The sequence below is a fragment of the Leptinotarsa decemlineata genome, unplaced genomic scaffold (genome assembly GCF_025532065.1).
Source record: "Leptinotarsa decemlineata unplaced genomic scaffold, Ldec_3_MD MMD2_P_RNA_scaffold_14, whole genome shotgun sequence".
In the NCBI taxonomy this organism is placed as follows: Eukaryota; Metazoa; Arthropoda; class Insecta; order Coleoptera; family Chrysomelidae; genus Leptinotarsa; species Leptinotarsa decemlineata.
The window spans coordinates 8,000,082-8,144,260 of record NW_027412528.1 but is presented as its reverse complement, the minus strand read 5'-3'; the positions used below and the strand labels follow the sequence as shown (position 1 = coordinate 8,144,260).

General features: G+C 34.2%; 4 protein-coding genes and 2 long non-coding RNA genes across 6 annotated transcripts; 1 reads left to right on the top strand and 5 right to left on the bottom strand.

The window, feature by feature from the left end:
• Window positions 1–31,064: 31,064 nt before the first annotated feature.
• Window positions 31,065–31,839, bottom strand: LOC141483362 (uncharacterized). The gene is made up of 2 exons (XR_012466038.1): window positions 31,236–31,839; window positions 31,065–31,178 (listed from the first exon to the last, which is right to left on the bottom strand). It is a non-coding gene; the product is annotated as an uncharacterized lncRNA (long non-coding RNA).
• Window positions 31,840–35,288: 3,449 nt separating this feature from the next.
• LOC111506614 (retrovirus-related Pol polyprotein from transposon 297) lies at window positions 35,289–39,021 on the bottom strand. The gene is made up of 3 exons (XM_074175741.1): window positions 38,809–39,021; window positions 36,171–37,555; window positions 35,289–35,955 (listed from the first exon to the last, which is right to left on the bottom strand). Exons 1-3 carry the CDS (start codon window positions 39,019–39,021, stop codon window positions 35,289–35,291), a joined length of 2,265 nt encoding a protein of 754 aa, XP_074031842.1.
• Window positions 39,022–58,653: 19,632 nt separating this feature from the next.
• LOC141483360 (uncharacterized) lies at window positions 58,654–60,087 on the bottom strand. The gene is made up of 2 exons (XM_074177917.1): window positions 59,844–60,087; window positions 58,654–59,789 (listed from the first exon to the last, which is right to left on the bottom strand). The coding sequence occupies exons 1-2, from the start codon at window positions 59,860–59,862 to the stop codon at window positions 58,975–58,977; spliced, it is 834 nt and encodes a 277-aa protein (XP_074034018.1). The 5' UTR covers window positions 59,863–60,087; the 3' UTR covers window positions 58,654–58,974.
• Window positions 60,088–61,484: 1,397 nt separating this feature from the next.
• Window positions 61,485–88,995, top strand: LOC141483373 (uncharacterized). The gene is made up of 4 exons (XR_012466053.1): window positions 61,485–62,041; window positions 65,731–65,832; window positions 66,010–66,252; window positions 88,778–88,995. It is a non-coding gene; the product is annotated as an uncharacterized lncRNA (long non-coding RNA).
• Window positions 67,278–69,084, bottom strand: LOC111516645 (uncharacterized). The gene is made up of 2 exons (XM_074177958.1): window positions 68,947–69,084; window positions 67,278–68,827 (listed from the first exon to the last, which is right to left on the bottom strand). Exons 1-2 carry the CDS (start codon window positions 68,999–69,001, stop codon window positions 68,511–68,513), a joined length of 372 nt encoding a protein of 123 aa, XP_074034059.1. The 5' UTR covers window positions 69,002–69,084; the 3' UTR covers window positions 67,278–68,510.
• Window positions 88,996–131,057: 42,062 nt separating the features above from the next.
• Window positions 131,058–132,621, bottom strand: LOC141483359 (uncharacterized). Its single transcript, XM_074177908.1, has 2 exons — window positions 132,320–132,621; window positions 131,058–132,055 (listed from the first exon to the last, which is right to left on the bottom strand). Exon 2 carries the CDS (start codon window positions 132,053–132,055, stop codon window positions 131,258–131,260), a length of 798 nt encoding a protein of 265 aa, XP_074034009.1. The 5' UTR covers window positions 132,320–132,621; the 3' UTR covers window positions 131,058–131,257.
• Window positions 132,622–144,179: the final 11,558 nt, after the last annotated feature.

Sequence of the window (144,179 nt, the reverse complement as noted above, 5' to 3'; positions counted from 1 at the left end):
ATTCAAGATTTCGTTTATCATCAAAACATTGAACAAGAGCGGAATTTATTGAATCCCAAGTAGTTAATTCACTTCTACAACCTACTAATAATTGAGCTCTGTTGATTAATTTTGTATTACTATATGTTTCAAAAAGAATATCACGAGCTGATATAAAGCTAGTCAAAGTATTCATATCACCATCATAATTAGGTATCGTATCGACAAACATTTTCAACATGCTCAGTGTAACTGTTGGGTTTACCGTTTGAGCAGGCGGAGTTTGACTTGAATTATTATTCACCATGATTTCAGATATGGAAATAGACACATTTGAAGAACTGTTGAAGCTTTCTATTAACTCGTCTGAATTTGTTTGATTATTATTCATAAAGTTTCTCTAAAACTATCAATTGTTTAACTAAAAATAAATAATTCCAATTTTCCTATCCAGGGAAAAAATTCGGGAAGGAAAGAAAGGATACTTGGACTCACCAATGTATTTTAATCTTCTGGTGATTCTGTTACCAGCTTATCTGCTTTGTTTGAAATGTCTGGACTCGTCCTTAGGCCCTCAGGTTAACTCTTTTTGGTGCACAGGAACTAAGAAAGTCACTAAAAGTCTCGATAAGTGCCGAAGAGTAAAAACCTACGTTTTTTTAGTCCGAAATCGGTTTCGATGCCGAGTATTTCCGACGAAAAAACTGCACTCATCCTACCGACTGCGTCAGTTACGTATGCGATATACGAAAATACTTTTTTAAAAAGACTTTATTTCAAACAAATGCAAAGTAACAGTTCAGGCCAAGTAACAAGAATGCATGATTATTAAATTAACAATAATCTATAAGTTACGTTTTGTCGACTTAGCATGTAGTCGCGTCTGGAACAGCGGATGTAATTCTATCCCTGAGTGATGCTCGGTCAGCGAACTCGGGTTCATAACTTACATTATTTTTGAAATTGGATTTACTGTTTCTGATATGAATTAGAATATAATATCTTTATATTTCTCTTCTTTCTCGAACTAAAGCTGGAAAATATTCATTCAATAAAATTTCTCTAGCATTGTTGATATTATGATATGGAGGATCAGCTTTAATGTCTTCAACATAATTTATATTAGCTAAATTGACTTCTTGATCCAGGGGTGGTTCTTGTTCTCTTTTATCTATGGCAATATTATGCAACACTCTTACAGCAACAATGACTGTGCAGTTTCTAATTTAAGTCGAAGCCCTAATGCTAAAACGGGAAACCTCCTTTTCCACACGCCATATTGACGTTCTACTGGATTCCTAGTTCGTGTTACTAAAAAAAAAATAATTACAGAAAAATTCTAAGAAACATGAAATATAAACTGCGTATACAGTTTTAAATTATATCATTGAACTCATTAGCTTGAAATATCATTTCAGTGGAAAAATTTACTATAAAAATTACTTTTTGAAATATTGTATGAAATTTAAATACAATTTTTTTCAGCTGAGATAACTCAATATGAAATGAACAATCATCTGATTCATTATACAACTGCTCTACTTCATTACTCGGGGTTAACAATAGTGTGATAATATGTTTTAGTATTGGCATAACCACTATATGCCACCAATAAGCCATTACTAAATTCACCATTTTCCATTCTACGTTTGAAATTGGAATTATCAAAGATGTTTTGGTCATGGGCAATGGAACCTGGCCAACGGGCAACTAGATGCATGATATTCAAATTTGTTGAACTGACAGTTTGAACATGTGTTGAAAAATATCCTTTTTTTTCTGTAGAGTTCAGCATTATCCTTACCTAAAACAATAAATGATTCATTTATCCCTCCATTTTGATAAGATATTATCTTATCTATCTATCTAGGAGACTGAATTTTTATATGTGTGCAATCTAGTGAGCCAATAACTCTAGGAAGGCTTGCTTTATTATAAAATTGCATACGCTTAAATGACACTTCATTTTCATTTCTTGGCATTATTATGAACCTTAAGGCAAGCGATGCCAGAGCTAACGAAACCTTTTTTATCAAGCTACTAGCTGAACTTTTACTAACATGCATGTAATCACCAACAGTTATTAAAAAACTTCCTGTTGCATAGAACCTCAATGTCAGTAACAATTGGTTAATTAGACTGATGAAAGAATTCCTGAAATTAACATAAAATTTGAATCTGCTATGACAAAGATCCAATCACTCTTACCTATTTGTTGTTGTTTCAAGTACTTGCTCTATTTGTTCCAATATGAATAATACTGTATTTTTCTCCAATCTGAATCTTTTCACAAACTCCACCTCATCTAATTCATTGAGAGCATCATTACGTTCATTAACAATGTAAGGTCTTCTTTGTGTTTCAATGAACTCCACTATATCCTCATCTTCGTCATTCAATAAACGGAAAACTTCCATAATTGAACAATTATAGTAATTAACTCTTTACTTGCAAAAAGTATTTTTCAAATAACATTTTTATCACAAAAAACATAAATAACCTAATTTCTCATGCGCGACCACATAACTTCAGAATATCGGGACTGATATTATGTGACATAACTGTCAGCTTAAATAAAACACTATCACTTTCTAGCGACTGTTACGGTCACTGAGACTTAGGCTACCGGTTGATGGTAACATGATAACAAATGTTTTTCCAGATTTGTGGAAAACTGCTATAACAACACCTATTTATAAGAGTGGTAAAAAATGTGACGTTGAAAATTATCGGACAATCTCCATAATGTGTGCTCCAGTCAAGTTATTTGAGCAAATTATTTATACACGAATATTCAACTACGCAAAAATATATATCACGGAAAAACAGCACGGGTTTGTTAACAATAAATCAATCAATACCAATCTATTTATTTTTACTAATTATGCATATAATACACTAGAATTATCAACTCGATACTGTATTCACGGAATTCAGAAAAGCGTTTGATAAAGTTGACCACGATGTTTTGTTATATAAACTAAATAAAATTAGATTTTCTGAGAATTTATTGAAATTATTAAAAAGTTATTTACAAAATAGATACTTCTGTGTTAAACACAAAGGTAACACATCAGGTAAATTTCATGCCAGCTCTGGTGTTCCTCAAGGGTCTAACCTTGGACCACTATTATTTGTTCTATTCATAAATGATCTCCCTTCCATTTTGAAATTTTCTGAATGTTTGCTTTTAGCCGATGATCTGAAAATATATAAACAGATTCAAACAGTTAGGGATTGTGTTAATCTGCAAAGGGACATCGACAGTATTTATGAGTGGAGCATCACAAATGAATTGAAATTCAATATTAACAAATGTAGCATCATCACAATAACTCGTTTGAAGGATCCTGTTAATTTTGATTATATGATGGGTGAGAAAGTCCTCCACAGATGTTCTGAGGTTAGAGATCTTGGGGTAACTTACAACAGTACTTTATCGGTTGCCAAACATATTCAAAATATTGTTAAATCGTCAAATCGAATGTTGGGATTCTTTATTAGACAAACTCGGGACTTTACGAATAACAATACCATAAAATTATTATACTACTCACTTGTAAGAAATAAATTGGAATTTGCAAGTATAATATGGTCAGGTGAATATCGGTCCACAATTAATGCAGTGGAGAAAATACAAAATAAATTGCTCAGGTATCTATATTATAAACAGTACCGTATTTGAGCTGACTATGAAATTATCAGATCCAATCAACTTAGACATGACTTCAAAATTCTCTCTTCAGAAACTAGGAGATCCCCCAGCATGATGTATTTTTTTGTATAATGTGATAAACAACAGGATAAATGCACCAGGAATCCTATCATTACTGAGATTCAATGGCCCTTCCCGTAGAACTCGGAGAACTTATCCATTCAATATTCCGTTGGTAGTTACAACGTACAGATCCCCTCTCGTGACCATGCTACGACTGGCCAATACATGTAGTGTGCTAGTAGATTTAGATTGGACTCTACCTCAGGGAGTATTTCGTAGAGCAATATTAGACTATTTCTTGACTACATCTGTTTGATACGCATACAAATTTATTATATGTAGTATTTCCATCTGTGCACGAATATGATTTTCTATTGATAAGCTAATTTACATATATTACCATTATCGATTTTATTGCACAACTATATTCAATAACAGAGTATAATAGTTCATTGCTATTCAACCTCAAAGTTTTTGAGTAGGTACACAACTGACTCTCATGATTTATAATTATTGAAATGTGAAGATTATTCAATACTAATTATCCATGTAATTAGACCTTTGGTCTGTTTGGATACAAATAAATGAATAAATAACGAAAAACAGTATGACTAGGAGCTAAGACAAAACCATTATTCAAATGAGGTTAGCTGGCGATTGATAAACCGGCCCTCAGTCGCCTGATGAAAAATGGTTTTGTTGAGCAGAAGAGAATTGAACAATGATATGCGTAAATATCTAAAATTGTCATCAATACTCTTGAAATTGATTACTTTCCACTTGCCGTTTTGTGCAGATATTCAAATAAAAAGAATTAAATCATTGTTTTTTTTAAGTAGGAATAGTTTTGATTTGTTTTGGTTTGGTTGGTTTGTTAACGTGTAGACTTAAGTCTGAATTAAGAAAAATTGAGATGGTTAAAAATTGCAGAAAATTACGAGGCTCGAATATATTTGTGAACAAAGGCTTGCAGAAAGAAGAACTTGAACTTCTCCTCTTCGTAGAGAAGCCAGACAACAGAGTCATAAAGCTTCAATTCGTGGAAATGAATTGGCAATTGGTAATAAACTGTATATTCTAGATGAACTGCGAGCTGGAAACCACCTCATTGAAGAATTCGATGAATCTGACGAGCAAGTAAGAAGTGACATTGAAACAACTATGCCATTACTAAGGAGAGAGATAGAAAAAAATCTGGAAAACTCAGAAGAATAGTCTATTGAGGGAAACAATAAGCAGGCTGGAATTGGAAAAGGTAATCTAGGTTCGAAAATATTCGAAAATCCACCAGTTTTGGACAAACCGAAGCAGGTAAAGAAGGTATCAAAACCCAACAGCCATCAGTTACAAATTCCACTGAAGATCTCAAAAATCACCCAGGCAACAAATGGGAAAAATTTGGCAAAGTGAAAAAGGAAAATGGATTCTTACATCCGCTATTGCGAGTATGTTCCTATAAAAACTATAAACATAGATTTATTCAATTGAGATTCTACTTATTCAATTCAGATAGACATGAATTATATCATCTGTTTTGAAATCAAAACTGAGAATCCATAGATATAACTACCACACTGAACTGTTATTTTGGTCGTTTTTGTTTTGTTTCGTTGTTGTATTGTTTTGTGGTTGGTTATATCGACCTTATTTTTAATTTATAATTTATACTTTACACTTTATATATACACCAATAATTGTCAAATCTTTTATATTTTAAATTGAGTTATTTATTAACACAAGTGTTTCACTGGTGTCTATTCTTGTATGTTCTACATATTTTGCGAATAAATTATATTCTCATATTCTAATTCCTAATTATACCTTCGGCTTTGATATTGCTGATAAAATATAACTGTAACTCAACTTTGAGTTTTTCAAAAAAAGTTTTATCTTTGAAAATCTATTTCGAAAGCTCCCAAATTTAATTGGCGCAGCCGTTGTAGGATAAAAGTTGCCCGAAGTGATCTAAAAATCGACCCTAATCCATTGCTATATCCGCAAACCGAACAAAATCGTCGGAGTTATTTCCAATTACTTTTAAGAACTGAACAAACATGCACATATAGCATAATTATATTTCTATCAAAAATTTTCAGAAGACCCGATTTTTGCCAAAAATTGTTCATTTTTGATTTCAACCCTAAATACGAAAGACTCATTGAAATCGACTTGCTGCGAAATATTGAAGCATCAATTGAATTAGACAGGAACGAGGTCCTAACAAAAGAAGCAATCATTGCACTTCATTCCGAAAGAGAATAAGAGAACCAAAGAAAACACCAAGAAAACATCAATTTTCCATATGGAACTTCTTCCCCGAATTGAACACAATGTGGAGATACCAGTCAACAAACCATTAAAAAAAGGAATTATCAGCTACAAAAAGATTTGGAAATGCTAGCAGCATACGTTACAGTTGATGACGAAAAGGCTTCAACAACAATAATAAACCCAACAAATGAGGAATTGATTCTAGACCTTGAACCAATTAACATCTAGCCTATGGAAATTTACGAAGTGAACAATTTTGAAGCCTTAAAATTTACAGAAAATGAAGAATCTTATGAAGAACTACAAAATTTGGATTTGAAAACTTTACGGCTAGATCACATGAATGAAGAAGAGAGAAGGAAAATTCGAAAACTTCGTTCCGAATTCATCATCTGTGAGCAGATTCCTCTGACGTTCAATAATAAAATGAAGCATACCATAAGCTAACGGAAGAAACTCCGATATTCAATATATCATACATATATCCTCAAGTTCACCAGCAGGAAGTTCATAACCAAATAAAATCAATGTTACAGCAAGGAATCATACAGCCGTCTACATAACCTTGGAGTTCACCATTGTGAATCGTACCGAAAAAACCGGATGCGACAGCAAAGAAGAAGTGGAGACTAGTAATTAACTATGGGAAACTCAATTAAAAGGCAGCGGATGATAAATCACCTTCTAATATCACCGATATTTTGGATAAGCTAGACAGTAGTCAAAATTTTACCACTTTGGATCTCGTTTCAGGGTTCCACCAAGTTCAGATGGACCAACGAGACATCGAAAAACCAGCCTTTAGCACGGAGAATGTTCACTACGAGTACAAGAGGGTGCCATTTGGGCTCAAAAATGCTCCAGCGACGTTTCAAAGCGTCATGGATTACAGGTATACAAAACGAGAAATGTCTTGTGAATCTCGACAATATCATAATTGTCTTCACATCCTTGCAGGAACATCCGAAACATCAAAAAGAAGTTTTTGAACGACTGAGGACATCCAACTTAAAAATCCAGTTGGACAAAAATGTATTTCTACCAAAAGAAGTCGCTCACCTCGGACATATAATAACGCCAGATGGAGTGAAACCAAATCCCAATAAAGTTAGTGCCATTCAAATATTTTCGATACCAAAAAATCAGAAGGAAATCAAAGCATTCCTTGGATTACTACAAAAGATTCATGAAACAACTCAATCCATTCTGCGATAGAATACACGCCTTTGACTGGTGTATGGATATACAGCTTCCAGAAATCCATTCGACATATTTTATGACCGTCAATATTACCAACAATATGTCATAAGACCATCGCAAAAAAATATCACTAACATACGAAAAGGTCAAGGAAAAACTCCATAAAGATAAAATCCGTATTATTTCAAAGTAGGATATCAAGTATTCAAAAGAAACCCAGAAAGCGAAAGGAACAATTGAAAACCCGGTACTTAGAACATTTTACTATCTACCAAATCAATTCAGATAACACCTAAATTATATAAAATAGTAACAATCAAAAACGCAGGGTATATTTTGATAACTTAAGACACCCTGTTGTTTCAAAACAATCTGCTGGATAATCTTAACAATAACCACAACAAAAATAACCGAAAATCCGGGACTACTGCCTGAAAAACTTGGCACAGCCCAAAATATCATAGATAATTGGACCTTCATCAGAGGCTTTGACCTCCATCAGAGTATTTGACCTTCAGCACCTGATTCATGAATTTCAATTGATATAGGATGTTACCAGTCATTAAACTCCGGTTTTCCAGAACATCGTTCTAATTCTAGCAAGGATATGAAAAACTACCTTCACATAATGGATCAACAACTACAAGAAATCGAAGCTGAATTGACAGAATTGTTTCCCACACTAATATTGACTCGAATAAAACGAGGACTGATCAATGTTCTCGACAGTTTCGTGAAAGTGATAACCGGCAATTTAGATGCGGAAGATGGACAACGCTATGAAGATGTAATTCAAAAAATCCAAAGTCAACAAAATTAACAAAAAATGTTACTAGATGAACAGATGTCTCTTACCATGGAAGTAATCGAAAAATTCAAGTCTACAAAACACACACTAGCGGGAAATAAACTAACAATCTAACTGAAACGCGAATAACTAGAAAACGCAATTAAGAAAGAAATAACATCGTATGCTGAAATATTTGAACGACTGAATGTGAATGCAGTATTTACACAATTGATAGCTACCACCAATATGATCCTGAGGATACTGCAAAATCTGGAAACTGCCACTACCTTTGCCAAAATAGCGATGCTACACCCATCTATCATAGAAGCCGATGATTTTCTCGAGGAAGATCAAACAGTTTTCTCTTGAAGATGATCACTTGGTGATCGAAACACGTGTCGAGGTTTCAAAATAACGTTTGGTGTGGGATAAACTCCAGTATTATTCCGAATCTTATTTCTTGAACTATTTGTTGATATGTAAAAAACAAGGAACCATTTTGATGGTTCCTTACTGGATTATCTAGTACAATCTGTTCAAAAATCATGACTTTCAGAACATTATTAAATCGATTTGTATTCAGTTAATTAAGTTTGCGAGCTTTCAAATCGATGAATGAATCTGTTCTTCCGTATATTCCAAACAGGAAAAATATAATTAATTTCGAAAAAATAATAACTATCAAAGAGTATGGAGAAACAAAAGTAGTATTCACTTTGGAAGTTCCAGTAGCCGAACCGAACAACTATACCTATTATCACCTCTACCCTCTTCTTATTGAGACCAAACCAAATCTTTACCAAAGTATTGTCCCAGAAAATACATTCCTTTTTTTCAATGAGCATCACTATATATTTTCTAACGAATCATGTCAACAAACCATTCCAGGTGAAGCCTGGTCACCCTACCAGAGGCAAACCCAGCGGACGCAAAATCTCCATGTGAAGTGCATCTCATCCCATTCATGTAAACATATGAAAATTTCCATCCAGAACCCGTAACTAGGTGACAACAAAATTCATTAGATACATTTCAACTAGTGGATCGCAATATTTCCAAATGAAACAACGGCTTCGTCAGAGTGTAACAACGAAGAAGAAACGTCATCTCTCAAAGGCCCCTATGTGATCGAGATTCCAGAAACTTGTAAACTAAAAAGTAGCACCACCATTCTACAAACTCACAAGAACCCTTATATTGAAACAAAAGTTTCAAAAGTAACCCATCTGGATATCAAGCCCGAAGAGAACCTATTGAAAAACATTAACATGTAAGAAACACCTCCATTTCGACTCGAATCTTGATGATTTGAAAAGCATCCAAAATCAAATGGAACATGCACAGAACAAACTTCACGAAGAAGAACTCATCGATTCGTCAGGTACTAGTTTGTGGACAATATTCCTGTTCATCGTTATGATCTGTCTCGTAACATAACGTAACATACCTGATATCAGTTCAACTAATTAAGAAATTTGGACGATCCAGAAGAACCAAACGGGACCCCGATACAGAAAATCGGTACATACCTATTGAAGACATTAGGAATAGAAATCGGGTTTGATAAATCAACTCTAATTTCTGAACAACGAGGGGAGGTATTATTATGTATGGACAACTCATGTTATAGATATAGCCAATTCCATTTCCCGGAGTGCATTTACATTAAGTATCTCACGATGGATACCAGGAATTCAATAGGCGCTGCTGTTCTACCCAAGTTAACCCGATATTATAAATATAAGTTTTTCTTAGTTTTAGTTCAGTTATAATTGTACCTTGGGTTTTGACATTGCTGATAAAATGTAATTGTAACTCAACTGATTAACGGAAAAACAGATTTTGAAATAGTTTGAGTTTTTATTTCATTTTTGAAAACTGATTTCGCAAGCTCCCAATCTTGATTAACTGAATACAAACCGATTCAATAATGTTCTGAAAGTCATGATTTTTGAACAGATTGTACTAGGTAATCCAGTAAGGAACCATCAAAATGGTTCATTATTCTTTACATATCAACAAATAGTTCAAGAAATGAGATTCTGAATAATACTGGAGTTTTTTCCTATACCAAACATTACACGAGACGTCGACACGTATTTCGATCACCAAGTGATCATCTTCAAGAGAAACATAAAACTGTTTGATCTTCCTCGAGAAAATCATCGGCTTCTACAGGGTGTAATTAAATAAGTGTAAAACATTCAGGGGGGTGATTCCTCATCGATCTTTCATATAAAGAAATTTTATTGGAGTATCCCTTGTTAAGATACAGCCCCATGAAGTGGGTACATAAAATTTGTATAAGAATTTTTTTCACAAGCACTAAAAAAGTTATGATATTGAAATTGACCTGACGTTTTGTACTACCAAAAAGACACAGCCAGAAATTTCGTTGATTTACCCCATGGTTGTAAGGGGTGAAAACTCAACCACTAAAATTTATTTCCGAAAGCCTGTTTCATTTTAAACAAAAAATGTCTCATGGGTTTTTTGCCCAAAATAAACCAGTTCGCAGCAAAAAAATTATTTTACGAACAACTACAGATACACATCGTCATGAATGCGAAAATACGAAACTAATCTATCTAGTAGGTCGCTAAGGCGATAGTGACAATTAAATTGGTATGACGCTGTTAGTTTGTGAATTTTCGAAATTAAATTAATACTAATTGTGTGTTGTTGTTCTGTTCTTAATTGGTTACTTTAATAATTCACTTGTTATTAAAATGGCATACACAAATGAAGAAATGGCTGACATGCATTACGTTTACGGTCTGTCGCAGGGGAATGGGTTAGAAGCTTCTAGAAGATAGGCTGAAATGTATCCTCAATGGCAGCATCCTTCACATAGAATATTTGCTCGACTTCATCACCCATTACGAGAATATGGTTCATTCGATAAAAGAACGCAGAGTTGTGGTCGCCATTGAGAAGTACGAACACTACAGCTTAAGGAAGCACTACTTAATTTGATTGATGAACAACCTAATACCAGTACTAGAAAGATTGCTTTCCAGCTAAATGTTGATCATATGACGGTATTTCGAATTTTAAAGGAACAACTCTTATACCCTTACCATCTGCAACGAGTACAGGTACTGTTACCGCAAGACTTTCCGCACCGTCTTGAATTTTGCAATTGGATGCTGGAGATGATTAGAAGAAATTATGACTTTCTGAAGACGATAGAATCCACAAACAAATGTTTTTCTCGGGCAAGATTATTAATTTTCATAATTTCCACATATGGGCTGATGAAAACCCTCACGCTATTGTCGAAACTAACCATCAAGAACAGTTTTCTCTTAACGTGTGGCTCGGAGTTATTGGGGATGATTTAATTGGGCCTCATTTTCTACCTCCTCGATTGAGTGGTGAGGCATACGTTCAATTTTTAAGAGAAGTGCATCCAGTACTGCTGGAGGAAGTTCTTTTGGGCGTCAGAAGGGATATGATTTTCATACATGATGGGGCTCCCGCCTATTTTAGTCAAGTAGCACGTCAGCATTCAACTGAAACATATGCAAATCAGTGGATAGGTCGAGGAGGACCACATAACTGGCCCGCTTGATCTCCGGATCTCAATCCTCTCGATTTTTCTATTTGAGGCCATTTACAGCATTTGGTTTATCGTACTCCTGTTCACGATGTAAAAGACAAGAAACCGCATCATCGATGCGTGCAGGGTAATCAGAGAGACTCCAGAAATATTTGAGCGAATACGTGGCTCGAAGCGCCGACATCTAGACGCATGCGTAATGTCTGAAGGTAGACATATTGAACATTTACTATGATTTCTACAAGTTGGGTGTTTTGTTAATAATAAATTAGTTTTGTTTATTAATGCAGATACTAACTACAAAATAACAATAAATCCAGTTCGATTTATGACGATGTATCTCGCTGCGAACTGGTTTATTTTGGGCAAAACACCCAAGAGACATTTTTTATTTAGAATGAAACAGGCTATCGGAAATAAATTTTTAAATGGTAAACAAATAATAAGAAAAAAAAAGTTACATTGGAAATAAATTTTAGGGGTTGCGTTTTCCACCCCTTACAACCATGGGGTAAACCAAATGAATTACTGACTAAGTGTCTTTTTGGTAGTACAAAATGTCAGATTAATTTCAATATTGTAACTTTTTCAGTGCATGTGAAAAAAATTGTTATACAAATTTTATGCTCCAATGAAGTTTCTTTCTATGAATCTTGAGGAATCACCTCCTTAAATGTTTTACACTTATTTAGTTACACCCTGAATAATGGATAGGTGTAGAACCGTTGTTTTGACAAAGGCAGTGGCAGTTTCCAGATCTTCCAGTTCCCTCAGGATCATATTGGTGGTACCTATCAATTGTGTGAATACTGCATTCATATTCAGTCGTTCGTATATTTCAGCATACGATGTTATTTGTTTCTTGATTGCGCCTCCTAGTTGTTCAAGTGTCAGTTGGACACTCTCGCTAGTGTGTGTATTGTGGAATTGAATTTTTCGATTGCATTTGAGGTAAGAAAAATCTGTTCATCTAGTATCATTTTTTGTCCATTTTCATGACTTTGGTTTTTTTTTAATTACATCTTCATAGCGTTGCCCATCTTCCGCATCTAAATTGCCGGTTATTGGTTATCAGTCCTCGTTTTATTCGAGTCAATATTAGTGTGGGAAACAATTGTGTCAATTTAGCTTCGCTTTCTTGTAGTTGTTGATCCATTATGTGAATGTAGTTTTTCATATCCTTGCAAGAATTAGGACCATGTTTTGAAAAACCGAAGTTTATATGACTGGTAACATCCTTTATCAACTGAAATTCTTGAATCAGGTGCTGGAGATCAACGACTCTGATGGAGATCAAAGACTCTGATGAAGGTCCAATAATCTATGATATTTTGGGCTATGCCAAGTTTTTCAGGCATATAATTATATAATTGAGGTGTTATCTGAATTGATTTGGTTGATAGTAAAATGTTCTAAGTACCAGGTTTTCGATTTGTTTCTTTCACTTTCTGGGTTTCTTTCAAAGACTTGATATTCTACTTTGAAAGTGTTTTGATCGTTTTGGTTTTTATTTCGGCTTGAAATAATGAGAATTTTATTATTTTGAAGTTTTTCCTTGACCTTTTCGTATGTTTGTGATATTTTCTTGTGATTCTTCGACATATTGTTGGTAATATTGACGGTCATGAAATATGTCGTAGGGATTTCTGGAAGATGTGTGTCCATACACTTGTTCCAAAGGCGTGTATTCTGTCGCAGAATGGATTGAGTTGTTTCATGAATCTTTTGTAGTAATCCAAAGAATGCTTTGAATTCCTTCTGATTTTTTGGTATCGACAATTTTTAAACTACACTTTAGCGGGATTTGGTTTCACTCCATCTGGCGTTATTATACAGTGTGACCCATTTAAAATGGAACCACCCCTGTAGAATGTGCATTTTTCAATCAATCTCAATTTTTTTTTATTGAAATATCAAGCATGAAAAACTGTATCTTGACACTAACTTTCACAATTTTAGTTTCATTTCCAAGGCACTATATGGTTTTTTTGTTTGCCAAAAACGGCAAAAGTTTATTAGGCAATTTTTGTTTTCAAATTTGACTACACCACTGGATTCGTAGTCGTTATAAATCAAAACTGTCAAATTTTCATTAAAAAATATTTGTTAACAAGGAAGTTACAACAACTTCAATTTTGGAAACAAAGTATTTGTTTGTAATTTTTATTCAGATTATAGACATATTTGAGATCTGACAACACTGTCATCACCAAGTAGAACACCAGTGAATTTGTACAGTGAAAATCCGAAGTCAACAGCTCAATGCGTTCTACAGTTATAACTCCTGAAAATATGGTAATGTGAGAGATTTGTGGTGCAAGCGGTTTGTAATAAAAATCTGACTACGCCACTGGATTTGTGGATAATATTCCCTTAAAATCATTCATTTGAGTGTAGGTTACGAGAAGTGAAAATTAAAATAAAAATTGAATAATTGAATAACAGAAAATTAAAAGTTCATTTTCAAGTTACGCAGTAGTAGACCAAGTTCAGAATCTCATGTCATGGGATCTCCCAATTGCGCTTTTACCAAATCTTGATAGAATCTTGAAGTATTAATGGTCATACTTGTAAGCTTTTTGGAAGTTTCCCAATAATAAATAATAGTACTTTTGTAACAGCGCACCTGGAAAATCACATTTTATGAGATTCTGAACTTACTCTACCTTCTTCTATAGCTGATGAAAACAAAATGTATACAAACAAGTTTCAAAGTATTTATTCAACAATTAATTGCCATTAAGAAAAAACCGATACTAAAATAAACATTGATTTAAAACTAAACATTCAAATTTTTGTGGCTTCTACCAAACCTCCATTAAGTTCAATACATTTATCGTATCTCTTCCGAATATTGTTTACACTATTTCTTATTTGTTGAACTGTAATTTCGGCACAAGCTTGTCGTATCCTTTGCATGAGTTCAGCTCGATTCGTTGGTCTTGTTATGTATACTTTTTGTGTCAGAATACCCCACAGAAAAAAGTCTAATATTGTTAGATCAGGCGATCTAGGTGGCCATTCAATTAAGTCACTACCTCGTCCTATCCAATGATTTGGAAACTGGTTATTTAGCCACTCTTTAACAATCCTCGAATTGTGCACGGAACAGCCGTCGAGCTGAAAATATAAATTTACTTGTTCCGCAAGAGGCATTTCATCTATTTCGTCCGATAATTGGTTATTTAGAAATTACAAAAAATTTTGCCCGTTTATGTTTCCATCAAAAAAATATGGACTTATTATTATATTTTGTACTATACCACACCAAACGTTAACTTTTTCGGAATATTGACTTTTACAATTTATGATCCAGTGCGGATTTTCCGTAGCCCAATACCGAGCATTTTGCGATGAAACTACCCCATTGGTGCTGAAAGAAGCTTCATCACTAAACATTATGCAGTTTAAATAATTTCTTGTATTCAGGTACTCGCCTTGTGCCCACAAACAAAATTCCATACGTTTCACTTCATCACCTGCCTTTAAAGAGTGAAGAAATTTAGGTTTGAATGCTCTCATTTTGTTTTGTTTAAGACATCGTCGAATAGTCTCTCTCGGTAAGTTTAAATCCAAACTGGCGACTCGTAAACTTCTGTTTGGGTGGTTTCTAAAATAATCTAAAACAGCACCTTCGTTTAAATTTCTTCTTCGGTGATTATTTTTTAAAATATGTTTGCTGACTGCACCGGTTTCTTTAAATGTTTTGTTAATTTTACTGACGATGCTTCTGTCAATGGGAAGTCGATTTGGATGTCTGTGATTAAATATCCTAGCTGCTTCTCTTTCACTATGATAATTGTCCCCAGAAATTCTCACAATTTCAATTCTTTCTTCTAATGATAATTGCAAAGCCATTATTAAATGCACGTAACTAACAACTATTATTTTATTTATGATTAACTGTCAAAATCACAGCCTACTGTTGATTTATTATAAAACCTTTGCATAATGAGTTCAGCTTCCTCAAATTATTGATATCTCCTCTAAAAGATTGTTTTAGCTGAGTTATGAAGAATTTACAGGGAACAATTTTTGTCCTGCTCTCTGTTTTATTATTGAATAAATGATTTCCATGCTTTAAATCAATTTTATTTTAGCGGCTATGCGGAAGAATGTACTAAGTACTGCATAACTTGAAAATGAATTTTTAATTTTCTGTTATTCTAGAATACACTTCTCGTAACCTACACTCAAATGAATGATTTTAAAGGAATATTATCCACAAATCCAGTGGCGTAGTCAGATTTTTATTACAAAACGCTTGCACCACAAATCTCTCACATTACCATATTTTCAGGAATTATAACTGTAGAACGCATTGAGCTGTTGACTTCGGATTTTCACTGTACAAATTCACTGGTGTTCTACTTGGTGATGACAGTGTTGTCAGATCTCAAATATGTCTATAATCTGAATAAAAATTACAAACAAATACTTTGTTTCCAAAATTGAAGTTGTTGTAACTTCCTTGTTAACAAATATTTTTCAATGAAAATTTGACAGTTTTGATTTATAACGACTACGAATCCAGTGGTGTAGTCAAATTTGAAAACAAAAATTGCCTAATAAACTTTTGCCGTTTTTGACAAACAAAAAAAACCATAGAGTGCCTTGGAAATGAAACTAAAATTGTGAAAGTTAGTGTCAAGATACAGTTTTTCATGCTTGATATTTCAATAAAAAAAAATTGAGATTGATTGAAAAATGCACATTCTACAGGGGTGGTTCCATTTTAAATGGGTCACACTGTATGTTTGAAATTAGCGACTTCTTTTTGCAGAAATTCATTTTTGTACAACTAAATTTTTAATTTGGATATCCTCAGTCGTTCAAAAACTTCTCTGAGATCTTTCGGATGTTCCTCCAAGGATGTGGAGAAAATTATGATATCGTCGAGATACACAAGACATTTCTCGTTCTGTATACATTTTTGAGCCCTAATGGCATCCTCTTGTACTCGTAGTGACGATTCTCCGTGCTGAAAGCTGTTTTTCCGATAATTCAAGAGGAAGATCAAACTATTTGATCTTCCTCTTGAAGATGATCACTTGGTGATTGAAACACGTGTCGAGATGTTAAAATAACGGTTTGCTGTTGGGAAAAAACTACAGTAGTATTCATTACTACACCAAAGGTTCTGAACAGTGCATCTCAAGTAAATAAGATTCTCACAAAAAATGCAACCTCCTTCCAGTTCTTCTCGAGTAGTGTATTTCAATATGTAGCCGCTGATACTCTGTAAGGATATAAACTGAACCATTGATTCCTTGTTGCAACCAAATCATTCATTTCATTGGTAATTTAAGACTGAAATGAATGTATTGAAAAAAAGGCATTATAAATTACAAATAATCCTTTTTTGAATAACTATGATAAATTTAACTAAGGGCAGGTAAATATTTTTATTGAGGCAGATGAATCCTGATACCAAAGATGGAATGAAAGCTACATTGAAGGTAATACAATATAAACTACCCAGAAGTGGATCATTTGATAAGGCCAAGTAAACCAAAATTACTATAATAATATGAATAAATATGAAAATATTGCTACAGTAGAATATGCTGTTATAACTTGTTTTGCAGATTAGAGTATATAAGTTATTTGAGAGTAAACCATTTTTCGTTAATAGTAAATTAACCTGTTACTAATGGCTATCAGACTCAGCATCCACTGCAAATAAAAAGTATATTGTAGCTAATAAAACTAAACGTCTGCTTTTAATAAAAGTTTTAATATCGTTGTGTTACCTTATGTTCCTCAAATTACATCAATAACATTAGGTGTTCTTATTCAGGAATCTAATTTTTCTTGTGGCCCATGAAGTGTGAACTTGTCCTATTTAGTATGGAAATATTTACTTGATGGTATGTACATTTTACTTGCTACTATTACATCAAATTTTTTTTATTTTATATTTGCTATTTTTGGCACACCTGGTTTTTTTCAATAGATTTGTAAGAAAGACAGGTAGATAACTGTCAATAATAATAAGTTGTTCTGTAACTTTCCTTCACACATCGTCACCTTAGAGTTACATCGTTGTATGTCGCATTTTTCTTGATTTTGAGTATTTAGTATTAAATAGTTGTATGTGCATTGGACCGCGGCCCTACAGAGTTTCACAATTCCAACTCACATCCTTAAACGAATGCAACCAGAAATACATAGTTGTATAGATTACTTATCAGAATTACAAAGTGGTATGTGACACATACCATTTTGTAACAGTAAGAAATGAGAAATATGTTAATAGGATACTACATACAATTTTATTCTATAACTAGACTTTCAGCATATCGTGCAAAAATAAACATTGTGAAATTAATAGACTAAAAATAGATTAAATAGCATTGTGCCGCTGTAAATAAGTTGTGATAAGAGTTGAAGATATATTCTGTAAAGTCTTAAGTGCTAAGAAGATGTAGAGGATATATCATTGGAAATAAAAAGAGTGAGGTTAGGTTACATTTACTGATAATAAAGTTTTGTACTGAAAGTTTATTGTTATATTTTAGAGACGAGATCTTATAGACATTCAAGAGATTCTGAATCTGATAACGAACCACTCGCTAATTTAAGGTAATAATGCTTGTTAATATATTTTAATTTTAGGTTTATAATGTATGCATTTTGTTACGTTTTAGGGCCAAGATTAACAAAAATGAGGCTGCTGCAGCTTCAAGAAGCCTAAAAAACTACCCAGAAGTTTTCAATGGGTTTGATGGATATGATTTAGACATAGACAAAGAATATTTACCACCAGAAGACACGTCTGAGAGCGAATCTACCGATGAGTCGTCCCAAGATAATGCAGTTGAACTTGCCCAAATTACCTTGCCTAGTTATGCAGATTCTGATAATGCAGTTGAACTTACCCAAACTGTTACATTGCCTAAATCATTGAAACGAAAGAGAGTAAGAAAACCAGAAACTTGGAAATGTAATGTTAGAAAAAATGCCCACAGTGCTGGTAAAGAATATGTCTCGATTAGAAATAAAGTAGTTCCTGAGAAACGTATAGAGACACTGAAAGACTGCAGGAATAATTGTTTGTTTGACCCTTTCAGACCCGGCGTCCATTATAATGGACATATATTTCATTATTTATAATACGGACAGACAATAATTTATTTAATTGTCTGAAGGCTCGACTACGCCACTGTATCCTTTATTAGTCTAAATTAAGCACCATCTATGAATGTTTTTTTGAAATATATCATGATTATCATGGCGGGAACATCACGCTCCACCAAAGGTAAGTAAAATTCGATTTTTTGGCGCTTTTTTAAATTTTTCAACCTAAAAACGTTCCATAGAGATAGATGAATGTGTATAAAATAGGTTTTGATGATTTCCGAGTGTCCAGCTATAGAATAGACATTATTAGAGCTTTATACGTGTTATTGTCCATTAGAATGGACATTTGGTCTAAAGTACAATATTTTTTCAGCTTTCTTTGACCCTGAAAATCCAAAGGATGCGGATATATTATTATCACTTTTGGAATGTGAGGTTTTGAGCTCTTTAGGTCAGTTTTCCGACACCGAAGCTGACAGTGACCAGGAAATTGAAACAACGTTCAATGACATACCAGCTATTTCAAGGGTGGTAGGAAGCGATATTGAGCTTATACCCAAGACAATTGCGTAATCAGAAAGAGAACAGAACGAAAGCAGCAAAGAAATGAAAGTTACCAAGAAATTGGATATAAACTGAAAGAAAGCATCTTTTCTAAAGTACAAATTTATAACAGGAAACATAGGAACAGAAAATAATGACAATTCTGAAAACGATTTGGTAAAATATCCAATTGAATATTCTTTTCGATATTTACCCGATAGTATATTTTCAAAAATTTCCGAAATGACGAACATCTACGCCCTCCAACAAGGTAAACACTTCAAACCAGGCGATACTGAAGAAATAAAAAGTCTTTTTGGCCTACACTTTATGATGTCTTGTCTGGGATACCCAAGGGTACGTATGTACTGGGATAAAACGCTGCGACAGAGTTTTTTTTATGACACCATGAGCAGAGACCGTTTTTTCCAACTGCGTACTAACCTACATATACCTACATGTTGTCAATAATTTAGAAAGACCAGCTAGCAACGACGATAGAATGTTCAAAGTAAGACCTTTATTTGATAGCATTAGAAAAAAGATGTCTTGAGCTGGAATTGGAAAAAAATATGTGTGTTGACTAGCAAATGGTACCATTTACTGGAAAACTCTATTATACAATACGTAAAAGGTAAACCTTGCCCGTGGGGTATAAAAATATTTGTATTGTGTGGTAGCAGTGGTCTTGCTTATGACTTTGTTATCTATCAGGGATCTACAACCGAACTTGACAAACAAATGTTAGAAAAGTTTGGTCTAGGAGCTACAATTGTTCTAAAACTATCTGATCGTATTCAAGCGGGAAGTTTTTTATATTTTGATAATTACTTTACCAGTTACAATTTGCTGGAAATTCTACGTCAGAAACATATACATGCGGTCGGAACTGTGAGAGTCAATCGTTTCAGTAAACCACCACTAAGCCAAGATAATATTTTTACAAAAAACACAGAGGATACAGTGAAGAGGTCGTAAGTGAAGATGGCATAGTTTTATGTAAATGGCTGGATAATAGGTCTGTGGTCATGGGATCTAATTTTGTAGGCAAGGGAGATGAAGATAAGGTAAAATGTTGGGATAAAGCGGGAAAGACGTGTGTAGAAATACAGCGTCCAGAGGTAGTCAAGCTCTATAATAGTTGCATGGGCGGGGTGGATAAATTGGATCAGATGGATAGTCATTATCGAATTTTTATAAAGTCTAGAAAATGGACTCTACGCATGATATTTCATGCAGTAGATTTAGTTTCCACTAACAGCTGGTTAGAGTATAAAAAAGACGCTCAAGCTATGGGTGTAGCCAAAAATGAAATAATGGATTCCTTACACTTCAAAATGCGGATAGCAGAGTGTTTGATGAGGCAAAATCGTCCTGTAAATCTGAAAAGAAAAGTTGGGCGACGTTCTTCCAGTCCACCAGTTTCCCCTGTCCTACCCAAAAGGGCAAATACTGAAGTGAGGCCCCTACGCGAAATTCAGACAGACCACAAGGATCATATGCCAGAAATGGACCAAAATAAAGAAGCAACAAGATGCAAATATCCTGGTTGTAAAGGGAAAACTCATGTTTACTGTATCAAATGTAAAATTCATCTCTGTTTTGTCAAAGATAGAAATTGTTTCAGAAATAATCACCAATAAACTATTCAATCCAATGATATCCCTATTTAGTATTGGGTCTACATGTCCATTATAATGGACATGGTTTTTTTTCTTGAAAAAATGTAAAAATAAAATAAAAAAGTGAATAAACACCCTTATGGATCATTATTCTGTTGGAAAACCCCTAAAAATAATTTTTTGAACTCAAACCAAAATTCGGGTCTGAAAGGGTTGAGTGCCAAACTAAAACCAGTGAAGATGAAAGAAAAGCAATTTTTGATGGATATTATACTTTAAGCGACCACGCAAAAAGACTTTTTATATTGTCTACAACAAAAAAGTTTCAGGTTGACCGTCACAGAAAATACAAAACTAATAAAAACAGTAGAAGAAAGTTCTCATTTGCGTATTATTTTCAAATTGGAAGTAATGAAATTCAAATATGCAAAGTATTTTATCTGAGAACTCTAGCTATCAGTTGGCAGGTTGGCAAGCATATTAAACATAGAATACCGGATGAAGATGTCAATTTCGTAAAAGAGCACATAAAATCTTTCTCCAAGATTGAATCGCACTACTGTAGGACAAATACACAAAGGGAGTACCTAGATGCTACCCTCAGTATAAAGAAAATGTACAGTCTATACGTTGAATTTTGTAATAATGCTCAAACGAAACCTGTAAAAGAGTCTTTTTATAGACAAATTTTTTGTACACACTATAATTTATCCTTTCATGTTCCAAAAAAAGACAGGTGTGACGTCTGTGAAGAGGTAAAATTAAAGAAAAAGGAGAATACGCTAACTAGAGAAAAGACTGAAGAATATGAGAACCACATAAAAGAAAAAACTGCAACTAGAAATGAGAAAGCGAAAGATAGAGAAAACAAAGAATGTCCGTTGACTTGCAAAATGTTCTGCCGTGTCCCAAAGCAGAAATTAGTAACTACTATTACAAAAGCAAACTTAATTTATATAATTTAACGGCTATATTGTCAACTACAAAACAAGTCTACTGTACTGAGTGGCATGAAATGTTAATGGGTAGAGCTGGCAACGATTTAGCCAGTGCTTTGGTTAAAATTTTGGAAGCTGTTTTTGCTGACAATAAAAGTTTGAAAAACCTAATTCTCTGGAGCGATAGTTGCGTTCCACAAAATCGCAATTCTCTTATGTCCTATGCAATAGCATATTTCTTACAACTGAACCCTTCAATCGAGAGTATAACTATGAAATTCTGAACTCCAGGACATTCATGTGTTCAGGAGATAGATTCAGTCCATAGCTGCATTGAAAGGGTTCTAGACAAAGTTGAATATTTTTCACCACTATCGCTCTTAAGAATTCTTTTAAAGATTAATTCTGTTCGGCCTTACAAGATTATACAGATGTGCGCAGAAAACTTTAAAGATTATAAATCATGTACTACTGCTTTTAATTATAAAGTCCTACCTATCTCAAAACTAAAAGCTCTTAAATTTTCAACTTGTTTTACCGAGGTAGAGTTTAAAGAATCACACCAATCACTAAATTGGAAAAAAGTTTCAAACAGACCGTTACAGAGAACGGTGAAATCTCCGAAAGTGGATAGGAATTATATAGTCGATATGCAGTGATTGAATAATTGAGTGATATGTGGAAGGATTGTGGGGCCTCCGAGATCTGACTATTTATAGGTCATTCGAGTGCTTTCACCTATCCCCTCTTCATTTTTTCCGCTTAATTGGTTTCGGCGGGAGTTGGTCGTTTTTCGCTTGATTAGAGGTTTCCATATGTTACGTACCTCTACGCTAGCTTGACTAAATGCGTTGTTGGACAACATATACGCGACTTCCTTGAATTTTCACCTAAACCAGTGTTCCTCTTTGTGGATGATTTCAGCTTGAGCCCATTTGATAGTATGTTGATGAGTCCAAACATGCTCTGCTATTCCGGATTTGCTGGTTTCTCCTCGCTGTGTGTGTTTCTTGTGCTCAGCAATGCGAACTTTCAATGGCCTCTCAGTTTCACCGATGTATGATTCTCGGCACTCGCAGGGTATCCGGTAAATGAAATTCTTGGAATCGCAGTCCGCGTTTGGTGGCCTGGTTTTCGTGAGGTTGCTACGGATAGTGTTCCCAAATCTGAAGCAGGTCCTGATGTTATACTTGGACCCAATCCGTCTTATCCTTTCCGATAATCCTCTGATGTAGGGAAGTACAAGTACTGGTTGTGGCGGCTTCTCCTCCTTGTGGAGTTCTTGCTGTCTCATAGCTAAGGCCTTGTCTACCATCACTTTGGAGTAATCATTCCGTTGAAGGTCATTTTTGATGATGCTTTTATCAATATTTCAATTTTCATTTGTTTGGTTGTTGTTGTATGTTATTTCTTTGTAATTTCAGTTTTTTTGTTTAATAAAATTGTTATTTTCGGTTAATCTTTTTGATTTTTTTCAGGGTTATCAAATAATTTATATTATATTTGACAATGGAAGTCCGAACTGATGAAATACACCACGAAACATTGTCAACCACCTTCAATCAAATATCTCAGTAACCTATTTTGTATTTTTTTCATGTTTTAATGCATCTGTGGTTTGAATTTTCAAATTAGTGAACCAAATTTCAATATTGGTCTTACAAGTGTGATATAAAGATATTTTATCATGGCTACGTTCGCAAACAAATAGCTAGATGTTATAATAAATCGTAGTGCAACAAAATCTCTGACAGTTTCAATTTCTTTGAAGCATTTGAAATCACCTGCAAAAAGGTGCCCTTTAGAAAAATGTCAACATGATGTTAGATTATTGATGAATAAAACATACAGCAAAGGTCCCTGTGAGACACCCGAGTTGATTTAATAGGGACTATTATAATAATCAATAATAATAATAATAATAATAATAATAATAATAAAAGTCTTTCATTGATTTTCAGTTATATTCATACATACTAAATCAATAAATCACAGTTCAAATTTAAAATAAAGATTGATCAAAGAAACATACATAATTTTTTTAACATTGTAAGTGGTATATCAATAATTCTCAGATCGAACTAATAATTAATTCTCAGATCGAACTGAAGATGAAGAATGGGAAAAATGAACAGAATTTAAAACATATCAAGAAATACCAACACCATACGGTGTTGGTATTTTAAAACTCTGTGAGAGAAGCACGCTCACCCTGCCTGCTTCTTTCACAAAGTTCTTCGATCACTCATATTAAGTCCTTTGTTTGTTTTCAGTGTGTATGAAATCCTATAGTATTTTTGATGCCATAGATTAACCTCAAGCAACTATTTTGGAGCTTTTGAATTCGTTTGATATCAATGGAGTCTATACAAGGATAACACTAAAGAGTCACATAGGGACAGTATAGATTTGACTAAGATTGCTCAAATCAGTTCTTTTATTCATAGATCTTGACAAAAACAAAGAGTTTTCTTTGAATAGCCTCCAAAACCTGACTGCAACCCCAAAATACTGTTCTTCGTTTAATATATCTAATCACGAATTATCCTAAGAGGTTAGGTTCGAGGTTATCGAGAAAAGTTAATGCAGTCAAGCTGCTGCAGTCTGCTTTTTCGAAATCAAAGGTCATGCCATGTCATTTTCGAGCAGTGCCCAAGAAATGTAAGCCTAGAGTTTCCAAGACCAAATTAGGTTGTTCGGCCCCTCTGAATGTCTTAGTTATGTCCTCTATAGTAAATCAGGAAGTTGTTCCTATCTCCAGCGGCCACCCTGTTCCCCGGATCTCCTTCACTAGTACTGAGAGCAAGTCAGATAGCGTAATGGTGAGCTGATTCAGGGTTTTTCCTCCACCGCCCTTCCACTTCTTTTGTCTAAGTTGTCAAAGAATTAATTCGTGAAACTCACTGCTCTTTTCCCACTGGAGCAAGGAAGGGATGAGTCCTGGAAATTAGCTCCCCTTAGTAAAGTGGTCTGAGATGCGTTTGTGAGGTTGGACCAAAACTTTTGGAGAGTTAACTGGAAATATACTGTTTTCCCCGATGTTATGTGCTTCTTGAATTTGGCACCTAATTCCTCTCTTCTGAACCACCTCAAATGGTCAGTTATGAAAGCGAGAATTCCCAAGTCTTCTTTGAAACTCCCAAAGATGCAGTGGTATGCAACTTGAGAGTCTTCTTCTGGTGTCCACTCTCCATTCATTGATCATCTAGTAGCGGTTTGCGCTAGCCTGTAGATATAGAATGCACCGTGCCCAGAGAAATTTATGACTTTCATCAGTCTAGGGTCGAGTTTGTGATCTCTTCCGTCTATAATCAGTTTGTCAGGCCTATCAATTCCTGCTTTTTTCAGGGTTAGCTTGGGCCACCATATTTAATGGTAAGAAGGTTCTAGTGGCTTGCCAAGTAGTGGTGATCCTGCAAATATCGGCCAGGGTTGATAGCAGCGGTTTGATTATGTGTGACTCTTTCCCATGTATCCCATTCAGGATATGGTCAATGTCAGGAATGAATGCAAAGATGCGCTTGGCCGCTTATTTCCACTTGTCCATGAATTTCCCTGTTGCCAGATCAAGACAGTCATTGGGCCGAGCGATTGAACCATAGAGGACCTCTTCTCAAGTGGGAAAGTGCAGCCCTCCAATGGGATGTGATAGCCCCCATGCAATCGATACTTGTCTACGGTGAACGTAACTGATTTCCCTTCCTCCTTTCCTATTGACATATGCCCGTGTCCCAATCTTCGTTCTTTCCATCTCAATCCATAACCGACGAAAATGTTCAAATAAGATCCTGCTATCCCATACCAGTTGTTTTTTTCTTTGGGACCAAACTTTTCAAATGTGAGGGTGTACTTTCCGAACGTTTCACTGATTAGCTCGAGTCCTTTTTCCATCTCCATTGCTGCCACTGATTTGTGATTCACTGTCACTTTAAAACTACTTGCACTAGCCTTCTTCTTTGTGGCATCCCCTGTTTCATTGGCTTCCTGTCTAGCAATACTCTAGCAAGTGAACACCGCATTTACAATCTGGGAACTGACATCGAAGTTTGTGAAGAGCTCTTTGGGCAGTTTGAATTTCTCAAAAAAAGCTAGGAAAGTAGAGGCTATATTACTCTCTTCTTCAACTCTTCGTTTAGTTCTACTCTTGCTTTTTTCGTCGTGCCTAGCTCAATCGTTTTGTCGTCTGGGTCCACTATGATAGTAGGTTCAATCTCTCCTCTCTTTCTTTTCTTGGTTTCACTGGGGCCTGCTGCTTGTGGTTGTGGATCAGTTCTTTCCATGGGAGTGGGCTCAGTTTGTGACATGGTTTCTATTTTCAGTTTCGTTTTCTACGGTCAGTTTATACTACAGCAGCAATTATATTAAATCAGATTTTTCGTTATTATACACAACTCTTTGAGAACGATTGCGAAGGTAACTTTCAAGTAGTGCTACAGCATGTATTGAAAACCCTAGGTAGCCCAAAATAGCAAAGAGGAGGTCATGGTGTATGCGATAGAATGCCTTAGAATAGTCCAATAATATCTGAAGACATAGTTTAGTATTATGAATAGATCTGTGCACATTTTCCACAACTTTCAGGAGAGCAGTCGTACAACTGTGGTCAGGTCTGAACCCTGATTGACATTCCGGTAATATATCGAAGTCATTCAGATAATCACGCATCTGCAAGTTCAATATTTTTTCATAAACTTTTGAGAGCGCACATAAGATGCTAATTGGTCGGAGATCACCTAAGTTTTCGGGGTTAGAATTTTTGGCCAACGAAAGAATATTTGCTTCCAGATGGATGGATAGGAATTAGTCGATATGCAGTGATTGAATAATTGAGTGATATGTGGAAGGATTGTGGGGCAGCAGTACAGCAACATTTCAATGCTTATCTCATCAGGTCCTACATCATCTGACTTCATGTTCAGAATAAACTTATAGATTTCATCATCATCAGTAGCTTTATGGGAGAAGTTGTGATTGTTTATATTATTACTCGAGAAAAAATCCATAATTTCATCATCAGGGGAAGAGTTGCAGTTGGATATACTTCCAAAAATTTTTTGATAACGTTCAATAAGTGGTCTGGAATGGATTTGAGGTTTCTTTTATGGTGAATATTCAAATCGGATAAATCTTTCCATATCCCTTTGACTCACGAGTTTTGGTTTCAAGAGATAAACATTATTTTCTGGTAATATATTGTCCAAATATGATATTTGTAAACACTTCAAACATTTGTTTAGAATTCACACCCCTGGTAGTACGAAAAAAAAATTGTCTACAATTGTAGACATCAGTAGTTAATGGCACAAATGTACTTACATTTAGTGCAAATCCATCGTGACTTGCCCACAACAGAAACTCTTTGTTGCTTTAATGATAGTACACTTTCTGATTTGTGGAGTTTAGATGTTTCGGGGATGAGGGATCCAGTTTATATAAAAAAGGAGGCAATTGAATATTTTGAAAAACAGTACAACGTCATGAAGAAAATAGGTATGAAATAAAGTTACCGTGGATCGATAATCACACAAAATTATTAGATAATAGAGAAATTGCAGAGAGTAGGCTTTTTTCTACTACTAAACGGTTAAATAATTTAGCAAAATATCAGGAGTATAACCAAGTTTTTAAGGAGTGGGAAAAGTTAGGCATTATTGAACAAATACATACTGATATACAGAATAAAGGAGAATATTATATTCCGCATCATCCAGTTATGAAAGATTCAAGTTCCACAACAAAAATTAGACCTGTGTTTGATGCATTATCTAAAGATAAAAACGGAAATTTTTCAAATAGTTGTCTGATGAAGGGACAAAACATGATTGAACTCTTAAATATTCAACGAAAGTCATTTTTTGTGGAGGAAAAAATCGGTTTTTTATCGACCTTTTTTTGGGTAATGGTTACCTTCCACAATCTGAAAAAATATAAAAATTATAATGGAGAACTTTATACAAGTGTAGAAGGGCAAACTTTTTATTATTATTTATTTATTTATTTATTTATTTATTATTTATTTATTATTGCATTCAACAATCTTTCAACTCTTTCAATCAAAGTAGAAATAGAACTCACATAAATAAATTTAAAAAACTACTGGAAGAAAAACAAACAAGTTTTTTCAGTAATAAAGAAAATAACCAACAATTTACAGAAAAAACTGTAATTAACTTGTCATCCAAAATTCTCAATATTCATGAAAAATCACTACTGGGCAAAGGACTGAATTTCTCAGTAACTCCAAAAATAGTACCAACATTTGAATTAGTTACTGCTATAGAAGAAACAGCCCTAAATTTACCACCTGAAATATCTGGTGATTACAGATCTGAATGTAAAAACATTTTGTCACGACCCCATCATATTAGAAGTAACTTGAATAAGTATGAGAGAATTACAATAACATCCCTTCGTTCAGATACTAATATCAAAATACTTCCAGCTGATAAAGGTAATGCCACAGTGATAATGGATACCCTCGATTATGAAAATAAATTATCTCAGTTGATTTCGAACACAACATACCGAACACATAATATAACAAAAAACGTTTACAAAAAACTAAAGGATGATCCAACAAAATCAATTGAACAAAAAATTTATAGAACATTGGCTAAATATAAAGACATGCTAACCAAAACAGAACGCACTCAACTAATTTCTCATTTTAGTAAACCTCCTCATTTCTATGGTTTACCAAAAATACATAAACCTAATGTTCCTTTAAGACCAATTGTAAGTTCCATTGCATCTCCCTGTCAGAAATTAGCAAGATACCTTTTGGAAATTTTGAAACCAATTTCAGGAAACAGTAATAGTTTCCTAAAAAATACAACCCATTTCATAGATAAACTTAAAGACATAACACTCAGTGATGGTGATGTTCTGATGAGCTTTGATGTTGAAAGTCTTTTCACGAATGTTCCTGTTGATAAAACTCTTCAAATTGTCAAATCCAGGTTGGAAAATGACTCAACTTTAAAACATCGAACGAAGTTGGATGTTAATTCTATATTAGAATTTTTAAAATTATGTATAGACAAAACCTATTTTCAATATAGAGATGATTTCTATCAACAAGAATTTGGCATGGCTATGGGTTCCCCTTTATCTCCCATCTTAAGTAACATATATATGGAGTATTTTGAAGAATCTTTTGTTGAAACTTATCAGAATGGTCCCAAAGTTTGGTGGAGATACGTTGACGATATTTTTGCTATTTGGAATAGAAACAACGATGACCTGAATACTTTTTTGAATTATATCAACGAGCGGGAGCCGACAATAAAATTCACAATAGAGATTGAACAAGATGGTCGACTCCCTTTCCTTGATGTAATGTTGGAGAAGTCATCAGATCAACTTGATACAAATGTTTATCGGAAGAAAACACATACAAATAGATATCTCCACTATACATCAAATCATCATGCGAGTGTTAAAAAAGGTATAATAAATTGCCTTTACAAAAGAGCTAAAATGATATGCAACTCAACTGAAAATCTCAATAAAGAAATATCATTAATTAAATCTGTTTTGAAAGATAACGCTTATCCAGATTCTTTCATAAATTCAACAATAAATTCAATAGAAAATAAAGAGTCAATTAAAAACCAAACGAACATACAAACAGCTTCACAAATTCAACAACATCCAACTCAACAATTACCGACTCAACATCCAACGACACCTTTTACAACTAACGTTATACCTTACATTCCAAGAATATCTGAAAAAATAAGACGAATTGGAAATAGATATGATGTTAGAACTACTTTCAGAACAAAAAATACACTGAGATCTATACTCACACATACAAAACCCAACAACACTGAAGAAAAAACAAAAAATTGTATTTATAAAATACCTTGTTCTTGTGGTAAAAGTTACATTGGTGAAACCTCAAGACCATTGAAAGTGCGTGAGAATGAACATCGAGATTATATAAAAAATAGACAATTGACAGGATCAAAATTATCAGAACACATTTTAAAATCAGACGGTGAACATCGGGTGGAATGGAATAGGACAAGAAAGATTACCAATGAGCCTCATTCTAAGAGACGTAAGCTAAAAGAATCAGCGTATATTCTCATGTCTGGAGAGAATTGTATCTCGAATAGCTCCTTAGAAATAGATCGTACTTGGCTACCCATCTTGAAGAAAACTTTGGATAGTGACGAAATGGCAACAAACTGATATCGGAGAGTACCTTGTATTACATCAAATATTTCAGTTGTCAATCAACAACATTGACATAATTTCATATTTCAAAACTTCTTTGACATCTGTCGAAGAAGTAAAGAAATAAGCTCTCAAAAAAGGAATAACTGCATATCAATTCGATTTTTTATCCATTTCTGAAGACGGAGGCAGATTTTGGCCTCCGAAACGTAAAAGATAAGTATAATTTCTTAATATTTTTTTGATAGGCAAAATTGTGAAATACGACAAGTTACTGATAAATAGAAGATTTTTCTTTGTGAAAAATACTTTGATTTTTACGCAGTAACTTATCGGGTAAACTAAAAAGTTTGCCCTTCTACACTTGTATAAAGTTCTCCATTATAATTTTTATATTTTTTCAGATTGTGGAAGGTAACCATTACCCAAAAAAAAGGTCGATAAAAAATGATTGAACTCATTCCAATAATTCTTCTCAAATTGGGATCATCTCATCTTGGGATGATTGGAGTAATTTCTGACATCAAAAAGGCATTTTTGCAAATAAGTATAGCTGAAGAAGATAGAAATATGCTTGTATTTCTCTGCTGGGAAGATTCTTCATTAAAAATAATGGAATTTTATCGCCACACTAGAGTAGTTTTTGGTATATCATCAAGTCCATTTAAAAATGTCCCCTGAAAATTTAAAAGAAACAGCTTTGAAACTCATGGACTCCTTTTATATAGATAATTGTGTAACTAGTGTTGATACTAGAGAGGAATTTGAAAAATTCATTTCAGAAGCTAGAATATTGATGTCATCTGGTGAATTTAAGGGGATGGCTTCACAATGGCCCACAGATTTTTCTAAAAAATTATGAAGAATTACCCATAAAAGGGAACATAACTTCGGTACTGAGGTTACAATGGAATTTTGAAAATGATACGTTGTCATGCGATGTCCATGTATTAAATTTGTAACGGTCTAAATTTACTTGTAAATATTGTAGATCTTGTTCGTTTATTTACTATGGAATCGACAGAATTGTCATTTATTGATGACGAACTTTTCGTCACAGCTAGGGACACATCTGGTTTGTCAGTGTGCCCAACCTACATTTTCAAAGAAGTTGTTACGTTTCAATTTAGCACTAGATCAAACTGCTCTTATGTGACCTTTCAAAAACACTACCTTACCTTTTAAGATCTTTATTCAGAGGATATTAACAATGTAATTCAGTTACAAGTTCATTTTATTCATTTAACATCATAGTAATGGGAATCTTCCGTTCCATAGAAAACCATACCTGAAATGTATAAGAATAAATGTATGCTCCCTGACTAACTGCTTGACCAGTACTTACGCATTCTCCTTTTGCCAATCGACGTTGGAGATCCGAAATTCCTCGCTAGGTTGAAATAGTTGTTATTGTTTGTTTCTCAGTTTACTTCGCCTATCATTTTTCAGCCGCTGCCTGCCTTATTCTCTATACCTTTCCGAGAATATTTCTTGCATAGATTGTTATTCATCACTTCCAGAAGGATTACTACATATTAGAGCCATATCGCCTGAAAAACAATATTAGTTAGCTCTGGTTTCTGAATACTGTTTGATATTTTCGGTAAATAATCTGAATAATACGAATGCTCTAATATTTGTACTGAAAGGGAAGGATGTGGCGACTTACCTTGTATGTTTCTATTCCATCGCATGAATAAGGATTGGTAAATAGTTGAAAATAGGTTGGAACAATATATTTTGTAAATATTCGTAAACAAGGTTAAGAGACAGCTGTTGGTTGACATCTGCCGAACTTTCGTAGTGTCGTTCCGTCGACTTACACCGAACTAGTTCTACAGTTGTTCACGGGTGAGGGATTGATCGGTTACTCAAGTTGTCAAGGGTTGTTTAAGGGTTGCATTGCTTTGAGAAGGAGTTTTGATGGGTCATGGACTTGTTGATATTGTCTCAAGTAGCTGTGGAGGAATTGATAGATGTATGATGTTGTGCACAGCGCCCCCTTGGTGCTTGTAGTGTAGATTGGATGCACTGTGGCAACAACTGGTTAGCTGTCAGATGTGGCAGTCGCTTAGTATTTGGAAGTTAGCCTTCGGTGAGCTTGGTTCGGAGTTCAAAGGGTACCATCAGACTGATTGTAGGATATATTTGGTTGTATTTGTGCCATCCTTCACGGGGATTATTTCTACAAGTCAGGATTGTATAGTGGAAGACTGATTGGTCATTTTGGTGTGGATATTTGCAGTCTGAAACTTAAGCTCTTTTGAGGATTTGTGGTGGTTACCGAACTCGTGCCAGGTGGAAGGATTTCCGAAATTAGATTCATAAGAAACAGAAGGCCCTCAGTCACTCATCAAGTCCCAGCAGGACTTCCGTGCAGAACACCGCACACGAAGAATCGTATAGAAAACCCCTTGGCCAGGGGTTTTTCTTCCTGCTTTTTTTTGTCTTCGTTAAGGGTTCCTGTTTTCCTGTTTTTTTTTTCCCTATTTTCTTTCTGGATCTTATTTGGTGATCCATTACTGGTCCAGCTTGTCGTGCCCTACAGGGTGATCTATCTTGGTGGTGCTACAGGGTGATCCATCTCCGCCGTACTACAGGGTGATCCACCGGTGCTACAGGGTGATCTATCTTGGTGGTGCTACAGGGTGATCCATCTCCGGTGCTACAGGGTGATCCACCTCCGCCGAACTACAGGGTAGCCTAACACCATATACCGGGTGGCCCAAAAGGAGCACGCAAGTTATAATTGATTTATTTGAAAATTTGTGCTATACTGAGATATTTAAATAATTGTTTGCCCTTCTGTTTATTGATACCTGTTTGATATAGTGTTTGTTTATCGTTTATTGATTAAGAGTTTGTTTATTGATACCTGATTGACATAGATATTTGTGAAACGGAAATTGAGGTATATTCTTCCTTTCACGATTGCTGATTGACACCGATGCGCCTACGCCTGAGCTCACGCGACGCAAACGAGTTTGTCTTACCATCCGATACTAGTATTTACGATTTCACCTACTCAATTTTCGTGGTAGTTTTACTCGACGTATTGTAGTTTTTTTTGAGCGTCGTTACTACCGTAATTTATGGCTGATTGAATTCGTGGTTAGATACACCGCGCTCTTGTATGGACATTTGAACATCGCGTAGTAGTGTGAATATTGCATTGTTGTCTTAGAAGCGTTGTTGGTTAATCCATGTAAGTTAGGATTACTGAATAAATCATATTGGGGATCTTTATCTTTTATTTCCAATATTAATTGGTAAGTTATTGATATTGTGAGTTACTTAGGGTATCTGGAGGATTAAATTAACCTGGCGCCCATTAAGATCTACTTGAAATTTGCTAAGTTGTTTAACCCACTCCCGTCTCCACTGTTTAGCTTAGCCGCGGATACCCATCTGTCTTATTTGTTACCGACAGATGATTTAGTCTCCTCTTGTGGTTTGTGAGGTGACAAATTAATTAATAAACATTCCAACTACAGAGAGGGCTTTATTATCAGCAGCAAAACGCATTTTTGACCCAATTGGGTTCACTTGCCCTGTAAAGTTACTATTACAAGAAACGTGGAAGTTGAAAAAATATATTGTGATTCTAAACAATCTGAGGAAATTATCCCAGCGAAATGCTTCATGCATGCATATTTTTTGTGATGCAAGTAAGTTGGCGTATGTCATCTAATACAAGCTAAATGGAGGATAAGTCCCATAAAAAGTGTTACTTTACCACGATTGGAATTATTAGCAGCATTAATAGGAAGTAGGCTATATCAATTCGTAATGCAGGTTGATTATTTCGAAACAAGGAGTAGAGACGACTGGATCCTCCGGGAGAAGGAAATATTAAGAGCAGCTAGTTGTTGGTTCACAGATGGATCAAAAACACCTTCCGGTTCTGGTGCAGGTGTTTTCAGTCGCAGACCCAGGACAGAGATATTAACCTGCCTAGGAACCTATGCGACTGTATTTCAATCGAGAACTTACGCTACTGAATTGTGTGCGGAGATGTTGGAAAAATATAACCGCATGCACAAGTCAATGAAAATATTTTCGGACAGTCGAGCGGCGTTGAAAGCTCTTTAGCTCCAACCGAACAACGTCTAAATTGGTAGCAAATTGTCAAAAACTATTCTCCTCGATAGGAAGACTTAACAGATTGTCTCTGGTCTGAATTCCTGACTATACTGGCTTGGAAGACAATGAAACTGCTGCCTCCTTTGAAGAGGGTGCTGCACTTATACAGGGAGTGACTATATGTTTCGTAGTGGATAAAACATCTTTTTTTGTCTTTCAATGTTTCATTGGGGGTTTGTACTTTTACTTGCTTTTACCGGGTAAGTCAAAAGGGTATTTCATTTTTCAGTTTTGTAGAGTTCTACAATTTGAACTTCCTCTTCGGGCAGTTTTTTCCTATTGGTCTTTGGAGTCCAATAATCCCTGGAATTCTGAACACATTGAGAGGCTATGTACAATATCTAAAAGGGGCTATCGCTCATCCGTGGAATATACAGGGCGTTCCAATATTACCAATTTACAGGGCACTACAGATAATCGTACCGAATTGGTGTGTGCCATACTCTTCGAGGAGCACGCAAGTTTGAATGTAATTTTTTTATTGATTGCTTATTGCTGAGATATCACGTTGCTTTGTGGCTAACTTATATTTCATAATTGTTAGAGATGTAAATGCATATAATTTGGTAATATCGCCATTTGTATATAATTGCATATTTTTGAATAATTTAGCTATATCAGCTACGTTTTTTAGCGGAACTGCTCCCCTTATTGGAAATGGTATTTATGCATTCTCCTTCCTTTTCTGCTCGATATTGATTCATTTATAGTTGCCAAATAGAGCCTACTTAGTTTTGCTTATAGTATCAGTAGAGTTAGATAACGGTTGCTTACTTGCGTCATACGTTATATATTTGCTTGCTACTCTCATTTATATGCCAGTATATCAATTCGTTGAATTGAGAAAGCTTATTGTTTTTTTTTGCTGAATATTCAATGCCTTCTTAATACTTTAATACTTACGCTTTCAGTCCAGTGGTTAATTTTTTTATAGGGTAATGTTTGAAGATCCTGTACTACATGAAAAACTATGATTATTGTTGTTGACAAATTGGTTTATATTGTATATTCACACAACAAAAGGTGTAATTTATAAATAATTATTTATTATCAAAATTCATATCACAATACAAAATCTGGCCCACGCCATTACCCGACATCTTATTCGTGAAAAAACCCTAACTCTAGAACCTCAATTGCCAGTACCCCTCTAGGCACTGTCAATTGTCAGGATCCTGTTACGGTGCATTCACAACGTACGTAGCATATATTACACTCCTTCCCACTTAGCTTGTTTCCAAGATCCCAGCCACGGTTACAAATCCAACCTGTCAGGAGCCTTACTAACTCTTTGAGATTTACGAACCAATGATGGAGATGTCTTTGAATACTTGGGGGAGGAAACCCTGACCCTATCATTTTTAGCAAGAGATTTAGGTATAGGTGTAATAGGATTAACAGAACTCTTTGGGTCAACTACTTCAACTGAGGGGGGAACCTCATTATTTTTTAAACCTTGATTTTCTATAGATTTCTGCTCATGAAGGTTTTCACTATTACTCTCAGGCCTATCCGACTTTTGGAAGTTTTCTACCGCCGACTTATCTGTTTTACCTGATCCATCTACGGAAACATCTATTTCTGGAAATTGTAGAAAAGTTGGTTTCAAATGATCCGCGTGAACATACCGAACTCTTCCTTCTGAGGTCATAACTAAGTAAGAATTTATACCAACTGCTTTTAAAACTTTAGCTGTAACCCACTTCTTCAGCTGTGTCATATATAGCATCACTGACTGATTCACTAAATACATTATATTTTCACGTCTTCCCTTGTTTTGTCTCTGGGCTACGACTTGTTCTCTTTTCCTTTCTACCTTCCCTTTTAAATATTTTGGATGAAACATGTTTAGTTTAGTTCGGGGAACTTGTTTAAATAGCAGTTCGGCCGGTGACTTCATTGTGACGGTACTTGGAGTGTTCCTGTAATTAAACAAGAAATTATCCAACTTATGCTCAATTGAATCGCATTTCTCATACAAATTTCGGTTGAAAATATCATTTTCCATAGCTTTTTTAATGTTCAATACTGACAATTCATCCTGTAAAAATACTTTTTTCAAAGATTTTGTTGCTGTCGAAACGCATTTCTCTGCACTGCCATTAGATTCTGGGTGATACGGTGGTGTGTTAATTACATGTATTCCATTGGATCTACAGAATTGATGAAATTCGTCACTGTTAAAAGGGGGTTATTGTCTGCCACCAAAACTTCAGGTAGACCGAATCTACTAAAAACTTCACGAAGTCTTACAATTGTCTTTAGAGCATTTGTTCCATTCATTCGAAAAATCTCTAACCATTTTGACGTGGTATCTATCATCAAAAAGAATTTGTAGCCTTCCAAATCAAAAAAATCAACATGAATTCTCGAAAAGTTTCTCTCACTTTTTTCCCAAGCTGATATGCTGACATTTTTTTCACGGTTACTCAATATTTGGCATGCTTGACATTGATTAACAAATTGCTCAATATGGTCGTGGATATTTGGCCACCAAAAATCGCTTCTAGCTCTCAGTTTCATTCTTACAATTCCGGGGTGACTTTCATGTAAAATTTCCAACAGTGCACCTCTTAGGGATTCTGGTATTACCACTCGATTTCCCCAAGTTAGGCAATCACATTCTACACTCAGCTCATTTCTTCTTTGAAAATAGGGCTTCAATTCTTCATTGTTGCAGTAAGACCACCCATGTTTAATGTTTTCAATGACTTCACTCACACATTTGTCTTTCTTTGTCTCTTCACGAATCAGCTCTGCCGTAATAGGCAGGTTATCTTCATATGTGAAAGCAAAAACTTGGTCCTCTACCTTACTGTCTTCGAACATCTCAGAAAGCGGCAATCTCGAAAGACAATCAACATTTGACATCTCACTAGCTTTTTTGTATTTAATCTCATAGTTATAAGCCGATAATGTCACCGCCCATCGCTGAATTCTAGCATGAGCTAAAGTAGGCAACCCCTGTTTTTCTCCAAAAATGGTTTTTAATGGCTGGTGATCAGACAAAATGGTAAACTTTCTTCCATACAAAAACTTGTGAAACTTGCGAACTGCAAACACGACTGCATACGCTTCTCTCTGTACTTGAGCATAATTTCTTTCTGATGGTGACAGCGTACAAGATGCAAACTGGATTGGCTTACAAACACCGTCTTCTACCAAGCTTAAAATTGCTCCCAACCCATATGGACTTGCATCTGCAGCCACTATAAGTTCCTTATTAGGGTCGTAGTGTGTTAAAGTAACACAGTTCTTAATCATGCCTTTACATTTTTCAAATGCTGCCTGTTGAGACTTTCCCCATTTAAAAGGTTGGCTTTTCCTTAGTAGGTCATTCAGTGGACTCAAGATATCTGAACAATGAGGTAAAAATTTAGAATAAAAATTCAACAACCCAAGAAAACTTTTAAGCTGAGTTAAGTTAGTGGGGACAGGCGCATCCATAATTTCTTTTACTTTTGACTTTAATGGTTTTATACCTTCTTTACTCAAAGTGTGTCCTAAAAATTCAATTTCTGACTGAAAAAATATACTTTTGTTACAATTTAATTTGATATTATGTTTTTCAAAGCGTTGTAATACTAGTTCAACATTCTTAATACATTCTTCTAAATTTCTTCCTGAAATTACACAATCATCTAAATAGACACCTACAAATTCCAACCCTTTCAAAATTTGTTCCATCGTTGACTGAAATATAGCTGGACTACTTGAGATACCATAAGGTAATCTAGTGTATTGAAATAATCCAATGTGAGTATTAATTGTTAATAACTCTTGACTTTGTTTGCTAACTGACAATTGTAAATAAGCATTGGATAAATCTAACACACTAAACATAACTCCACCTGATACTGAGAAAAACAAATGATTCAGAGTTGGAAGAGGGTAGTGATCCATTTTTAAAATTGGGTTAACAGTTTTTTTAAAATCCCCACAAATTCTGATAGTATTGTTTTTCTTTGGGACTACCACTATAGGACTAGCTATATCTGCATGACTAACAGGAATAAGAATACCTTCTGACACTAAACTTTCAAGTTCAACTTTTACTTTTTCTCTTAATGAATAAGGTACGGAATAAGCTTTATGAAAAATCTTATTTGCATTTTCTTTGACTACTAAATTAGCTTCAAAACCTTTAATATGTGTTTTTCTATCCTTATTGAAAATATTTGGATATAACTTCTTAAACTTTTTTAACATACTTTGAACTTCAACATGACTCAGAACATAACTTGACTTATTAGTTGACAATTTTAGACTGTTTGGGGAACTAGGATTATTGCCTGTTGTAGGGTTATCATTTTCCCTAACTTGACATATTGCAGGTAAATTTAATGACTTTAATGACATATTGTTCCTTTTCCAACCTCCCTGACACATTGGCTCTGTTCCCTGGCTGAGACCTTGACTTTTTGCAACTGACGACCGATTATAATCATTATTGACATTTGGGATTGACTTATAATTCGACCTAAAACACTTACAATGATTATTTTCTTTCTCAACATTAGGCATTATGTTATTTTTGACAATTTGACCAAAATTAAACATTGATCTCCAAGCTGGTTTAAGCTCATCCAACCAGTTTCTACCTAACAATGGTTTGAAAGATTCACTAGTTTTAACAACAATTAGAGGTAAGCATTCAAAATTATCCCTATCCCTTCAGATATGGATTCATCTGGTTGTTGATTTCTACTATTAAACTTATACCTTTCAGCAATTATTGATACTTCTGGTGTAAAATGCTTTTCTAACACGCTCACCATATCTTTATAAGCTTTCGTCGTCGGATTTTCAGGACGCATAAGATTTTTCAACAATTTGTATGCCTCCGGACCAATTAATGTTATAAATAAGGGACCTTTTTCTTCTTCCTTTGTGCCATTTACTTTGAAAAGCTGTTCCATTCGCTCCTTGTACGATTCGAAATCGCCTCCATTGACATTGAAATGCTCTATAGATCCCACTAATGACATCTTTTTTTTTTTTACTTTCAACCGACAATTTTCTTTTTCACTGACCTGACTTATGGCAGACTCCTGACTCGTCGCCAAACTATTGTATATTCACACAACAAAAGGTGTAATTTATAAATAATTATTTATTATCAAAATTCATATCACAATACAAAATTTGGCCCACGCCATTACCCGACATCTTATTCGTGAAAAAACCCTAACTCTAGAACCTCAATTGCCAGTACCCCTCTAGGCACTGTCAATTGTCAGGATCCTGTTACGGTGCATTCACAACGTACGTAGCATATATTACAGTTTACTACTACGGTTGTTGTTTCAATCAGAGTTGGTAAATTGGAAGATTGAGTTTGCGAAATCGGGTATTTATATGGCGCCCATAAATAACTTTAAATTCAGTGACATCTTATCGAACCACTTCTTCACTGAAGCTAACGGCAAATGCCCACTTGTCATTCGACACCTGTGTTTGAGAAACCTACCCTGATACGGCTCAGTGTTGAGGTTTCAAATTTCCAAATAACATTGTTTTACAGTGGGGTCTTCGTTGGTTCAACAAACTGAGCATACTGTTGCTGCAAGTCAGGTTGGAAACATACTGCAAAATTATCAGATATTATCTACACCATCATCCTTATTTCTTCAAACACCTTCAGAGTCACCAATAATTGCAACAAGTCACCAGCCACTGAAGTTGACTTCTAAATCTTGCAAAAGTATTCAAATCGATGCAAAAGGTGAATTGCCAAATATTCAAACAACTTATTTGCATAATTATATATTTGTTTACAGGCTATCAGGCATTACAGAAGTTGATCACCCTTCAACAGCAAGATGTCCAAATTTCAGCTCTCTTGGAGCAATACAATACCCCTGGAGTGAATGATGCCGAGGTTCCAGATTTCCCTGTCGCAATTCCTCTTCAATCCCAAGAGGATCTATGTATCTTAGAACCCTTTTTAAGCAGTAATGAAAACATTGTGGTAATTTTAGGAACCATACTACTAAGCTGCACCTAATTGATAATCCCAAATTTGTAGATAACTTATTTATCAAGAATTGGTGGAGAAAATGTTGTTGTGAAAATCAACAGGATTTTGAAATATATGATATAAGATAAATTGGTGGCAAAGTTTTTGGAAACCGAGAAAAGAGGGAATTTGGAAAACTAAACTTATTCAGATACGAGGTATGTAACTTTATTTCTACCTTGAGTTGCATATCTGAATAAGTTACCCAGGGTGTCCCAATACATCATAGGCAAATGATTTCAGTGCTTCATAAGAATTCATATTTTCAATTACCCAGAATTAAATGATTATAACTTTACAACTTTAATTTTTGACGGCCCATCTCAAGATATTCATATGAAAGACGTTTCGTCACCAGTGTTGGCGTGATGACGTAATCGACAATTTTTTTAAATGCAAACAGGGGTCATGTGGCACCTCATTCAAAAGGTCTACTAATCATCTATTCAACGGTATAACCATGCCAATATTCATTTATACAAGATGAACCAAAACATGTTATTTATTAAAGTACAATAAAATTATAATAATTGATAACCTTCAGCTATGATGCAATGTGAAAGCCGGGCACTGAATTCATTTCTAACGTTTCCGAGAACTTCGGGTGTTATTTGTGCAATCTCCGCTCTGATGCGTTCCTTCAACTCTTCTGAATCATTTGGTCGATTTTGGTAAACTTTACTCTTCAAGTATCCCCATAAAAAAAGTCTTACGGGGTCAAATCCGGAGACCTTGGTGGCCATTCGATCGGCCCTCTTCTTCCTATCCACTTTCCTCGGAAAACAGTATCCAGGTAGGTTCGTACATCAACGGCGTAGTGTGGGGGCGCCCCATCCTGCTGGAACCACAAATCATTTCTATTTGGGAATAGCTGATTCCGTTGTGGCATCAGATAATCTTGAAGAAAGTGTAGATACCGAGCACCAGTTACGCTTTCCTCAAAAAAGTATGGTCCTATTATCTGGTTGTTCAAAATTCCGGCCCAAACATTCACTTTTTGTGGATATTGTGTGCTATGCTCCTCCATCCAATGTGGATTTTCTCTTGCCCAGTATCGATAAGTCTGACGGTTTACGTGACCGTTGAGCATAAAAGTAGCTTCATCTGTGCGAGCGCTCCATCATGATTTCGCAAAATTCGACTCTTCTGTCAAAGTCATCTTCTAACAGTTCTTGGACCAGCTGAACTTTATACGGATGCCACTTTTCGTTTTTCAACACTCTAACAACAGTCGATTGGTGTAAATTATTATCCAGTGCGACTTGCCTCGTGCTGGTATGGGGGTTTTCTTGGAACGCAAGTACCACATCAAGTTTTTGGACTTCTGAAATTGATTTTCTACCACTTTTAGGGAGATCTTTAACATGGCCCGTTTCTCTAAACTTTTTCTCAATTTTACTTATTGTTGATTGAGAAACGGGTTCTCGGTTGGGGTATTTCGCATTGAATAAATCACGAACTTCTGCCTGAGTCCTTACTTTATCTCCACAGCCAATCATAATTGAAATTTCGATTCTTTGGGTTTCTGTTACTTTCATTGCCAGATTATAAGTGATTTAAATATTTTTCTAGAAATAATGTCAACCGCTTCAATGATACTTCACTTCAATGACATTGACTAATCTCAAGTAGAGTGTAGGACTTTTATCACCATTTCTTTTTTCTAATCAACAAAAACAATAGAAGACAGTACGATACTTTATTCTCAGTGGCGGTGCATAGCATTATTTGGTTCAACGAATCACTATTATTTGTAATTCCAGTATTCTGAATACATGATTTCGGTTGACCCTGTATTAATACATATTGAAACCATTATACCGTTGAATAGACGACTAGTAGACCTTTTGAATGGGGTGCCACATGACCCCTGTTTGCATCTAAAAAAATTGTCGATTACGTCATCACGCCAACACTGGTGACGAAACGTCTTTCATATGAATATCTTGAGATGGGCCGTCAAAAATTAAAGTTGACCTGTTTTTGGATTTCTTCCGAAAGACGCTCCTTTTGTGAATATCGAATTTATTCCATACATTTGCATCGTACTGTATAAATATTAAGAGGGTTAATAAATAAAAATTTATCATGTGTTTTCATGGACATTTGTTAATACATACATTTAATGCCTATTCAGATAATGCTTCGTGTTGAATAAAGTGAAACTTTGAACCAACATCACTTGTTAATTTTCATATTAATAACTCATGTTTCTGTTCTCTTTCAAGATTCACCTAAAAGAGGCATTAAAAACTGTACTGACTATAAAATCGAGGAAGTGGTCAAAGTATGGTTGAAGCATGCCCCTCAAAGGATGAAGAAGGCCCAAAACTGAACTATTTAGATGGAAGTTCCAAAAATGCAATGATAAGTGTTACGAGTTCTCTATTTTGATGTCATAAATAGAAGTCACTCATCATTTATTTCAAATAAGTCCAATTATTCTGTGTTTTATGAAATTGAAAATGGCACTTACTTGTTTCAAGTTTTATCTGTTTTACTCTGTATATTGACGAAACTGAGAGAAAATGTTCAAAACAGTGAATCTAAAAATAAATTCGGAACGAGGCAAAATTATCGACGAGTTTCTGAACTTGTTTCAACCGAAATGGAAAAAGTTTTTTTATTTGTAAAATAGGGGAATAGATACGAAATATTCAGATTTCGGTCCTATTTCCAATACTGTAAACAAAATTGATGAAATAATCACCGAGGACACACTGGAAATTGATTTTGACCACTGTGGTGAACTACCGGGTGAAATTGTTGCCAATTGTCATACAGAAAATAATGAGGATTTTGCAGATTGGCACAATTTAGAATCAACTGAATCTAATTTAAGTAACGGTGAGCTGTATTCTGAATTGAAAAATTGAGCAACTACTGAAAATATAGCACATTCTTCTGTTACGAAATTACTACATTTACTAAAACCTTACCATAAAAAGTTGCCATTAGATTATAGAACTTTTCTTAAAACTCCCAGAACAATAAATGTGAAATAATTATGTAATGGCCAAATTAGAGGCCACATTGTCTAATATACAGTTTATGAAGTGATAATCTACAATTTCATATGTGATGCATCAGCTAGAGCATTTGTCAAATGCATAAAATCTTATTCTGGTTATTCATCATGCGAAAAATGTGTTGAACATGGTAGTTACATTGATGGCAGAGTTATTTTCAATTCGTGCTCATCAGACAAAAGGACAAATGAAAGTTTTATTTCGCAAATGGATGAAGATAATCACATCGGTATTTCACCATTACTACAATTAAATGTCGGTCTTGTATCTGATTTTTCCATAGATTACATGCATGCAGTGTAATGGGAAAATTGTCACACACGTGGATTGGTGAAAATTTGACTATTCGACTCAGAGCTAGAACTGTTGAGTTATTATCTCAAAGCTTACTGGCACTGCGTCGTTTCATGGAAATCAACAGAAAACCTAGAAGTCTTTCAGAATTGGCTCGATGAAAAGTTACAGAACTTCTAATTTCTTACTATATCTAGGACCACTTGTTCAAAAAAATATAAATATTGGAATTTATGAACATTCCTTTTATAACATACTGGAATATTTATTCTCTGTTCATCTTTCTTGACAAACAGGTATGGACATGATTTGGCGAGTGAATTATTGTTGACATTTGTATCACATTTCAACAAAATATATGGGGCACAGTTTTTAATTTATAATGTTCATATTTTGTCTCATTCAACTGACGATTCAAAAAAGTACAGTACATTAGATTCATTTTCAGCATTCCCCTTTGAAAATTTTTTGGGGCAATTGAAAAGATTAATAAAATCTCTAACAAATCCTCTTCAACGAGCTTACTGTCGAATAATTGAATCAAATATAAATTTTGTGAAGAATACTTCACAAACAGAAAAAGTGCAGTGTGTATTTGAGAGCACTTTTCAGGTCTTCGCTTATTCTTTGACAAGGATTATAAAGAATATTCAGTTCCAGATTGTTATTGTTCAACATTTGAAAATATGGTACTACATATACATAATATATTAGAAAAAAAATATGACATATTTTTAATTGAAAAAAACCTTTGAAACCTACAACTCTTTACATAAATATCATTTTGATTCAAAAAAGTTGAATATATACATTATTAGTAAACTTTCTGCTTTACAGTGTTGGCCTTTAAAACAAATTCAAGCTAAATGTTTGCTATTTCCTATGGAAAATACAGAATCGTTTGTATCTTTTCCCTTATTACATTCACACAATGTTAATACCTAAAATGTGGCAGTAATGCTATATAAAAAACAAAATAATTGGATACCACTGAAAATGTTTTTTTAATAAATAAATGTATATTTGTATTACTTATTGAATACTTTGTATGATATTATTGGCATTCTAATAAAAATTCATGTCATTAGTATGATTTTTATTCCATCAAAAGCTTGAACTGTCACATATGAAGACAATAAAATTTAATATTAATTTCGACATCTGACATATCATTTAGCATGTTTCATAATGTAATCCATACTTTTTGTTTTCCAATTTTCACTTATCTTTAGCTGAACAAAAGTACGGGAGCCCTGATATCATCATATATATGAGTACACTGGAGTTATATACAAACACAATTTTTAACACCTTGACACGTGTTAAAAATAGCGGTTTGGTGTTGGGATAAAACTCCAGTGTATTCATTACTACACAAAAGGTTCCAAACAGTGCAGTGTAAAAAACAAAAATATTACTAAAACTATACGTCAGAGTGACATATTCGTAAGTGCGACGTTGCTAAGACGTCATATAAGTCAGTATGACGTTACCAAGATATCAGCGGATGTCAGGTAATAAACGTCAGCTACTGCCTTCAAAGGGCTGTGACATTGTCTAAGGATTTATAGTCGGTCAACCACAATGTAAAAAACATTGGATGGAGGTTGCCAGAGCCAACTAGAAATTCTGAAATTGTATCCCGTAATGTGGCGCCTTCATCGGAAGGAAAGCAAAACTTTCATTGAAGAAAGTGTAATAAATAATTATGAATGAAATGATGTTGACCCGAATTATCCAATTATTATGAAATTTGGCAGGGATATATATCATTCGAGTGACAATGCATTAATGACATTTACAATAGGAGAAACATAGAGGTTGAGTTTGGTGAATTGAAAGATTTTTATCAACATTCATGATAGATGAAGAGTTTCGTAATTTAATTCCGATTCTATTAAAAATTGGTATTTTGAAGTCAAAGATTGGATATTGTTACAAGATTCAAGATGGCGGATAAACTAGGCGATTTATGGTCTGATTCCATTTAAAATTGGTGCTTTTTGGGCCATGATTTTTTATTACGTTTTTATTGATTCGCTTTCTTGTCTGTTTGTTCTATACAAATCTTATGAAGTGAAATTTGTTCAGCTTCTTGTTGAAATTTGGCAGATGTTCATAATTTCCGTGACAATGCATTATGAAATTTTTGTTACAGAAAAAGAAAACAAAATGGACGTGATATATGATTATGGTCTGATTCTATTAAAAATTGGTTTGTGAGTGTTTTTAGAGCCAGATATTATGAGTTAATAGTCAAGATTACTAAAATTAAGATGGCGGCTCGAAGATGGCTACCTACGAGTTTAGTGATTTTGATCCGATTCGATTGAAAACTTATATGTGGGGGTTTTAGGGATCTGGGATTGTGAATTTTTAGACAATTCTCAAATTAAAAATGGCGGACGAGTTTTGTGATTATGGTTAGATTCGATTCAAAATTGGTATGTGGGGAATGGAGAGGTCTGAGATTAGGAATCTTTCGTAAAAATAGAATTAAATAGGAATTCAATGACATTTTTGGATGTTGCCAACCCCAAAATCTCGGTCTGTGACCGCGCCTGTTCAAAATATGTACTCACCAGAAAGCATTCGTAACATATTCATGATACAGAATGGCATCTCACTATACACAGACCTCCATTATATTTTTGTCTATCAAAATATTCTTCTCCTTTCAATCAGTCATCTCAATGAAAATTAAACTTTACTTTCAGGCTTTTCCAATTTTTTTATGGTTTCTATTACTGAATCTTTGATATTCAATATGAATGCCCTTCAAAAGAAATATTCTTGATTAAAATTAAAAGCTTACCCACATACCTGGGAGACTGAACGAACTTCCAGACTTTCTCCCAAGGAACCCTGAGAAAAAAGGTACTAGAGCCGATTTGGAAAAGAGATCCGAACAGATGTTCTTTCCCCATAAGGAGAAGGACGTCGAGGAAGAGTTCAGTGAGGACATACGTGCCTCCTAGATGAAGTGGGCGTCATATTCAATCTTTGCGACATGGTGTCCCTACACGGGAATGCAGAAACGCTCACGGAATTGCGGACTGCAAGATTTTCGCATGGAAGAAGATCTGCTTTACTATGTGGGGCCGACAATAGAACATAAACGATTACTTGTTCCAAGACATTGTTGGAATGTAATCATTCAGAAATACCATGATGAAGGCGGCCACCCAGGGGTGGAGGAAACCATCAATCAGGTTAGCCGTCATTTTCATTGGTATAAAATGAGTACAGTATTATCGAAGTGATTGTTGTGTGCAGAAAGGTATAACTTCTGGAAGCGAAATTCCAGATTGAAAGAACCAGAACTTATGGTATTCGGTGGAAACCGATTGCTGAATTGGAATACAACCTTTGGAGGCTGGGAATTGAAAAATCATATTCGAGGATGAGTTGCATGATTTCATTTCAAATTGGATATCGGTGGATGCTAGTATTGTGGAGGCAAGTTGTCCAGCTATTTGAAAGGAGTGTTTTGGGAAGCGATTTACAAATAAATTCACCTACCCAAATGAATTCGAGACATATGTGAGGTGTTCATAACAAATCCGCTTTTTTCAAGGCGAATGGAAAAACAATTGAACTTTTCAGTTCTACAGCGTTCGTCGTTGACGTCATCGAGAAAAGAGGCCTCTTTCGACGTATTTACGATACGGCTTTGAAATATGGCCTAGCATGAGTTGACGTTGTTTTATAGTTAAGAAGTACTATCAACCCTGTAACTGTTATGATTGATCTACAACTTATCATCAATATGGGAACCTTCGGAGTTATGGATACTATATTTCTCCACATAACAAGAACCTCATTACCAATAACGGATCAAAGGCATCAGGATGAAATTATAACAATATCCCAGACCACGATTTCTTGTTATCACACATGCCGATAGTTTAGATATCTTTCAAAAATATATTAATTGTAATAATGTTGACTGGGGCTATATTTCAAAGCAAACAAATTTATCTCAAAGCTTGCTGAGGGATTATCAAGAGTATTTAGATTGGTATGAGACTTCGTCAGGATACAACTTCACTGATGATTTTTTTTGGGAGTTCAGACATAAGGTTCATTGGAATGTAGTTCTTGAATGCAGTTTGGTCCCATATAATTTATTGAAGAAATTATTACATAATAATATCATCAAACCCAATCAATTTCTCTGGGGTCACATTTGCTCCAACTTCATATTATTTGATGATTTCATTTACGAATTCGCAGAAAAACTGGATTGGTCAGTCGTGTGTGAGTACCAGACTTTGAAAATATTATGGAGCGATATTCGCACTTACTTGATTGGTATAATGTGTCGATGTTTCAAAATCTATCAAAGGAGTTTATACTGAAATACAGGAATAGAATTGATTATAACGGACTGCAAATGAATTTGTATTTTCCGGAAACATTCGTTGCCACGTTATTGCAGAAAGTAAATAGAAGAGACTATGACAGAGGTAAGTATAAATGATTCTATAAGAATAAGGGCGCTGAAGTATTGACAAGTAAGTTTACTGGTATCCGATTGCTAATTCATGCTAATGTTATAAATAGTCAATATAATGTTGATGGAATAGTTAATGGAATAGTTAGTTGGTAAAACGGAAGAGCTGTATGGAATGAATGAAAAGTCAGTCTAGATATATTATGTTTTTATTTTTAGGTTTCGAGAAGACTAGCTGTATAGTGTTGAGATGAGGGAATTGATAAGTTTAGTTAGGTCTCAGTTCAGCAGACCTCAAAGATCAGTTTCGTGAAGAAATGGAGTTTGAAGTTCAACAGATGATTTTTTTATCTACCTAATGAAAGTAATTATTGAAACTACTGGATAAGAGCCTGAAGAGGATAATCAAACAACGACAATTCAATATTGGAAAAAGACGTATTCTTACTTCAAAGAGCTGCACTAGACTATACCACTAGATATAGTCCCTATGAGAGATACGCCGTTTCGGGACACTTCCGTGGCTATTGCGAGTTATAACGTATCGCTACTGCATGTTGTCTTCAACAGGACTTTTATTTTTCCAATATTGAAAAGACCCTTAAAAAGACAGCGTTTTGCGACATTGAGAAGATAAAAATCGAATCGATGAGAAAGCTGAAGGACATCTCAGAAAGCGCATATCAGATCTGCTTCGAAGATTGAAAAAAGGCCAGTACTAGTGTATTATAACTGAGGTAACCTACTTTGAATGGTAATATAGAAATTGATGCATGAATAAATATTTTTCGAGATAAATGAAAATTCACCTTATTTTTTGAACAGACAGCGTACAATACCGTTTTAATTCAAATACTATTAAAATTTTGATCAACTCTAGCTCCACAAAGTCATTCATCTATCCCGAAATTGCATTCGAATTTTTTCCAAACTAGAAAAGAAATTATTCAATTTGCCAAGACCCATGAAGTTACTCTTTTTTCTTTTCACAATATTTTTGATGGACTCATTGGATAACTCAAAAATCTCACAAACTAGCATTACTTTCGATAAGGGATATTTATTGAACTCATTCTCGAAAATTAAACTCCTGTTTCACAAGACAAGCAACGAATCAAATCTGATTACAATAATACGTAGGTTAAAGCAAATAACTGTAATAATTTAGCATTTTAATGCGTTGCAAGTAAAACAACATTCTAAAAAATAAACCGGCAGGCTCCATCCAAATGATGAAACTCCACGATATCACAGTTACAAACTTCAATACAATTATTTAAGCAAATGAGTTACCTAGCGGCTCAACATGAAAATGAGACTCTAATGTAGGACATTTCAAAAACTTGAAAAAAAATATTTCAAATTTCATGAAACATGGATTGGGATTCAATTCACGGAGAAGAGTCAAATGGAAAAATGTTACGTCAGTTTTTGGGATTCGGAGAGAAATGATGATAAATTCATACCATAAGCATTCAGAACCATTTTTAGATGACGCTTCCGAAGTTTTTGAACAAAAAATTAAAATTATTCTGAGAACTTTCAGATTGATTGAAGTCAATACTACAATTTGTAGAGAGTTTGTTGAAAAAACGAGTTTAGAAAATGGGTGTTGTTGAAAGGCAAATATTACTACTAGTGAATGAAGCCCTTTCAGAGTTTTCCATCAAAAGTAGTAATGTTTTAAAAACTTCTTTAAAGAAGTTCACTTCAAAGAAGTGAAATAAGTCCTAGTACTTCCCATACAATTGTCTCTGACATTAATCATGCAGAACCCAGTACTTTCCGTATTGATGATCATCAAGATGAGCACTGCCCTTCTCATGTTGAAGATAAATTACAGAGGGACAAAGTTTCAGCAAAAAAGTGAAAACCATACTCTGTGAATCTCTTGAATTATCCAGATTTAATTTTGGAAGCGCAAACTATGGGCCATGCATTGATTATGAAGATGAACGAAGAATTCAGGTTGTTCAATACAATTGTTTACGTCTAATACACGGCATCAAAGGTGGCCAACATATATCACATAAACTCAAACAGTGAGTTTGCTTCCCAGTTATAATAATAATAATAATGAGGTTCATTCGGATAAAATTCAACATTATATCTTATAAACTATGTAAACCAAATAAACAAGGAGGGAAACCGCAAAGCCATTGGTTGTCCGCGGTGAGGGTGGTTTATCAATAGTTATTTCTTCCTTAAGTATTTCAAATTTAAATTATGTAATACAATGTAGGTTGCAAATTTTCAACATAGATAAAATTGATGCAGTAAAATTTGTAAAACAAGATAAAAATATAACAATAGTAAATATAAATCATTACAATACTAAAAGCATATTATAGATCATTGAAAAGAAAGAGTACGATAGAATTAGTAATAATAATGTTTAGTTACCAAGTGCATGAATATGGTGAAGTTTACAGAATAAACCTACAATAAACAGAAACTCGAGGTTGTACATGGGAATCCGATAAGTACACATGTATCATAGCCATAAAATGCTATTTCCATGTCAGTTGGCAAGTAAATAATTATTCCTTGTGCATACCCTAATTGATTAATTTATTTGCTAACAAGAATTCAAATATAATGCCTATTTCTCATTTAAAATTCAGGAAGTCATGTATATTATTCCTCTGCGAACTCAATATATATTGTTTTATCTTTTTTTTGATAACACTGATAGAATTCGTCATGATTATTTATTTTTCAAGTTTTCAGGTACATGGTTGAATACTCTTTATCATAAGTAATAGTGATTTCTCTGGCCCAGATTTTCGTATACGAATTTGTTTTTTGTCTAGTTTGGTAAGTGTGGTCTAATTTTTGTAGCATGTTATTTTTGTTTTTGTAGGTATGTATCATAATGTTGAAAAAGTGGAGTTGCCTCAAGTCAAAAATCTTTGTTTCAGTGAATAGTCTTTCAGATGGGTAATTCCTCACTTTTTTATGAATAATTTTTCGGAAGTATTTTTGCAATATTATCAACTGTTTCAGGTGTACTTCTAAGGCACTTCCCCAAACCAGGATTCCATAGTGCAGTCTCGACTCGATAAGGGCATAGTACAATATTCTCATATGGTTAGTATCTAATATATTTGAAAAATATTTGAATCTGTAGAGCATGCTCCTGATAGTGTTCACAACATTCCGTACGTGCCTATCCCATCTGAGGTGTTGATCAATCGTTATACCCAGGTATTTGATGTCATAATTTGCATGTATATTTATGGACTCGTTTTTATGTTTGATGGATGAGCAGTTGAATTCTGGGTGTCGCTTTTTATAGCAGGTGTAAGACATGTATTTCGTTTTTTCGTACTGAACCAGTTCAGGATTTTTTCCATAATACCCTCAGATTTGGATTTGAGGTTCATCCAACTCGTGTCTGTGTGAAATAGTATCATCAGCAGAACTGATTACTTCACCAGTTGTATTCAGCGCCATTAACTCGTTGAGGTATATTATTAATAGAACTGGTCCAAGTACTGCGCCTTGGAGTACACCACACAGAATCTTTCTCTCATTGCTATAGGTTTCATTTATTCTTACTATTTCTTTTCTCCCTGATAGATAGCTTGAGAAGAGCCTGTGGGGGGTTCCTCGTATACCTATTCTCTCCAATGCTTCTAGTAGTAAGGTATGATCCACTGTGTCGAAGGCTTTGGAGAGATCTAGGAAGATGCACAGGGCTGGGTACCCATCATCGACAGCTTCATAGACTCTCTTTAGAAGATTTCTGATGGCGTCATTTGTTGATTTTCCTTCCCTGAACCCAAATTGCTCTTCAGATAATAGTTTAAATTTATTTAAATATATTTCTAGTCTCAGTTTTATAACTTTTTCGAAAATTTTTGTTAGGGTAGTAATCAGCAAGTTAGGCCTGTGGTTGATCGGTAGGGTTTTGTCCCCTTTTTTATACAGGTTTGACTATCGCCAGTTTCAATTCATTTGGGACATAGCCCTCTTGTATTATTAAGTTAAATAGATGTGCTCACTGATGAGATATTTTTTCAGAAATAAGCTTTAGTGTTTCGGTTTGGATGAGGTCGCAGCCAGGGGCCTTGTTAATTTTCAGATTTGATATTATTGTTCCAATTTCTGTATGATTTGTTGGTTCTAGAAAAAAGGATTGGAGCGCGGGGTCAGGTCTGTGTATTATTTCTTCTTGAGAAGTTATGTTATTGGCCATCTCTATACCTACATTGACGTAATTATTATTTAGCGAGTTTGCGATATCTAAATCTTTGTCTACATATCTTCCATCGGTTAGCCGTATTTGTTTAATCTCATGTTCATTCTTTGATGGAACAATTTCATCAATGGTTTTCCAAATATTCTTGGTATTGTATTTATTTTCATTGATTTCATCTATTAAACCATGACATTTAATTGCATGCAATATGAGAATATGCATGGTTCTTTTTTGCAAGAGTCGAGACACCATGGAGGGTGTATCATTTTTCTAGTAAGTATTCAATATATATATTCGGTATGAGAATGATTCAGCTGTAAGAATTTGAGACCAGAGAATAATAGATATATATTTTCATTTTGTAGTTTATCGAAGAAAGAGTATACTACTTGGATGATAGCCTTTGGAAGAGATGTAAACATCGAAAAATTGAGTGGCAGAAACGTTGTTTGCAGCAAACACTTCACTGATGATGATTTTCTTCACGTAAAAGGGAAAAAACGGCTCAAGCCCAATGCTGTTCCATCTCTCAATGTAGGTCCTCGAAAACCTTCGTCTCAATCTCAATATGCCTAACATATCATCAGGTTATGATCAAATTCCATCAGTCGAATATAAGGAGAATATTTCTGAAGATATGCCTGTGAATTCCACTCAACATATAAAAGGTTGGCTTCGCGGCATGATATAAAAGCTGTAAATGGAAATTGTATTTCGGATGAAACATCTATTTTGACAACAACATCTGGTAACATGTAGAAACTCGAAGCAGAAATAACAACAGACGAAATTTCTCTAATCAAAAAATATAACTTAGATGTTTCCGATATGACTGTAATAATTGACAACAGCATTGAATATGTCTTTGAAAATTTGTCTACTCTTACTATGTTAAGTGAAAATGTTGTGACATATATATCTGGTTTTGTAGCGAAAAAAATAAAGGTTGTTATCAAATGTCCTGAATGTATAACAGAGGTAGAGCATTTGCAAAACTCAAGTTTAGACGGTGAGCACTTCATGCTGCTAAATCGCAAAAATCGAGGGGGTCTCATTAAACCATCTCCAGATCTAGTGAAAATTTGTCTATTTTCCGAAAAAACACTGCGATTTTTTTTGATAATTTCTTTGATATTTTCATAAATCAAATCTGCTCCGAATTATATGAACATATATTATTTATAAATCTGGACAATCATACTTTTGACGATCCTATATTGAATAGCCATAAGTTGAGATTGATAAAAACAGCTGTCCAAATTTATGTTGAAATCAGGTTTCATGTTATTGGTAAAAAGCAAAATGAAAAGTTGAAAGGTACAATTCTTAGAAAAAAATTGAGTGGGATGGTAATATTCTCTCACCAATAAGCGACAGTAATGTGTATTTCACATTAAAAATTAACTAGTATTATTTTACCCTCATTTAGATTTTCATAAATTGTATATTATTTCTTCATTACATTGATTTCTGTAATTTGAGAGAAAAGGAGTGATTAATGTATCCTGCTTGAGAAAGCTATTTTATAGAGAAACAAGTGTCGCGGTGTTGTAAACCTATTTGTAGTGAGTATTGTACAATAAACTAGAATTTTGTATTGAATATGAATTTTCATTAGGGAGAATCATTTAAATTGTCATACTTTGTCACATTTATCTGGTAGAATTTTGTAAAATTTTTGTATACTGTCTTTCATTTATTTTTTTGGACTTGATGTCCTGATAAAGTGCATGCATATAAATGCTGTTGTTAAGTTGTCTGACATTTTAAAATATTCCATATTTCCTGTTTTATGAAATAAAAAGATGTTTTTTCTCCAATCGTATTTCTGGTATATTTTTCTGTTAATGACCTAAAAGTATAGTGTATTCAAGACACAAATTTCCTTACACTCCTTAATATAATTCAAACATTTTCCAAAGTTTCCTAAAATCAGAAGAGGTGTGCAAGGTATTACAAAATCATCTGTGAGTAGTGTGAATGCGTATTATTAGAGTCAGTTTGAGGTTTTTTTTGCTAAAAACGGGGTAAGGAAATAAATTCCCAATTTTTTTAATTTTTCTTGTATTATAATGAAATTTGGTAAGTGACAGTTTTGTAAGTCGCCCTTTTTAGTTTAGCGCAATCTGTAATTTTTGTGGGTAACTTCTAATTCTACACCAACATTGTATGTAACTTTTGTAATATGTATTTTTTTTTCAAGGTGAATAAACATTATTATTATTATTGAAGGCTCATGGTCATTGAGAGAAGTCATTGTAGAAACCTACAAATTTTATTCTCTCTTGGTTATTCAGTAGAAACGGTTAGAGTATCTGCAAGCACATCAGAAATTCCAAAAACGAAGGTATCCTGTTATATCTTCGACAAACAACTGGTTTCGGCAGAAATTGAACCAAGAAATGATCAAACACCAGATTTCATCCAGATATACATATGTTATATTAAACTTCTAAATCACGTTGCTTGAGAGTGATTACCGACTACCAAATTGGAAAATATTAAATAACCTAGTAAATATAAATCTTTAGATACATGTCGACTGTGCGCTTGCAATTCTTGGAAAAAATCGATATCAGTGTCTAAAGAATCAGCTAAGAAAGCAAAAAATTCACCACAAATCGCAAAATATACTTCAGGATAAATAGTAGAGTCATGTAATGTAGGCAAATGAGAGTACACGATTTCAAACATTTAGTTGCCTATTCTGCAGAATTCACTTATCCTAAAATGACTGGAAAGCTAAGCATCTTTCATCAATCATATAATTATTGGACTATGCAAAGAATAATGCCCATTGAAACTATGGCTTTAGCTCACCTCACAACAAAATGAAATTGATGCATACAGATTTTTTCAAAAAAAAATATATTTATCAAATACATTGAGCCGGATCTGTATCGTGTTTACATGTCACTTATTGATTTCTGATAAATTCCTACTGCGCATGAGTATAAACGACTCTGCGCGAAATCAATTAGGCGTAAAAATGTTCAAATGCATTAACATTCCATTTATATATACAGTTCAGTGCGCTGAGCGAGTAAAGAAAGGTGTCGGTATTCGTTGACTCGTAAAATTACATGATATTTCAATCATCCTCCATAGGGTTATATTTTACGAGACAAATTTTCAAGCTGAGGTTATACTGATGTTACAATTTGGCATAATTTTGTTACATAACCACAGCTATACTCGTTGGAGGATTTTTAGAGAGTCTCACCTAATCTTGAAAGTGAAAGCGTTTCCATCGGAATCATTTATCAGGTAAGTATATGTATTTTTTATGATCGAGTGCATCATCATTCGTCCAAGTTTTGTTTTCACGAATTTATTCGTAGTTTTGATGGTTACTAAATCTTTTTCTCATTGTTAGATGCGATAAGGCTGAAATTCCCTTAAGGTATGTCCACCATCTAAGTAACCAGCTTTTATGGAAATCGCAGTTTGTGGAAACCTCCTTTCGGCCTTTACTACATGAAAAACTATGATTATTATTATTAATAAATTGGTTTAGAACTACAGTTTGTTGTTTCAATCAGAGTTGGTAAATTGGAAGATTGAGTGCGAAATCGGGTATTTGTAAATTTAATTTACCTGGCGCCCATAAATAACTTTAAATTTAGTGACATCTTATCGAACCACCCCTTCATCATTGAAGCTAAATGCAAATGCCCACTTGTCATCCGACACCTGTGGTCGAGAAATCTACACACTAATACGGCTCAGTGTTGAGGTTTCAAATTATTTAAAAAATCTTTTTCATACCAGATCACACGAGTGTACAACTCAATCTCTGATGAATTTAAACTGATATCTTTGAAAAAATTCAAAAGAGCATTGAAACGGAAATATTTGAACGAAATCTCATTCACACCCATTGTCAATAAGAAGGGTGGTTCGTAACACTATTTTTTTTTCTGACCATTTATATTTATGTCTAATATACTATTGTGGTAATCATATATTTAGTACTTTCATTCACCAATTTGTTATTGGTTTTGAATATTTTTATCTTTTTCTTCTGAAGATCAGTTGGTTGCATCTTTTGATGCGACCAACTGATTTTCAGCCTTTTTCGTTTCAGTAAATGTTCACACTTATTTATTGTATCATTCTAGGAATAAAGACTTATTATTATTATTATTATTATTAGTACTACAAAGCTATGCAAGTCAACATTGAACCGAATTACAGAAGTAAAGGTATCAATGTAAATATACCGACTGAAAAGAGAAATGAAGAACTGTCAACGTTTTCTCTTTCATCACACAATATCGGAACTTCACCAATAAAACGAACTGCTTTGAAAGAAAAGTTGGTCACAGATAACCCCGCAGATAGTACTCCTATATCATCTGATTATTCTGTAAGATCCGTTGATTATGAACCAAAATTTCCATCTGAGTTAAGGTCTCGTCACGTCATAGTTCCGGCGCCGAACGGAACAATCCGTCATAAAAAATATTCTTTAATAGAAATATGCCACCGGCGTTCACATTTATCTGTTGCCGAACAGTTTCCAAGCAGACAGGTTTCGACCCGTCTACCGTCCGACCGATTTTATAATCTCCGCGACGATATTTTTTGGTTTTGCCGGAAACATTTTGTCTGGTACAAGTGAACAAAATAGGTTTGTTCCAACAACACATCTGATCGGTCATAAACTGTCAGAAGCATGCGCACAACAAATATTCCGTTCCAACAAGAGTCGATTCCGAAATTCTGACTAGGAATGTCATGTTCCAACTAAAACTCTGATCGATTTGCAACTGATTTCCAACCGCTTGATCAGTCCGAAGATTTTTCTCGGATTGCTGCTGACGGACTTGCGCAGTTGCTTTGTTACGGCAAAGCTGAGCTAAATTCAAAATGTGATGGTATGAAAACAGCGGGTTTTGTTTGGGTTAGGTTTAGGTTAGGTGTTTCTAAAGTTTCTATACACAGTGGTCAGTGGTTAGAAGTGTATCTGTCAGAATGGTAGATATATCATCAAGCTCTGGTTCCAGTGAAGATCTCAATGAATGGACGGATTCATCCGACGATGAAATTATGTTGGTGGAAAATAGGGCAAGGCCCAAAAACCAGGACTTTTTGGAACAAACAGTTCCACAATATAATAATCAAGAATTCATGGAACATTTCAGAATTAGTAGAAGGCTGATGGCTCAAATTGTGGAGCAGTACCAAAATGCAGATTCATATAAACATCACTCTGGAATTTATGGTAAAATCAGTGCATCAAGCCAAATTTTAATTTTCTTATGGTTCTCTGGTCATGCCACAGCTTCTTTTTGAGACGTTGCAGATCGGTTAAACATTTCTATAAACAGCTTATTCCGTATCATAAAAAGAGTTATCCATGTTTTAAGTAATCTATCTCCCCAAATTATAACATGACCATCTCATGAAGAGAAACGAGAAATTGAGATGTTTTTTCATGAAAAACACTTCCCAGGTGTTATTGGGGCTATTGATGGAACACATATTCGGATTGATAAACCCGAAATCGATCCTGATTCTTATTCAAATAGAAAAAAATATTATTCGTTACACGTAAGTTCAGTATTCAATTATATGAATATTTCATCGTTCTGAAGACATTATTTGAGTTTTTCCTTTTCGAAAATAATATTAAACAAACTTCTGTAGTGACTTTTCCATTATTCAACGCCAGACATGCAATAAATATACTTGTCCCATTTGGGTATGAATGAACTGTCTGTGATTGATATAAAAATCCCCCTGAGAGTGTTATTAATATTAATAGTTCTATTTTTTTAAGAAGCAATTTTTTTTATACTGGTTTATTGGGGAAGAAAAAACAAAAGTTCTTCAGAACTTTCAACAGAAATATATTTTTTCACTTCTGATTGTATTTTCTTTTCAGATGCAAGCTGTTTGTGACAATAAAATGAAAATTAGAGATATATTTATAGGATACCTAGGATCTGTTCACGATAGCAGAGTTTTCCGAACATCAACACTTGCCGACTCCTTGCCTTAAAAATGTGGTAACAATTATTTCATATTGGGAGACAGTGGATACCCATGTCAACGGCATCTGATAACTCCATTCAAAGATAGAGGCCACCTAACTAGAGCACAGAAGGCCTTCAATAGTAGAATTTCAACAAACAGATATGTGATAGAGCATTGTTTTGGCATACTCAAACAAAAATTCAGACAATTATACCATATTAAGCTGAGAAAAATAGATAACATTGTTCATTCCATTCGAGCATGTTGCGTGCTGCATAACCTTGCACTGGATGATGGTTTTGAAGATGCCGGGGAACCTCTAGGTGCAGCCGATATTCCAATATTGGAAGAAAACGTAAATATACCAGATATTGAAGAAGAGGAAGTGATTAGAGACGATATCAATGGAGTTTTATTTCGAAATCAATTAATGTATGATATACTTTGAAATAAAGACAACACAATGGTATACCATAGCCATACAGTAGAAACACGGTAGTGTATGGCTATGGTATACTGGGGTAACACCAAAGACAAAATTCTCTATGGGTAACACTAAGAAAAGGATTGTTTTATTTGAAGAAACATCTATTGAATAAATATCGTATTTGGCACAAGTTACTAATGAAATTAAAAAATATACCAACCCACTGTACTGAACACTATTTATTTAAGTAAGAATTAACACATGAATATACTCTTCAATACAAATAAATAACTATTGAAAATAATAACAATTGGAATTGATCCCAAAATAAGAAATATAACATTTTTAACTTGAATGAAAAATAATTAGGTTCACAGCAATCTTAGTAAGAATAAATAACTACATTGAACATAATACAATTCATAGGAACTACAAAACAAAATCACATTTCAATACCAACAATTGGAATGAACCTGGAAACAAATTAACATTACTGAGAGATAGTCTTCCTAAACCCCTACAAAATCTATTCATATATTCTCATTGGGGAAAGGAATGTTTTTTTCGATAAATCGTCTAATTAAAGCATTCCTTTCCCCTATTAGATCATTTTTACGTTTCTTTTCTTCAAATTTTTGTTTCTCTAGTAATATTTTCTCCTTTTCTATACTTAATCGTTCAGTATTATATTTTAGTTTATCACATCTAATTTTTTCTAAAATATCATTTCTAGTGAACTTCACTTTATGCCTTTTTATTTCGAAGCGTTTTTCTTTGGTTTGAGGGTTTGGACTGTTTCCTTGTTTGTCAGATTGATCTTGACAAGTGTTCATAGATTCTTCTTCGTTATCTATAGTTTGCATTGAAACTTCACCTGCTTGTTTTTCCTCTTTGTTTGTTTCTATCAGTCCGCAGACACTTTCTGATGATAACAGCATTAGTGGTTTTACACTTTTTTTGTGTCCTAATATTTCCTCCATCTCTTTTTCAAATTCGAAGTGAATCCTTCCCCTTCCAGTCTTGTTGTTATTGTCAATTAATTTTTTATAATTTCTTTCTAGAACCCTCCACCTGTTTTCACACTGTGATGGGGTTACGTTCACTCCATATTTACTCTTCATTAATTCAGCTAACAACTGCCATAGCCTCCGTAAGCTCTTAACTTCCAGGGTGCCCACTTTCTTTCGATTTTCTTGAAAAATCTCTATTAAATTTAATGTGAACGAGCGTGTCCATATATAAATCTGCGGGTCTTTCGACTTTTCCTCATTTACTGTTACTGCTTGAAAAGGAGGCGAAGAAGCACTATTTGTTATATTTCTCAGAATTATGAATTCTGATAAATCTGAAATTATTAATTACTTATATTACGACAAATTACAATTTTTTGTTATCTTACCGTCTAGTTGTTCACTCATTTCCAAATTTTCCTAGTTGATCGACAGAAAATCACAATTCAACACCTAGGTAATCTTATTAAAGTTCACAAATTCAGTTTAACCGGTCTGACGTTTGACAATGTGATTTGATAGTTTGGTTCTGGTTGCGTTCCAACAGTCCAGAATCACGGATTAGTTCCCAACTGGTTTCTGATCGAGTATGCGCAATAAAGCAGTTCATCAAACGGTTTGCAAACTGTTTGCAATCGTTTGTTGGAACAAACCTTATAATATTAACGGTGCGTTCCACTAAACGTTCACAACGATCATGCTCTCGGCCGCTCTTTTTCCCGTTCCAATTACTTGCAAGCGTTACTGTTGTTAATTAAAGTAGAATTATGGAACGTTTTGGGCGTTGATACTGAAAAAATAAAGTAGAAGTTTTGAGGAGGTTAGCCATGTATTAACAATGAGTTTCGATAATTGCAAGCTGACTTTATGTTTATATCAAAAAAGAAGTATAAATGAAATTTTTATACATAATTTCAGTGAAGTGAATTTCTGGCAAGATGATTATAGAATTCAATATTATAGAAATCGGAAATCTAATAATATTTTGGAATGATTTATTGAATAGGTTTCAACTTGAAAACGTTTTTGAAAATAACAGAAGTAGTTTTTCAAAATTTCTGAATGTGTCATTTGTTTTTCAATTATCCTAATGATAATTTGCTTATTGAAAAAACTGTTGAATATGAATTAAAATGAATTTTGTTAACATATCTTACATAATTATATTTACCTGTTATCGCATGAGTAGCATAGGCTTCAGAAGCAATAGCTTCCACTAGATTTTATCTTTCTGATACAAATAAGTTGATTTTCATTATCGATATCTTTAGGCTTTGAATGTTATATTTCAAAAACAATTACAAAAATTGCGCCGAAATATTCTCAACTTCCACTTTGACCTAACTATTCAGTTTGGTTGTTTTGAGCTTGCCGTGAGCGAAAGTAATGCGTCGTGAGTGAACGCGGTCCAACGATTATATTATGGAGATACAGGATTGCTTACTTTTGCGATTTGGTTAGACACGTCACATGATCTCGTGACGTAACAGTGGTGACTCTGAATTGATTCGGTACTGCACTTTTGAATTAAAATAAACAAATTTTATGTAAATCCCTTATTAGAATATAATTTTTATATAGAATTAAATACTTAATATAAATGGATTATTACTAAGTAAAAATTTTTCTTTTGTGGATGATAGGGCGAGCTATTTTGTCCTTTTCAAAAGTAAAAGGTTTCATCAGTTTTTTATTATTTTCTGAAAACTGTACCTCCCCCAAAAATTTTGTAATGAACATTGTTTTAGATAATAGTATTATCTAAAAAAAATTTTATAACTTTTTGTTCCAACTTTGATAATAAACGCTTGATAATCAAAACTATATGAGTAATAAATTGTTTACAAAAGTGTGAATATTTCCAATTTTCACCTTAATTTAATTTAAAAATGTTCAAAAAAAAAAGTTCCACAATGGCAAAAAACAAACCTCAAAACGGAAGAAAATAACAGAGTCTTATACGGCGTCTACTCGTTACACCAGTTTATAAAATGTCCAAAAGCACAATAACAAACTCAATGTTTCAGAAACCTAATTGGTATAGTTGAATGAAAATGTAATCAAAATAAACAAAAACAATATAGTACTGTTCGAAAATAATCCTCAAAAAATGTTAAAATTACACACAGTCTTATGGCAGCTACTAAAAGTGTCACCAGTATTACGTCACATCTGCCGGCGCTTGTTTAACGTGACGATATATGTAAGTAAGCAATCCTGTATGTCCATAATCGTTGACCGCGGTCGATCGCGGCTAAAGAAGCATTTTGGTCGTTGTGGGCGCTTTGCGGAACGCACGGTAAGCACTCTGTCACAGATTAGTAAACAATAAAGACCATAAAAAACGAGAAGAAGAAGAATTGTGTCAGGTATACAGTTGAAGATTACAGACATTTTAGTTTTTGAGTTTCCGTGAAAGTGCATTATGACTTCCAAAGAAAGTTCCATTTTCACCATTCCTGTTCTTTAATTTTTTGTTGATAAGTGAAAATAGAATGTACGGGCTGGGATCACTGCTTCTTCTGGAAGATTAGCAGTTCTTTTGTGAAATTTCACAGCAACTTCAGCCATGGAATTTCATCCAGAGGTAAGATGAAGTATCTTTTTCAGTGACTTGAGGTTATATTTGATTTGAATACAAAAAGCGGCTAAGAGGAAAATGTTCAAAGTGTATTGTATTCATTTTTCATTTACTTTTGAACAATCCATCTAAAATTTGTTTTTGCATGCCAAAAACGATATGTATGGATTGTTCTTCCTATGTTGGGTTTGAAGGTGGTTACATAAAATCCCATTCTCTCCAAAGGTGCAGAGTATTTGAAAAGGGTAAATTTTCGTTATCTGGACACCCGGCGATTTCGAAAAAATTTTTGACTGTACTTACGTATTTTGATGCGTAGATTACGAATCCGAAAGAAAAAAGCGGCGCTCTCCCTTATTTAAAAAGTTACGGCCCTTCAAAGTTCAGAAAAGGGCAACTTTTCAGCCTTCTTTTTCACTAAATGAACTATTTAAAAACACAAGCATTTATTCACTAGGTCACCTTTACACCTTATTCCTCCTTCTTTAACACTTTTCACTTCAATAATTAACATTTTTCTTACAAAAATGTTAAAAAATGTACGGAGCTGCTTTTTGGTTACATATCACTGTATTTTACGTTTTTAAGGTTAATGATATGGTTGGTACGACTGATGCAGTCCATATTCCTGAAGTAATTCAAATGTTTTTTACCTTCATTTTTTAGATCGTAAATTGGTTTTTGGTGGTGTATTACGAATTTGAAATAGTAGGCGACGACAAATACCAACCGCTTTTTTCTGAAATGTCACTAGTAACTAACCTAAAAATAGAATAATGTCACCAGGAGAAGCATTCGTTTTTAAATTAAGTTTTTTATAAGAAAAATGTTGATTATTGAAGTGAAAAGTGTTAAAAAAGGAGGAATAAGGTGTAAAGGTGACCTAGTGAATAAATGCTTGTGTTTTTTAATAGTTTATTTAGTGAAAAAGAAGGCTGAAAAGTTGCCCTTTTCTGAACTTTGAAGGGCCGTAACTTTTTAAATAAGGGAGAGCGCCGCTTTTTTCTTTCGGATTCGTAATCTACGCATCAAAATACGTAAGTACAGTCAAAAATTTTTTCAAAATCGCCGGGTGTCCAGATAACGAAAATTTACCTTGAAAAGATGTACTGTTGAAAATCAAAAATGATCTACTGGTTATACTTCACACATTTCATTAGCCACTTTTTGTTTTCAACAGAAAAAAATCTGATGTTTTATAATATAACACTGATTTTTTTAAGATTGAATTTGTATTTTTAGCTCCACAGCTTTTGAATTATAGCTCATCTGATACAAGTACATTGCTCAAAGACTATAAAAATACAAATTTGTACGTAAGATAATGATAATAATAGAAGAATCCAGGATTCTTGTGCTGGACTGAAGTAAGAAATACTCGTCAAGTTGGTCAGTTGTGAAGCAAAGATTCAACATTGATTGCTGAACAATATTTGTTCTGTCTTTCATGGCAAGTCAACTAGTTGAAAGCTGAGTTCAAAAACAAAGCAGGCGAGATGTAAGCGCCTTTACTGAAGAGTTGAGTCCAGAAATGCAATTGTGTTTCAACTCTCAGCACAACCGATGATATTCGTACGGGTCGAAACAGTAACTTCTGGTATTGGGTCATGAATGCTTTGTTTTTGAATTCTGGTTTCAACCAGTTGCCTCGAAGTAAACGAGGAAGAATCTTGTTCTGCAGTTGAATGTTACAGTTTGATGTGACTCATCTGATACTGAATTATTACAGTGCAAATTATCCAACTTTGTACGCTGATGTGATATAAACATAACATTAGCCTTTTAGCCGAACATTTTCTTGTACTTCTGAACACAACTTACATTTAAACTCATGAGTGCAACTTAAATCAATTCAGCTTTTCAATAAAGAAAAAATCTGATCAATTTGGTTCAATAAATCGTTGTTATTTGTGTAATTTTCCACTTTAACGTCATGTATGTCAAAAAAAGGTCATGGTATCAGATGTATAATTTTTCCATTGGCGTGACGTTATTCACAGATTCTGGCCCTATATGCTGACGTAGTGAAAGAAAAAACTGTGGCTGGGATACGAAATTATTAACACCCGTACTAATACTTGTGGCTGGAAATACCTATTTACTATGGGTTGAACATGGAATTAGTAAGACCATTTGGTCTTCTTTTATAGAATCTTGAGTAGATTGACATGTTGATAACCGTTATCTCATCAACAATACAGATTTAGAGAAGGATAATATTGAAAATATCAGCCTTACTTTCCAATACCTCATGTAGAAATGATACCCGATGATGTGTGTCCATCAAAATCAAAAAACTTCCATAGTTTCTTTCTAGGATCAACTTGGTGACAACAGTTTTCTTGTCACGCAAAAAGATTTCAAAAAGAAAAAGTTGAAACAATCAGACTCATTTTTGAGATTCCTTGTAGAATTGGAACCAGATGATGTACGTTCAAGAAAATAACACAACTCTTTCAAAATGTTGGGTAAATTGACGTAGTGAAAACCATTTTCTTGTCACCCATACAGATTTTGAGAAAAAAATTGTTGCAAAAATCTAACTTTTTAAAACTCCTTGTAGAATTGGTACCAGATGATGTACATGGATTAAAATCGAACAAGTCTTATGGAATATTAAGCAGATTATTAAGGTCCTATTTTATTTAATAAACTACCAGAAGATATAAAAAACTTAAATACAGCCTCGTTTTCAAATTCTATGAAGAATATCTGTCTGGAAAACGCTTTTTATATTATCGATGAATTCTTATCATTTGACTTCAACACCAACTAATACTTTGAATTATTTTGTTATTATCGCCATTTTCAATTAATTTCTGTAGCTCAGCTTTGATGAATTTAAAGTAATCTTATTGTGCTTTTGTCTGGTCATTGTTAATTCTAATACTTGGTACAATATTTTTTGTTTTATTTTTTAATATATATTTTGCATCATCAGCAGATTTTAAAACAACTTCAATGGGTCTATTTTTATTTGGGCCATATTTTCCTGATCTGAATACTTTTTAATTATTATATATTTGTGTATCAAATACACTAAGAACATTTTTGACAAGCTCTGAGTCTTCAGCTACTCTTTCAGCCTTTTAGATCCATGTTTGAGTTCGCTGGCAGTAAGTCCGGAACATTCTCTATGCGTAGATCTTTGACAGCTATCACATTGTATAATATGGTCACCAGTTGATAATTTGCATGCATAACATTCCATTTTGTTAAACAACAATATCTTGTTCTAAGCACCCGTACTATTTATTTGTTCTTTCATTGTTATAACAAGTCATTAGTTCTACTATATTTTTTATTGATATTCATTTATTTAGTGAATTCTATACAAGTTTACTGTAAATATTTAACTTTCTTTACTAATGAGTACATCATGTGTTGAAGTATATTCTGAATCCGTTATTGTTTTGTACATTCCACTCCTTGTCTTTTTTATAGACTTGTGCCCTGGCTTACAAATTAAAAAAATCATCACTCTTATCTAGAAACATATAACCGACTTCCGACTTCTACAGTAGCTTGGCTGTGACAAAAAATCTTTGAAATCTCAAGTTTGAATGTCACAAAGACCCACATGATCTGGATATCTCTTGTGTCAGTCTGTATATATTTTGATGCATTTTTATTTTCAATTAAAAACATGTATTTCTGAATGATTTTTATTTATTTTTTTAAATTTTTGGTTCCAGGTTGTCTGCTCATCATTAAGACATCTAAATATTGATGGATGGTTTCATTATTTTTGAAGAGAAATAGGAGGCGATCTGTTGCACCGTCTTCAATTAAACGAGGTAAGTTTATGCAAGCTACAAATAATTGATGCGCTATTTGACGAGATTTTTTTTATCGATTTTGATGAATATATTCCATTTGACTTAATTCCATATTTAAGTACATACAACTATTCATTTACTAGTTTAGTAAGATTGTATTGTATGTATTTATTTTCTATTATTTTTGATTTTCAGGTGATTTCTGCTCAATATCTTTCTACAGAGAGGACATACAAAATTAGACAGAGATACATTCATACAGCAATTTATAGAGACCACGAGCTCCACAAGCCGATGATTGGCGTTTTTCTGATCTTTTCTGTTCATCACTATGGCTGTCTTACAATGTTTAGCTCTTTCATATGAAATCCACTAAACTTGAAATCCACTCCAAAGGAGGAGGAGAACTGTTGGTTCCACCATCTTCAATTGAATGGAGTAAGTTTTGTTTGAAATATTTCAATAATGAATTGACAGTTTGAATATATCGTCGGTCCAATGCCAAAGTCACGAATGTGCATAATTGATGTTTTGAGAAAAACGCATTTTAAATATTGACGACATTGCTAAAAATAGAGATTTCATTTTGTGGCACTTAACCACTATTGACAGCTTTACTTTTGCAAAACAAAAAATAATGTCAGTTGAAAATTTTAAATTTTTGTAATATTTTTCAATAAAATGCACATTCGTTGTTTCGGTTCTGCAAAATTTACGACATATTATGTTTCGTTAAAACAAATAAAACCCATAATATTAGGAAAATTAACAATAGTTTTATTAAAAACAACGTTTTGAACATCTAAACAAAAGAAACAAACATAAAATTCCTTTACAGAAAAAACTTAAATAAAACATAATCGTTCGTCGCGAACTGAACAAAAACTAACATAAAATTTCTCTGTAAAAAAATAAATGAAACATCAACATTTTGTATTCGTCAGTATCGGAGTAAACAAAATAAAAAACAACAATAAAATCCTAAAAAATTAACGTTTAGTCTTTGTCAGTATCGGACTCTTCACCAAATTCTGGTTCCGGTAAATTGTCCCTTACCTTGGGATTTGTTTTTAGGGACCTGTAAAAATCATGGTATGCTTTCGGTATTGTTAAATCCTCACACATTTTATCCAGGTCTTTCCATTTTGTCTCGCTGATGGGCAAGTCATTTTGATAGGCCTTTTTTAAGTGGGCTTGTTTTTGACGGCCTCTGTTTTTTTTGCAGGTCACTTCAATAAAAACATTGGTAAAGTCTATTTTGTAAAGAACTTTTATGCAATTATTCTCTGTAATATACCGAAGGCAGTAAATTTTTCTCCAGGGAATGTTATTGAAATTAAGGAAATTAATATTATTTGAAAATCCTTTGAAATCTAAAAATTCATCAAACGTCAAAAACTTTAGAGTAAAATGACATGGTGTGAAACGTGCATCTCTTATAAGTTGCGCCACCCTCAGGGGTATAAACGGGTACATATCTTGCCTTCTTCTCTATTTTCGAGTGAATGGAGTCACACTCCATTTCAGTGTGCCCTGTTTCGAAAAACCGATGATCAATTACTTTCAATGATGGATGTTCCGCCAGAAGTTGGATGCACATGGCTGCAAATATTGAATTTTTTTGCTGGTCTCCACAGCCGTCAGACATCATATGCACTGCTTCGATCTCAGAATGGCTCATAATATAATCATAAACACAGGATGAAATTTCGTTAACCCCTCTTTTTCCCTTTGTTTCGTCCCACAAGTAGCACATAACATTTTGGTTTCCTAAATTATAGATTGTGAAATTATACACCGCTAGTTTCCTTAAATAAAATATTTGTCCACCGCATCCTTTGGGAGTTGTTAACACTGCCTGCAAATCAAAATTTAAAGCCAAGACCTTGGGATTCTCTTTTGCTATTAACTTGTCCACATCGCGGGCTTGTCTAGCTTCATTTTTTCTATTGAGATGTTTTTGATACGTTTCGTCTTCTACCCTTTTCTCTTCTTCAGACATACTTTTGTATGCCAAACCTTTCTTACATTGGTATTTTTTTGGCTTAAAGAAGCCTACGTTGTATTCGGAAAATATCTGGCGATATTTCTCAAATGTAACAATTTTCACATTTTCACTCTTTGTACATCCTGTACATAATTGATACATTAAGAGATGGGTCAAGGTACTTCTTTTTACTAGATTGACGACAATAATGCGATTCTACCGCTGGAAAGGATAGAATCTGGTTTCGTATAAATGTTTCAACATTCTGTGGTAATTTGTTTGATGGTTGATGTTTCCCGCGTTTATCTGGTTCTAAAGCTCCATTGGAAGAGTGCTTGTTTGCGGCACTTCGCATAAAGGCGTCTGTCACATTTAATGTGGCCATAAAAATGCTCTACACACTGTAAGTTTATTTCCATCAACCGTAAGACTATACACACAGGTGTAGTTTTTCCTGGAATTTTCGATACCTCTTGTCGTCCGTTTCTTTGTTTTTTTTTCAATGTGATTATACAGAAATTGACGTTGATCGTCAATGCAGCTCAAATTGCAAAAATCATTATAAACCCTTATTCGATTTGGCTCGGTAACTGAAGCTGCACATTTATGTTTTGGTTTATTGAGACAAGCTACCGGCAAAAGAGGACGTGTAGGTTCTCGATTCCCCTATGACCAATGTAAGACTCCCCTCTGAGCCTTTTAACCTTCCTTACATTTTTCTTCCATAATTTCTCGTTTCTCTTTTTTTAGTAGATACCTTTTCACGGTCAGGAAAATCCTCAACATCACTTTCCCATGAGCTCTCTCCTATATCTGACGAACCTGAAGGTTCATAGAGATCCGAAGAAGATCTAGAAACATACGAGTAATCTTCTTCCAGTGTTCCTGGTAAAGCTGGAGGCAGATCATCAGGTTGGACAACCAGGCGAGATGTTGACGGGTACTGATTTAATTCACTGCATTGTTGCTGTGTATCTGGATGCTCGATGGTGTTTGTTGAGGACAGCTCGTTACGCATAGTATCATCTGAAAACAGAAAAAGAAAATACTAAGAAACATAACCTAAAAGCTTGTTACAAAAAGTGAAGATTTTTGACTATAAATCCTATTATTTTCTTTTCATTCAACAATTAATATTTTCTTACCTTGAGCTTGTAATTTTTGGCAATTTCTCATTATTCTTGCTGTTCGGGAACTCATATTTTACCTAGATCACTATAATCACGAATATCTTAAAGCACAATTGTTTACACTGCCAAAATAACGAATGTGGCACATTCGTGAATTTGGATTAAATGGTAAAATAATTTGCAACGGCAAAAGCACAAACGTGGTACATTCGTCTTTTCGTTATTGCAGCAAATCTCCAACTGACGCTTTCGTGGAATACGTCCCAACTAAAAGGGAGAGAAGGGATGAGCAAATACTTTCGCGCTTTTGGCATTGCTACTATGAATTAAATTCCGACATTTTGCTGCACATAGGTGAAAATGTGCAAATTGGCACATTCGTGACTTTGGCATTGGACCGAAGATATCAGTTCTCATTGTTATTTGAATTTTCCTAGTTCCATGAAATTACTATACAAAGTCTGTTAAAAAAATAAGGTTAATGTTCAAATTTCTCGGGATACGTACATTGGTTTTACTTTTTTTTTTATGTTGGTACACGTGTCTCGAACATGTGTTCACAGTTTCAGTTGTTTGGAATGTTTAGTTTGTTGGTGAGAGGCATGAAATTTAGAAGTGTTTTTCGTGTTCGACGATTTTCTGCCATCGAAAAAAATGGATCAAAGGATTTGCATCAAATTTTGTGTAAAAAAATAGAACTGAATGGAAATGTTGACAGTACCATACGGTGATTGTACTCCGAGCCATAAAAATGTTTGCAAGTGGTACAAGCTTTTCACAGAAGGTTGAGAAGGTGTGAATGTTGATTCTCACCCTGGAGGCACATGAAGCGTTTGTTTCAAAATTGTTGAATTTTTTTTCAAGGATAAAACACAAGCATTACAGAAAAATCCTTATAATAATTTAGAAAAACGTTCTCAGGAAGTTTATTCCACATAAACGCAGTTCTTCAACTGAGAGAGTTTTCAAACAGTGAAGTTCGAGGTGTACTGATTAAAAAGGCCATGTCGTGTGCATCGCGTAGGAATTGTTGAATGACGTCAACGGCGACTCTTGAAAGGGTCTTAACTGGTGACAAATCATAGGTATATGGTTATGACATTGAAACCAATGGAAGAGCCCAGGACAGGCAAGACCAAAAAAGCAAATATCAATGGTTTGCTTAGTGTTTTCTGTGATTACCATGGCATAGTGTATAGGGAGTATTATCTTGAAGTTAGACGCCGCTTGCGAGAAGCAGTTAGGGATGGCACGGTTAAAACCCACCCGGTTATAACCGGGGGTTGTAACCGGTTACAACCACAGTGAAAAACCCGCCGGTTATAGCTTATTCATTTTTTCTGAGTTCTTGAGAAAATCAAATTTTTGCCAAATTTTCCACTTCATTGTGCAGCTTAGTCCACTGCTTACACTGTAGCTGTCTTTCTTGACTTCAAGTGCGCATTTGAAACTATTGACAGAAACATTTTGATAAAAAAATTAAATTATTATGGGTTAACAGGCTCTGTGCTGGCATGGTTTCTTAGTTATCTTAGTGAAAGAAAACAGAAAACAATAATTGGTTCAAAAATATCTGATGAGATAGATATCAACATTGGTGTTCCCCAGGGAAGTGTACTTGGTCCACTTTCATTTATTATATACCAAAATGACATTTATTTTGTTCCTGGGCTACGTGAACTTAATCTGTTTGCAGACGATACATTAGTTTATAACTCGAATACAGAACTCAATGATGCTTTTTATATTTAAAATAACCAAAAGTCTCCAATCAACGTATTTTAATGAATTTTTGGTTTTTAATAATCAAATACATGAACATGAGACAAGATCTTATAATAATTTTCATATATATATAGAACTCACACTGGTGGCGGAACGAAAAACTTATTTGAATTGAAAGGGTTATATTTTTAGGAGTGATTGATTTTTGGGAAAGAAAGTTTATGGCTTTCTACTACTCCATCTGATACAAAAAAAAAAATGGATGAAAAAATCTTCCAAAAAAAGGAAGGAAGTAATCAATTTGAAAATAAGTAATGCTATACATGGATGTGTAGATCATGCAAAGAAGTAACTTTCAGACACAAACTGAAAGAAAGTCCTCCTGAAACAGCTACTTTCATATAAACATTGAATTACACGAAAGAAAAAAATTCTTTCGAAACAAATACTTCTATATGAACACTGAATTATAATTCAATGTTTATATGAAAGTAGCTGTTTCAGGAGGACTTTCTTTAAGTTTGTGTCTGAAAGTTACTTTTTTGCATGATCTACACATCCATGTATAGCGTTACTTATTTTCAAATTGATTACTTCCTTCCTTTCTTTGGAAGATTCTCTCATCCATTTTTTTTGTATCAGATGGAGTAGTAGAAAGCCAAAAACTTTCTTTCCCGAAAAACTTATTCTACAAGGGACTACGGGAATTTAACAATTTACCAAATGCCATTGAAGAGGAAAATACTGTAAGAGGGTTTAAAAGTAAATTATTGGAATATCTAGAGCGTTAGTTAGTTGGAAAATATGTATATTATATATAGTTACTATATCAATATTGGTTTTCAACAATGAAGAGAACACTTGCTCAATAGCAGCAGAGCTTACAGGTATGCTGTGGAGGTTTGTAATGAACAAACAAAACTTCAGTGAAGAATTTGACGACTCAAAAGTTCTCACTTGATTTATTTCCAACAATCTGCCACCATTTGTAAGTAGAAATACTGTTTATCATGTCATTCTTGAAAATTATAGATGGATATGTAGTGTCATATTTTGATCTGAAAGATAAAACATGTATGTGTTTAGGATCCATTGTGTAAGCCAAATAATGATATGGAGTACTTGCTTGTTCAAACTTTTTTTTTGATTATATTGTGGTAAGGTTCTAAGACTTCATCATTTAGGAGACCAAGCGAAATAAGTAATGCTTCAGACAACGTTTCTGAGTCACTTTGCAGTTTATCAAGAGCAAAATCTATAGACGACTTGTTTTTGTAAATCAATTGCGTTTGTATATATGCTCATATTTAATAATTTTATTGATTTTAATTCTGCATCATGAGTTTCAAAATGGTTTTCATTATCGCTACAGAAAGCAAATACATCTTTGTTGAAATTTTCTTTGCATTTCTTCAAATTTTCTTCTGCTGCTTTGAAACAAAATTCTGCTGTTTTCTATTCGGCCTCACAGTCCTGAGCTGACAGTAAAAGTTATTCTTTTCCAGTGTGTATTGTGGTGGCAATAATTGGATCATTCAACACACTAAACCAACCATTCTGAAGCAGTGTGATAGATATATTGACTCCAGTGAAGTTGTCGCGTGATAATTCTGATGTTATTTGTTTATCAACTTAGATATTTGATCTAATAGTTTATTTGCCAAAATTTTTCTATCATTTATTTATTTATTTACGGCAATGCCTATTTTTTACAAGATAATTAACAAGTTCACACATATGCATTTAACAGTAATATAAGCTAGGTTTAAGGAAAAAATATATAAAATAAAATGAAAAAATTGTAAAAATAATGGATTACAATCTTTTCGCAGTCTTGTTAAATGTTTACAAAGAAGAATTAAAAATTCTAAATCTACATTGTATGTATTTGCAATTCTCAAAATTCTACCTACAGATTCATTCTGGCCATAGTTGGTGCGACAAAAGGGTACTTTGAAGATATCCGAATTTCTTGTTCTCCTTGGATTCATATTTAAAGTTATAAGTTCGACAAGTTCCGGGGAATTGATGCTACCATTGATTATTTTATGAATTAGTGTAAGGTCTGCTTCTAATCTTTTATGAGCCAGAGTATTCAAGTTAAGAATGTCCAATATAATTTTATAGTCATATTCACCAATATGATATCCCAGTTTATATGCAGAGTACTTCAAAAATTTATTTTGAACACTTTCTAGCATATCAATATCCACATGATATGAAGGACATCAAATTGTGGAATTGTATTCCATTATTGATCTAACAATTGAACAACATATGATTTTTATTGAAGTGAGAGATGAATCATTTGCAGATCTAAGAATGAAACCTAACATTTTTAAAGCTTTAGAAGTAGTATTTGCAATATGGGGTTTAAATGACATTTTTGGGTCGAGAGTGATTCCTTAATCTCTGATTGTGTTATTTGTTTTCAGATTGATTGATTTTGTATGGCCAGTTAATGGGATTTTTGTTTTGAAAAAAAAGTAAATTTTTGACGTTTGTCTTTATTTAATTGCAATAGATTTATATCACACTAGCAAACAAAGTTAGAAAAATCGTACTGTAATAATTGTGTATCAGTTGAGTCATGAATAAATTTAAACAACTTCAGGTCATCAGCAAACAAAAACAATTCACTATAAAGAATTACATCTTTCAAGTCATTGACAAATAAGTTGAAAAGCAATGGCCTTAAATGAGAACTCTGTGGTACACCCGATGAAACTGTGATTGAGGAAGATACTGAGTTACCATATTTTACAAATTGTACTCTGCAGGCTAGATAATTTTCAATCCATTTCAGAATGTTTTCTTGAATACCCAAAGCGTTTAGTTTATGCAACAACTAATTGTGGTTTACTCGGTCAAATGCCTTTGAAAAATCTATGTAAATAGAATCTACCTGGTGTCTATTTTCGAAGGCATTTATTATACAGTGTTAATAAATTAGCAGATTTGTGCTGGTAGATCTACCACTACTGAATCCATGTTGTTGATTAATGATTATATGTCTACAATCCCATGTTAGTTTTTTTGTAATTAGGCTGTCTAACAATTTGGGTAATTCTGATTGATTGCAGACTGCTCGATAATTTTTTTATATCATTATGTGATCCACTTTTATAGATAAGTTTCAAAAAACTGTTTTTCCAATAATCTGGAAAGATCGACGATTTCAAGGAAATATTGAATATCATGTGAATTGGTTTGATCAGGGTAAAAATACATTTTTTGATTAGGAATAGCAGAATTCCATCAGGACCTGTAGACAATTTCTCAGGTAATGACATGACTAGATCGATTATTTCTTTAATATCAACGCTATAACTACATATATCAACCGTCTTACTAAATTTATATTCTGGAATTTGGTTAACTGTTTCATCACTGTACTCTGATGAGAAATATTCTGCAAAAAGATTCACAATATCATCACTATTTTCACTGACAGAGTCATCATAATATATTTTAGATGGTAAGGAGTGTGATTTTTTTTATTATTAATATAATTCCAGAAGCTTCTAGGATTATTGTTGATGTTATTCTCTATTTTATTTATGTATGCTTGATGGCAAGTGTTTCTCAAAGTTTTGCACTTATCTCTCAAATAACAAAATTCTTCATATTTATAAAAATTTCCATTTTTGTATTCTGTGAACCGATTTCTTCTTGAAAACTGATTTTTACAGCTCAGAATTGATCCATATTGGGAAAGTAGAAGCTTTATATTTTTTTAGTGGAACAAAGTACTCAAGAGCTGTATAGAGAATATTGTAAAAATGTGTAACTACAATATTTAAATCCTCATCCTTCAGTATTTCGGTATCCCAGTTGATACTTGCCAAAAAATCATTCATGCCCATATAATCTCCATTTACAAAGTCATAAAAGTATTCATCATATTTTAGATATTCCTTTGTATCATTTTTTAAATCAAAACATACCGAAGAATGATGTAATGTATTTTGAAAAATTGGGTCCGATGGATTTTGTACAGACATATTTATGAATGATGAAAAAATTAAATCTAAGTAAACTTTTCTTGAATTTGGAATATTATTGATTTGATATAAATTATGGAAACTAAATGAATGTAATAAAGCTAGGGCAGGTGAGTTTTCTGGACAATCAACATTCAGACCAAGCTCTCCATTAAACCAAAATGCGTCGGGTATATTACAGTCACCACAAAGGATAATCTTGCTAGTACAGTATTTTTCTAAAATATAATCAACGGTAGCAGTATGCTCCATATAAGTATTCACTCAGAAGAAGGAGGAATATATACACCACCGATAATGATTGTTGAAGCACCTATTGATAATTTAACATACATATGTTCTATATTGTCAGGAGATATGTCGATTAACTCAGTTATTAAAGATTATCTAATGGCTATTAGTATTCCTCCTCTTTTTTATCGCTATTTGTTTGGTCTCTATCTAATCTATATATGTTTAAACCTTTTGAACCCAGTTCACTATCGGAAAAGTCTCTATTAAGTCATGTTTCTAAAAAATTATATCAGAGTTTGAAGACATAACACTTGGTTGAAATTCTAATAATTTTGTTGTCATACCGCCGACATTTTGAAAATACACAGAAAACTGATTGGGTTTTACTTTTTTACAGCCGCTTCAGTGATATGAGGTACTCCATTCACATATCTTATTGTAACTTTTTTCCCCTCTGCTTTCTATCATCGACTTCTTTCTTCATATTTTGCCAGTTTTTTACTTGTGGTGGAGTTAGATCAGCATTTATGAATTTTTTTTTCCTTGAGTACATCTCTTTTTTCTTTTGATTTAATTAACTTGTTTGCATCTTCTGGTAAAAATAACTTTCAACGCACGGTTACCACTTTTATTCTTCTGTCTAACTCTGAATATCTGTTTAATATGTAAATCCTCATGAGTTACTTCTTTAACTATTTCTTCAACAGTATTCAAGTCTGAGCTGTAAGAATTACCTTCTGCTAGATTGAATATCATAACATTGTTCATTCTTTTTTGTCTCTCGTATATTAGGTGGTCGATAATCAGGTCGAAGTAAGTTAATCATTCGTATGAAAGAATGACTTTCAATATATTCAAAGCCTATATTTGCAGCAAAGAAATACGCCGCTATAGCTTCATTCAGTTTGTTAATTTCTCTTTCTGATGTTTCCACGACAAATTTTGATAAATCTTCCATTTTTATCCTTTTTTCACTGGGATATTCTGATATAGAAAATCTATTTTCTTGTAGAGTGCCTGATAAATCAGCTGCAAGGAAAAGAAAAGAACCTAAATATATCAATCAATCAATTCTATATTCAGTATCAGAAAAATTCCTTTGCCTTGGGATGTTAGGAATATGCTGCCAGCGGTACAAAACACTAACCAAATTAGCATATTGAATATTTAAAATTAACAAATGCATGCACATGCCACTTCCCAATACAATACAGGCATAACAAACAAAATACTTGTTTTCATTTTAACTTACCTTGTTCATATTGTTCATTACATTTCTTGGAGACTATTGATGGTGAAGGCAACTGTGAATCAGAACCTGAACTGGAACTACCAATACTATCATTTGGAGTCGTCTTGTTTTTTATCCCAAAGCACACTGATGAATGTTTTCGAATTCTTTCGATTTTTGGGCTTAGTTTGGTATTACAAAATTTGCAGGTCACCATGCCATTTTCCCTAATGACATATTCTCATTCCCGTGAGAACTTCCTACCGCCTTTGTTCATGGTTTTTAAAATGTAATAATTGCATTTACAAAACAACAAAAAAGTCGACAACGTTTTCGTGGGTTATTTGTTTATGCTGCTCATAATGCAAATTCTGGTATGTGAATGGAAAACATTTTTTATAATTTTCGGTAACGAACAGAATTGTTATGTGTACTATTTAATCTCCTCAATATTAGATGTCGTCACTGTAGGATATATGTATCTGGCATATCCTTTGAGATGGGTTCTATGCCCGGTTATAACTGTTTGTGTCCGATTATAACCAGTGGGTCGGGTTTTTGTTTAAAATCCCGGGTTTTTGCCAGCCCTGGAAGCAATACGAAGAAAACGTCCAGTATTTTGGAAAAATGATTCATAGCTTCTGCATTACGATAAGGCACCTGCTCACTCGTTATTGCTTGTTCGTAATTTATTGGCCCAAAAACAACACCGTTATCATGCCTCAGCCATGGTATTCACCAGATTTGCCCCCCTGTGACTTTCCTGGTAACAAGATTGAAGAGACCCATTGAAGGACGGCGTTTTGCGACGATTGAGGACATGAAAACCGAATCACTGAGAGAGCTCAAGGATATACCCAAGAGGTGCATATCCAAGAGGTGCTTCGAGGATTGGAAAAAACGCTGGCACATTTGTATTATGTCGAAGGGGATAAAATAGAAATTGATGAATAGATAAATAATTTTTGAAAAAAATGAAAATTCGCCTTATTTTTTTTAAAAGACCGCGTACAACTTAGATTAATTATGCTATTCCTCCCTCCTCCCATATTAGTCTAGTTCACATGTACTTTTTTTTGTAACATTTTTCAGCTCTGTCCAAAAATTACGACCAAGGTGTCATTCGATTCGTATATTTGCCTAGAAAATTTAAGGAGAGGTCCGAAAACGCGCCGATAAAAATTACAAAAGTTATAAACAATAAAGTGAAAAAAAATGGGGCTTTGGTTTTTTGTTAATATCTCGAAAAATTTTCAAAATTTTGGAAATTTAAAAAAAGATTTGAAAAGATCAACGAATTTGCGTAAAAAGAAGTCCCGACTCCCGAAACTGTATCTAATTATTTATAATTTTCACAGAGCCCTGAAAATAGAGTCAAAAGCGGGTAGTCTGGCTTCCGCGCGCCTTTCGTCACTCTGACATAAAAACAAATAAAATTGTTTAAACATATTAAATGTAAATATTAAGAAATGAAAAAATTCTTGTAATGTTGGGATACATCAATAAACAATAATCCGCAGTCAAAAAATGTTTATCCCAATTTTAACATTAATTATAAATTTGTTAATTAATAACTTGTTCCGAATTGAAAGTTAATATAAAAATCCCTATAATTATTAAACTGAAACCCTGGCATTTTTTCCCTTTGGTGAAGTTATCCTTAATAGACAAAAAAATAGATTACCGTTGCCAAAATAAAAAAAAAAAATATTTTCTATTTTTTTATTGACAATTGAAAATTATAATTTTATAAAAAATACATTACAATTTTTTTTAAATTTTTTATTTTTTCAATGTCTCATGGCTAAAAACTAATTAATAATATTTTTTTAATTTTTTTTACAGCTATTGTTAATGTATTTATTATAAACAAATACATTGTTTATAAGCAATTCGAATTTTTTTTTGCATTATGTTAATGGAAAAAATCATGATTTTTAGAAAAAAAATGATTTCTTAAAAAAATTTCTTTGTTGATGCGTTTGTTAATTAACAATCGTTTTTTGCAACTAAATATTAAAATTAAGGAACAGTTTTTTTTCAATCATAAATTCTATTGTTCTTTAAGGTTTTCAAAAAACTTTTGTTTTTATTATTTTTTTAATTGTTTATTTAAAAAAATATTGTTATAAACAAAAATTTTTTTTAATACTTTGTTCTATAATATAAAAGTAACTGTGTTTTTTTAAAAATTTATTCTATTTTTTATAAAACTTTCAATATTGTAATACCTTGATAATTGTCTTTTTCATTCGCTCCTTCGCTTTTATAATTATAATAACTTTCAAACTATTGCAGTTATGATAAATATACTTCAAGCCTTTTTTGTTCATTATGAATTAATTAACAATTTAAGCCTTTTACTAAAGTTGTAGTCCTATTATTCATTTAATTATTGATCGTTATTTATCAAAAAAAGAAAAAATGTTTTAGTTTTTTCAACATCAACTTCCTGTCATGTAACAATAAATCATAAGGATTTTATTACTTGCACTTTTAGTAGTTGTAGGATCATTAACATTCACTTATTGTCATATTTTTATGGAGTTTGAGAAAATTAAATGAAGCAATCAGTCATTCTGTTAATTTAATTTTAATGAGTTTACTCATTAACCTTCTTTAAATTTCCGATGCTCACAACTTTAGTTGTTTATAACAATTTTTTTTAAATGAACAATTAAAAAAAGAATAAAAAAAAGAGTTTTTTCAAAACCTTAAAGAACAATAGAATTTATGATTAAAAAAAAAACGGTTCCTTAATTTTAATATTTAGTTGCAAAAAACGATTGTTAATTAACAAACGCATTTTTAGCAACAAAGTGCATCGACTTTAGGTCGATGATGGTCACTATCTTGCACTGACGAGTGGCTAATGAGCCAGAAACCGGTCTGCAAGTGTGCCCGTTTCAAAATTGAAGGTCGACTCTTTCAGTTGTATTGCCAATTACATATGCAAGACATTTTCTGTGAAGATGCCTGCACTGACCCCTGTCGGATATAATCTAACGCCCTTCGTGGTATTAGCCAGGGGAGTAGTTGTTTTCTGATAGGCGCCAGTCCATTCAACCTACTGTGTAAGTATATCGAGACTGGCTTGAACGTTTAAATCATTTCTTTAGATTTGTTTATTGCTAGTCTTCAAGCATAGCCCACTGACTAATGAGAAAGTTTTTCTTCCTTATTCAGAGGAATCGGACAAATAACGGATATGCAGTTGGTTAGTACCTCGTCCGCTAGATGGAGTGACATTTTGTGATGTTCGCTCCAACTTCGGAAGAGGAATGAAATACTCTGCAAGAATTCCGATTTTCAATTATGGAATATCATTGACTTTAGGTCAATGATGGTCACTATCTTGCACTGACGAGTGGCTAATGTGCTCGAAACCGGTGTGCAAGTGTGCCCGTTACAAAATTGATGGTCGACTCAGTTGTATTGCCAATTACATATGCAGGACATTTTCTGTGAAGACTCCTGCACTGAGGCCTGTCGGATATAATCCAACACCCTTCGTGGTATTAGCCAGGGAAGTAGTTGTTTTCTGATAGGCGTCAGTCCATTCAACCTACTGTGTAGATATATCGAGACTGGATTGAATGTTTAAATTTCATTTCTTTAGTTTTGCAGAATTCTTCAACTGTTTCATTTCCGATCATACTGTTTTCTAATTTTCTTTGATTTTTTCTTGTTTTTCATTTTCAGTTTTTGCTTTTATGCCATTGTGTCATTATGACATGACATTTCATTTTTTTCCAATGAAACATCTATCTGTGTTGTTAGGACGAAAGATTTCTCGCAGCTGCATATTGTGATTGTTTCTAAATTAAAAGATGTTATTTTCTTAACGGTATGAAAGGTTAATGCCAGAAAAATTGTACGTATCTATGTTGTATATTGGATGGCAAAAATTTAATTGCCTACTATTGCTATCTTGTTAACAGTAGAAGAAGATACGATGTTGGTGAAATTAGACAAAAATGCACTCTTTGAAATGCAATGGAATTTTTATGATGAATCCAGAATATTGAATCCAGAATTTGTACAAATTTTTACACATGAGCTTTATTTGTCCATTTTTTTGTTCACAAATTTCAACAAAAGGAATTTGTTTTTTTCAAATGAAATGACTAAACAATTTTTGAAATCAGTAAGACATCTACCATCAAATTTTTCACATTTTGAGTGACTGGTTTGTTTCACACAGTGCCTGCATCTCGAGTGAACATGAACTAACTTGTTTGTAGTGATTTCATTACAAAGCATTAGAGATGCTTGAAGTCTATATCTGCTCACTCTTCGAAAAGATTGATTACATATCCGATAAATAAATGTGTCATTTGCAAATGAATAAATTTATATGACTTATCGAAAATATTTTTGTTTCAAACAATGCCTACATTAAATATGAATACAAATAGACTTTTGTTTTCTCTGTCATTGAAAAAGTTGAATAAATACATTATGAATATCATAATTTCTCAGTTCTAAATGTTTTAACACAATTAGACATTGTGTTACCTCAAAGGTAACTGGGGACAATTATGTCGAAGCAATTTTTCGGGTTTGGTGGACGTGGTTTACCGGACGTTTCATCTACAACGACGGTAGATATCAAAATAGGCCTCATCGCCTTTTATAATGTCTACAGTAGTTGAAGATGAAACGTCAGGCATACTATTACCAATAAAACCGGAGAATCTACTAAAGTGTAATAAAGGACAAATTGAAAAGTTCACCCTGAAAAGTTACTGCATGATATAAACCAATTAGTCAAGATTCATACATTTTGCTTATAAACCTTTAAAGACGATAATCTCGAATTTTTTTCAAGTATTTTTCCGACACGAAAAAAAATCTTCTCTTTCTATAAAAGCACTTTTCCTACCTCATTTCATAAATTTGATGTTCATTTGATTAAATGTGCATAATAAAACATGTTTTGGGCATCGATTTCATTTCTGATAAATAACAAACGGAATTTGCATGAATAGCATTTTTTGTGCAATAATCAAGCTTAACTTGTTATCTTCCTCTAATTTCACATTTATATTCATATTCTACAAAGGTTTTGAGAATTCTGAGAACGCTTCTCGTCGACACTTTAGTTAAATCAATTCAAATATTAACTGAGTCGTTATTCAACATATTTTCATTCCGTTCACGGAGCCCACAATACACATTGTATATAATAGTTTTTTCTCCATCAGATAAATTCGGACGTCTGCGTTTGCTTTGACTTTTTTATTTACTGTTAATCCGTTTCCTAGAAATGTAGGTATAGAATATTGTGATGTCGACTACATTATAACTTCTTGAGAATGGATTAAATCTATAGAAAGTGTATTATTTCTCGTTAATGTTTATCTAGGGTAGATATTATACATAAATATCATTATTTATTATATTATTGAAAAGAAATTCCAAAACTGTCATCAGTTGACTTTTATCAACAATCCAAAGCACTTGTTACGAAATGTATCATTTAATTGTGGAAATCATAAAATACATGTATACAATTTCAGAGTTCCAATCTAGTAAACATCAGCTATTTTATTTTCTTGATAACTCTGTATTTCATTGCATAGTTGATGTAGTCTGGGGAAGAGAAAAAAAAAACGAATTATTATTAATGAAATAAAATTCTCAAAAAGAAGGAATGCTCAATGAATACTTCATACAAAGAAGTATTGCCATTGGAGTACACCAAATTTCGTCAACGTGTACGTCACGGCGCAAAGGACGAGTTTGTGTTAATACTTCTGGTCGGAGGTCAACCTGAAAGGATTTTGGGTGACGGTTGAGAAACGAAAGTAGAGTGTGTCACGTCAGTTACCATTTTTGTGTTGGGCATTATTTTAGTGGAAGCCTTTCCCTTAGAGGAGGTGAGTTTTTCAACCATTTGATTTCTGGAACCAATATCACAACCGAGATCACTTTTTGTAGATCTGCCGGTTTCCATGAATCTACGGACAAGTACAGCCTTTGGTATTTTCCAAGAAGCGTGGGTCGTCCAACCATCTCGAACGTTTTTGTTCTGGTTTTGAACCGTTTGGATCCCCAAATACCGTCTTTTGCTGTCGACCAGTTTTGAAAAAAAAAAGAAAAGTCGAATTGCTCCAGTTCGACATATATCTTTCGAATCCAGGATGTTTATAGTATCGCCTGAAAACTGAACTGTTTCGTTTTTTAACCCTCCAGACTACATCCAGAATCTACTCGACCTCTCAGACAGCCTGTTGCTGATAACATCCAGAAAAGAAGGAACTCATTTGGTGAGGAATTTCCAATTTTTTACATCGGAGTTGATTTCCACTACACAGACAACCTATTTTTAGAAACCAACTATATACCTGGTGTTTCCTTTTTGAATTATATGTGCCTACATGCATGTAACGTTTCAAAAATTATTTCCAACGTTTCAATAATTATTTTGTGTAGACGTAATGAAAGTCATATGAATTTACTTTATAACGTTGTTTTGTAAGATCCTACTGCAGCTGCAGCGGCGTCGTATTATTTCATTTGTTGTGTTACTGGATCACATCCTTTTTGTAATGAAAACAATAACCGCTTTTTTCTCTACCATATTTTGGTTTAGTCTGCAGCAACTATTAAATAATTTTCTGACTATGCATATTTTTATTTCTTGATTTTAGCAAAATCAAATCAAGTGACGCCCCACCCAAAAAAAGGTTGTTCCACAAAATAAAAAACCCACGACCACTGCTCTCCCAATATATTGACTGCCGTTAGCAACTTGTTACCTTTTTTTGAAATTCTCTATTAGCCGTGGACTTTCATTCGATCGTCATAAAAAAAATATCACATAGAGGTAATAAGTGTTGAAACAGACATAAATCTTTATAACTAAATTATGACAACATATCAAAGAAAATGAAGTTACTCCAAGTATTATTCAATGTTACGCTCATGAATGTTAACCTAACCGCACCCAGCTGATGGGGCACAATATTCATATCTTTCTCTATCTTACGTCAAATTTAATCTGCCGTTTTTTTTCCGTCTCATAAACACCTCTGTACACGCAACGTTGCCATTTATAAATTTTAGTCATAGAATATAATTAAAATGTTTCATATTGATTTAATATACATTGATGCTGTTGAATACAATTCATTAGCAGGCAGTTTCTTCAACGAATTAAACACGTTGTCCGTTATTCTATGACTATTTAGATGCGTGTGTAGGATTTAAATAGTAGATGATGAAAAATATGGAGTCACAACCTGACAACGATGTCGTTTCAATGCAATATTTTTGAGAATTTAGTGCCTACTATTAGGGAAATTTAGTATACATGAATACATATATTGGATGCTTCTTGAGAATTCAGTCAAGGCTCATATTTTCGTTTTCAACCTCTCTTCTTTGTAAAGGCAAGGTACGATCCAATTCCACAGAGTTATTTGAAATACACTTGTTACCTGCTAAAAGAATGTATGTGAATTCTTTGAGTATTCTAATGTTTTCATGAGTTTCTTTGGTGATAATTTTTGTTTCACTTCATTCTACAGCGTGATAACCAGTTGATTTGAGAATATGCTTCGTTATCCCCGTGAGGTTTCACCTATATAACTTTTTCAATAGGAACAAGGTATTGTAAATACAATCTTTCGTTTTTTCAACCTTATTTTCAGCTGTAGCTTGTGTCAAAAGAGATCTCAATGTGTTAGTAGTTCTAAAAGTTGAATTGAAGGGGTTATATTTTTAGGAGTGATTAATTTTTTTTTTGGGAAAGAAAGTTTTTGGCTTTCTACTACTCCATCTGATACAAAAAAAGGGATGAGAGAATCTTCCAAAGAAAGGAAGGAAGTAATCAATTTGAAACTCTATACATGAATGTGTAGATCATGCAAAGAAGTAACTTTCAGACACAAACTGAAAGAAAGTCCTCCTGAAACAGCTACTTTCATATAAACATTGAATTACACGAAAGAAAATAATTCTTTCGAAACAAATACTTCTATATGAACACTGAATTATACAGAAGATACTTTTCTCTACTCAGTTTGTATTTCAAACATTTGTTGTGGAATAAGAATCAGATATCATTCACATGAGTTCTACTTTGAATGAATGGTAATAAATTGTACTCACATAGAACACTGTCACCCTCACTGGTATACACCGATGTTTCGCCTTAAAACACTTGCCCTAAGGCTCTTCAGTACCAAATTGGATAACATTATGTGTATTTTCTATAATGTTATCCAATTTGGAAGAGCCTTAGGGCAAGTGTCTTGAGGCGAAACATCGGTGTATACCAGTGAGGGTGACAGTGTTCTATGTGAGTACAATTTATTACCATTCATTCAAAGTAGAACTCATGTGAATGATATCTGATTCTTATTCCACAACAAATGTTTGAAATACAAACTGAGTAGAGAAAAGTATCTTCTGTATAATTCAGTGTTCATATAGAAGTATTTGTTTCGAAAGAATTATTTTCTTTCGTGTAATTCAATGTTTATATGAAAGTAGCTGTTTCAGAAGGACTTTCTTTCAATTTGTGTCTGAAAGTTACTTCTTTGCATGATCTACACATTCATGTATAGAGTTTCAAATTGATTACTTCCTTCCTTTCTTTGAAAGATTCTCTCATCCCTTTTTTTTGTATCAGATGGAGTAGTAGAAAGCCAAAAACTTTCTTTTCTAAAAGTTGTTCTTACATAATATCTATAACGGATGCGTCTCATTTTCTCAGACAAACCAGGAAGATAATGTATGATGTTAGTTGTGAGGTATGTGTATTGTTGGATTTGTGATGATTGTGGGATCTGTATATGTTGTGTATTACGTTTACCAAATTTATTAAGAGCTCTTCCCACAAACTTTTCCGGATATACGTTTTGCTCCAACAGTGTTTTAGTGTTAGTTATTTCGTCTTTCATTTTATGAACTGAATTGCAAACTGTCTTCGCCCTATCATACAAACATCTGACTATACCTTTCTTGACGCTAACTTGATGATTGAATTTATAGTGAAGACATCTGTTTTTGAGAGTTTTTTTAATAAACACTCATATCAAGAGTATTTATCGATTTTTTTATCATAACATCGAGAAAAGGAAGTCGATTCTAGTGTAAATTTAATTTTGGGCTCTTTGAGTTCATATATTTCAAGAAAACGTTGATATCATCTGGGTTATTGTCTCAGGTAGCGAATAACATCATAAACATATGAGGGTGGTCCCAGAAGTACCTGGTCTGACTTGGAGATGGCGGCAGTTTGAAAAATATCATTGTATTAGAAAGTACACAATCTATTAAGCATATATTTCAAGTTTGAAGACGCTGCGTTGTTTAGTATTTGTTTGACAGCCATCAATAGCGAACGTTTTCGTTTGATTTGTGAAAATGAAGAAAATTGGATATCGATATGTGGTACAATACATATCGATGTATCGATTGAAAGACCTCAGCCCAACCAATATAAAAGATGAATTGTATTCTACCTTGGGTGAGTCTGCTCCTTCGTTTACAACAGTAAAATATTGGGTAGCAGCGTCTAAACGAGGCCGTACGAGCTGCCAAGACGAGCTTCGTAGAATCTGAACAAAATCCACAAAGCGGTAAAGAAAATCCACCAAAAGCTACTGAATGATCTTTGACTGAAAGTGCGCGAGCTAGCAGGCTTAGTGGGCAATTCAAAAAGTACGGTACATCGCATATTATCTGACAATTTGGACATGAGAAAGTTATGTGCAAGATGGGTGCCGCGTTTGCTCACACTCGAACAAAAACAGTGTCGTGAAGATGTTTCAATTGAGTGTTTAGCGAAGTTTCACAGCAACAAAGCAAAATTCTTGCGTCGTTTCATAACCATGGATGAAACATGGGTCCATCACTTTATACAAGAGACAAAAGAACAATCAAAACAGTGGACTCAAAAGGGATAACCGGCTCCAAAGAAGGCGAAAACCGGCTCCAAAGAAGGCGAAAACCGTAGACATTCAAATAATAGTTGAAGTTTTAGTTGGTGTTGAGAGGACTTACCTGGAAAACATGCTTGGTCTATCTTGATGACATCATAGTCACCGAAAAAAAGTTTTGAGAGAGAGAAAATCAAGGCAGTGCAAGAATGACCAACACCGACGAGCAAGCACGACGTAAGAATCTTCCTTGGAATCTATAGCTATTACCGGCGTTTTGTGAAGTACTTTGGGAAAATTGCCAGACCGCTGCATGACTTAACTGAAAAGAGAGCACCTTTCGTTTGGTCTCCATACTGCCAGCAAGCATTTGCTGCCCTGAAGAGTCATTTGACCAGCGCACCGATCCTGGCATACCCGAAGGCTTGTTTATACTTGACACGGATGCATCCCAACATGGAATAGGAGCAGTACTTTCCCAGGTATAAGAAGAAGTCTTCATCAGCTATTTTAGTAAGTCTGGGAACGTCCGAAAGAAATTACTGCGTTACTAGAAAAGAACTCCTAGTAGTCAAAGCGGTGAATCACTCACTACCACTCCTTTTTATATGACCGTAATTTTTTTTCAGGTCAGACAACTCAGCACTTCGCTGGCTCTTCAACTTCAGAACACCAGAAGGACAAATAGCTAAGCGGATCGAAAAGTTACAAACTTTCCATTATGAAATTCAATATCGGAAAGGAAAGAGTCCCGGATATACAGATAGCCTCTCAAGAAGACCATGCCTGACATCCGGATGCAAATTTTGCCAACACCAGGCTACCAGAAGAAGAACTTCCCACCAGATGTGATAAGGTAGCGGACAGAGATTCCTTTATGGACAGCTCTGATAGGGAGATAAGCTCCCCCACCTCCCGCCGCTTCAGGTTCCCTCTGACCCGGAGAGTCCTTTGTCCAGGGATACGGACAGACAATTTGAGTAATCACCTGACCATGGTGTGGTACGGTCGTTAAGAGACTATGAGGGTGACACTACCTTCCTGACGAGGCAAGAATCATCGTAGCGCAGAAGAAGGCTCCCGTCTTGAAAACTGTGCGAGAATGGATTGCCAAAGGAGTGAGGCTGGAATGCCAAGATATTTCCAAGCACGGCCAGCAGGAAAAGGGTTACTGGCTACAATGGGACTCCATAAGCATTCCAGGTGACCTACTCACTCGGAAATGGGAAATCCCGGATGGAAGAACCCACAAATTCCAAATGATCCTTTCCAAGACGTGTATCCCGAGTATCGTCGAACAGCTTCACAATGGTCGCACTGGAGGGCATTTCTATGTAAATAGAACTACCAGTGAGCTTCAAGGAGGGCGATGCAGTGTGGCTCTACCAATCCCAACGTCGGAAAGTTTTATGTCCCAAGTTGCAGAGACCATGGTAAGGACCTTACTTGGACCTTACTTCTGTATACCAGATACGATCTGGTGTACAGAATCCAATTGTCACCCAGAAGCAAGCCTAAAGTTGTCCACATAGAGATGCTGAGTCCTTACATGGGTCGTGATGTACTCTCTTGGAATGTTGTTCGGGGCGAACAAGCTTAGGGAAGGGGGCCACTGGTAGCTATAAACCAGGCGTGACGTGGCTAAGAGCGCGCGAGCCAATCGAAAAGCAGCTAGAAAAATGTTACCGACTTCGACAGATTATCGGAGAAATTTCGACGACATTCAATTGCGATATTTAAAGGCTATCCACGGGGATATTGGGACAATCGAGTACAGTTAAGTGGACGTTACAGTGCTGTACGCGAAGTGATCTAGTAAGGCGATAGACATTCAAATAATAGTTGAAGTTTTTGTTGAAATGTTTGTTGTATTGAAGTGAAATAAAGTTGTTTGATTATTCAGAGTAGTCAATTATTGGTGAACCCACGGGTAAAACCGTAACAATACTATTGCGGTAACCAATTCCGAAGTTGGAACTATTTTTGGAGCAACTGCAAAATTGAATCCTTTTACTAATACGAGTTGTTTGTTCATATTTAATTCTCTAGAAGACAAATTCACCACCGGTTCTTTCACGAATGTTTTCTTCGCATATCCAAAAAAACTTTTGTTTCTCTTCAAATAGCTTATAGAATATTCAAATATGGATTCTGTTTCTGATGTACAAATGAATATAATATTTCTGAATGCAATTATAGAGGTAATCATAATGGAAGGAGATGTTGAATCATATTATATATTGTTCTAAATTACAAGAAATGTCTTTCAAAGAATACTTGTCTTATTGCCTCTTCAACATCAATCTGAATAATATTGAAAGATGAAGCACTAATATCTCCTAAAAAAATATCCCTGAAGTTCTTATGGAGAAACAAAGAAAAAAAATATTGAAATTTTTTGAATTGAAGTCTTTCTTAACTGATTGCGATTTCATAGTGTTTTTACCAGTTCAATGAAGGGAAAGTAAGTGATTCGAAACGAATGTAATCCCTGTTTTATGAAATATTTAGGAACAAACAAAATCCGGACTGGTAGACTCGGAAAGTACTTTAGGTTTCATTTGATTACGACCTACTAGCCCGGATTTTTCTGTCTGTGTTAAAACAGTAACATTCCTATTCAAATTTAGTATTTCCCCCTCATAAAAGTTTTATCTGTGATATTCATTTAAGTGGAGGAGGGGGGGGAGTGAAAATTCAAAAATGCATATAGGACTTATATTTAGTGGAGTAAATTGAATTGAATTTTGTTTTTTCAGAATTTCTGCACAAGAACTGATGAGATTATCGGCCTATAATACAGAATGAAACAACTACATGGAGATACAATTCTGGATGCTGTAGGTGGGAGTATAGCAAAGATGCAGATGAGTCACTTGGAATGTAATTTCTATTTTCATTGATGTAAATATGCTATCTCGACGTTAGTACGACATATTTTTCCATGTAAATGATTGAAATAAAAGTACACCAAATTGTTTGGAAGTCAGTACATCCTACAAAGAAGGATATTGGTCAAAAATTGGATCAATCAATAGTACTGCTGTGTTAATTGAATTAGGCATAACTGCATACAACTTCATTTTCTAGCAGGTTGGTTTATGTTAAATTTTCTGTGCCATGCTTACATTTCAGTATAGCGAATATATCATTTTTGTCAAAAATCCAATTGTTTCTTCGCTTCCTACCGTCAGTAAGTACAAATTCTCAGCACATATATACACATCAGGTACGACCACGTATACATTCATTGTTTCATACATTTCTTAGATATAACCACGGCCGCGGATCGATACTAACTGACCCTACCGTTTCCTGATCTGGAGACTTTTCCGAGCATGCGCCCTTGGCCGCATACCAGTGGCGTAGTAGCCACACACATTGCAAACCACTTACAAACTTGTTGCCTAAAATCTTCACGATTCCTTAAACTGTACGTGAAGGCGTTTGATTGACGCGAATCTGGTCTTCCTGTCGTCTTTCTATTGGTTATGGGTCGTGTTGCACGAAGAATAAAGTTCCTTCGTTCCTCATTTTCCATAGACCAATAATGATTATGTATGTCTTGGCGTAAACCAGCATCGATCATTTGGGTGCATTTTTTAGAACATCCTTTCTTGCAAGTGTGCTCCACAACTAATCAATACAGTTTATTTGTATGATTTTCACTATAAGGGTTTTACTAAAACCGCGACACGTGTTTCGCTATACAATGACTTCTTCAAGCGTAAACTGAGGGTTACTTCTAAATCACACCATTATATTATATTGGGTGTAATTTCGGTGAATACGTAGTCGATTTTATTTCCGTTTGCTGTGGCGAATATCATGTGTTCCAGTATGGTCTTGCATAGTTCGTTGGTTATCGTGAGAATTTCCGTTCTCATGGCTGGGAGGATGTTCAGGAGTAGCGTGGTTTGTAATTTTATTACGGCTTCAATCTGTTTAGTTAGGACGGCTGTGGTGGTTGGTTTGTGTTCTCCTTCACTGTTTGGGCAGGTGGGTTTATTTGTTTTCGCACACTTTGCCGACGAGTGCGCTTCTCCGCAGTGTGGGCATTTTGGCTTGTGTGACTGTGCTTGGTATCCTGTAGTGCTGCAGATGCTGCAGTACTTCGGTATTGGGGGTACTGGATTCAGATTTGATGCTTCGCCTTCGTGTATCCTTCCGTAGATACTAATTCCGTGGGTGAGGCTTTTGGAGTAGTGGTCCTTGTCGTTGGTTATGATTCTTATTAACGGCGTGGGGTTATTGGTTGGACAAATTTTATTTCATTTTCGAGTAATATTCATCGATCCGAATCGAGAAGTCAAATAACATTTTTCGATATTCTCATTCCTTCTGGCTGAAAAATGCGTTTGAAAGTGTGATATTTTTCTCGTTTTCAAAGCGACATAAAATCTGACTCCTTCACGCTAGAGACGTGATTCAGGTGTCAAACGAAAGTTAATTGAGAAGTCTATCGATGCTTCTTTGAAGAAAGCACGATTTCCCTATCTAAATAACTGACAAAGCCATTTTCAGAAAAATCAACTTTTTCCCTATTTAAAATTAGCGAAAACTACTAATCTTGTAAAAGATTGTCCCTAACAGATAGGAAATGATATCCCATAACTTAATGATATCCCATAACTTAATTCTCATAAACTAAGCTGAAATATCATAGAAAAGTATCATTTTTTCCAAGTTTCCAGTTGTGTTCTCAGTGTAGGCGGAGTTCGCACTGAGAATCGGGAAACAAAAGCAAACAGTTTTGTTTCACGACAATGCCATTTTATGAAATGTAATATGTGGGTCATACTGAAATACAGTTTGTTGGATGTGTCTTCAAATCGCAAGATACATAATTTTCTTTCAGAAAAACAGATGTGGAGTGTTGTATTACTTGTATCGACGTACGGTCGATATGGTTGACGACAGACATCGTAGTACTTGTTTGCTTTGCTCAACTTTACTCATGAATAGACCCCCACATCCCTCTGAATACTCATCAAAATAACTGAAATCCTTTATATGATCATATTTCATGTATAGCCACGTCGTGGCATTGTCTTCGACTATAAAAATCACAAACTTCAAATTGCTCTCATAGTGACACACGATTTGTTGAATGTGTTTTCAAATCGCAAGATACACGATTTTCTTTCAGAAAAACAGATATGAAGTTTTGTTATTGCTAATATTTCATATTTGTTATGAATTATAACTTTCTGTCTTATAAAATGGAATATGTGGGTCATACTGAAATAGAATTTGTTGAATGTGTCTTCAAATGGCAAGATACATGTTTTTTTTTTCAGAAATACAGGTGTGAAGTGTTGTAATGCTAATTTTTATATTTGTTATGAAATATACCCTCAATCTCATAACATGGAATTTGGTCATAATGAATCCATTTTGTTGAATGTGGCTTCAAATCGCGAAATACATGATTTTCTTTCAGAAAAACAGATGTGAAGTGTTGTATTGCAGATATTTTATATTTGTTATGTCTTCAAATTGCAAAATACTACTTTCAGAAAAAACACATGTGAAGTGTTGTCATTGGTAATATTTCATATCTGTTATGAATTATAACTTTCTGTCTTATAAAATGGAATATGTGGGTCATACTGAAATAGAATTTGTTGAATGTGTCTTCAAATGGCAAGACACATAGTTTTTTTCAGAAAAACAGGTGTGAAGTGTTGTATTGCTAATTTTTATATTTGTTATGAAATATACTTTCAATCTCATAACATGGAATATGGTCATACTAAATCCATTTTGTTGAATGTGGCTTCAAATCGCAAGATACATGATTTTCTTTCAGAAAAACAGATGTGTAGTGTTTTTTCTGATATTTTATAAATTGATGGATGTAGCAGTTACTATGTGGTAGGAGATCATAATAGATAGAGAAATGAAAATTTCTGTTTTTTTACCACTTTTAATTGTAACTAACGTTACTGCAGTTTCGTCCTATATGGACATTCTCAAACTAATACAATAAACTCTATATTTTATATATACAGAACTTTATATTTGTTATGTCTTCAAATCGCAAGATACTTCTTTCAGAAAAACACACGTGAAGTGTAGTATGAAATATAACCCTCGATTGTATAAAATGGAATATGTGGGTCATACTGAAATACAATTTGTTGAATGTGTCTTCAAATGGCAAGATACTTGGTTTTCTTTCAGAAAAACACATGTGAAGTGTTGTATTGCTACTATTTCATGTTTGTTTTGATTTCAGTTTGCGGGAAATATGATTTTCTTTGAGATAAACAGATGTGAAGTGTTGTATTGCTGATATTTCATATTTGTTTTGAAATATAGCCTGTGAATTATAAAATGGAATATGTGGGTCATACTGAAATACAATTTGCTGAATGTGTCTTCAAATCTCCATATACATGATTTTCTTTCAGAAAAACAGGTGTGAAGTGTTGTATTGCTAATATTTTTTATTTGTTATGAAATATCACCCCCAATCTCATAAAATGGAATATGTAGGTCATAATAAATCCAATTTGTTGAGTGTGAATTTAAATCGCAAGATACATGATTTTTTCTTTCAGAAAAATAGGTGTGTAGTGTTGTTTTGCTGATATTTTATATTGGTTATGTATTGTATTGATAATATTTTATATTTGTTATAAAATATAACCCGCGATTCTATAAAATGGAACATGTGGGCCATACTGAAATACAATTTGTTGAATTTATCTTCAAATGGCAAGATACTTGGTTTTCTTTCAGAAAAACACATGTGAAGTGTTGTATTGCTACTATTTTATGTTTGTTATGAATTCAATTCACGGAAAACATGATTTTCTTTCAGAAAAACAAATGTGAAGTGTTGTATTGCTAATATTTTATATTTGTTGTGTTTGTAAATTGCAAGATACTACTTTCGCAAAAACACATGTGAAGTGTTGTTATTGCCAATATTTCATATTTGTTATAAAATAACTCTTGATCTTATAAAATGGAATATGTGGGTCATACTGAAATACAATTTGTTGAAGGTGTCTTCAAATCTCTATATCAATGATTTTCTTTCAAAGAATCAGGTGTGAAGTGTTGTATTGCTAATTTTTATATTTGTTATGAAATATCACCCTCAATCTCCATACATGGAATATGTAGGTCATAATGAATCCTTTTTTTTTAATGTGACTTCAAATCGCAAGATACATGATTTTCTTTCCGAAAAATAGGTGTGTGGTGTTTTTTTTGCTGATATTTTGTATTTGAAGGGTACAGGGGAGAAATCGGCTAAGTCACTTTTTGTTACATTCAATCTAGAGGCATTTTTAAGGTTATATTCACTTTTGTGAGGACATGTGCTGGTAGATTGATGAACTATTAAGGTATGTCGACTTGTCAAAAGGTTTTACGTGTGTACGCTCATGCGTAATAAAAAAAAAATATCCCCAACGCACAAATTTTTGAAAAATATGATAATGAAACCCTGACTTAGCTTGTTTTCCCCACAATATTACTCGCAGATCCGGCCAATTTCGTCTATATATGCTGATTATCAGCATATCATAAATAATATTATCACACATTTTGTTACAAAGTATATTTAAAGAAATGTTTAATGTGAACAATGTAATTGAATTTATTTTTTAGCTTGACGGTGTGGAATATTTTCAAAATAGTCTTGTGCTATGGGCCCACAAAACTCTTTTAGGCACTGGAGGTCAGCATATTTTTCGGCAGATATTGGCAGCATCCCTGAAAGTTGAATATAACGAAAAACAGAATAATTTTTGCAACTATCTTGTTACTTTCGTAACTTGGTTCAGGCAATATGAGTTCGTTCCCATTCAGACGTCGCTGCACGCGCTTCTGCTTCTTCTCCGTTAATATAGCTGTTTCCCACATTCCATTGAATGAGCATCGATACCTCATAAGTCGTGGATGTTCCTTTGTAATCTCCAGTTACCTTATTGGCCGAGTGGGTAAAGGGCATTTTTTCTTTTGATAAAGAGCAGTTAATTGCTGGGACCACTGGCGGAAAATTGTTTGATTTTGTTCATTAATTTTTACGACAACGAATGGTGACGGCTTGCATCTAGATGACTGCAGTAGTTCACACATTTCTTCAAGTGTCTCTACTCTGGCCTTAGTGTTTATAAGGCCCATGTTTTTGTCATTTTCCATGTACGAATGTCCCCTGATCGGACAGGTAACTTTTACGTAATCAAGACGTTTTCGATACTGAACGACATGATGTAAAAATCGGAAAACGTTGTAGTTCTTGTTTTGCTATCCGCACGAATCGCAAAATATTTCTAGTTTCCTAACCTGTGGATCCAGTTGGTTATAGAGGAAGTTGAAGAGTAAAGAACAGATATCATCACTGCCCTTTTTTCCAATACTTTCTGGGTATACGTAAAACACACTTTCGGATGTAGAGTGTGTGTATATTAAAAAGATATATCGAAAGTTGGCGCTTATAATAAACATCATTTGTTGAAATGTTAGGCAATGGAAAATTTTTTCCAAAGTCCATGCATATGGACTCCTGACTTTTGTCTTTACGGCTGGCGAATTTAGACCTCTTCTTACGGTTGTAAAATTCTTGCGCTCTCGCCTTGTGAACCATATTTTCTGTATTTAAATTACGAATCTCAGTAGTTGTTTTTAAGCGTTTCTGTTCGTCTGCAACATTTGTACTAGACAGTTTATGTTCCAGGCTTTTAATTTTTAATGAGTACTGGTCACAAGTACTACACGTGTCAGTTCGTGGGTAACCGAATGAGATATTAAAGTTGCCATTGAATATAGTACGGTAACTTTCCACTTCCTTTGTCTAATTCTAGATCGATATACCGCCACGAGCCCATCCATTTTATCGACACCACCCATCCTCTGATTATAGTTGTGAATAATTTTCGGTTGGGAAATATTCTTTTTAGATTTTGTTTCCCTGCACCATCTTTTCGCAGATGTAACACTTGTGTCTTCGAAATTGGTAGCCATGGTAACCACTTTGTTATCTTTCCACTGTGTTAGTGAAAGTTTACCGTTTGATAAAAATTTATAGGTACCTCTCTCTGATTTGTTCCAGAATTCCTTATCAAGAAATGGACAACCCTCCATCCTATTAGCTCTAATGGTACCTGTTGCACATATATTATTTCCTGCTAAATGAGTCAAAAGTAATGCTGGTGAAGTAATTATCAAAGTATAATTTGAAACCCTTATTCGAAGGTATTCCTGCTGAGTTCACCAGCGATATCACAACATCTCCTCCTAAGCCAAATTGTTTCTCATTGGTGGATTTACCAGTATAAATATCGAAACTAACCATATAGCCAGTATTACTACAGAGGGCCCAGTTTTTATAGCAGAATCTGATTGGTTTTCCCTTTATATACTGCTTCGCATGAAGCTTCCCATAGTAAGGTATTATGCTCTCGTCAATAGAAAGGTATTCATCTAGACCTCCATGTTCTCTGAAATTTTTGTTCAAATCATCAATAAGGGGACGCAGTTTATAGAGTTTGTCAGTGGAGTCATTTCGGAGATTATCATTGAAATGCATGTGTCTAATGAGTTGTTCAAAACGATTCAATCTCATGGAATTCAGAAGTATTTTAGGAGTATCTTCTCCACTATTCCAGAACATCCTCTTGTTGGGATACTTAGCATACCCAGAAAGTAAAATTGCCCCTAGTAGAACATATAACTCCTTTTTGGAAAAGTTGAGAGTTATATTCTTATGCTGTCCATATATTTCAGTTTGATCCACAATATTCTCCAGAATATTGTCATCAAAAAATAGTTTGAAAAAATCTTCTGGTGTCTCTGCCATTCGGGCCTTATTTGATGGTAGCTTAGGTTCGCAGTGGATATTCATATCGTAATCTGGGGTATTCGTGGACCAATTATGTGACTTGTTCCTTTTCTTGCTCGATTGATTTTGTAGTATAGAGGTTGGTCGTTGAGATGTAGAGGGCATTTGTGATAATAATTGTTCTTTTAGAAGGGATAATGGAATATTTGATTCATCATCATCATCATCACTTTCGATGTCATTATTTCCATGACCTATTTCACATGGTTGATTGAGGATACCACGAGGTAAGTGATTTATATTACCTTCTTCTTGGTCAGATAAGTCACTATCTTCGTTTGTTTCTGCCCTAGTATTTTCAGGTAGTTGGATATATATGCTAGCGCTATTAGAAACATTTGTTTCTTGTTCATCATTCTCTTCTAAATATTGAAGTAACTCATGAAGTGATAATCTGAAAATAACAGGAAAAATTGTACATCATGCATGGAGTCCTTTTTATGGGATCTGTCAAAAATACTACTATATTCATTAGGTATAACATGCGAATGCGAAAGAAACGTCATTAGGTGTTAGAAAAGAGGTTATTATATAGAATATCTTGGTTTTCATGATAATGGAATTGATTATTAGATGAAAATATTGAGTACTCACCCTCCATTTTTATTCGAATATAAACTTGGATCCATAATAGAAAATTTCAACACTTATAGCGCTCTACGGACGGAACTTGTTACTTCATGCAATAACAGTGAGCAACTGGAAGGCATTGGCGATGTTTTGCGGTCGAGCAAAGCTGGAGGTACAGCATTGACAATTAAAATATCGACATCCTTTTAAAAGGACCATATGCACTAATAAGTTAAATAATTGGTTTATTTACTTTTCCAAAGCACACTAGCACACTATTAGATACCAATACCTCAATGTATACAAATTGTAACTTTTTGTAAGGTAGGTACATACCAATTTCGAATTGACTGATCTGAGACAGTTAAAAAACTGGATCGAAAAGAAATATTATTAAGTATAAAAAAAATGTTGAATATCCAAAACAAGTGATGAATTCAATAAAACGAGCAAGAAAACCGCGTCAGTTTCCGTTTGAAACAGTTTATCTCGAAAACGGTTCAAAATAGAAATAGTATTATATGAACAAAGTTAATCTAAAATTGGATATAGAGCTCAAAAATGTTGAAATATACAGGGTGTTCCATTTGAAAAAATTGAGTTCCACTCATTTTATCATGAGATCAAAGTATCTGCATTTTTTAAAGACCCTGTATGAGGCAAATGAAAATATGACTCGGAGTAAAGATCCTAATATTACCACTCCACTCCATTTCAAATTTAATCGTTTTAGTGCAAGAGAGTTCAAGATTATCAGCATTTATAAAAGTTCATGTTTGGTAAAAAAAATATCGAAATTAATTTATATCTTCTAAACGGTAAGATTGGTATAGGGAAACAGTATATGAATTTGTTGACAAAGTGATAATGAATCATAATATGATATATACGGGGTGTTCCATTTGAAAAATCAAAGAAGCCGCTACTTTATAGTAGAAGCGACAACGCCGCTTCGTCTGAAGGTCATATTGATTTATGCATACTGTTAAATTTTCAGGTTGATCCGTTAAATAGTTTGTTAGAAACGGTTAATTAACGCTCATCATGAAAATCCCTGTATATGTAGTGGACGACTTGAGTGTTGATGGCCAGAAGGTGAATAAATCTTTGCGCCAGTACCTAAATGATGTGAAACAAAATGGAATCAAAGCATCTATGAGACATAATGAATTGGCACTGAATGATAAAAGATACTGCTTAGAAGAGCTACAGCAAGATTTTTCAATCTTAGATGAGCTCACTGCTCCTTAAGAAAAACAGCTTCCAAGAAAACACTGAGGGATAATCCGCGTCGTGCTGCAAAAGGAGTGAAAACCAATTGATTTGATGTATATATATTTCATTTGTTCTTCTATTTTTTTTACTATATTTCAGTAATAGTTGTGCCTTGAAATTTTCATTGATTCGAATTGTTATTTTCTATTAAATATATTTTATATTGTATGGGCTTGGGAGTGAGATTGATGAAATATGCGGAACACAACGGTTTGTCACATAAACACGAGATTCATTTTGAAAGGATTCGTAGGATTCAAGGAGGCGGAATATTCAAAGTTTGATATCATTACCATCTCTGAAGAAACATAGCTCACTTGATATACAACAAATGACGATATCTGTTTTGATGGTTACCAAATGTTTCGTAAAGATAGAGGTGAAGGAAGGGGAGGGGTGTTGCAATTTTTATCAGGAAAATTTTCAGAGCTACTTCAATACAGAACATCCTCAATCAAACAATTGAACAAATCTGGGTAATATTCACCATTGACAAAAAAAGTTACGCTGTTGCTTTTATGTGCAGACTTCCGAATCTCTCCCACAATATTCTTACCTGCCTCAGAGGATAGTTTATCTTCAATCTATCCCATATTTGAAAGTATATTAGACGTTTTGCTCTGTTCAGAATTATTAACTATATCCGTCTGTACTACGACCGACTGTGGTTCATTTTCTGATCATTTTTTAGTGTTTTACAAGGTGGACTTAATCAAAATAGTAGATAAGGGTTTCATGCACACCTATAAAGACTTCAGCAAATTTAATTTGGATCTTTTTTCCTTTCATTTTAACTGCATAGTATCACCGGAAACTTCTGAAATATCGGATAAAAACCTGTTAATTCCAGATAACTATGCAATGTTTTATAATGAAGGTGATATAAACAAAAATGACGGTGTGGTAATCAATCTTAGACATAACAGAATTAATTGCGTTTAACAGATAGTGCAAATAGGTCAATGTATGGCATTGCAACTCAAAGCAGATATAGGAAAGAAAAAGAGCATTCTCTCAACATCAGTTTATAGGCCCCCATCGTCAGACGCAACTGAATTTATACAAGGTCTACAATTATTCCCGAAACAAAGCAATCAGAAATTATGTTTTTCTTGGAGACATTAACCTGAATTTGAATGATGAAAGCGATATAACATCAGAATATTTAGACTTATTTTATGAATACGAATCCTTCATTAATAAAAACACCCGGGTACAGCGAGACTCCGGAAGTTGCATTGATCATATATTTGTTAAATGCATGAATCAGTTAGGGAAAAGCAAATGCATTGCTGCTTCCTTTGAATCAATGATAACAGATCACAAAGCAACATTATTGAAAATTTAATACGAATGCACAAATACCAATACTCAAGCTGATAGAAATGAAAGGCTCATGAATAAAATTATAAATTATATTAGACTGGAATGGGCCATCTTGTCTGTTTATTCATAAGATTATTACGATGTAAACACCACATATGTATATCTGTGCATTTCTATTTTGATTGATTTCTATTTGAATCAACGTTATTATTATCATTATTATCTACATGCAGCGGATTTTAGTTATCTTCACCACATTGAAAATATCAATGACAAATTGGCTCCTTTCAATGGAATATTGATCGATCTATTTGAAAAACATTCTCCTATCAAAACTGTTAAAATTTTCATGAAAAGGGTCCCTTGGATCACAGACAATCTGAATCTTATGTTTGAAAAAAGAGATAGAGCTCTTACGAGATTCAGAAAGACAAAGTTACAGCATCACTGGGATTATTACGAACAGTTGAGGAATTTAACCAATCGTACTGTGAACCTGGAGAAAAAAAGCATATCTCAATCATAGGCTTACAAAAAGTAAGCAGAAGTGGAAATTTTAATCCGATTTGATTATTCACCATGAAAGAAATCTCAAATCCATTCCAGACCACTTATTGAACATTGGAGATATCAACAATTTTTTTAGAAGTATATCCAACTGCAACTCTTTCCCTGATGATGAAGTCATGAATTTTTTTTTTGAGTAATCATATAAACAATCCCAACTTCTCCTGTGAAGCCACTGATGACGATGATATCTAATAAAATTATTCTGAACATAAAGTAGAATGCTGTAGGACCTGATGATATACGCATTAAAATGTTGCGGTACTGCTGCTCCACATATATCACTCACATATTCAATCACTGTATATCGACAAACCAGGGTTCAGACCTGACCACAGTTGTACGACTGCCCTCTTGAAAGTTGTGGATGATGTGCACAGATCTATCGATAATAACAAACCTCGTCTTTTGATGTTATTGGACTATTCCAAGGCGTTCGATCGCATACACCATGACCTCCTCTTTGCTATTTTGGGATAACTAGGGTTTTGAATACATGCTGTACCACTACTTAAAAGTTACCTTCGCAATCGTTTTCAAAAATTTGTGTATAATAACAAAAAATCTGATTTGATACAAAGTTAAAACGATGCTCCTCAATGTTCAATATTGGGCCGTCTCTTGGTCGTTTTATACACATCTCATAGGTCACTGCAATTCGCAACTATGCATCGTTATGGCGAGAATACTGAGCTATAATGGAATTCGACGAGAACCGATCTCGATAAGTTATTATCTTTGTCAATTGAATAATGCATCCAAATCTAATTTCATGCTCTTTGGTAGAACAGCGGCGAGAAATCGTTGTTCTGGCCTCATAAATATTGTAAGCGATGGAACAGAACTTCCCTTGAAAGCAGTTACAAAAAACTTGGGCCTATATCTTGACAACAGTCTTCGTTTTAGAACGTACATTTCGCAAATTCTAAAACGAGGTTACATACATTTGAAAATAACATATTCCAACAGAGAATTTTGAATATGAAAAGTGAAATTATACTCTGCGATACTTAAGTTCTTTCACATGCCAACAACGCAGACACGGTGTATGGTCCGGGAATTTTGAAGAGTGACAGTTTTAGAATCCAAAAGCTCCTGAATGCATACATTAGATTCAATACGGTTACGAGGAAACGAGAACACATGTCCCATCTGTTCGGAGATGTGGGATGGTTGAATATGGAATCCAGACGTACATTTCATTCTGCGACATTTTTTTTAAAAACTCTTCAAAACAAAAACCTCTCCTATCTTTTCGAAACAATATCCTTTAGAACCGACGTATACCATCTTAACCATCTCTATTTCGCAGATCTTTCACTCACCATATTGCCTACTCATATAATCGGATACATATTGAATATATAATATATATGGAGCCACCAGCAGGAGCCATTCCTGCTGGTGGCTCCGTGCATTTGTATTTATTTCTTCTGGTAACCAAGTGTTGCCTATCCTTACACTTGGCTGCACCATACTGATGATGGGCCAAAAGCCCATATATATATATATATATATATATATATATATATATATATATATATATATATATATATATATACAGCAGCGAAGCGCAAGTGTACTCTTATAACATTATATTTCCAATATTTCGACAATGGTTATTGTCATCATCAGGGAGCTAAGATGATAGATTTTGAATTAATACAAAACTTAAGTTAACAGACAGATACTTACAATGTTAGTGAGATTGGTCGCAATTGAGTTGAGTTAAAATTAAAATATGAACGTTGTGATCATGATAAAAACACGTAACAACTGTAAAATTACAAGACATATGAAGTAAGTGAAAGCTACAAAATATATACGTTAAATGAGGAATATTCATAAAATTGTGTTTTTTTAAATTTGAGAATGAACGTGGTGATCTTAGGTTAGAAACACATCACTTGTCAATTTATTAAATTTTGAAGAAGTAGACTTGGCATTTGCCGCTGGTGCAATTAATCAAAGAGTTACAGTTGCCTCCAGAAGAAAGAGTTTTGTTGTATAATTTTTGTTAATAAGTTGATAAATGAATTTAAGTAATGTCAAATGAGTCTTCTTTGATGGAATTCCAATTTTTGTCTATAAAAAGTAAATAGGAATATATTTCACTTAAATGTTGTAAGTCTGTTTTTTTATTCAGACAATTTTGTGATTGCGAAATGTAAGTCATTTCAAGGAATACTCTTTTAGAAACATTCCTCTCTTTGGTCAAAATTTTTACTGAGTTAAAGTCCATTACATGTCCATTATTATAAACATGTTCACTAAGGGCACACCTTTCTGGATGAAGTCTACAGTCACTTTTGTGTGCAGATATTCTGTCTTTTAATAATCTGGCAGTCTGACCAATGTATTCAGCACTGCAACTTATACAAGGGATACTATAAACCACTTGAGATTGAAATTTTTTTGGGATTTTATCTTTTAAGTTTGAAAAAAGGGAATTAATTGTTAATATAGGTTTGTATGCAATTTTTATATTATCAATATTTTTGAAAATTCGTGTGAGTTTGGGTGTAATTTCACTGGTATATGGTAAGGGAGTAAAAAGATAATTATTAATCTGAATTTCATTATTATTATTATTATTGATATCATTGTCCTGACTTGGAGAGATTGAAGGACGAACGTTATGATCTATTTCATTTGGGGACGTGTTAAACAATATCTTGTTTAATAAGGTTTTAGGATATGAATTTTGTACAAAGAGGTTTAAAAGGATTTTGAAATTTTTTTAATGAAAGGACGAGTCCGAAATTCTCTTTGTTTCATCTGTTTGACCAAATTGACTTTTATTGATTGTTTATGTAGTGACCAATAGTTCATGTATCTACCTGAACTTATTGGTTTTCTGTACCAGTCAATAAGTACGGTATTAGTGGAGGTGCGAATGAGTTTAGTGTCTAAAAATGGAACACTTTGTTCATCGTCTTCCTTTTCGATGGTAAATTTTATATAGGGGTCATAACTATTAAAGATTTCAACGATTTCTGTGACTCCTGTATAGGGAAGGGCAAGGATTATGTGCTCGTAGTTTTGTGAGAATCAATTTGAACCGTTTTTTAGGCTGTACCCCATCGGAATCGAGTTCTTTCCTCTTCCTTTTTGAATTCTTGATTCGAACAACTTCTTCGTTTTTCCCCGAACTGTCAAATTCGATACGCTTCATTTTATACTGCCTATTTTCAGCCGACATTGATATCTCGCTATTACTTTTCGAACAAAACTGGGAAAGACTCCTAGCGTCATTGAATGTGTCAGATTGGGTATCCATATCAAGTGTTGAACCAGATTTCTTACGTTCCCTTTTCGTTCTCTTTTTTGCCGTATTTTTTTTCTGCTCTTCGAACTGTATCCTCATTCTCATGCTGGTTGTTTGCTCTTTGGCATTGTCCACTATAGAATAGTGAGCCGTCTTGACGTTTGATATCCTTCTTTTGGGATTACTAGGGGAGGAATCGTGAATCCCAGTGGAATTCACCAATTGACTCGGCATTGTCGATGATGCTGAAGCTATAAATCCCGATGCCTTGACTTTTCCTGACTTCTTCGTCCAATCGTTTGGTTTTGTGTGAGTATACTTCCTGCAGTAAGGTTCGGGAGAGGTACTCCGTACTATCGATGACTGTCGGCAGAAACTCCTGCGTCGTGAAGATGAAATATCGTCCATTCTTGAAGTACGTGGAAGTGTTTCTGGCTTCGATTTGGGCACCCGATTGGTATTTGCAGAATTTGACATTTCCTGAAAAGCTGCTGATCCATTCACAAATTTCGTATTGTCGATGCCTCTGGAATATTCTTCGTCAGTGGAAATATTTTCATTAGATATTTGAGGAATAACCTCTATTCCAACTTCGCTGCATATTTCTAAAATTTCCTTATCGTCATAATTGGAGATATTTCTGGGAGACTTACGGATTCCACACTGCTTCCTTGTGCCTGATACTCCTGGTGAGTCTGAAAGCTCTCCATTCTCATCTTCGGATATATCGCTGTATAATTCCTGTCTTGTGCATGACTTTTGGCTCATTGAGGCTGATGCTCCTTTTGTTTTCGTAAATTCTTCATCCTCGTCCTCAGATATGTCACTGAATAAATCTTGGATTGAATTTTGCTTTGTCGTAATCGGTGCTCTTTGTGATTCCCGTATCCTCAAATAGTCAAATGATTGAATTTCTTCCAACTTATCACCAATTTCAAGGTACTCACGATCCATTCTTGTCAATATCTGTCAACAAAATTCAGCTTTCACCAAAACTCCTCTATGTTCAAGAACCCTCACGTCAGCACTAATAATATTATCATCTCAGAGGTGATGCTGTATATATACCAAATGAATAGTGAAACTCTTCAACATTCAACCAATCAGATGGCTGAAAACAAATTAAATTTAATGATAACAGGTAACATTACCCCATGAAATTGAAAGCAATGAAACAATAAAGGATTTCAATCAAATTTTGCAGATGTATATACCTAGGTACTTCAAAAACGAAAGAATATATCGATTCATCAACACTAACCAAGCAGATGACCGAAAACGAATGTCATTCAATGATTACAGGTAACATCAACACCATGAAATCGAAAACAATAAAAGATTTCGATCAAATCCTGTGAATATGTGTTACATATTACAAGAAAGTACTTCCGAATTTAAAAAATATATAGATTTATTATCAATCAGAAGGTCAAAAACAAATGACAATTGATGATATCAGGTATCATTAACCTCTTTGAACTGAAATCCATTAAACAATAAAGGTACCCAATCAAATTCTGTGAATATGTGTTTCGGATTATAATGAATTGAGTCAGGAATTGAAAAATATATTGACTCATTAAATGAACAGACTGCATTTTGTTGAAACATAATAATGAAAGAAAACCAACAAACGTGCTTTGTTACTTTCATTAATATCTCCCCATTACTTTTCGAACAAAACTGGAAAAGACTCCTAGCGTCATTGAATTTGTTAGATTGGGTAACCATATCAAGTGTTGAACCAGATTTCTTACGATTCCTTTTCGTTCTGTCGTATTTTTTCTGCTGTTCATACTGTATCCTCATTCTCATACTGATTGCCTGATCTTTGGCATTGTCCCCTATGAATCAAAGCATCCATGAGATATAATGAATTGGCACTGAATGATAAAAGATACTGCTTACAAGAGCTACAGCAAGATTGAAGACAAGAGCATATCTCAATCATAAGCTTACAAGAAGTAAGCAGAAATGGTAGTATTAATCCGATTTGAATATTCACCATGTAAGAAATCTCAAATCCATTCCAGACCACTTATTGAACATTGAAGATATCAACAATTTTTTTGTAAGTATATCCAACTGCAACTCTTTCCCTGATGATGAAATTATGGATTTTTTTTGAGTAATAATATAAACAATCCCAACTTCTCCTGTGAAGCCACTGATGACGATGAAATCTATAAGTTTATTCTGAACATGAAGTAGAATGTTGTAGGATCTGGTGAGATAAGCATTAAAATGTTGCGGTACTGCTGCCCCACAATCCTTACATATATCACTCATATATTCAGTCACTGTATATCTATTGATAATAACAAACCTCGTCTATTGATTTTCTTGGACTATTCCAAGGCATCAGATCGCATACACCATGACCTCCTCTTTGCTATTTTGGGATACCTAGGGTTTTAAATACATGCTGTAGCACTACTTAAAAGTTACCTTCGTAATCTTTCTCAAAGAGTTGTGTATAATAACGAAAAATCTGATTTGATACAAAGTAAAAACGATGTTTCTCAATGCTCAATATTGGGCCCTCTCTTGGTCGTTATATACACATATCAATTTCATAGGTCACTGCAATTCGCAACTATGCATCGTTATGCCAAGAATATAATAATACTTCAGAAATTGAAAAATATATCGATATATCATCAATCAGAAGGCCAAAAACAAATGACAATTGACAATATTAGGTATCATTAACCATATTGAACTGAGAGCAATGAAACAATGAAGGTATTCAATTGAATTCTGTGAATATGTATTTCGGATTATAATGAATTTAGTCAATTTGAAAAATATATCGATTCATGAAATGAACAGATTTCATTTTGTTGAAACATAATAACGAAAGAAGAACAACAAAAGTGCTTTGTCACTTCCTATAAACCTCAGATATGTATTTCAGATTTCAATAAAATACTTCACAGAATTAAAGATGTACCGATTCATCAAATAAACAGAATATGTCTAAGATATTGTTGAACAATCTGGGTGAAGCTGCTTGAACATTCCAAACATTTTTTTGAGGTTCAAGTCCTCAGGTAAGTAAGTTTTCCTCGAATCGGCCAAACTGTAGTGACTAGCTCGTCCTTTGAATGATGCAATGTGCTGGTTAACGAGCTCAGTTGTTTTCTGCGATAATTTGTTAGGTCTATTAGTATGGCACACTCTACGATCTTTGGGAGGCACACTAGTATACTTCAAAGCTTTTACAAGATATTCAACCTTACCTTTCGTAATTCCATGCAAAGCAATGAATTCTTGTCTGCAAATAGTTTGCTCTGTGATAGCATTATCAATGGTGTATCTCACTTTGTACGCAATTGCACAATCTCTCAGAGATGCTTCCTCTTCAGGTTTACGAGGCCGTCTTTGTGCAACTGGTAAAATGCTCATCAATCCGCATAGATGAGAATTTTGGACGCTAACAGACTGAAGGCTATTGAAATGCTTTATTATATTTTTTTTTTGGCTACGACTGGAATTATTTCCGCGCACTTAAATCTCTTGCAGTTACATTCTTTCCCAATTTCATGCGTTTCATGCGTAACTTCTTACTAACCTCTGTCAACCTTCCATGTTTCGGTCTCTTTTTTGAAGTTTTCGGTATATTGGTACTAAATTCAATATCACTGTTATCAGTATTTTCCATTCTCAAATGAATTCAAGGCACTCAAACTAAAGAAATTCGGAATATTATTGAACCCTTTGTTGTTCGAACAGGTTGGAACTCGACTGCCGATCCTGAGTGTCGTATCGCGATACGTAGACGTGACTTAGCCGATTCTTTTCCTGTACCGCATGGACTTAGCCTGTTTTTCCTCTGCATGGGTTATTTTTGGTCGTTTGTTACAGCAGACTAAACCGCTTTTTTCCCTGTTTGATTTACTGAAACGAAAGATCTTTTGATGGGTTACAATCTGCGCGCTCTATCTCAAAATTCGCAAATGACTGACTTAGCCGGTTTTTCCCCTATACCCTTCATTTGTTATGCCTTCAAATCGCAAGATACTTCTATCAGAAAAACATACGTGAAGTGTTGTGTTGATAACATTTTATATTTGTTATATAACCCTCGATCCTATAAAATGGAATATGTGGGTCATACTGAAAGACAATTTGTTGAATGTGTCTTCAAATGGCAAGATACATGGTTTTCTTTGAGAAAAACACATGTGAAGTGTTGTATTGCTACTATTATAAGTTTGTTATGACTTCAATTCGCAGGAAACATGATTTTCTTTCAGTATCATCTACAGAACTTAGGGAAGAATTACTTGAGCTACTACAAGATGAACATGTCGAGCAGGAAGAAGACGAAGAACTTGATAAGCTTCTGTTTTTGATCTGCTTCGCTTCGTCAACACTAGGGATAGGGGAATTGTTTTTTGTTGGGAGCTGTTGCTTACCTCTGTAGGATTAATTAGCGCTTGATTATTCTCCTTTTCAGATTCAAGATCAGGTAAAGAAATGTTGTTCTTTGCTTTTTTGATCGTAGGGATTGCTGTGTCATCCTCAGTAATGCGTTTTCCGTAGCCGCATGTTGTGGGTCGATCCACAACTTCTTGATGACTGTTGTCGTCAATAGGAAATGGCAGTTTCACATTCTCATTTTCTATATTTTTGACGGAAGGACAGTCATGAACTTGATCATAATCCGCGATCCGATCATGATCCGCGGCTTCCCTTCATTTCCTGAAAAAAGTACCAATATTTGCTTACTGGGGTGAAGATTAAACTAATCCTAAAATTATGAGATTTGTTAATTTTTAATTTGGGGACTCCTAGGTAGGTGCATTTATATCATTACAACATTGGAATCCCATTTCTAAAAGAAAAAGAAAAAAAAAAGATGGAAAAAAAATTGAAAAAAAATACAGCAGAGTCGCGCTAATCCGAAAATCCGATTAATACGAACACTATTTACTTGTGGAGAGAAAAAAAAAATGCGTCTAAACCTAATAAAATTTTGTTTCAAACAGTTCAAAAAAGCAATTTTCAATGTTAAAGGACGAAAAGAAAAGATGTTTTATCGTGGATTATTGTTGTGAAAATAAGGAAAGTAAAAAAAATACGGCTACAAAATACAAAGAACTGTACGGAACGTTAAAGAGTTAAACTTAATTACGTAAATTACAACTATTATGTAGTGTATAAATTTAAGTAATCTTAACGTGTTTAGTGAGAAAATTCGTTAGTCACAAGTAAAATACGGGTCTAGTATTTATAAGAAGAAAAAAAATTATACGTTAGTTTCATGCAAGTACACTAAAATGGCAAAAATTCGAAAAGAAATTATTGTTTGTCCTTGAAAATACGAATTCATTTGAGATGTAAACATAGTAAAATTTTATAGCTGAAAATACGGAACAATAGAACATAGAATGAAACCAAAGAAAAAACAGTTCTCAGTAGCTTACAAAAATTGCTAATCTGGATTCATTCAGAGAGGAGAAAAAAAAAACTACGTTACTGACTCATTCTCGAGTACAGTCAATATTACAGACTGCTTACCTTTTTCGGGAAGACAGTTATATTTTGGTTTGTAATAGTTTTGCTCAGAAAAGTGCGATGAAACTCTTTTCTTCACTGTCCACTTTTTGAGATATAATAGTCTTTCACAAAACAAACGAACTTTCTGAAGCGACTTCACAATGCTAACTGACATGTAATGGTCTTTCTCAAAACTTGTCAAAAGGGAGGGGAGATGTCATAGTTTTAAGCAGAGCGCCCTGGCGGTTTGAATAAAAGTACAAGTTAGAACCGTGTTCCACATAATTTCTCACACGATTTTGAGTTATTCTATCGATAAAACATAAAAATCACATTTTTGAGATGTAATAGTCTTCTTCCAAACCGACGATATGGTTTTCTTTCAGAAAAACACATGTGAAGTGTTGTATTGCTACTATTATAAGTTTGTTATGACTTCAATTCGCAGGAAACATGATTTTCTTTCAGGAAAACAGATGTGAAGTGTTGTATTGCTGATAGTTTATATTTGTTATGTCTTTAAAATCCAAGATACTACTTTCAGAAAAACACATGTGAAGTGTTGTTATTGATAATATATTATTTGTTTGTTATGAAAAACAACCCTCTATCTCTTAAAGTGGAATATGTGGGTCATATTGAAATACAATTAGTTGAATGTGTTTTTATATCGGGAGAAACATTATTTTCTTTCAGAAAAACCGGTGTAAGGTATTGCAAATATTTTATATTATATATATCGACGATCCTTCAGTTATAACATATATATAATCTGTACCTATAATAATATTCTACAAAAATATAAAGTTAGTAACGTTTCCTTATTTAAATGATGTTACAAAAAATATCTCATTGATCCCTAATCAGAAAGTCATTGATTTTATACTTCTGTTATCCAAAAATGCTGTCATTTCTTTGTTTCACATTGATGGTGACACTGTTATTGAAACAAGAATTAACATCTTTCCAGCAAACCTTACTGTCCTTCTTTGAACCTACATTTTTGTTTATCGTCATAAGTAAACATCTCATTCGTTTCAATTGACAATTTTTGTTATGATTTTACTTTACACACCTACTTTGAGATTCAATTTTTTCAGAGCTTCACGTTACACAATCTGATATGTTGACTTATCGCTTCGATTGAATGTTTTCCGGCTGAATTTTCTTTGATTAATTTCAACGTTTAACCAATTTTAGATAATATTTCCCTGAATAATGTTTCCATAATGTATCAACTATCATTATAAAAAAAAGTTAAAGTTCAAGGAGGTCTGTTTCTCAGAATCTACTTTTCTCGAGGAATACATTTTTTGCTGTTCATTCACAATCAAATTCTCCAACTTTATATCCGGTTTAAATATCCTCTATAATCGAAACAGAATTAAGAGGATTGATATATATCTAAAATAAAATTAAAAAACATGCAGTTCAATTATTTTATTATTAGTTCAATTGGTAGGATACATAGAACATACTATTAAAAAATATTCGCTTTTGTTTTTTTCGGGGGGAACAGCAACATTTTACTCTGATGTATATCGAAGAAGTTTTGATCTGTTAATGAGTTTCCCTTCTATATGTAGTGTTTTATATTACCATCACATTTTTGTAATTATTCAAACGATCTACTTACAATCTCTTTGGTCGATTTTCCAATGTTACATTCTCGTTGAAATTATAAAAGGTCATACAAAAATCAGAATCATTTAGTTTAAATTTTATAAACAATTCTTATGATGCATTCAAACCAAATTAGCTTTATAACTGTGTTTTCTTTTATCATAGAATACCAAGTGATTGTAATAGTATACAAAAAATGGGCTAGGATGTTCGCATTGAGGTACTATCCCACTGGGCTGATGCACAATAGCGTATCAAAAATTTACCGAGACTGCCACCCTGATTCGGGACCCAAATCTTGGTAATCTATACTTTTTTCATATAATAAAAACATACAGTAAACTAGTAAATCATAGTAGATTTGTTATTGCAATATAAGATTTTTAAAATATGATGTACATGGTCTTCTCTTTCCAGTGCAGAATGTTCTTTCAATTCATAAACCGCACAACGACAAAATTTCCTGATAAGGTTGATATTTATTACTAGCGTATACTTACAATTTAGGACTGACATACACATACTACTGTTATGTCTTCAAATCGCAACATACATGATTTTCTTTAAGAGGAACAGATGTGTTGTATTGCTATCATTTTACATATGTTATGAAATATAACCCTCGGTCTTATAAAATGGAATAGGTTTGTGGGTCATACTGAAATATAATTTGTTGACTGTACCTTCAAATCACAAGATACATGTTTGTTTTTTTCAGAAAAACAGTGTGAAGTATTGTATCGCCAATATTTTATATTTGTTTTGAAATAGAACCTGTGATATCATAAAATGGAATATGTGGGTCATACTGAAATACAATTTGTCGAATGTGTCTTCAAATCTGCATATACATGATTTTCTTTCAGAAAAACAGGTGTGAAGTGTTGTATTGCTAATATTTTTTATTTGTTATGAAATATCACCCTCAATCTCATAAAATGGAATATGTAGGTCATATTAAATCCAATTTGTTTAATGTGGCTTCAAATAGCAAGATACAGGATTTTTTCTCAGAGAATCAGATGTGTAGTGTTGTTTTGCAGATATTTTATATTTGTTTCGTTTTCAAATCGCAAGATACTTCTTTCAGAAAAACACACGTGATGGGTGTTGTATTGATAATATTTTATATTTTTTATGAAATATTACTTTATGTCTTATAAAATGGAATATGTGGGTCATACTGTGATAAAATTTGTTGAATGTGTCTTCAAATGGCAAGATACTTGGTTTTTCTATCAGAAAAACAGATGTGAAGTGTTGTATTGCTGATATTTCATATTTATGTCTTCAAGTTGCAAGATACCACTTTCAGAAAAACACATGCGAAGTATTGTTATTGCTAATATTTCATATTTGTTATGAAACATAACCCTCGATTTTATAAAATGGAATATGTGGGTCATACTGAAATAAAATTTGTTGAATGTGGCCTCAAATCGCAAGATACATGATTTTTTTCAGAAAAACAGAGGTGTAATGTTGTTTTGCTGATATTTTATATTTGTTATGAAATATAACAGGGCTATAAAATGGAATATGTGGGTCATACTGAAATACAATTTGTTGAATATGTCTTCAAATGGCAAGATATATGGTTTTATTTCAGAAAAACACATGTGAAATGTTATATTGCTACTATTATAAGTTTGTTATGACTTCAATTCGCAGGAATCATGATTTTCTTTTGAAAAACAGAAGTGAAGTGTTGTATTGCTGATATTTTATATTTGTTATGTCTTCAAATTCCAAGATACTACTTTCAGAAAAACACATGTGGAGTGTTGTTATTGATAATATTTTTTTGTTTGTTATGAAAAATATTCCCCTATCTTTTGAAGTGGAATATGTGGGTCATATTGAAATACAATTAGTTGAATGAATAAAAAGGCTGCAAGAGTTCTGGCTCATTCCTTATGGAGGAATTGGGAAATCGCTAAGGTCCATTCTGCAAGTTTTGGTTCCTTTCAAGGTCACGCGTACGACGGAGAATCGAGCAGAAACGTGTGACGTCATCGACGCAGGATGGCAAGAGTATCGTAGCGATTCAAGCGTGGACTCGGCCCCTTTAGTACTCCGCCTCACCTGTCGGCCCCCCTTAGTACTCCACCCCTTGGCCCCCTTAAGACTCCGCCCCTCGGTCCCGTTGTCACCTGATCCTTTAAAAAAACGTCTGGCATGAGAATCGAACCCAGGACGTCGGCGTGAAAGACTTCGTCTCCAACCTCGAAGCCAACGTGGAATATTAAAAGCAATAGCGAACTGATGATAGTGATGGAGTTTTGATGTCATCGGGGAACCTCGGTCATCAATCTTCGGGATTCTCGATTAGAAGATACATCAACACAATTGAAAGAGCTGTAATTGAAAAGAATTGGTACGATGATATTCAGTTGAATAATATTTCTTGTAGTTATTTGTGTGTGTTACATCGAGAGGATAAGTTCTAAAAATCGCGTGTTATTTCTTATGGAGGTTCATTCTGATTGCTCTCTCGACCTATCAGAGCGCTCCAAATTGTTCCAGCACTAGCCAGCTCCGAAGCTGATGCGCTCCGTATTGGGGCTCCCTGAGGCATCGTCTCGGGGGAGTCCACGCCCTCCGTATTAGGACTACCTGAGGCATCGTCTCGGAGGTCCTCGCGCTCCGTATTGGGGCTCCCTGAGGCAGCGTTTCGGGGGGTCCTCGCGTTCCGTATAGGGACATCACCTCGGGGGTCCTCGCGCTCCGTATTAGGGCTATCTGTGAGGGCATCGTCTCGGGGACTCTTCAATTGAGTTTCGTTTGGATTGTTGACTTTCAATCACCGTTTATCTTTTGCGCAAGAAGCGTTCGGCGAAAACAAATATTCGATCACTAATGTGAAATAATAATAATGATGATGATGTAGTTTAATAATCGAAAAAAATATGTCTATCGTGTTCACCATTATAGAAAAAAAATATGGCGAAAAAAACTGAGAAAAATGTCTATCATATGCACTATGTTGTCATCCGTCTAATAACATCTCACATGCGCTATCATCTTCAGGCACAGGTCCTTGATTTTGGACCTCGATTTAGAAATAGTCCTTGATTTGGGAGTGGGTCCTCAATTTGGTTCCAAGATTTGACTATATATTTTATATCAAAACTTGATCCACCCTGCATATAAAATGTTTCAAATTTCGAATAATTGATAAAATTACCATTGATTTATTTCAGGTATCAAACCATCGAAAATATATAACATGAAAACTGGATCCACAACATAAAAAGGTGCAAAACTGTTACGAAAAACGCACCAAAAAAAAATCAAAAAATACCATGCGATAAAACGTTCATTTTTATCACTTCAGTCGCATCGAAAAAAAACACATTTTTTTCAAACCCCATTTTTTGCAAAAACTCATATTTACATTGTTAGATGTCACAAAAAAAGTTGCAAAACTGTTATGAAAAACGCACCAAAAAAAGTTGAAAATCATCATGCGATAAAACGCCCATTTTTGTCACTTTAATCGCATCGAAAAAAACACATTTTTTTCAAGTCCCATTTTTACAAAAAACCCATATGATTTACATTGTAAGATGTCAAAAAAAAGTTGCAAAAACTATTACGAAAAACGCACCGAAAATCGTTATCGCACCAAAAAGTCGTTAAATCGATCAATTGTTTGCCACCGCCGTCTCAGCGGCATCAGCCGACGCCCCCAGCCACTGCCGCCGTCGGCTCAGTCACCATTGCAACTGCCTCCGGTGACGCTCTCTCTTGGCCATTGAACGCCCTTCCTGATCGGCAGCATCCTGATTATATTCATTTGCTCCAGTTTTGGAGTGTAGGTGGTATAATTATTCATATCCCATGATTCTTTAATTTCTAAGGAAAAATTGGTTTAGGAAAAAATAGTACAATATTGGGGAACAACTATCCTATTCGTTCCATCAATTCCAGTTCCCTTAGCAATCTAACTCTAATCTATATTCTCTCATTTATGGCTATACAGGGTAGGCAACATTAAAGAAAAAAATATACAGGGTGTAGAAAAGTATAGCGTCGACGTTTAAGAAAAATCTACCGTGGGGATATACAGGGTGAAAAAATATTTACCTGTGGCATTAAAGAAAAAATTATGGCAATGACTGAGAAAAAATGTAAAAATGAAAATGTGCATATTAGTCAGCATGAAAGCTGTCCAAGAGAGTCCACGAGAAGGCATGCACTTTTACAAGCATGTAGATAGCTCAACTCCCTCGGGAGAATAGGAAATTCAATAACAAAATAATGAAAAACTCATTATCACAAGGAGTAAACATACATATTCCAAAAGTTAATGGGGGGATGTCTTTCTTTACTTGTAAAACATAAACAAGGAGAAGACACACAGATTCCTAAAGTCAATTGGGAGGTGTTTTTCTTACCCATGTCAAAAAAATCTAAACAAGCGATTTTACTATTTTGTTATCGAATATAAGGATGGGGTAGATTGGGAGTTAGGTCATTATTCATCATCTTTTAATGAGCCAAGAGATCGATTTGAGTTTTAGTATACAATACAATACAATACAATACAATATATATATATATATATATATATATATATATATATATATATATATATATATATATATATATATATATATATATATATATATATATATATATATATAAAAAATAAATAATATAAGTACTCTTTGATCATTCCCATATTGATTTCAATTTAAGAGCCACCGGTATACAGCTGTTTCAGCCTATTGGGCATCGTCAGTACCGGGCAGGCGGTCCTCGATTGAAGACAAAATGAGAAAAAACCAAGAAAGTACTTGATAAAAATAGCTGCGTAAATGCAAGCGAAACATAAGTGGAACCACCTATTGGTGTGACACCCAAGTCAACTTGCCAAGTTTTTATGTCAGTGTTGGTGGTTTGACCAATCAACCGACAACTGCGGTAGCAGAAATTTGGGAAGCTAAATTTCTGCTACCGCAGTTGTCGGTTGATTGGTCAAACCACCAACACTGACATAAAAACTTGGCAAGTTGACTTGGGTGTCACACCAATAGGTGGTTCCACTTATGTTTCGCTTGCATTTACGCAGCTATTTTTATCAAGTACTTTCTTGGTTTTTTCTCATTTTGTCTTCAATCGAGGACCGCCTGCCCGGTACTGACGATGCCCAATAGGCTGAAACAGCTGTATACCGGTGGCTCTTAAATTGAAATCAATATGGGAATGATCAAAGAGTACTTATTTATTTATTTTTTGATTTTCATGGAATTATTTTCCAGCAGCTTGACTGCATTAACCTTTCTAGATTTTATATATATATATATATATATATATATATATATATATATATATATATATATATATATATATATATATATATATATATAGGAATCGTCAATGGTAAAATAATATATATGAAAACAGTATTACAAAATACATAAATAGAACACATGAAAAGCAATCAAAAGTGTTTTTCTCACATAACAATTGAAATTGAAAATAAAGGACATGAAATCAATTGTAGACTGGCGACCACCAACGTTTTAATACCCTTTGCCTTCTTAGTGATGCCGTAGTTGGAGATTATATTTTGAATTTCGTCCTCTTCATATTCATCAAGTTCCAACTTCCTCTTCAGTTTCATAATGTCAGCTTCAGTTGTTAACACTTTTGTGGCATATCATTTGGAACGAAGTCCAACATAATCAGTCATTGGCACTCCATTGTTTTCATCCTTCATCATGCCTAGGACTTTCTTGTTGACTTGAGGAATGTTGTATTTATTGTTATCGCGATAGTCTGAGGTATCGAAAAATTTGTGACAATCCTCCTTCATAATTACATAAGGGTCCTGATGCAACTCGTAAATGAGAGAATCCGTATCAGTATACATAACGGTACAGTCCTCTCCAAAGCGTTCAGTCATATACCCATAGTGAAAATCATATATTGTTGTCTTAGCTAAATCCAATATAACCTGTCCCTCATAGATTGGTTTATTGAGCCAAATTTGCAATTTCCTCAATTCCACTACCACCAGATTCCCATTGAATATCGTGCAATTTTTAAATTCTGGTTCAGCAATATAGGCCTCGGCTCCGTAGCGATCAGACCATTTGGTAAGGAGATTAATGTTGACCCTTTTTATAATATTTTTCATCGTTTTACCTACAAAAAAAAGTTATTCATGAGAACAAAATTCATATTTTCATCGAATAAACTGACCAAATACTGCATTGTTCATTAGCTTGAACAGGTTCTTCTCAAACTCATTCTTCGCTGCCTTCCGTAAATTAGTATTCAGATCTATATATGGTTTTAACAATGGAGACTGCTTGAATTCCAAAACACGATGCACTTTTGTCATGATCAATCCATGTTTCAATGCTTGCTTCAATTCTCTGTAGTGTATAATATATTTCTCCTTCGGCTGTAAAGTAGCCATCAAATTTGAAAGCTGTTCAGCTTTTACTAGAGGTTTTCTCGTCTTAGAACATATATGTTCCGGACAAAATGGTAGATCTTTATGTTTGTCATGCAAATGCTGGAGATATCAAGCTGCTAAGAAAATTAGACAGTTGAATATTGAAAGTGATTTGATTCAATAGTGGTATTGTGATAAAACAATCTCTTGTTACATTATTTACGATAAACCAACAGCATTTGCGCTGCTGCCAACCATGGATTTTGACCTTTTGAAAAAACATTCTAACCCGAAAACTCTTGGTTATATTCATACGTTGGAGGAGTACCGCAGAAACGGATATGCTACAAAACTCATCGCTCACATTGAGAATCACGAAGAATTTACAGCTTTTTGCAGTAATAAGGAATCTGAATTGTTATTTGAAAAATGTGGTTGTATATATTGGAGTGTAATGGTGTCCAATGTGATATTCTGAAATTGTCGAGATTAAACGGCCAATGACTACCCTCAACGAGCACGGTATAGTTTGGTGTTGCGCTTTGCGCAGTATGGCTTGGTTCGGCGGACTATGTATCAGTTTCGCTAAGCACAGTTGGTCAAGTATGTTACGGTTATGCATATATAGACTTGTTTTAATGAAAATAATTTAGTTGCAGTCAATATGTCTAATAACACGACATTCAATATACAGTGCTAGTCAAAAGTCCCCTCCCCCCCTCGTATCTTTGGAACGGGTATACTTATAATAATGAAATTTGGAGAGTGGAAATAAACGGATGTAGGCTTCTTAACTGGTCATAACAGGTGACGCAATAGTCATAAATGACGTCACAAGGCCACTGTGACCAAAAATTTTAAATGGGACCCTATGGCAAGTGACAGCTCGTTTGAAAGGTATTGAAAATATCTATTCAGTCATACCAATTTTGTTTGGGTTTCGGCTGATTTTGATTGATAAATTGAAGAAATACGAAAATTATTGTTTGGCATTTAATTAATAAAGATTTTAAAGTACGCCTCTGGTTCATTGTCAAAAAGGTTGACGTGTTTGAATTATCTACTTGTCAAAAGTGTTTATACCTTGAAAATTTACCTAAGCTATTGTTTAACGAGACGTTTAAGTGTTTACATAGGCAAAATGGTACGTACTGTAGCCGACAAAGTAGCAACTATCTTAATAATTGGTGAATGTAGAAACAATTTCCATGCAGCGGAACGACTGTTTAATGAGAGGTACCCCGATCGCCCTATATCGAGGGTTTATTTGAGGGAGCTTCTTCGGAAGTTTGAAGCATCAGGTAGTGTTCAAGATGCCAAACGATCTGGTCGACCAACAATTAGTGATGACAAAAAAATTGACATACTTGGAGAAATGGTAGTGAACCCTACTTCTTCCATAGCCCAAGTTGCGTCTATCTGTGAAGTCAGTCAAAGGACAGTACATAGGGTGTTGGCTAAAAACAAATTTCATCCATACAAATTAAAAATGGTGCACCAACTTTCAGATGATGACCCCGACCGAAGACTAGAATTCTGTGAAACTATGTCCGATAAAATGAACCAACAACCAGGCTACATACAGACAATTTGTTTTAGTGACGAAAGTACTTTCTTTCTCAATGGAAATGTTAACACTCAAAATGTGAGGTATTGGAGTGACACAAATCCTCACATCTTTCGTGAAAAACATACTCAATTTCCAGAAAAAGTAAATGTTTGGGCAGGTATTTTGGGAAACCACATAGTTGGGCCTCTTTTTCTCAATGCTAACTTAACCGGTGAATTGTATCTGGAGATGTTACAAACTGATATAGAGGCGTTAATTCTTGAAATTCTAGAAGATAATCCAGATGAATTCGACAACTTGGAAATAACGTTTTAACAAGATGGTGCTCCTGCACACTATTACGGTGCAGTAAGACGTTACCTAGATGAAGAATATCGTGGTAGATGGATTGGACGACGAGGTTCGATCGAATGGCCAGCTCGGTCACCGGACCTTACACCATTAGATTTTTTCTATGGGGGTACTTGAAATCTAAGGTTTACGCTACAGCACCTGACAGTATTGCCATTCTGAAACAACGAATTGTTGAAGAATGTAGGGCAATTTCCGCTGACACACTGGGACGAGTACGACAAGAGTTTAGCAATAGGATGCATTACTGCCAGGAAGTAGATGGAGCACATTTTGAACACTTATTATAAGAACTGGTTCTTAAATCTTTATTAATTAAATGCGAAACTATAATTTTCGTATTTCTTCAATTTATCAATCAAAATCAGCCGAAACCCAAACAAAATTGGTATGACTGAATAGGTATTTTCAATACCTTTCAAACGAGCTGTCACTTGCCATAGGGTCCCATTTAAAATTTTTGGTCACAGTGGCCTTGTGACGTCATTTATGACTATTGCGTCACCTGTTATGACCAGTTAAGAAGCCTACATCCGTTTATTTCCACACTCCAAATTTCATTATTATAAGTATACCCGTTCAAAAGATACGAGGGGGGGAGGGGACTTTTGACTAGCACTGTATACGCGGTGCAGGAGGTAGTTACCCAACAAAAGGGAATATCAGAACAGCAAAGAACGATCGAATCTGATATATATGGGCTCCGTTTCGAAAATGGAAATGTTATTGGCGATACCCCTGTACAAAATGAAAACGATGAACTTGTTATAAAAAACGAACATTTCAATCTTACGCAAGAACTACTTCAACTATTATTGAAACGTGTTCCTCGACATTATACAGCTAAAGACTTGATTGTATACAAAAATATTTTAATAATCACCAATGCCCACTAATATAAGATATATAAGATATAAATCCAAGGGACCAGTGAACGCCAACCGCTCATGGAAGTATCGAAACATCATTTCATCATTGTTTCCTCCAAAAAGAAGAAGGAATACTCAACGCAAAACCCACAGAGAGCAACGCATAAAGAATACTAATATAAAAGCTAACAATTATGTTGATGACGTAGAACAACAACAGGGTAATTCGATGTCAAACAGTTTCAAAAGAGAAAATTAAATAATCGTGACTCATAGATTATGTAGAGGCCTTCTTGTATTCAATAGATATTAAATATCGCTCATTTAAAATGTGTTTTATTCCAATCATAGTTTTTACCAACAACCTCTTTTCAAATAATGAGGATGAATAGCAGAAAACGTTTCACTTTTCTCAACATTTATAAATGCACACTCACCAACTCAACCCCTTTTTTGAATCATATATAAAAATCATTGATCAACGTTGTATGTTAACATAATTATTCAAAACTCATTAGGGAATGCTATTTCAAATCGCTAGTTAATATTCAGTACAATCAGTCCTTATAGTTGAAGGTTTCCATTCAGAGAATGTGTTGTGTATATTTGTAGTTTTGTAGTGACATATATCAATAAAAATGTTCCGAACTGAACAAACAAAAAATATTGTTTGTAAGAATGAACTCTTTGCTTACTAAAGATTTGAATAGAAAATATCAATTGAAATTTTGAATGAAGCAGAGAAAAAATGTTGTACTTTATACGAATCATATCTATGAATAATGAGCTGAAGAGACAACAAATATTGTATACGAGAATGAACTCTTTGCGTACTAAACGATGAAAAGATGTATTCTAATACACCTTGTACACATTGAGGGATCACACATTGGAAACTGAGGTCCTCGTCATCCTCCAGTCGCCATGTTTTTTTTGCGGACGTCCTGTATACGTTGTTTTTTCAATGGGATTGCACATTGAAAACTGAGACTTTCATCACACTCCAGGCGCCTTGTTTTTTTGGAACGTCCTATATATAATTCTCTTCTCAGTGAGACGTCTTGTATACGTTGTTTTTTAAATGGGATTGCACGTTGAAAACTGAGGCTCCCGTCACACTCCAGTCGCCTTGTTTTTTGAAACACGTTAATGCAGGCATGTTTTTCTGGAATTATGTATTTTGAGACATCATGTACACATTGAGGGATCGCACATTGAAAACTGAGGTCCTCGTCACCTTATATTATCATTTTATTGTATTGTATTTTGAAACACCATGTATAACAAACTTCAATGAAACACCCTGTATACACTTATTCAAAAGGTCATGCTATTTATTTTTCTCTCAAACACTTCAATGTGACATCCTACACAATTTTTAGTTGGACAAACAAAAATATTGTACCGTAAAATGGGGTTATTTTGATCAATTTCCATTTTAAGATCTCAGTATCTTCTGAATAAATTGGCAGAAAAATACGATAAAAAAACCATAATATCGGTTTTTCGTCTTCTACCCGATAATAAACTCAAAAACCTCCTAATTCATTCAATCTTTGAGAAAAAAACAAAAATCCTTATGATCACATTTATACAATGATCGGGGTTACTTTGATCACCATGCTTATTTCCATGTCATTTGGAAGTAACCCCAAAAAGAACATAAAATTAAAAAAAAAAAATTGAAATCTGTCCGCAAGTTTTTTCAATAAAGCTGTTTAAAACACTTGGGGTGACTTTGATATAGACAAGAATGATGTTTCAGTTATAATTTTATTCAAAATTAACATTTTCAAACAAAAAAACTCAAACTCTTAAGCTCTAAACCTCATTCACATTGATTTCATAAGGAAACACGACCAATTCAGTCCCTTCTTGAAAGGTAGGCATAGGCAGGAATGCAACAATAGCAGAGTGTTCAATTTCAGAAATGTCGTCTTTAATTAATCTGAAGGTTTTTTTATTTTGGCACGATTTTAAGCCGGTAACTACTAGCGGAGATATTTCGTTAATGTAACATACGTAACGATATGTTTTTTTTCCTCGCTGAGAACTAAATGTGACCAATACATAACGACCTTCGCTCAATCTATTATCTTCTTTCTCTTCATGTTCTTTCGCATTTTCCTTTTCTTCAAATATTTCATCCAGAGTCTCATTGTCATCAGATATGTTTTCTTCAAGTGGTGGGTCAGTTGTCTGATTAGTTTTCTTTATCTTCCGCTTTTTTTCTAGACTTGGCGAAGGTTCATCTACTACATCCACTGTAGAAATGCTTTTTCCAGGAGCAACATTCAGCCTTTTCTTTCGTTTTACAGTATGGGAGGAGTCTCCAAATCTTTGAGTTCTTAATAATTCAGTCAGAACGCTCTCAGTTTCAGCCTCAACGTTACTATCATCAGATGGTAAGCGCTTGTACACTTGATCAGGGTTAAACGGCAATATTCCTGTTGCATTGAAGGCGCTTATAAGATTTCGTTTGATGGCACCGTTTTCATTATTGAACGGGGGTACCACACCAGTGTTGTTAAATTTTTTTGGTTTTATTTCGTCCATTCTTATTAGTGTCTTGTTGAGTAGATTCGGAAACGCATCTTTTGGAACTGTTGTCAGCTTTAAGTTTTCAACTTTCCATTTCGATAATGTACTTCGTCATGCCTCTTTCATTGGACGGAAAAATGCTACGTCCAAAGGTTGAAGCAAATGGGTTGAGTGTGGTACCAAGCAAACAAAGTTGATGTCGTTCTCTTCACATAGTCGTAAAACATCTTCGTCGATATGAGAGGACAAATTGTCTCCAATTAACACTTTACGCCCGTTTAGTCATTTCGCGTGTGGCAAAAAACATGACATAAACCAATCTCGGAATGTGGAGCTGTCAATCCAGCCACTTGCTGTTCGGTTGTATCTAGTTCCTCTTGAGCAACAAGGCTCATCGCAACAGGGTGAGCCACACGGTCCTCTCTCTTTCCAAGTGTCATATAGATGTGTGCTTTTATATATGACATAAGGTGGTAATAAAACACCATTTGCAGACCCACAAACCATGATGGACGTGCAACTCTTGGAAAAGTTTATTATTTTTTCTGGGTATTTGACTCCTCGTCGATATATATAGCGTTTCTTGCCCGGGTCATCGCTCAAATTTGACTCATCATAGTTGAAAATATTACTACTAGGCACGTTTTCAACAACACTTTCCAAATGTTTAAAATATTGTTCTATATTTTGTTTGGAAACTCCAGCTCGAGCCCTTTTTATATTAGCTGCGACACGCTGACTGTAAGAATCCTGATGACGTCGTAAAACCGAGTAGGCCCAGTCAATACCCGGCACATTATTGGAAAATTTTGCAACTATTCGTCCCGTTCGGTCTAAACAAGCCTTAGCGAACATACGCAAATCAAACAGACCTAGGGGAAACCCCCATTCGGCACACTTTGCTGCTGATTTAAGAATAGCCTTTTCTTGAGCGTCAGTGAACACAGTTTGGGCTCCAGGTCTATTTATGTGTTGTCCATTATACTTATTGTATAAAGTTCCATAGGGTATTTTAAATTCTTTTGCAGCGCCACGAACCGTCAAACGTCCGTCTAATATAGATTGCAGTGCATTTTCAATCACTGCATCCGAATAATTTCTGTACTGTCGACTTCCAAGCGGCTTCCTATAAGTCCTAGGCATTATTCTGTAACAAAAACAACACAGGTGATACTGTTGAAAACGTTTCTTCAAAATGCGGGGTAACTTTGATCATTTGATCAAAGTAACCTCGTACACCTGATCAAAGATACCCCAATATGCATTTGGGTTCAAAACATGGCGACTCTATTAGTTTTTTAGGACTTAAAAGCATAAACAGTATTCACAGGAAACCGTAATCACCAAGAACCAAGACGGTAAAACTGAAATTCTAGTAATTTTTAAACTACATGAAGAGTTTTACATACCTGAAATTTCAATATTTTTTCACAAAATCACAAAATCACAAAATCACATAGTTTTATAACACAGCGTGGGCCGTTGGTGAATAAAATGCGACATATTGTAAAATCGGTATCAGTGTCGCCAATACTGGAAAAAAAAACATTCGGCTGCGTTCAGTAATCTCGTTATTGGCGCTTTTCAAAACTAAGTAAGCTGTTATCAAAGTAACCCCGTAATATCAAAGTAACCCCATTTTACGGTATGAAAGATTGAACTCTTTTTTTAAAAATGTATTGAAACAACTTTATATGAACGGAATTCAGCAATAGAAATTTTCGAACGAAGCAGTGAAAAAAAAAGTACATGGAAACACGACTTTGGTGAAGTTACGCATATAAACTTGTTGGAGTGAAAATAATTCAATGAAAATGTTAGAACTAAGCATTGAAAAATGATGTACTGAAACACAACACATGCCTAAATTTCGAGTTTTTAAAAATTGCCTTGAATAATCATTAGTTGAAAGGATGTGTGAAAGATATATGAAATAACTAGATGAAATATAGTTCTTTGGTAACCTTCAAGTAACAATTTCTCTTGATGAAAAACCATTGTTTGACTTTTATTAGGGAAACGCAAATTCTTCTAATACATTCAAGCTATCGCTATCGAATTTACCAAATCAAAATCAAATCAAATCAAAATTTATTCAATTCAGATTAATATAAAATATAAACCGTTACAACTTACATCTATGAAGGATCGTGGCTATCTAAGCTAAGCTTGTGTTATAGCCACGAATCCAATACAAACAATACATTTACAAACTACGATGAACCTACTAAATAGTTCTGGAAAGTCCTAGAAGGACGACCAAAATGATGAGCAGTCTTTTAGCATAACTAGAGCATCAAATACGAAAGAAGAAACAGAAACAACAGCTTGTGACATTCTTTTGAGTCATTGCAGTATGGTGAATTAGTCAACTATCCAGTATTGTTTCCAATCTGTGGTAGTTGTGATTAATAAATGTTTTCAATTCTATTTTCAATTTAGTATAACTTCTGATACATTTTAGTGACGGTGGTAAAGAATTGTAGACTTTTGGTCCAATGTATGTGATAAATTTTTGATTGTAAGTCGGCATCGTGGAACATTTCCAATCTGAGAAGTGTGTAAACGAGTATTATATATATCGTTACCTTATTTCTAATAGGGCGTATCCCCAAAAACGTAATTTTACAGTACAATGAAATAATGTTATATGTTAGATTCAAGTCATATTTTGCTGGTGGAAAATGGATATATCAAAAGTGTTATATATATTCTACACTCCTCATACTAATTTCAGCATTTGGAATCGAAAATATAGTTTGAATGTGGCATACGACTAATTAGCTGATTACCAATGTATTGTATACGACATCTTGTTGAAATAATTTGAATATTGAATCATACGATTGTTTTCCCATTATTAATGAAGAATAACAAGACCATAGAAATAGAAACTCCATTTAATATAAAAATAATAAAAAACATTAATTTTTCAACTGAACATCAAACAACAATTTTACCATTTTCTAACTACTTTTCAAGCTTCCTGGTTTTGATTTGTTTATTTTTTTTTACCATTATTAACTTTGCTCTTTGGTCTAGCGTTCTGATCTCTCTTCCGTTTATTTTGTGCCTGCCTTTTTTTTGCTTTTTAGAACCTTGTAACTCATCTGCTTCAGCTGACACAGGATTTGTTTCTACTTCGGAGTCGTCTTGTTCGTATTTTATATTGTCATAAAAACAGTGGATATCTGATGGTAGAACTGGCTTCATTTCTTGCAGATGCATCCACTTTTTCTTCTTCAGTTGAAGTCTTTCCTTGTAAAGGGGACCAGGATTGATATCAGCATCAATTGGCATTTGCCTTTGCGGAAGTGGGGAATATACGTCTCTTGAGTTTGCCTTGTAGAAAATTTCACCATTTGGAGTGTTTTTCATGCATCTGATATCTGCCACTTTCAAGTCATTCTTTCGCTTTCCAGGCCTTATAGATTTATATCTCATGATGTTAGGATTATCGAAGTCCAAGAAATATTTATGACTCAGATATTCCACATCTAAAGGCATCGGTTTTTGCCTAGCATTGCGAATAACAGAGATATAGTCAGTCGGTAAAAATATATCTCGTCCTTTGAGATGTCTTTCTATCAGATGGAGTGTGAGAAGTGTCACACTCCATTTGAGGCCGCGAGAACCAGAATGACCTAACTGACGATTTCACGAAATTGACGTTCTTACAAAAATGTACTGCTTATGTTTGTGTCCAGAGTGGCCTAAAAGTTGTTCACATATTGTATCATAGATGGCAGCATACATCGATTCCCTGGTTGCGAAAATCGAATTAAATCGTGGTGCCACTGTGACCTATATCACTTAGGCTACTATGGTATTGGTGAAAACAACTCGAATCATAACACCTATTTTGACAGTAGGTAGAAGTTAGATTAGGTCCATTTTTATGTGTTGTGTTTAATGTTGTTCGAATAATGAATAGTGATAATCTAGTTGAAAACGATGATCACAGTGTGGAACAAAGAATGGCAGGTATGTCAGACAATACAGTTTGTTTTACAAAATAATATTCAACAAAAATAATTATTTGCAATGAAGCGCTCGTTCTTTTTTGTAGATTTGTTCGAAAGTAGTGAGGAGGAACCATTCGAAGACTCTGGTTCTGAGTACTTACCATCGAGAAGCCCTACTCCAGCAATATTTGGATCAAAGTGATATTATTGGAGAAGAGAACATACCTCCAAATACAACAGACGAAGCTGAAGTGAGGGAAGGTCCACAGAAGACTAGGAAATGTAAACGAGAACCAGCAAAGTTGAAAAAAATGTGAGGAAGGCGAAGAGAGCCAGAGGTGAAGCCTATATAAATACTAAGAAAAATGCAGTTCCAGAAAAACAAATTGATACAGATCAACCCTGCCGTTGTGCTCAAAAATGTCATACCAGACTAAGTCCCACACAACAATCTAAGTTATTCAAGGGATTTTATGATCTTGAAAATTTTGATTTACAAACATCCTACCTATTTTCACTGATAAGGGTTGCTCCTAAAAATAGATGTTCACTTCCACATCAGAACATAGCTAGAAGGAAAGAGTCTCGTCGATCAAACACAAGGGTGTATCATGTCCCAAATAGTGACGGAATACTAACAAAGGTATGCAAAGAATTTTTTAAGAAATTATTTCAAGTTAGTGATGGCAGGATCAATAGGCTGCTTATGAATAAACTATCTGTACCTACTCCACCTCAAGACCAAAGAGGAAAACACCAACCAAAAAATAAAACGAGTGATGAGCAAATCCATAATGTAAAGGCATTTATTGAAAAATTTCCCAAGTATGAGTCACATTATACTTTGCATAAAAGCATGGACAGAATGTTTCTGGCTCCAGTTTTGAATCTCCGAAAAATGTACTCTTTATATTGTGAAGAAAATTCAACATCAGTATCTTATTTTATGTTCAGGAAAATCTTTAATGAGAATTTTAATCTCTCATTTCATGCTCCCATCAGTGATTCCTGTAAGAAATGCGATAGCTGGGATGTGAAAATCAAAGCTTGCGAAACTGCACAGGATAATAAGGAACTTGAAACTCACAACAAACTCCATTTGACCAAAGCTGACAGTGCCAAAACCAATTATAAGAAAGATAAAGAATATGCCACAAACAATGCAGATGTAACAGTTTTGGTATTTGATTTAATGAAAACGTTGCCCACACCTGTCATTTCAACAGGAATACTTTATTACAAAAGACAGCTGTGGACCTATTGCCTTGGTATACATGATGATGTTACTAATGACGTGACAATGTGTATATGGAATGAAACAATTGCATCCAGAGGACCTGAAGAAATTGGCTCGTGTTTGTTGAGGTATATTAAAGAAAAGGTGCACACTAAAAAGTTGATTCTTTACTCTGATCAATGTAGTGGGCAGAACAGAAATATTAAAATGGCTACTCTCTGTCAGTATATTACTGCTCACCCAGATTTCGTAGTAGAGTCTATAGATCACAAGTTTTTCGTGAGTGGCCATTCTTACTTGGCGTGTGACCAAGATTTTGGACTGATCACAAAGAAAAAAAGATTTTTCACCAACATATTCACTCCTGATGATTGGGATCAAGTAATTATGGCAGCTAGGACTAAAAATCCTTTCAACATCATGAAAATGAAGAAAGAGCATTTTGTTTCCACAAGGAAGTTAACAGCCAACATCACTAACAGAAAAGTTACAGCTGAGGGATCCAAAGTCAAATGGCTAAGCATTCAATGGCTGCAGTACAACAAAAATGACAAGTTCAGGTTATTGTATAAATACTCAAACCATGTGGATGTCATATTCGAGTCTGTAGACCTTGCAAAACGTAAAACAAAAGATATTGTTGATTTATCTCTGGAATTACTTTATCCCAATGGCAGGCCAATAAGCAAAGAGAAGAAAAAAGATTTGCTTCCTTACATACCACCGGTTTATCATGGGTACTACAACAATATTCCAGACTGTGCAAGTGTTAGGAATACAATTGATGTTAGCAATGACAGTGAATGAAGTATTTAGTAAAAAAATCATTGGTAATCATGATTGATAAAATAAATATATTTGGAGTAACTGACATTTGTTCTTTATTTAGTTACATCTGGTCAGAACCATAGTGACCTATCTGCCAAAAAATTAAGAATAAAACAAAGAAAAGGACTTCTCGCATAGCAAAAGGAGTAAGTAGGTATTTTGAGAGAAAATACTAATGAAAACGGAATACACGGTGAATATTTGTAGACAACAAGACATTTTGAAAATTACTGGTACACAGTCTCTGTTGTATTGCCAAATATGATTTTTTCAGATAGGCTACTCTGGGTCTCGCGGCCTCATTTGAGTGTGACCCTTCTTTAAGTATTTTTGCTCTATCACTATATTATATTTTGATGCAAAAAGTGACAGAGCGTTTGCCAAAATGTGGTTATTTTGGTATCCACAACTATCGGAATAAATCACAATAGGTCTTTTTTCCTTCTCAACTACTGCTTGTAAGTGCTCAAATATGCATGTAGCAAACACCGATGAACAAAGTTCCCCTTCAGTTTCGTTCCAAACAAAATTCTTGCATTCGTGAGTTTCCAAATTATAAATGGTGAACTTGTGAACTTGTAATTTTGTTTTATAATACAACGAACTTGCTTGAATTTGTGGACATAACTTCACTGCTTCACTTTTATCTTCCCTAGCTTGATCTTTTACTATGATGTGGGCGTTGTATGTTATTTCATCTAAGTGCTTCATTTTGAAAGCCCAGCAAAGGTCACATTGATCCTTCCGAGGTTTGAAAATACCAATATTAAGTTCGTCAAATACTTTAAGAAATGAACAAATCGACAAAGGCAGTACTTGTTTTTCTAAACAAGAAGTTTTACAAACATGGTAAACTTCAGTTTTGGTCTTGAAATCGTGCTCCAAATAAACTTTACTACATCTGTGACGGCAATAATGGCTTTCCATTTTAGGCATATCCGTGAAAAAGTTTTCAAGGTGCTTCCTTCTCTTTTCTCGTTCTGTAAATGAAGGGTACAGGAATAAAACAAGGAATGTTACAAAAAATAGATTTCAAGTATTTTAATATTTTAATATAAATACGCTGTTAATTGCTTACAAAAAAACAAAGTTTTCTTACTGTTTAATGAAATTTTGTAACAATACTTTAAAATTTAGGTTTTTGTCAAAATTGTGTGCAAATATACAAAAATACAGGAAAAAAACACGGAATGTCCATCATATCCTTGCAAGGAATGTGATAGGCATAGCTGTATTTACATTTTCTCTATTCTTGCCAATCAAGATGTCACTGATAGTGTGCAAGTCTTGTGTAAAAATCTGCTGCTTCTGGTTGTTCACAATATAACTTTAGTTTCTGCAAGTTTAAAAACTTCCCCTTTTTAATGGGTTATGTTTCTGAAAAAATTTAAAAAAAAAGTGCGGGTTCTATGTTTGAGATGCTCTATGAGCTTACCTGTATATTTTGCATTAGGAAGTTCAAACTCGTTTTCTCCCAGCTTGATTCTTCCAGACTTTTTCTTTTTGTTATTAATAATAGAACTGTTACTAAAGGCGCCATTATAAGTTGATCGAAAATACATTAGCTTTGGATGATCTCGGGTGCAGTAAATTTCGCAAATTTCTTGAATTGCAAAGGGGCATTTTGCTCTGAACTTATTCTTGAAAAATGTTCCCCAGTCCTTAACCATGTGTTGCTGAACCCTTATCACAGAAAACGGAGTTGGTTTCGCTCTCGACTGTTCCAGTAATTCATAGTAATCTTTTGGAAATTCCATTCGTGTTTTTAGGTTAACCAGTCCCATATTCTTGTCACACTACAGGTAGGATTGTCCTCGGATTGGAAATGTGATACGGATGGAATCAAGTCTTCGAACAGAATGTACAATATAATGCATGAAACGGAAAGCGGAATAATTTTTATTCTGTCCTCCAGCAGAGTCACAAAATATGTGCAGATGTTTGATGCTACTCTCAGCGTGATTCATTAGAAGTCGAACAAAAAAGAGCAGACTTCATCAGATCCCTTATTTGCAAGATTTTCTGGATATGTATAGAACAGTGACTGTGCTGTACCCAAAACATGTATATTAAAAGAATACATTGACAGTTGACGCATATAATACACGTCGTTTGTCGGTATGTTTGGAAGGTATACGTTTTTCTGATAGTCCATTGCAACGGCGATAAAATCATTGCTGGTTCTATCTCGACGCCTAGCTGATCGTTTTTGATTATAAAATGATTCAGCTTTTCTTTTATGGAGTTCATTTTGAATTTCCAATCTTCTTATAGCGACTGCAGCTTCTGGAGTCCCTTCGACTCTCAATCTGTTTACCTCCGCAGTAAATCTATCACATGTACTACATGTATCGCTCCGCGGATATCCGAAACTGATGGTAAATTTAGTGTTAAAAATATTACGATAAGTTTCGTAAGATATTTTTTCTGTTGGATGTACCAGTTTAAACATGTTGAACATCTTGGTGATGTTAAGTTCTTCAGGTAGGTAAAGTTTTTTTGAATCGTTCAAGCTATAATGTGAAAGCCTTCCCTTGAAAGAACTAATATGGTCAAAAACGTGTTGATATGTAGAATCAGGTAAGCTCCTTATCTTGGAACTATGTTAGCCTCTTTTATCTTTCGGGGCCGATCCTCTATTCTTTAAAGCTTTCTGCAAGTGCTCTAGTTTTCCTTTGCTAATGCCATGGATACTCTGGAGAGCTTTGTAGCAAACCGATGTCTCAACAATGCGGTCGTCTTCTTTTACCCTAATATTATAGGAAAATACGCTATCATGAAATACAGCTTCCTCTTCTGATTTCCGATTTCGACGTCTTTGAACCGGAGTAACCGAAATTAAACTGCATAAATAACTATTTTGTTCATTGTTTGTGGGCAAATTGTTGAAATGTGACAAAATCGTCATACGTTGTTCGTTTGTTGTAACTTCAAAACATCTCAAACGCTTACAAAGACATGCCGGACCCTGCTCATGGGAAGCCAATCGAACTTTCTTCATCATATCTTGAATTCGTCCAGTTTTAGGCCTCTTTTTTGACCGTTTTGCCACATTGTCGCATTCCATTTTTGTCATAAAATATAGTACAAAGCTTCCTATTAACGATAACATAAATCACGATGCGTACTGCATGCAAGTTGAATTAAGACTGGACCATTTTGATCGACGAGACTCGCTGGCAGTCGCTGGCACCGGAAGCCGTGGACCCTTCTTGTTTTGAACGTGTAGCGCGCGGACCTTCCTAGTTTTATGCGTGTACGGTCGATCTTCATAATGTACAATCTACGTGACGTTCCAAGTTTCATGCCGCTAATGTTGGCCACAAGAGAAAGCTTAGAAAATAGCACCCGATAGAACTGAAAACCAAGAAACGTAATATTTTGGACACTCCTTGTTTTATTCCTGCACCCTTCAAATACTGCTGAATGACTTCGTCTTTGAACCATTTCTTCGTTTTTACTTTCCTGTCTCTTCAGTAGCGATTAGTAGCCTTTTCACAAAACTTAGAGGTACACCTTGGACCTGTTTCTCGTGCACACCTTGTCTTATCATGTTTAACTATACCATCTTTAGTTCTGGAATATCCAGTATATTTTTGTCCTAGCATCCTTTTCCTTTTGTTCACGTTTTTTTCCCACGCTTCCGGATCGGCCACTTTTTTACGTTTTTTTCTGAGATTTTCATTATCAACTTTATTTTCATAAGTATTTTCATTCTCTTCATGTTCATTCTCACTATTTCCATTCTCTTCATTTTCATAATCTTCACTTTCATTCTCTTTATTTTCATCTTCTTCATCTTCAGTCTCTCGTTGGTGTTCAATAAGAATATAGTCAGGATCCTCGTTCGAATTTTTCATGGGCATATTCTGTGTAACATCTACTTCATTGGCATCTTCGATGGATATTACTTCTTTCTGAATACAATAAAGATCATCTTCTATGCCATCATGAATTGTTGACAAACTATCCACTTCAATCTTAAAATAGCGGGAGTTTTCCCCAATTTGCTCAAAGGCTGAATCATTAGGGACAGCCTCGGTAAGTGCGATCTGTGATTGATTATACTTTTTTTCATTTTGTGTTCTTTGGGTTACTGATGAATTTCCATCAGTAAGATCTGAGTTACCGTCAGGCTTTATATAATAATTAATGTTGTCGCCAAAAACTGCTATTTCATAAGGTACATTAATTTCCATATCATTTATATTCAAACCATTATTATTTGTCGCAAGTGCAAGAGCAACCATTTTTGCTGCTCTCCCTGACATCTGAAACAATGAAACCCGTTGAAGAATATGTCATATCCCACAATAATCAATTAACAGAATAAGACGTATCAAACAATTCAATGAGAGGGATACAGGGAACATCTGTTAATAGGACGTATGCCACATAACATGGCGATTTTCACAATAGGACGTATCAAACATCGTATTTTTAAACACGTTTCAAATTCAATCGACTAATATTTCCCAACATACATATCAATCACAATAAGCATTAATATATCAATAAACATTTGTCATACTTACCCTCAACTAAATTGAAGAACACAAACGAATGAAACGCAAAATCTGCACTCCACACTCGATGCACGACATGAACTGTATCATCATCCATAGAGAAGTGACAGATACGTCGTATTAGAAATACAAAAATCAGGTGATTTTTATACGACCTATTAGAAGGCGGCATAAAGAAGTATTTAAAGTTTCACTTGCTTTACGACAAATTGAATTTGGATGGAGCTGACCCCTATTGTGCATTCTATACAAAAATCTCATTTCTGGATTTTTGTGGGATACGCCCTATTAGAAATAAGGTAACGATATTCTGAACAAATAAACTCATAACATTGGCTGTCCATAATATACAACGGAAAGTATACAGTTTTCTTTCATATAATGCTCGAGTATTATAGAATTTATTCTTTTTGAACATAATTTTTATGAGTGAGTTTTGGATCATTTCTAAATTACGTAAGGAAGATTTGAATATTCCGCCCCATATTATTAGACAATACCGTAAAATGGACTCGGCCAGGGCATCATATACAGTAAGCAACATTTTTCTACTGACTATATTTCTGAGTTGATAAAATTTGTAAGTGAGCTTACGTAATCTTTTTACCGTATAGTCAATATGATCATTCCAACGAAGGCACTGATCCACTAGGACCCCTAAGTATTTTATTGTATCATTTTTTTCTATGAAATGACAAGTGCAAGAGAGTCTATCGTTTTGGCAAGTAAGTTTATGGATTTTAATCTCTGTAATAGTGAGCTGATCCTTCTTTGTTGAGGAGAATGTAATAAATTTAGTTTTTTTGACGTTAACACTCAATAAATTATTATTTAGCCAGTGGAAAATTATATTATGCCTACCTCCGCCTTTCTATGAGCTTCTTCCCATGTGGTCCCGACAAAAGTTAATGCTGTATCATCCGCAAAAGAAATTATATTACCTTCGAAGTCCCTCACTGAAAAAATATTATTTATGTATATTAGAAATAAGATAGGGCCAAGCACCGTTTCTTGAGGTACGCCCCTGGTTATTAATAGAGGTTCACTAATTGAATCATTTATTTTAAGTCTCTGAATCCTATTAGACAAATAATCCTCAAAGATGTTTAATGCTACTCCTCTTATACCCGAATCATATAAACGCTGAAGAAGTATATTGTGATCCACCGTGTCAAAGGCCTTAGCTAAATCTAAAAAAACAGTGATAGTTTTGTCTTGATTTTGAAAAGAATTGTTAACTATATTAACTACTTCAAAGATGGCTTTTTCAGTGGACCTGTTTTCTCTGAAACCAAATTGACATTGAGAAAAAAAATTATTATTCTCTAGGAAATGCACCATTCTTTTTTTTTATACATTTTTCCAAAATTTTTGCAAAATTGTTTATGAGTGTTATAGGTCTATAATTAGTTACAAGTTTTTTATCCCCAGACTTAAAAATTGGTACTGTAATTGATTCTTTGAAGGAGGCTGGTATTTCTCCTACTACGAAGATTAAATTTAATATATGACAGAGGAGTATAGCAAAGTAAGTGTGATACTTTTTAATAATATGAACAGAAATTCCATCAGGTCCGGGAAATGTGCTATTTTTGAGTCCAGCTATAACAGTGATCAGTTCTTTAGTTGTTATCGGTTGAAGAAATAATGAGCTGCACATGTTTACATGGTTTTCAACAATAGTCGTTTTGGGTTTCTCGATTTTTCGGGCCATGTCTTCCCCAATTTCAACAAAAAACTTATTAAAATAGTTGGCTTTCTCTGTATCTGATGGAATTTCAAGTTCATTGACAGTTACAATATCAAACTGTTTCAATTTTATTCCTGGTTTGGTGTTAGTTATTTCGTTTATATTGCTCCAGATTGTTTTCATGTCATATTTTGCTTATCTATTTTAATGTGGCATCCATCTATAGCACCTATTACATTAGGAAATCCATTATCTCTAAAATATGCTTCTGCAATACGTTTCTCGTTTTTATTTGGCCATTTTATAATTTGTGATGATAAATTGCTCAAAAATAAGGTAAGACGTCTTATAACTTTATTGACTGAGCTAATTGTAATATTAAAGCGATCACCTACATCTCGAAAACTTGCAGTTTGATGCCCTACATACCATAAATAAGTTAACACCTGAAATTGAACAACGTACAGAACTTCATTTAGGTTACTTACAAAACCAAGTTAAATCTCTGTATTAATCAACTATATGACGTACAAACCTGATGTAAAGCAGACATATTTCCATACTGACCCATCTGTCTGTGATAATACGGACTGGTTTCATACCTTTCACTAATATTTTCAACAGTATTTCTTGATAATCTAAAATGTTGAAGGAACACTTCTTGGGAGTTTTGATGTATTGTCTCTTCTGAAATAAATTTTAATTTCAACTCGTGTGGCACAAGGGATGTTAAGAAGATTCCATTTCTTACCTAAATAATTTTTATTTCTTCATTTATCATGATTTCCTGTTCCAAGTCACTACCACTGGTTTCATCAGAGTCACAAATGTCCTCCATCTCCTTATCACTCATTTTTTATAAAATGAACAGATAGCACAAATATAGATAATTTCGCTTCCACAAAATTAAAAACAAATATAAACAACAAATCAAGCCAACTAACACAGAACTTACCTACCTAGATATGGATAAATGTACGGCGCAAGTCAGTTCCCTTGATTCCTGCTTTCAGTCAAGTACCGAAATCAACGTTCGTGAACTGGTTCCACAACGATACCACATCGGGTTGGAATAAAACAATTATCGTTCACTAAACGGTTCTCTCGTGCTTGGAACGCATTTTCGCTATTGCACATGCGCGTCACCGTTCCAAGAACGGTTTCTTGATATGTTGGAACAAACCTATTATCTGACTGCTCACACATATTTATGAATGTATTTGAATGAAATATTCATTCTTATGCAGAGTGGATTAAATGGAATAATAGTAGAATGATTTTAGGCAATTTTTTATACAAAGTGGATCAAGTTCTTAAGGCTATAATATATTTTGGGATTTTGATAGTTGCAATTGCACGATTTAATATCTGAAATGGTAGAGTAGATTTGACAGTTATTTTTGGAAATTTGAACAATTTATACAGAGTGGATCCAGTTTTCATGTTATAATATATTTTCGATGGTTTGATATCTGAAATAATTCAATGGTAATTTTATCAATTATTCGAAATGTGAACCATTTTATATGCAGGGTAGATCAAGTTTTGATATAAAATATTTAGTCAAATCTTGGATCCAAATTGAGGACCCACTCCCAAATCAAGGACTATATTCAAATCGAGGTCCAAAATCAAAGACCTGTACCCAAATCGAGGACCTGTGCCTAAAATTGATAGCGCATGTGAGATGTTAGTAGACGGATGACATCGATGGATGACAACATAGTGCATTTTGCCATTTTGCCATTTTTTTTTCTATAATGCTGAACACGGTAGACATTTTTTTTCGATTATTAAACTTCATCATCATCATCATTATTATTATTTCACATTCGTGATCGAATATTTGTTTTTTCCGAACGCTTCTTGCGGTTACTGATGATCAAAAGTCAACAATCCAAACGAAACTCAATTGAAGAGTCCCCGAGACGATGCCCTCCCAGATAGCCCTAATATGGAGCGCGAGGACCCCCGAGGTGATGTCCCAATAAGGAACGCGAGGAATCCCCCAGACGATGCCTCAGGGAACCCCAATACGGAGAGCGAGGACCTCCGAGACGATGTCTCAGGTAGTCCTAATATGGAGCGCGAGGACCCATCTGCTTCGGAGCTGGCTAGTGCTGGAACAATTTGGAGCGCTCTGATTGGTGGAGAGAGCAAAAAATGTCAAAATAAACCTCCATAAGAAATAACACGCGATTTTAAGACCTCATCCTCTCGCTATAACACACACACACACACACACACACACAAATAACTACAAGAAATATTATTCAACTGAATATCGTCGTACCAATTCTTTTCAATTACAGCTCTTCTTCTAATCGAGAATCCCGAAGATTGATGACCGAGAACCCCCCGAGGTTCCCCGATGACATCAAAATTCCATCACTATCATCAGTTCGCTAATTATTTCGAAGGATTTGCTTTGAGACTTTTTAAAAAACTTTATTTGTACATTTAAGACAAATGACTACAATTGAATAAGATGAATAAGAAAACAAGGTGTATAAATAAGTTCGCATATGACGCAATTCTGAGTAAGCAGGCTGGATCGGCTAACGACCTGGCCTGGAAACATGCATCTGTAATGTTATACCGGTGTACTATCAGTTCCTGATATAACTCCACCCTCCTCAAATTTCAACTTCCGGCTGGAACAAGACTGAAGGCGAATTTTCAAGTTCTTTTCCTTCAAATTTCACTTTCAATTCGGAGTTTGGTTTCTTCCGTGCATTTTGAATTTTCCTGAAGGTGTAGCAGGCCAAAATGAATAAAATAAAGCAGATAATTATCCATAGAATCCAGTCGGTTGATTGGTAGTAATCGATGTCTCCTATTGATAGTTGATTTGTCGCATCGATATGTCTCTGAAGTTGATGGATATCTTCCAGTGGTATATTTTCTATCCTTAAAGGTTTTCTTTCGAGTGTCTCAATCCTCAACACTTCATTGTTGATTTTTGGCAAGACAAATGGTTTTCCAAAATTCGAAATTTGGCGGTTTTCGAATTTGTATCGTTTGAATTCGAAACTGCAATTGGTTGGAATTCGTAGAAGCGTACTGCCTTTGACTGTGAAGAATTGGTCCTCTGGGCATTTTGATTTTATTTTTATTTCTTCTGAGGTGATGACGATAATATATTCCTCATTGATTTTATTGAATATTTGGGTGGGTAGTTCTATCGGCATCTGGGGGCACCTAGCATCCTTGTCGTGAATAAGAGCGGCAAGGCAGTCTTTTTCTGGGTGGAAACTCAGGTTTTCTTGATTGCAGAGATATATGTCCAAGATTTGTTTACAGAGTTGATCCATACATTGGAATGTTTCTTCTCCGAGAGCCAAGTAAGGTTTTTTTGGGATAATTATGGTATTTGTTTCAGTTGGGATAGGAAACAAATGGACGTATTGAAAGGTTTTGGGATAAACTATAGGAAATTCTATGGCAAAGATAATTTTATTTTTTGAAAAATAACAGTTTGTTTGAATAATTCAATACCATGAATGGACATCTAATTGAAGTATTTCGTCAGGACTATAGTGATTGTGAAGCTCACTAATGATTTCTTCCAAATTTTGACTTGTTAAAATATCAGGGTGAACTATATGTAATTTTGCAAAAGTGATTGCATTTTCGACGTTATCAAGAAAGGTGATAATTACATTTGCATTTAAAAATATTTGATCTAGCATACTTGAATACACAGTATATTTATAAAATTGATCAGTAATATTGATCAAAGCTGGTTTATAGATTTTAATGTATTTAGAAATATCTTTCTGATTTTTGATAATAGATTCAATATGTTTGGAAAATGTATCAATTATTTGTTTGGAAAGAGAAATTTGTGAATTAACTTCTTTTACAATTTTTTGTTGATTGCTTTTCAAAGTTTCGATTTCCTTATCATATCGCTCTCCATCGGATGCGTCTAAGTTACCAAAAAGCCATTTATGGATTGGTCCTCCAACATTTATTAATCCTCGTTTTTGTCTGATCGTGGGTGTATTTCGAATATTTTTGAGTTTATAAGAAATTTCGAAAACCACTGGTTTTAAATGTTCGTATTTATTTGCCAAACTCCTAAAGTACATCTGTTTATTACTTGATATCTCATTTAATTTATTATAGTTCTTTATTACATTTTTTTATTTCAAGTTCAAGGATACTTGAATCAATATCGTTGAGAAAAATATGTTTACAATTTTTCAAAAACCAAGTTTAAATGGAAGGATTCCGGGGAAAGGACTTATTGTTTTTATTTCAATTTTTGGATTGGCCCTGACCATTGCTATTGTCGGGAGGTTCAGGATTCTCAGGTTCATTTTGAGCCTGTAACAAAGGTGGTTTTCTTAATTCTTTTATGTGAATTATGTCAACCTTTCCCTTTTTATTTTTTATTTCTACTTTGTTATGTTCTAAGATTTTTGTAATGATAAATAGTCCTAAAAATTTATTTTTTTTTTATTTCTGTTTTTCGGATTTTTCTTGAAAACTTTTTGATTGAATTCAAATTCCCCGTTCGTGTTACCTTTAATGTTTGTTTTTTCTTGTATTTTTCTTTGCGAGATTCAATTTTTCCAAAACTTTTTCATAAATAGGGGTTAGTTTTTTATTGTGTTCTTGTACATATGTTGAAAAAAATTCTTTGGGGCTGAAAATTTATTCTGGGCTTCTTGAATTTGTATGACCAAATATTAATTCAAATGGAGTAAAACCAGTTGAACTGTGAATTGAAGTATTGTAACCTAGTAAGGCGTAATTAATGAGATCTGTCTCGTTTGGGTGTATTTCTTTCAAAATTCGTAGATGTTCGATTGAGGTGGAATGAAGTCTTTCTACAGGGCTGTTGGATTCATGGTGTCCAGGGGTGGTGAAATGTACTTTTATTTTGACAGTTTCGTTATTGAATTCTCGAGTACTATCGACAGTTATATTTTGAGGGGTGCCAAAAGAAGCAAAATACCTTACTAAAGCATTACAAATGTGAAAGGCTGATTTGCCGGCTATTGGTATCGCTTGAGCGAATTTGGAAAAAGACTCAATAATTGTCAAATATATTTGGGCGTCGAAAAAGAAAGCATGGATGTGAATTATTTGAAAAGGTTTTGAAGGAGTTTCTGTCAAAACTAAAGGTACATATGGATTTTGCCTAGAATATATAATATAATAATAATAATATGTTTATTTGTCAATTGTTCACATGCTAATTTACATCGATTATATTATATATAATATACAAATAAACACAAATAAACACCAACACAGAACATCGCGAAAGCAGAGCTTGTATCCGATGAAACTGCCAAAATTTTCGATCAAAAAATATACGTATTTTATGAAATAAACTAAAGCAACAAACAAAAAAGAAATACAGAAGAAATAATCTAGACAGTAAATACTTTGTTCTTCGACAAATATCACATGAATTATTGTAATTTGTAATAGTTTGTTTCATATTGATCCAATAATAATTTCTTTTTAGATATTGTAAAGTTTCTTCGATTCCATGATGATTTGTTTTTCCTTCGTGATGATTTTATTTTTCATCAAGAGGATTCGTTCGTCCTGACCTTTTATAGTGTTGACAAGTTTTGTACACCTGATTAATTTTAGAGTCTGTTTGCTAAAATTTTCAGAGTACACTTTTGTGAAATTTTTCATGAGTTGAGCGTTTTCAAAATATATGAAGTAATTAATATTCGGTTTCAAATAATCTTTCATGAAATTAAAAATCAAGAGTTCATTTTCTTCTGAAGGTAGTTTTACTGTTGAAATTTTATGAATACCATATGTTTCTTGTTGAAGAGATATTTTGTTTTGTTTATTTTTTAAAACGTAAATTTGATATATTTTATTATTGATTATATCATCTCGAATAGGAATTCCATCATTGGCTAGAAGAATGGGGAGTTTCGTCGGTTTGAGAGATAGGTAGTTGATCGATTTGATCAGTGAGTTCATTCGGGGGATTATATCTGAAATAATATTAATTTTTGATTGTTTTCCAGGATTATCATTAGATATATCTGGTTTTGGATTGTTTACTGGATTTTCTGCTAGTTCTCTACGAAAGTCTAAAGTTTCTTTGTCAATGTCACCTGGATTGTTAGCAATGGAGTCGGTTTCGTGCATGTTAAGTTGAATACGTGAAAGTGCGTCCGCATTGGAGTTTAGAAGTCCTTTCTTATAAACAATTTTGTAGTTGTATTCTTCCAATTTCAAACGCCAACGGAATAGTTTGAAATTGGATTCTCGAATATTAAAAAGCCATGTTAGTGGGCGGTGGTCACATACTGTAACGGGTTAAATTCACGGTAAATGTTTTCTCCTTGAAACTTTGAGAAAATAATACCGTCATCGGAAATCACGCTTCAATTATCAATTCGACCATTCATCTCACCCAGTAAGTGTTCGAAGAAACCAATTCTTAGTATAGAAAATCTTATTTTCCAGCTAACCTATAATACTTGAGGATATATGATACCCTGATTTGTTAAAAACATTTCCTAATTTATATTGAACATGATTTCGAATGTTTTCTTTTGGACTAATTTACCTGGACTATGGTAATTAGTTGAAATGATGAATTTTCGATCTCGGATTGGCCAACAGGCTACTTAAGTGTCAGAGGGGCATGCGCGCTTATCACTAGACTTTTTCAAAATAGGCAAGAACGCAATTCCTTCTCCCGGTCGAGGTCAAAATTCCTTGGTCTCGAAGATCGTAGCTGGCAGCCATTGAAGGAATTTCGCCGAAGTTTTGTTCTTGACAGATGATTATTTTCCTAGGGCTCGTGGAATAAAAAGTTTGTGATAACAACTCCGTTGGAGGATTATATTCCTGGGCCCGAGATTAGTGGAAATTATGCCCTATATTTGGAGATTAAACGACTTACCTAAGGAAGTTCAGTTCTCAATTATACGAGATAGCCACGTCCTCGAGATCACAAAGGTAGTTGTTCGCGTCAGCCCGATCCTGTGCGTAATGTTTAAAGTCGTGCAAAAACGTATCAGTACCACCCATTGTCTGCTATCCGGGGCCTGTTTTGATTCATTATAGTTTTTTCGTTACCCTTAGATAGGTACATACAGGGGTTAATATTAAATATCCGAGGAGGGTGGGTTGTGATCTCTTCTGACGTGGCTATCTCGTATAATTGAGAATTGAACTTCCTTAGGTAAGTCGATTAATCTCTAATTATACTTCGATAGCCACGTCCTCGAGATCACAAAGGTAGATGTTTAAAGTGATTATGTAGCTATCTAAGGTTTAAGTTAGTGATATAAGGTACAAGTGTAGTTCAACAGTTTATTCAACACACTTGAACAAGAAATAATTAATAATTAATAATGACAATCAACTATGCTATATAGTACACAGAATAAATAGTAAAGTGAATTGACCTCATTGAGGCTCTGTTTCAAAAATATATTTCGCAAAATTTACACTTTGAATAGGCTAATTATAAAATTTACTAAATGTATTTGATTTGTTCGACCATCCAGCGGCTTTTCTTATGGTTTCTATGTTCACCCCTTTTTTGAAAGCATAAGAGGTAGAAGCATGTCGAGTGCTGTGGCCTGTAAACATTGACGAATCAACACCACTTTGATTGAGGCCACTTTCAATCCACCTATTGATGGTTTGGGTTGTTGCTGGATGGTGGGGTGTTTTAATTGTTATCAATAGTTGATCCGAATTGTTTCTAAGGTTATTTGTTGTTTTCATATAATAATCCATTACCGAAGCCACGCAAAGATGTGGCTTTTCGAAAAAATATGGCAATATGAGTATTGGTTGAACTTTGTTCGGGGCTGATGTTTTTAGGATATCAGTTATTCTTATTTCTATTCGATCATCGAATCTGAAAATATTTGAAAGTTTTATTTTTGATAATGTTTGTACGCGTTGTGCTGTAGCCAGAGCTAGCAGTACAACTAACTTTATTGTCAGGTTTTTTAAAGTTAACGATTCTAAAGGTGATAATGTACTTAAGTAGGCCAAAACTGGATTTGGATCCCAGGTTTCGTTGTACTTTGGAAATGTGGGGCGAGACCTAAAAATTCCTCTGAGAAATCGAGAAAGTACTTTCGCTTCAAAATTGAGTAGCGTACAGAGAGCTGACTTATGAGTGTTAAGGGAGGCGTATGAGGCTCCTGCATCGAATTCAGTTTGTAAGAATTGAATAATTTTATTTTCACAAGTATCAAAAACATCAACCCCTCTACAAAATTTCCACCATTTGGAATAAGTGGTGTTATACTGTTTCTGAGTAGCCGGACTGAGAGAAGCAAGAATCGTTCCTGTCGCTTTTTCTGGTACTCCTTTTAACCCTTTACTGCGCAACAACTTCTTTTCTTTTGAAAAAAAAGTATTCCATGTACTTTTTTCTCCAAAATGCGGGAAAAATATTCAAAAAAATCCAGTTTGACGATTTTTTTGAGTTTTTGTCCATTTTTTTCATGTTTCAAATATGCTACATTTCACATTCTACAAATTTTGGCAGTGATGCATATGTGCTACATTTCACTTTTATTTAAAAAAATATAAAAGTCAAAATCATATTCATTATGAACTATAAAGTTATTCTTTACCTATTAACTCTATAAAAAAACAATAAACACACTGAAAATGAAATTTGATTCAACTGTCAACGGGACATACTTATAGTTATAAAATGTGGTTAAAAGAAATTCATACTGTATTTATTAAAATAATGAAATACCTAATATTAATTGTTATGAAAATTTTTAAAACAGTTTTTTTTCTTGTTGAAACATAATGAGGCACTGCACTTTTCACATTTAACAAAAGTGAAGCCTTTACATTTCGGGTACTTGCAGCGTTGCCTAGTTTCCATATATAAAGGCCAATGAGAGAACTCATCCTTCCTGACGTCTGCTATAGGTAGTGATGTTGATGGTTTTCTCTTTACTTTTGAAAGTTCTTTTTCGACTTCTGATCTTCTGCCCCTATGATTGAAGGCCCCCATTAAACAAAGGGATGTTCCTAATTCTGTTCGAAAATCCGCCAGGCACATTGTGGTCTTTCCCAATGAAATAGCTTGCCTTTTGTAAAGAAGCCAAGCATTAACGATGGTTATATCTAAAAGGTGGTAAAATAGGCGAAAATACCACTTCTTTGAACGAATTTTAATTTTGTATCTACCAATAAGAGAGTCCAGAAGGTCTACTCCCCCCATATCTTTTCACAGATGAAACAGGTAAGGCTTCACAATAACTGGATAGCAGGTGAACAGTTTTGTTATCCTTCCAAACAACAAAAGAAATGGGTGTATTATCGAACTTGGTGACATATTCATAGACCGTTCCCCTCGGAGCGTTTTGTAATTCTTCTTTAGCGGGAAAAGGACAGTTCGGGATACGGTTTATTCTTACTGTTCCTAATGAGTGAATTCCACGAGATGACAACTGAGACAAAAGAGGCATTGTCGTGTAGTAATTGTCGAAATAGACTCTATAATTTTTGAATTGTGGAATGTGTCTTAGCAATCTTACTACCACATTTGCACTTGATCCCAGATCTTCTTCATTTTCTAAACGATTTTTTTTCATCATTTTCCTGTCCTGTGAATATTTCAAAATTATACGAAAAACCAGAGACTCCTGATAAAACAAAAAGCTTGTAGCCCCATTTATGGGGTTTTGCTGGCATGTACTGTTTCATGAAATTCCTTGCCTTTGTGGAGCACAGTTGCTCATCTATGGACAGGCATGGTTCGTAAGGAATTGTTTTGAAATTTTTCAACAAATGATCAATTATTGGCCGAATTTTGTGAAGTCTATCATGTCCTTGATTTTCACGGGGAAGCATAGTAGAATTATCATTGAAGTGTAAATGTCGTCTAATTTTCTCAAACTGTTTTTGGGGCATTGTTTTTTTAATCGTTTCGTTTCCTAGTTGTGTAGACCAATAATCCCTCACATTTGGGAGATGTATAACTGACATCAGCACACAAACTCCAACATATCTTTTTATGTCTGTTTCCGTAAAAACTTCGGGTGCATCAGGAAATAATTGGGTAGAGTAAAGATTAGTTTGTTCAGCAATCATTCTAACCAAAGAGTTATCAAAGAAGTATGTAAAAAAGTCGTAGGGTGTATGAAGTTCAAATATTTTATTTGGAAGGGTGTCATTGCCAGAAAATGTTATATC

Excerpts from the sequence above, each read along its gene's own strand:
- LOC111506614 (XM_074175741.1), bottom strand. The coding sequence starts at position 39,021 with ATGTCATTAGTGGGATCTATAGAGCATTTCAATGTCAATGGAGGCGAT. Across the intron at positions 37,556-38,808 it reads CGAAAGCTTATAAAGATATG|TCAGAAATTGAATTTTTAGG; the intron begins GTGAGCGTGTTA and ends ATATTTTTTCAG. Across the intron at positions 35,956-36,170 it reads GTAGATCCAATGGAATACAT|GAACACTCCAAGTACCGTCA; the intron begins GTAATTAACACA and ends GTTTAATTACAG.
- LOC111516645 (XM_074177958.1), bottom strand. The coding sequence starts at position 69,001 with ATGAGTTCCCGAACAGCAAGAATAATGAGAAATTGCCAAAAATTACAA. Across the intron at positions 68,828-68,946 it reads CCAAAAATTACAAGCTCAAG|ATGATACTATGCGTAACGAG; the intron begins GTAAGAAAATAT and ends TTCTGTTTTCAG.
- LOC141483359 (XM_074177908.1), bottom strand. The coding sequence starts at position 132,055 with ATGTCAGGGAGAGCAGCAAAAATGGTTGCTCTTGCACTTGCGACAAAT.